At 44.9% G+C, this 143,469-nt stretch overlaps 3 protein-coding genes across 24 annotated transcripts; 2 read left to right on the plus strand and 1 right to left on the minus strand.

Annotated features, from left to right (window-relative positions):
• Nucleotides 1–3,068: 3,068 nt before the first annotated feature.
• TYSND1 (trypsin like peroxisomal matrix peptidase 1) lies at nt 3,069–12,055 on the plus strand. Of its 3 annotated transcripts, none has more exons than XM_002805696.4 (4): nt 3,069–4,337; nt 5,787–5,917; nt 6,899–7,084; nt 9,935–12,055. In XM_002805696.4, exons 1-4 carry the CDS (start codon nt 3,172–3,174, stop codon nt 10,150–10,152), a joined length of 1,701 nt encoding a protein of 566 aa, XP_002805742.2. In that variant the 5' UTR covers nt 3,069–3,171; the 3' UTR covers nt 10,153–12,055. The 3 variants fall into 3 exon arrangements, with proteins under 3 accessions (XP_002805742.2, XP_015002952.2, XP_015002951.2); XM_015147466.3 differs by having other exon boundaries at nt 6,988–7,084; XM_015147465.3 differs by lacking the exon at nt 6,899–7,084.
• Nucleotides 12,056–17,023: 4,968 nt separating this feature from the next.
• AIFM2 (apoptosis inducing factor mitochondria associated 2) lies at nt 17,024–51,434 on the plus strand. Of its 20 annotated transcripts, none has more exons than XM_077946661.1 (10): nt 17,024–17,373; nt 25,528–25,721; nt 26,107–26,222; nt 28,376–28,495; nt 28,999–29,091; nt 31,949–32,057; nt 33,075–33,227; nt 34,712–34,912; nt 35,469–35,656; nt 50,126–51,434. In XM_077946661.1, exons 2-9 carry the CDS (start codon nt 25,544–25,546, stop codon nt 35,618–35,620), a joined length of 1,122 nt encoding a protein of 373 aa, XP_077802787.1. In that variant the 5' UTR covers nt 17,024–17,373; nt 25,528–25,543; the 3' UTR covers nt 35,621–35,656; nt 50,126–51,434. The 20 variants fall into 20 exon arrangements, with proteins under 20 accessions (XP_077802787.1, XP_077802789.1, XP_077802783.1 ...); XM_077946663.1 differs by having other exon boundaries at nt 25,531–25,721; XM_077946657.1 differs by lacking the exon at nt 50,126–51,434 and adding an exon at nt 37,860–39,354.
• Nucleotides 37,531–97,581, minus strand: MACROH2A2 (macroH2A.2 histone). The gene is given in 9 exon segments (NM_001266414.1): nt 37,531–38,265; nt 40,574–40,748; nt 49,444–49,533; nt 54,119–54,218; nt 55,713–55,823; nt 57,573–57,770; nt 59,347–59,453; nt 73,504–73,734; nt 97,420–97,581. Coding segments are annotated over 8 exon segments (1,119 nt in total). The 5' UTR covers nt 73,676–73,734; nt 97,420–97,581; the 3' UTR covers nt 37,531–38,099.
• Nucleotides 97,582–143,469: the final 45,888 nt, after the last annotated feature.

Consider the following 143,469-nt stretch of genomic DNA (forward strand, 5'->3'; position numbering starts at 1 on the left):
AGGAGTTTGAGACCAGCCTGGGGAACAGGGGTGAAACCTCATCTTTACTAAAATACAAAAAATTAGCTGGGCATTGTGGTACACGGAGTAGCTCCCAGCTACTCCGGAGGCTGAGGCGGGAGAATCGCTTGAACCAGAAGGTGGAGGTTGAGTGAGCCGAGATCACGCCACTGTACTCCTGCCTGGGTAACAGAGCAAGACTCTCTAAAAAAAAAAAAAAAAACAATTAAATGCTACATTTGGCACAATGGGAAAGAATTTCCTTTACTAGGCTTGTAGGAAGCCTTGCTTTTAGAAAAACCCAAATGAGATCATAAAACTAAAGTACTGGGACAAACAGTGGGAAACAGGGCAATGGGTTCTTTTCAACCAAGTATTAAAGTATTGGAGATGTTGCCGGGTGCGGTGGCTCGTGTCTGTAATCCTAGTGCTTTGGGAGGCTGAGGCAGGCGGATCATGAGGTCAGGAGTTCAAGACCAGCCTGACCAACATGGCGAAGCTCCATCTCTACTAAAATACAAAAATTAGCCGGGCATGGTCGGATGCACCTTTAATCCCAGCTACTCAGGAGGCTGAGGCAGGAGAATTGCTTGAACTGGGGAGGCGGAGGTTGCAGTGAGCCGAGATCACGCCACTGCACTCCAGCCTGGGTGACAAAGTGAGACTCCGTCTCAAAAAAAAAAAGTATTGGAGGTGTCCTGTTGTCCTTGTTACTATGAAAGGATGCCATGGGTTGTATGGGCAAATGAGTTGGTTTTGTTTGAGGCAAAGTGGAACATAAGATTAAAGGCTCAGTCAGTGAGCCTAGCACTAAAAGATCTTACTTTGGCTGTTCTGGTTGTGACTTGGGACTTCTTTTTACCATGGTCTGCTGTAAACACAGAAAAACCCAGCACCCAACAGTTCATGCTGGAGTCTTGAGCATTGAGGGAGAATCACTGGACTCCAGAGAGAAAGTTTGTTTTTTGAGTTGGTCTCGCTCTGTCACCCAGGCTGGAGTGGATTGGTATGAACATAGGTCACTGCAGCCTCGACCTCCTGGGCTCAAGTGATCCTCCCATCTCAGCCTCCCAAGTAGCTTGAGACCACAGGGGTGCACCACTGTGCTTGGCTAATTTTTAAAATTTTTGTAGAGTTAAGGTCTCACCATGTTGTCCAGGCTGGTCTCAAACTCCTGGGCTCAGGAAATTCTCCTGCCTTAACCTCCCAATGTGCTGGGATTCCAAGTGTGAGCCCCTGTGCTCCACCAAGAGAAAAACTCTTTAATTGCTAGGAAGTTGGGATAAATTTTGCTCTGATCAAGCCACCTTCTGTGTCATAGAACCAAAGGAAGACTGCCTGCTATGGCAAGACGGCCTCATTTTAGTCCTGCCTCATACTATCATAGATAATCGTTTTCCTTTCTCTAGCAGGTTTGTGTTACTGGGAGTACTGGGAGCATTATCCTGTGTTGTGCTGGTGTTATACCAAACAGTGTTAACTTTAAAGAATTCAGGCAGAGGCCGGGTGCGGTGGCTCATGCCTGTAATCCCAGCACTTTGGGAGGCCGAGGCGGAAGGATCACGAGGTCAGGAGTTCGAGACCAGCCTGGCCAGCATGGTGAGACCTCATCTCTACTGAAAATACAAAAAATTAGCCGGACATGGTGGCGTGCGCCTGTAGTCCCAGCTACTCGGGAGGCCGAGGCAGGAGAATCGCTTGACCAGGATGCGGAGGTTGCAGTGAGCCGAGATCATACCACTGCATTCCAGCCTGGGCGACAGAGTGAGACTCCATCTCAAAAAACAAAAGCAAAAACAAAAAAAGAATTCAGGCAGAAAGGTTAGAGAATTTAAATAGCAATTGAATATTTTTTCACAAATGCTGGTAGTATACTATAGTAACCTTAATAAAAATTAATGTGTATTATATCAATTCAGTGATAAAGCAGACCTTTGTAAACTGTCTAGCTTGTGGTGACTGATTGAGGGTATCATGAAGCTCCCAACCCTTGACATATTCCTTCATCCTCCTCTGACCTAAAGGGTACTTCTTTGGAAAAGTAGAGAAGTTTTATGTTAGCGTACACTAGAGATGGTAACTATCCCTTGTGGGTCAATTCAGGCCTGCTGCCTGTGTTTGTATGGCCTGTGAGCTAAGAAAGGTTTTTACACATTTAAATGGTTGGAAAAAATATTTAAAGAATGCTATTTTTGGACACAAAAAAATTATATGAAATTCAAATTTCAACGTCTGTAACTTTTTATTGGGACACAGCCACCGCCATTCCTTTAGCTTTTGTATGCAATAGCTGCAGAATTGACTATTTGAGACAGATTGTATGGTCCCCCAAACTGGAACTGTTTCCATTCTGGCCTTCTACAGAAAGTATTTGGACCCTGGCCTAGATAAATCCTGGCCGGTGGTTATGTTATGTGAAATGTGCACACTGCAAAATATAGGGCTGTATGATTAAAATTTTTGATTTCAGCTACTGTTCATCATAGTCGATTTAAAGGGCAATTTAATTTACAGCAAATTCAGTTTCTCGGAGATTTGTGTTGGGGCTTTGGCAGCAAAAAAAATCCTAGGAGTAATCTTGAGAGTTCCATGCCCCCTAGTGGATTGCTATAGGGTTTACTTTTAAATTTTCAAAATACTGAATTGGCCAAGGATTTCCTTGATGCATATTATCCCAGGGGTCAGAGGCCGAAGGTCGCCTAGACCTGGGCAGATGCTAACAGGTACTGTCTCGGCCTGGGCAAATCTAGCCACGTCAGCGCTCATTTCTATTCCCTTTTCCACAGTCCAGCAAACAAGCGACTAGACTTGAAGGAACCCACCATCCTCTCCTCGGATTCCCTATGACGCCGCACGCCTCTTACTCTCCCCCGGGCTCATCCGGGGTAATGGGGCAGAGGCTCTGTCCCACAGGTTGGACAAACCAACGAGGGCGGGGAAAGGAGAATCAGAATAGGCAGCCAATCAGAGCTCGGCACAAGCCCAGCCAATCGGGTCGGGTCAGTTGGGGCTTAGCCAATCGGGCTCGATGAGGAAGACCTGAGTGAGAGCTTGCGCCTCTCGCTTCCAGCTGTGGGTGGCGCTAGGCCGGTTCAGCCGGACCGGGTAGGGGTTGTCGCTCGCTTGCTTGCGGTTTCTCGGAGAAGCCCCCTAGTGTCTGGCCTACAGGCCATGGGAAGGCAGTGGGGGTCTGCCATGAGGGCGGCCGAGCAGGCGGGCTGCGTGGTGAGCGCCTCCCGGGCCGGACGGCCCGAGGCGGGCCCATGGAGCTGCAGCGGGGTAATCCTGAGCCGTAGCCCGGGCCTGGTGCTTTGCCACGGGGGCATCTTCGTCCCCTTCCTGCGAGCTGGCAGCGAAGTCCTGACCGCGGCCGGCGCCGCCTTCCTGCCTGGCGACAGTTGCAGCGACGACCTGCGCCTGCACGTGCAGTGGGCCCCAACGGCCGCGGGTCCCGGGGGCGGCGCGGAGCGGGGCCGCCCAGTGCTGTGCACGCCCCAGTGCGCGGGCCTCGAGCCCGGCCCATCTGCTCCGTCCCGCGGGCGTCCCCTGCAGCCCCGGCTTCCCGCAGAGCTGCTGTTGCTGCTGAGCTGCCCGGCCTTCTGGGCCCACTTCGCGCGCCTCTTCGGGGACGAGGCGGCGGAACAGTGGCGCTTCTCGAGCGCGGCGCCGGATGACGAAGTGTCGGAGGAGGAGGAGGCCGATCAACTGAGAGCGCTGGGCTGGTTCGCGCTACTGGGCGTGCGGCTAGGCCAGGAGGAGGTGGAGGAGGAGCGCGGGCCGGCCGTGACTGTGTCGCCTCTCGGGGCCGTGCCCAAGGGCACGCCATTGCTGGTCTGCGGCTCCCCTTTCGGCGCCTTCTGCCCTGACATCTTTCTCAACACGCTGAGCTGCGGGGTGCTCAGCAACGTGGCCGGCCCGCTGCTGCTTACCGACGCACGCTGCCTGCCTGGCACCGAGGGCGGCGGCGTGTTCACCGCGCGGCCCGCGGGGGCGCTGGTGGCGCTGGTGGCGGCGCCGCTCTGCTGGAAGGCCGGCGAATGGGTGGGCTTCACGCTGCTCTGCGCCGCCGCCCCACTTTTCCGCGCCGCCCGCGACGCGCTCTGCCGCCTGCGCCCCAGCGCCGCTGCCCTGGCCGCTCTCCTGCCGCCAGAGGTGGGCGTCCCGTGGGGTCTGCCCCTCCGAGACTCCGGGCCCCTGTGGGCAGCCGCGGCCGTGTTGGTGGAGTGCGGCACCGTATGGGGCTCCGGAGTGGCTGTGGCACCCCGCCTTGTAGTGACCTGCCGGCACGTGTCCCCTCGGGAAGCAGCCAGGGTCCTGGTGCGCTCCACCACCCCCAAGTAAGCCCACAGGGCTGACCCCACTCCATCCCTTTCCAGGTCTCAGGTCTGGGTCCAGGCCTAATACTTTTGAGTATTGTGCAGGCTTTTCTTGTGTCATGCGGATGCTTTGGGCGTGTAGTGGGTAGAGACCTGAGACCCTCCCCTCATCCTTTATACCCAGAACCCCCGCGGGGAGAATCAGGAGCAAGGTGTCAAGCTCCAAGCAGCTCTGGATTTGGGTACTGTGGGACACCCTGAATCCGGAACTGGCCATCTTTGAGCTCCCCTCAAAGTCTGAGTTTCTTCTGGGCAGCTTCGCTGTCTGAAAACCCTGCACACCATACCCCACTGTTCTCTGGCCCTTTGAACAGATATTCTCTAACTCTGCTGCTTCTCCTCTGAAACTGATAAGGTCCCAGAGGCCCAGGATGGTGCCCTTCTGGGGTAATGAGATGGGTTTATTAATTTTAGCCATCTTTTAGAGCTTAGCCAGAGCTTCCCTTCTGAATGAAAATGACAGAACGTGGGTTTCTACCTAATCAGAATGTAGGGGGATGGCCCAGGCAGCTGTACGTGGTTCAACCCAGCCTTGTAGCCCAGGCTTTTCCAAATCTCTTTCCTGAGTCCCCAAGCTTAGCCAGGTGTGGGTAACACAGCCCAGTTTTGCCACAGGTGTCCCCACTGGTGGCCTATTGGACAGCCATGACTTTATTGGGAAGACTGATGATGAAGGTTTCCCTATGGTGTATGGGAACCTACCAGATTCCTCCCACTCCCCCCACATGCCCCTTGCTCCTAAGGAGACTGCTAGGTCTGTTGGAAGCTACCCCTACAGAGTGTGTAGTAGGACACCCCTGTCTGATCCTAGGCAAGTCACTTAATTTATCTAAGCTGCCTCCCTGGGAGTTGATGCAAAATGTCATGGAATGGAGCCTTCCACATAGTGTAAATAGGGACCCAGAGGAGTAAAACCATGTCTTATCTGCCCCACCAACTGATGGGATTGTTGGGGGTATCAACGAGGCAGTGAAGGAAAGTGTTGTGTTTGCCTTGGCTCCTCCCACTTTCTGTTTGGTGTTGGGACTGTTACTGAGGGTCTCTGGGCCTCTGTTATACCACCTAAAATGGAGATAATGCCAGTGCCTAGTTTATAGGGTCGTGAGGACTAAATGATGTCCACAAAGCATTAACACCAAACGTGGCCCACAATACTCACTAAGTGTCAGTGTTGATTATTCAGGTACAGGAAGCTTTATAGAAGTAGCACAGGTTGTCAACCACCTTTGGAGATACCACAGAATGCTTACATGACTTGCCCAGAGTTGCCTGGCTGATCGATTTCAGGGCTGATACCCAGATCTTCTGACTCCAAGTCCATGACTTTTACCGTCACTCTCAGCTCCTTGATTTCTCCCAAGAACTGAGGAGTTAGAAAGCTAGCCTGTTGTTTGTTTCGCTTGCTCCTAGGAGTGTGGCCATCTGGGGCCGTGTGGTATTTGCCACTCAGGAGTCATGTCCCTATGACATAGCAGTGGTGAGCCTGGAGGAGGACCTGGATGATGTCCCCATCCCTGTGCCCGCTGAGCACTTCCACGAAGGTAAAGGACCAAGGGTGCAGCCTGAAGGTGGGCCCCTCTGGGCTAGGGTGGGCCTCAGGAAAGAGAATCAGTGTTGGGCATTCTCATGAAGTCAGGGTGGCATTGGTCAAGGTCCTTGGAGGCCTCCCTTCTTGTGCTGGTAGGGAATGTGGAATACCCTGTGAAGGATAAAACACGCCCTTTCCCTGAGTGCCTGCAGCAGTGTAGTGTGAGGATGCGGGGCTTTGGGGTTCCTTAACAGTTACTTCAGGCTGGTCAGAGAGGCACGTGACACTTTCAAGGCTCCAGGGGCATGATTTGGGTAAAAGGCTTTGTGATGCTGCCACATAAGTACCGATGTCGCACTCCATGGAGGCAGTGATACGGTGATGAAGGGTGCAGGGGCTCTGGATGAGCATCTTTCCTCTGCCACTTACTAGTCCCATGTCCTTGGACAGGCTTCTTAACTCTCCTCTGCCTCATTTTCCACGTCTTTGGAATGGGGCTAATGTATCCTACTTCTGGGTGTTGTGAGGGCTGGGTGTGATGTTGCCTGTAAAGCACTATTTCCATGCCTTGCACTTGGAAAAGGAAGGTCATAGCTGCCTTATAGCCATTGTCACCTTTTCTTTTCACCAAGAGACTTCTTAGGAGTCCCAGGAGGAGATGGATGTGAATTCTATAAACATTTATTCAGCGTGTAGCTAGGTGTTAGGAACTCCTAAAAGTCACTGCCCTGCCTGTCCAGGGAACGAGGACTGGGGAACAGCCTGTTGCTCAGAAGTGGTCATGCAGATACAGTGCTAGGAGCTCAATGCGGTTCCCAGCCTCTTCCAGCCAGGGGACCTGGGGAAGGCTCTCTGGAGACAGGAGTATCTGAGCAGAAACTTGAAGGCTGGAGAGGTTTGGGGCGTTTGGAGAGGGTAGGGATGGGGGTTAGGGAGTGTGAGTCCTGCTGTAACACAGGTGTCCCCAGCTTCACCCTCCTTCCCTCCCTGGCAGGCGAGGCTGTGAGTGTGGTGGGCTTTGGCGTCTTTGGCCAGGCTTGTGGGCCCTCGGTGACCTCAGGCATCCTTTCGGCTGTGGTGCAGGTGGATGGCATGCCCGTGATGCTGCAGACCACATGTGCTGTGCACAGCGGCTCCAGTGGGGGACCCCTCTTCTCCAACCACTCAGGAAACCTCCTTGGTAACCAGCTCTTTGTCCCCCTCCTGCCCTTCCTTTTGCTAGAACCTCAGTCCCACCCCATGAGTGCTTGTAGCCAGCCCCAATGCACCCTCTCTCTGGGAAAATGGTGGGCATTATGAGTGAGCTAGCCAAGGTTTGCAGGCTCTTCTCCTGATGGTGGAGAGGGAGGGATGCTGAGCTGGGAGGAAACAGATCTGGGCCCTGGTCCCTTCTCTGCCACTAATCTAATCTGGTTTGATCTGCGAAATTCAGGAGTTGGATTAGTCAAAGCATCACAGACTCAAAAGCCAACAGAGGCTGGAAAGGTAAAGCAAATGAATGAGAGAAGACAACAGGGAGGGGAGGGGAGGGGTCTAAACTGAAGCACACTCGACTCAGCCACAGCCGACTGTGGCCGTGAAGGAGGATGGGCCTAACGTTGGCTGGTATTCTAATATTTTCACAAGACATGCAAAGCTTTTTTAAAAAAATACGTGTGGCCGTTACATCGATCAATTGTTTTTTTTTCTTTTTTTGAGACGGAGTCTCGCTCTGTCGCCCAGGCTGGAGTGCAGTGGCTGGATCTCAGCTCACTGCAAGCTCCGCCTCCCGGGTTTATGCCATTCTCCTGCCTCAGCCTCCCGAGTAGCTGGGACTACAGGCGCCGGCCACCTCGCCCGGCTAGTTTTTTGTATTTTTAGTAGAGACAGGGTTTCACCGTGTTAGCCAGGCTGGTCTCCATCTCCTGAACTCGTGATCCGCCCATCTCAGCCTCCCAAAGTGCTGGGATTACAGGCTTGAGCCACCGCGCCCAGTCCGATCAATTTTTAAAGTTTGGTAACATTCAGGTTTTTGAAAAGCAGTCTGTTTAGCTATCCAAAAGAAAAAAGAAAAAGACATGAGTTCATCTAGAAACCTCCAACTCCAGTCCAGTCTAACTCTCCTTGTTTGTTTATTCTTTCTCCTGTAGTGAAAAACCTTGCTCCTGCTGTCTACAATATGTTTACTTATCTGTTCCACCCTAGTATATTAGTAAAATTGTTATTTGCATAGCTTTAGTATAAATTTCCTCTAAATATGTAGTACTTACAAAGAGGAAATATTAGATCCGTAAGTAATATTTAGAGCCATAAGTCTAGGCCGGGTGTGGTAGCTCTTGCCAGTAATCCCAACACTTCTGTAGGCTGATGCAAGAGGATCACTTGAAGTGGGAGTTCAAGACCAGCCTGGGCAACATAGTGAGGCCCTGCCTCTTATTAAAAAAAATTTTTTTTAGTTAAAACAAAAGAAAGGAAAATACTAAGTCTACCATGGAGAGGCCTGGCAGATACCACCTCAGCCAAGTGATCAAGGTGAACATCACAAGTACTCCATACAGACATCAGACAGCTGAGACACTGAGAAGGACACATGGCTTTATGGTATTCTTCCCAACAATGTGTACCCTTAAACGATTAAAAGTAATGGCAAAACAAAAGTAATGACAAAAACTACATTCACTTTTGCACCAATCCAGTAGTCATGAGAAAACATTAGGTAGACCTCAACTGAGGGTCATTCTCTAAAATCACTGACCTGAGCCAGACATGGTGGTATGTGCCTATAGTCCTGGCTATGCAGGAGTCTGAAGTGGGAAGATCACTTGAACCCAGGAGTTCAAGGCTGCAGTGAACTATGGTCACCATTTCACTCTAGCCCGTGTGACAGAGCAAGACCCCATCTCAAAAAAATAAATTGTATGTTTATTTAAAAAGAAAAAAAAGCCAGGTATGGTGACTTGCACTTGTAATTCTAGCACTTTTGGAGGCCAGGGCGGGAGGATTGCTTGAGTCTGGGAGTTTGAGACCAAGCTGGACAACCACAGTGAGGCCCCATCTCTACAAAATATTTTAGGGAGGCTGAGGCGGGAGGATCACTTGAGCCCAGGAGGTCAAGGTTGCAGTGAGCTATAATCCCACCACTGCACTCTAGCATGGGCGACAGAGTGAGACCTTGCCTCTAAAACAACAAAAACAAGAACAAAAAAACCTGTGAATAAATAAAATAACCTGCTCTCTTAAAAATGTCAAGGCCATGAAAGATAAGGAAAGACTGAGGAACTGACCCAGATTGGAAGAGATTTGGGAGATGTGACAACTAAATGCAATATGGAGTCCTAGATTGGATGCTGGAACTGAAAAAGGACATTAGTGGAAAAACTAGTGCAACTCATGCCAATGAGTTCCATAGTTCACTTAATAACAGGATTGTACCAAGGTATATGTTTTGGTTTTGGTAAATATTTTTTGGTGACATTAGATCTGAACATAAGCTGGTCAAAGGGTATATAGAATTCTGCAGTATTTAGGCAAGGCTTCTTTATGTCTGAAATTAACTTTAAAAAACTACACACACATCGATGCACCGAACAGGCCAAACAAAACATGTCTGTGGGTCTGATTCATTCATTCATTCATTCATTCATTCATTCATTCATCCATCCATCCATCCATCCATCCATCCATCCATCCAACAAGCCTTTGTTGAGAGCCTACTTGGCATAAGGCACTGTTCCAGGTACTGGGGAGACTGCATGAATAAAACATCAAAGTCCTGCCCTCATGGAGCTGACACTAGGTGGAGAGAAAGATAACAAGTGAAATAAGTGAACTATCTAGTGTGTTAGATATTGAGAGTGTGAAGGAGAACGTAAAGCCAGGAACGGGTGTGGGCAGCAGGTATTCATGTCTAGAAGCTCAGCATCTGTCACCATGGGGGGTGGTTTCCAGTCCTACCCGGCCCTGGGCTCCAGGGTGGAGATGGTCCTCCTCCCTTCTCCAGCCTTTCTGCCTCCTGGCTCACATCCCCTTTTGCTCTCTGACTCCTCAACAGGCATAATCACCAGCAACACCCGGGACAATAACACGGGGGCCACCTACCCCCACCTGAACTTCAGCATTCCCATCACGGTGCTCCAGCCGGCCCTGCAGCAGTACAGCCAGACCCAAGACCTGGGTGGCCTCCGGGAGCTGGACCGCGCTGCTGAGCCGGTCCGGGTGGTGTGGCGGCTGCAGCGGCCCCTGGCAGAGGCCCCGCGGAGCAAGCTCTGAGGCTGTGTTACCTCCTCTGGAAAGAAGAGTGACCTTTTTCTGCTGTAGGAAGTGATGTTGAGGTGATGGTGGCCTCAGGATTCAGGGCCCAGCTCCTGAAGGGGCCTGGGCTGCTTCTCATCTTCACCCACTGCAGTCTGGGCTTTGGGCTCTGGGGCCAACTTCTCTTCAGCCCCATGGGAAGAGCCCGTTTTGGGGTGCTTTCTTGAAACCCCAGTTCTCTGTCCCCTAGCACTAGACTCAGCTGTATTGTTTTTCCTTCTGGGGAGCCCACTTCAACTGCACAGAGGTTCTGGGCCTGACAGGTAGATGCCAGCTGGAAGGCAGGCCTGTGCCTGGTTTTGCGTCTGTTCCCCTGAGGGCCACCATCATCCTGGAGCTTCACTGGGGCCTTGGCTCCTGTCTGCCTGTCAGTCAGGTCAGGGCTGACAGAGGACTCGGCTTCCTTAGCATATCTCAGCAGAAACCTTGCTCTCAAGAACAGAGACAGAAGGGACAGAAACAGGAGTGCCTCCTGTTGTGCCAGGCCCGTGGGCAGTGCAGGCAGATCCCTGAAGGTCAGTACTCCTGGGTCTTCATATGCCAACAGGGGCACTCTGACACTGTGCCTTCATTTTCCAGCCCACAGCCTGGGTCTCGGGGACCTTGAGGAGTAGAACATATCTGGTTGGGGCTTGGGAATAAACATGATCTATTGAAAAACCTCTATTTATATATCAAATTATTTCTTTTTTCCAGGAGTTGAATTGGGAATAGGCAAGTACCAGGCAAAGAAACACACCCTTTCCTTTTTTTTTTTTTTAGAGCTGTAGTCTTGCTGTCTCACCCAGGCTGGAGTGCAGTGTTGCAGTCATAGCTCACTGCAGTCTCGAACTCCTGGGCTCCAGGAGACCTCCTGCCTCAGCCTCCTGAATAGCTGGGACTACAGTCATGTACCACCACGTCTGGCTAATTTTTTTATTTTTGTAGAAATGGGGTATTGCTTTGTTGCTCACAGTGGTTTCAGCCTTCTGGTTTCAAGCAATCCTCCTGCCTCAGCTTCCCCAAGTGCTGGGCTTACAGGTGTGAGCCACTGTGCCCTTTCTGTGCTGTTTTCTCAGCAGGATTTGAGCTCACGGGATACTGTTCTGCCAGACTGGCCCTCATAGCTGGTCATGTGCCAGTCAGAGCTGGGTGGGGCTTGCAGGTCCTGGAAGGTGGTGGTCTTGACCTGGCAGCAGGTGCTTAAAAAATGCGTAGGGTGGGTGGCAGTTGGGGAGTTCAAGGGTTAATGAGGCCAGGGCAACCCTCAGGAGCTGAGGCGAACTCAGAGTCAGGACTGTGCCATGTGCACAGGGCCCTTCATGTGTGGGCCCTCGAGTGATCTCCACTGGCAGGCTGAAAGCCCTGTGAGGGGCGGCTGTGGGCAGAGGCCACGCAGGAAGAGTGCCTAGGAGTCATTTGTTTCTAACACCTGTGTGCTAAGTGTCAATGCTGGATGTGGTGTTATGATGTATATTGGTTTTCATCCAGCATTCCTGACTCGTGACTCCCATAGTCCTCGTTCCAGTCTTTGTTGGAATATTGGGTATGTTAGGGCTCTGGGGGCAGGCCTCTGACCTCTGGGTATCTTTTCACTAATGTTTGCCCACCTTTTTGATGGTGGGTCCTAAAGACCTTCCCATGAGAGAGTCTCAATCCTGGGGGAAGGAATGCTGATGTCATGAAGCTTCCATAAAAACCCGAGAGGACAGGGTTCAGAGAGCTTCCGGATAGCTGAACACCTGGCGCTTCCTGGAGTGTGGTGTGCCCAGGGAGGGCATGGAGGCTCCGCACCCCTTCCCCTTCCCTCATTCCTTGCCCTATGTGCATCTCTTCATCTGTATCCTTTGCGATATCCTTTATAATAAACCGGTAAACATAAGTAAGTGTGTGTCTCTAAGTTCTGTGATCCACTCTAGCAAATTAATTGAACCCAAAGAGGAGGTCGTGGGAACCTCAACTTGAAGCCAGTTGGTCAGAAGTTCTGGAGGCCTAGACTTGTGCCTGGTGTGGTTGAGGGGGGCGGTCTTGGAAACTAAACCCTTAGCCTGTGGGGTCTGACAATGTCTCTGGGTAGATAGTGTTGGAACTGAATTAGAGGACACCCAGCTGATGTTCACTGCTTGTTGGTGGGGAAACGCCACACACATTTGGTCACTGAAGTCTTCTGTGTTGATGATTGTGATGGCATGAGAGTAGAGGGAAAACACGATTTGAGGAGAGTTTTTCCTAAAACATGGGGCAATCACAGAACACTCCTGGGATGGTTGTTCTTCCCTTTATAGATTAGGAATGGGTCCAGAGGTCATGGCTAGTTTAAGAGAAGTTCTACAGTAAGTTAATGGTAGCAGAGTCCTAGATCTGAGGGCTGACTTTGCTGTGAGGGGTTGGGGGGGGGGTTTATTCTCACACATGTGGGTACTGATATGGTTTTGGTGTGTCCCCACCCAAATCTTATCTTGAATTGTAACTCACACAATTCTCACATGTCATGGGAGGATCCTGGTGGGAGGTAATTGAATCGTGGGGCTAGGTCTTTGCTGTTCTTGTGACCGTGAATAAGTCTCACAGATCTGATGGTTTTAAAAGCGGGATTTTCCCTGCACAAGCCCTCGCTCTCTTTGCTTGCTGCCAGCCATGTAAGATGTGACTTGCTCCTCCTCACCTTATGCCATGATTGGGAGGCCTCCCTAGCCATGTGGAACTGTGAGTCTATTAAATCACTTTTTCATCTCAGTCTCAGGTATGTCTTTATCAGCAGCATTAAAATGGACTAATACAGGTATCAAGGCACCCACAGGCTACTTGGGGAGACTGATGTGTCAGCCCATTAGTGCAATAAGCAGGGAAGCTCTTTCCAGGGAAGAATATGTCTGGGGACCCAGAAGGGGTGGGTCAGGTAAGGCTTCATCAAGGTGATTCAGTTTCTGAACTGAAACTCAGTTCAGAAACTCAACTCATGAAAAGTTGAAACTCAGTTCATGAAACTTAACTCATGAAACGTTGAAACTCAGTTCATGAAACTCAACTCATGAAAAGAGAGTTCAGAGTTTACCAAGTGGACTGGAAACAGTGTTCCAGGCTGAGAGCGGCAGGAGCTGGGACAAGGAAGTGTGGCACAGCTTCCTTGTGGAGAGAAAATTGGAAAAGTGCAAGACAGGCCCAGGGACCAGTTACAATGGCTTGGAGAGAGAAGACAGCTGAGGCAGGACTGGTGGGTGTGGTGAGGTAAGTGACAACACAGGAGGTAGAACTGACGAGCTCCCTAATTTGAGACCAGGTGCTGTGTCTCACGTATGTAATCCCAGCACTTTGGGATGCTTGAACCCAGGAGTTTGAGACCAGCCTAGGCAGCATAGCGAGACCCTGTTTCTTAAAAAAAAAAAAAAAATTAGCCAAGTATGGTGGTGCACACCTGTGGTCCCTGCTACTTGGGAGGCTGAGGCAGGAGGATGGCTTGAGCATGGGAGTTCGAGGCTGCAGGAGGATGGCTTGAGTATGGGAGTTCGAGGCTGCAGTGAGCTATGATCATGCCACTGCACTCCAGCCTGGGTGACAGAGGGAGACCCTGTCTCTCTAAAAGGAAAACAAAGATCTAATTTGGGACCATGAGTGGCACTCACTTGCCACGTCCTGTTAGCCTGGTCCCTGGATGCCTATGGGGAGGGAGACGGCCTCATTAACCAGTCCACTGGCCTGGAACTGATGCCCTAGCAAGAAATGCACTTCTGTTGTATTTGAGCCATTACATTTGAAGTCTATTGGTCATAGCAGCAGAACTTGCCTTCACTAATATAGCCTCTCCCTAGCTGGGAGCACCATACCAAACCATGTGTTGGGGGAGAGAAGAAATGAGGATATTCCTCTCTTCTTTGAAGCTTACAAATTTAGCTGGAACTACGTATGGAAAAGGAGAACATTTACCTGGCTCTTCAGATCTAAGATTGCCTGTTCTTCAAGTGGGCACACTGCCTCTGTTTCTCTGGGCTCCTGAGGTAACCCAGTACCTTGGAGCTCCTCCAGCCCTGGGAGCCAGCAGAAAAGCCACCTGTTGTCTGTAAGGAAGTGCCCTCAGGCCTGGCTGAGCTCATTACAGCAGTCAGCCAGCAACTCTTCCTCCTCTTAGATTCTGTCATGTTAGACAATCTGCCTGCTGTCCCCACTAACCATCAAAGTTCCGTGGAATGAACTTGTCACTTTTTCAGCATCCTAACCACCACACTTTCCTGCTACCTCTGGCACTTGGAAATTCAGAGACAAAAGCCCTTTTTTAGGCAGCGAGCCCTGATTTTCAGTTCCAAAGCTATGGGCACTGCTGGGTGGGACCAGAGGAGTGGTGTGCAGTGAGCTGCCTGGAGGGGTTGCATGAGACCAAGTCCCCTCTCTTGGATGGAGGTGTCTTCTGGTTGCCAAGAAAGTATTGAGTGATCATCAGAAAAATTCCTTGGTTTTCATGGTTTGTTGCTTTGTAGCAGGTCTTAAGGAAAAAAAGATTTTCATGGTTTGGGACAGGTCCTTAGAGATGGGCCACACCAGCGCTGACATGCCTGAGCCCAGTGGTGGGCCACCTAACACCTCTCTCTCCTTCCTTCCAGCTTTATCTTTGTCCTGCTCTTTCTGGAGTTCTTTCCTTACATCCTGCCAGCTGGCATTCCCTTTATCCTTGCATGCCTAGCTTCCACACAAAGCGTTCCATGACCTTCCCAAGCCTCAGGGCTGATTCCCTGCACTGGGCAGGCTGTAGCCTCTCTGTTCACCTCTCTGTGTCACATGTTACTGGGTACATGCCCAGTAAATTCCCCACAACTGAGATTCTGCTTTGCCTGAGCAGTGCCCTCTGGCTCCTTAGGGATGATGCCCGCTGAGGGGTTTCCTGGCTTTAAGGTCATGGTTCAGGCTGGGCACAGTGGCTTACACCTGTAATCCCAGCACTTTGGGAGGCTGAGGCGGGCAGATCACTTAAGGCCAGGAGTTTGAGACCAGCCTGGCCAACATGGTGAAACCCCATTTCTACTATAGCCGGGCGTGGTGGCAGGTGCCTGTAATTCCAGCTGCTTGGGAGGCTGAGGCATGAGAATCGCTTGAGCCTGGAAGGTGGAGGCTGTAGTGAGCCAAGAGCATGCCACTGCACTCCAGCCTGAGTGACAGAGCCAGATTCTTCTCCCCACCCCCAAAAAAGGGGTCATGGTTCAGACCTCCATTGTAGGCCCACCCCCTTGCTTTACTAGCTGAGGGACCTTGTCTAAATTCTTTAGCCTATGGAAGCCTAAATTTCCTTATCTGCAAAATGGAGATTAATAAAACTTACCTTGCAGGACCTTTGTGGAAAAAAAACAAAAAACAAAAAACAAAAAACAAAAACTTGAGAAGGCATTCAAAGCACTTAGTTCGTGATCAGTAAATATGAGCTTATTGTTTTTCTAAGACAATGAGTAGGATTTTTCATCAGAAATAAATCATTCTGGTTGCCTTGGGCAAACTAATCTGCAATATAAAATATCTATAATAAATGGCTGCTGTGTATTCATTGCTACTATTCATGTGCCAGGCACCATGCTAAAACACTTTATAAAAATGATTTCATCGAGACTTTTCCACAACTTTTTTTTTTTTTTTTTTTTTTTTTGAGCTGGAGTTTCGCTCTTGTTGCCCAGGCTGGAGTGCAATGGCATGACCTCCTCTCACTGCAACCTCTGCCTCCCGAGTTCAAGTGATTCTCCTGCCTCAGCTTCCTGAGTAGCTGGGACTACAGGCATGTGCCACCATGCCAGGCTAATTTTTTGTAGAGACAGTGTTTTACCATGTTGGCCAGACTGGTCTTGAACTCCTGACCTCAGGTGATCCACCCAACTCGGCCTCCCAAAGTGCTGGGATTACAGACAGGAGCCACCGTGCCTGGCCCTTATCCACAACTCTTAAGGTAGGTGCTAATATTTGCATTAAGTAGATGCAGATGGCTTATCTTTTGCTGAGTTAGCTTGATCTGATTTGAACTGGCAATACACTGCCTTCCAGGTCATTGTCCTGCCTGGGGGTCTTTGCACATCCAGACCACACTTCCTTCCTTTTTACCTAAATCTAACTCTTTCTCATCCCTGAAGAGAGGTATTTGCACCCTTCCTTTGCCCCATCTTTCTTTTTCTATTTTTTCATTTCATTTCATTTATTTTATTATTATTGTTATTATTATTTGAGACAGAATCTCACTGTCACCCAGGCTGGAGTGCAGTGGCATGATCATGGTTCACTGTAGCCTCAAACTCCTGGGCTCAAGTAATCCTCCCACCTCAGCTTCCCGAGAAGCTGGGACTACTGGTGTGCACCATGAAGCCCGGCTAATTTTGGTAGGTCTCGCTATGTTGCCCAGGCTGGTCTCCAACTCCTGGGCTCAAGTGATCCTCCTGCCTTGGCCTCCCAAAGTGCTGGGACCACAGGCATGAGCCACCGTGCCTGGCCACACCCAGTCTTTCTTACTGCAGTTGGTGATACATGGTTTTTGTTTTCTCTATACATCTATTTTTTGGTGGTGTGTTTAACATCTGTCTTTTCCCAGACTGTCGCCTCCATGAAAGCAGGAACCTTGTCTGTTTTCTCCTCCATGTTATCCCCCTAACGCCTACCACAGTGCCTGGCATATGTAGGAGCTCAACAGGGTTTGCGGAACTATTATGTGTATGTCTGAAGGAAGGAGGTTGGCAGTGTGCGCAACGTGTGAGGGGAACCCCACTCTCCAAGGTTCCAGTGGCTTTAAAGGTGTCCTCGAGAAAGTAAGAGGGACAGGGGGACACTTGTTTTCCTTCCTTCCTTCCCTCCCTCTCTTTCTTTTTGCTTTAAAGTATGCTGAAAGGACACTTTGAGCCAAATCTGAATGGCTCGGGCAGGGCTGGGGCGTGGGTGCTGGCAGGCGCCGGAGAGGCGACATCTGGCCATGGGAGCATTTGTTTCAAAGTTCGAGGCCGTTCGCTCGGGGTCAAGGTCAGTCGGGCGGGCCGTTCGGAGACCAGCCCCGGCGTTCCAGGACCGTTTCCGGGGCCCAGCCAAGGCGTTGCCGCAAGGTCGGGGGCCAGCGCGAGTGCTGAGTCACGCCCCGTCCGGGAGCGCCTCGGGTCGGTAACTTGGGAAGACTACGAAGCCGGAGCGGAAGCCGGAGCGGAAGCCGGAGCGGGAGCCGGAGCGAGAGCGCGCGGGCGCGGCCGGCAGGTGAGATCGCGCCACCGGGCGGGCTCTCGAGACCCCGGGCGCCCCGGGCGGGACAGGGACCCGGAAGAGGAGTGAGCGGATCAGAGGCCTGGCGCACGCCGTTTCAGGCGTGGGGAGGTCCGCGCAGTTGTGGCGCTGTGAGGAGAGGGATACTCGGCTCAGGCCCGCCCCTCTCCGTCTTCCCCAAAAAATGCAACAGGGAGATTTGCTCCTGGCCGAGGGCAAAGAAAACTCCACCCTCTTCGTTTGGCCCCTAAATTCCTGCTAAGGTTTCCTAAGGAAGATGGGCTTAGGCCGGGAAGGGCAAACTGGGGAAGAGGGAACACGGGGCGAGTGTAACCCGGATCCTGCGAGGACAGTCCGAGGGTCCGCTGGGTAGAAGCTGCCGGTCCGGACAGAAGCAGGTGTGAAAAGAAAGGGAGAAACCTCGGTCTCTAAGAGGAAAGGGATTGGAGTTACCCCAGTGTCCATAGGCTCGGGGGTTTCACTAGGAGGTCTGCCTCTCCCTTCCCGAAGCCCTGGGTGCTGCAGGGACAAAGACCAGAGGTGAGTAAACTAACTGATGGGACGCGTGCAGTCGACTGGAACTGAATTAGTGGGCGATATTGGGGCTCTCCTTCCAACACCACCTGATCAACACACCCTGCCTTTCCCTACAGCGGGAGTCTTTTTGACCCTGGAATTTAAGGTGAGGGTGGGGAAGGGTAAGGTCTCTTGGGAGTTGATGATCCTGTAGGAGGACAGGTGTAGGGCAGAGAGTCAGACATAGTTTAGGATGCGACTTCCAGGTTTCCGGACTCTGCGCCTGTGTTCAAAAGCCTGTATCAGGGTCCAGTGTGCATACATGCACCTGCCAGAGAGCCCCGGGATCTCAGATCCCACATGCCCTCACCCCAGCACCTACAGAGGAGTTCTCCAAGGAGCACAGTGTGTCACCAAGAAGGGCACTGAGCCCCAGCCAGGGTAGGGTCTTACTCAGGACTACCCACCCCAGAAATGATGGGCTGGGCAGGCCAGTGGACTCCAGGGCCAGCCTGGCTTTGGCTGGTGGTGAAATGAAGCCAGCATCCAGGTACAGGTGATGGGCAGACCACGGGGACCATGAAGTAACTGGCTCTGAGGAGGATGGACAAGTTGCTTGGCCTAGGTTTTCTGTGGGGGAGTGAATATGACATCCAGATGAATCTGTCTGCCCCAGAGCTGCCCTCTCCTGGGGGTAAAAGGAGGCTGCCTCCCTTCAGACTTTGAGTCCCTTTTCAGAAATTGGTCTTTTGGGGGTTCTGTTCTTCAAGTAGTCCCTGAGGGGCTGGCCATAGAGTGTCCCAGGGAGGGAGGCCACCCAACCCTCTCCATCCTGCTCTGTCCCCCAGGTGGAGGAAACCTCCATGGCGCTGTGAGTTGTACTGTAGTGGCCTTCTCATCCGGGACGGCCACTCTGGGAACGTGGCTCTCCAGAGGTTGATGTTGAAACCTACCCTCTGCATAAGCCATGACGGCTCAAAAAGCATCGTGTTTTATTTGTAATCTTTGTGAAGCAATAGCGGAGCAATTCTGGGATGACATTCTTGCTTTGATCAGAGCCCACACGGTTCCCGCTGTGTGTCTTCTGAGGCACGACCTCTCAACAGCTTTGGCATAAATGTAACTTCCTGGTTTTTCAGTAGTCCTATGGGCTGCTTATTGTGGAAGAATACCCTTGAGATCAGGGTGGATGCTCTTGGCAGAGAAAACAGGATTGACTGAGCAAATGCTTGTGTAAATCAGATTGTGTATGTGTGTGTCTGTGTGTGTGTGTGTTGTGGGAGGGAGCAAAGGTAAAGTTACTGAGGAGTTCCTGGACAATCAGGGTTTGTTCTGTTCTCTTAGGCCTTCTTTTAAGCTAACTTCCTGAACGTAGACGGACGTAGTTAAGATTGTCTGTGATTCCCACCGGGGCTTTTGTGTTCAGTTCAAAATCAGACGGTGGATTTAGCAGTTCCTCAAAAAGTTAAACTTTGAGTTACCGCATGACCCAGCAATTCCACACCTAAATATTTATACTAAAGAGGATTGAAGACCGGTTCACACAAAAACCTGTACACAAATGTTCATAGTGGTGTTATTCACATAGTCAAAAGGTGGAAACAAGCCAAGTGCCCGTCAGCTGATGAGTGAATAAACAAAATGTGGTCTATCATACCCCAACGATGGACTGTTATTCAGCCAGAAAAAGGAATGAAGCACTGATACATGCTACAACTCGGATGAAACTTGGAAACATTATGATCAGTGGAAGATGTCACAAATGAAAAGCCATGTAGTATATAATTCCATCTACATGAATTGTCTAGAATAGACAAATCTGTAGAGACAGAAAGAACAGTAGCTACCCAGGGCTTGGGTAGGTGGGGTACAGGATTTATTTTGGGGGTGATGGAAGTGTTCTGGAATTAGATAGTTGCGATGGTTGCACAACCTGGTGAATACACTAAAACCCATTGAACTTATGTCTCTTTTTTTAAAATTTAAATTAAATTTTTTTTTTTTTTGAGACAGAATCTTGCTCTGGCACCCAGGCTGGAGTGCAGTGGCATGATCATGGCTCATTGCAACCTCAACGTCCTAGGCTCAAGCGATCCTCCCACCTCAGCCTCCTGAGTAGCAGGGACCACAGGCATGTGCCACCATGCCTGGCTAATTTTTTGTATTTTTTGTAGAGATGGGGTTTCACCATGTTGCCCAGGCTGGTCTTGAACTCCGGAGCTCAAGCACTCTGCCTGCCTTGGCTTCCCAAAGTGTTGGGATTACAGGTGTGAGCAAGCCTACATCTCATTTTTTTTTTTTTTTTAAAGATGGGGTCTCGTCTAGGCTGGAGTGCAGTGGTGCAATCATAGCTCACTGTGAGCTTTCATCTTAGGTGGTAAATTGTATATGTGAATTCTATTTTGATTAAAAAAATTAGATGGTGAGAGGTCTGTCTTGTTATTAAAAACTTATTATTTCTGCAAAAATGACATATGCTTGTTTGAAAAAAATTCAAACAATACAAAAGCTTAAGGAAGAAAATAAAAACATCATCTATGACCACTATTAGCATTTTGGTTCAGAGAGCAGGTTTGATGTGTTCAGAATTGAACTTGGGCAAGTTGTTGAACTTTTTTCCAAAACAAAGAGAAAAAACTCACATATTAAATGTGAAGATATGGGTAAAAGTGCAACAAATGCTAACTGCTGTAATCGTTACATGTATATGTGTATACATATTGAGGTGGATGTGTCTTGTTGGACAAAAATGGGATTAGGTTGTACACGCTTCTGTTGCCTTTTTGGGACCGGACAAACTAATCTGCATTATAAAATATATAGAATAAATGGCTGCTGTGTATTCATTGCTACTGTGTGCCAGGCACCGTGCTAAAACACTTTACATAAATGATCTCATTGAATCTTTTCCACAACTCAAAATGACAGTGACTCACACCTGTAATTCCAGTACTCTGGGAGGCTAAGGCAGGAGGATCCCTTGAGGGGCCAGGAGTTCAAGATCAGCCTAGGCAACTAGCGAGACCCTTATCTCTACAAAAATAAATAAATAAATAAAAAATTAGCCAGCTCAGGAGTTCGAGGTTATAATGAGTTATGATCGTGCCACTGCATTCTGGCCTGGATGATAGAGCAAGACCCTGTCCCTAAGAAAATTAAAAACAAGTAAATAAATAAATAAATATTGCCTGACTTTTTCTCTCTCTTTTTTTTGAGACAGGGTCTCACATTGTTTTCTAGGCTGGAGTGCAGTGGCATGAAGCACTGATACATGCTACAACTCGGATGAACCTTGAAAACATTATGTTTTATGTCAATCAGATTGTGTATGTGTGTCTTTGTGTATGTGTGTTGTGGGAGGGAGCAAAGGTAAAGTTACTTACTGCATCCTCAAACTCCTGGGCTCAAGCAGTCCTCCTGCCTTTGCCTCCCAAAGTGCTAGGATTATAGGCAGGAGCCACCACACCCAGCCCTTGCCTGACTTTTTCATGGACAGACTTTTTGTATAAAAACATCATTCACAGGCTGGGCACGGTGGCTCGCACCTGTAATCCCCAGCACTTTGGAAGGCCGAAGCAGGCCGATCACTTGAGGTCAGGAGTTCGAGACCAGCCTGGCCCACATGGCAAAACCCTGACTCTACTAAAAATACAAAAAACAATTGGCTGGGTATGGTAGCACATGCCTGTAATTCCAGCTACTTGGGAGGCTGAGGCAGGAGAGCTGCTTGAACTCAGGAGGCAGACGTTGCAGTCAGTGAGCCGAAATCCACTGCACTCCAGCCTGGGCGATAGAGTGAGACTCCATCTCAAAAACAAAACAAAACAAAACAAAACATCACTTACCCTTTAAAAATGACTGGCTACACAGTACTGCATTGTATGGGTTTATATTATCCTGTAGTCTCTCATTGGTGGCAGTTTCCATTGATTGATGGAGTGTCACACAGGTGGAGGTTTGCACAGCACTACTGCTATGTTAGAACATGTAACTGGACATCCACTAATTCCATACATGCATTTTCATCACCTACAGGGTGTGTGGCTGGAAATACAGCTCTGTGGCATAAGCCCTTGCTTTAGGTGTCTGGCCAAGTAGATCATCGTCAGGCAGAGGGGAGTTCACTGTCCTCTGGGGCCAGGCAAGAACCGACACTGGCAGAGCCAAGGAGAGTCAGTGTGTCCAAGAGTATTGGGCAAGGGACTGCCAAAGAGGCAGGGTCAAATCTGCTGGAGAGTCACTGGCCTCCCTATTCCACAAGTAAGGGTGGCAGGGGTCAGTAGAGGAGAGAGAAGAGAGCAGATTGCAGGAGAGACCTCAGGCAGCATGAAGAGGAAAAGTGCCTCCCCTCCCTGGCCGTGCTCTGGCCTGTGTGTCCCCTCAGGCCCCAGACCCTTCACAGGGAACCCCGGAAAAGCAATTTGCCTTCCTTGGGTGAGGCAAGAGTTTCCCCTTTTGGGGAAGCAGGTTGATGATCCTAGGGGGTCAAGGGCTCGGCTCCTTTGATCAATTCATTGCCCCTGAGGTCCACTCTGGGGTCTAGACTTTCCTCCCGGGGAAAAGACCCCATGAAGGGCCTGGGGCGGGCTTGTCTGTCCACCTGGTTGTGAAAGCTGCCCTGGCATGGCAGGCTGTCTGTCTGTGCCAGCCCCTGTCACCTGTCCTCGGAGCCTCCCCACCTTCTGCCGCAGGTACTGTGAACTCTACAGCCCTCCTCCCTTCCTGCCACTGGGCCTCTGGCCCAAGTTGTTTCCTCTGCTAGGAAGGCCTCCTGATCTCGATCTTTTTCAGGGCTCTAGGCTGTCCTTTTTGAGTGTCCCTGGGTGGTCCAGTGTGACCTGACACACAGTAGACTCCCCTATCCCTATACCTGGCAAGCTGCATAGCCCCTCTTAGGGGCCATGCCCAGCTAACTTGGAAGTGGGACTTTCTGGGTGTTTTCTTGACCTCATCCCTGGCTGACAGCCCCGAGGGTAGGACCCGGCACAGAGGGTTCCACGCTGCCAGGGGCTGGTGAAACACACGCCACCCACGGCCTGCCTCATCACTGCCTACATTCTCAGGCCCTGCGCAGCTCCTGGTGTTCACTGTTACCTCTGGCTGAGCCTGTGGGCCCTCCTGGTCCTGGTCCCTGGGAGACATTCCCTTCTGGCCCAGTTGGCAGATTCGGCCTGAGGTATGCTTGGGATTAGCTCTAGACAACCCTTCTGAGGGCTTAGAGAAGCCAGGGTGGCCCTGCCTGCTGGGGGGCTTGTCTTGGGTCCTAATCACTGCCAGGGCTCAGCTTATTCATCTGTAAAATGGGTATGTTCAAGCCTCCATGCTTTGGGGACCATTTGACCCTTGAGAAACAACTTTAAATCCCCTCCAATCCGTTGTGTCAGTGCCCTCCCTCCGCTATACCGTCCTTCCCCAGGGGAGAAGTTAGGCAGTGGACATTTGAACACCAGTGGGAACAGTGCCCGGAGTTCTAACCAAAAGCTGCCCCGTAAGTGTGGGATGATTTGGGGACCGTCTTGGGGAACCACCACCATGTCTTGGAAACCAGTGTGTACGAGGACATCTCGGAATATTATAACTGGTTGGGACTTATAGTCCCTTCCCATTATAGGGGGTAAATTGAGGCCCAGAGAGGGAAGGGGTTGTGCCCCAGGCCCGCACAGACGGTCAGGGCAGTGCAGTAGCCTTCCAGCAGCCTGAGGGTCCCAGATGAGCTGGAACACACTTCCTTATGAGGCCGTTCAGTGGCTTGATGTCTATCCTTCAAGGATGACCTCAGAGTCTATATCCTCCTTCGCTGACACCCCCTCCAGTCCCCCTTCCTGAAGCCCACAGCAGCTGTTGAGCCTCTCTGGCTGCTTTCTGTATAGTGTGAGCTTGGTTTCTTTTTCTCAGCATCTCCCCCCAGCAGCCTGGCTTATTTCTGCCTCTCTTTAGGGCTCAGCACAGCCAGGAGGACGGTTGATTGCCTGTGACCTCTCAGGGTCTCAGCTGCAGTCAAGAGTGCCCCTCAGTGGGCTGCGCGGCTCCTCCCACACCAGCAGCCCTCTGCCTGCCTGAGGCCCACACTGCAAGCATCCTTCTTTGGGGTTCTGCTGGGCTGGAGACAAGGCCTCTGGTGCAGCCCCAGGCCAGTCCCTGAGTCCTCCTCTGTCTGGGGCAGACTCTGGGATGCACCAGGTGACCCTGTTTACCAGCCTTCCAGGCTGGCTTGGGGAGCCCAGGCAACTTTGCTGCTGTAGGGGCCAAGGCTGTTGAGTTGGATAGAAGGCATACAAATTTATTCAATGTGTATACACAGGAGCCTTCAGAAGGAAGACCCAACCCCCAAAAGAAGTACAGAAGCTTATATACCATCTTGAGGTCATAAAAAGAAATGGGGATTAGGTGTGGTGGCTCATGCCTGTAATCCCAGCACTTTGGGAGGTTGAGGTGGGAGGATCACTTGAGCCCAGGAGTTTGAGACCAGCCTGGGCAACAAAGGGAGACCCCATCTCTACCAATATTTATTATTTTTATTGTTTTATTTTTTTAAGATAGGGTCTCACTCTGTGACCCGGGCTGGAGTACAGTGGCACAGTTATGGCTCACTGTAGCCTTGACCTCCCCAGCTCAAGTGACCCTCCCACTTCAGCCTCCCAGTTAGCTGGGACTACAGGTGCACATCACCACGCCTGGCTTTTTTTTTTTTTTTTGTAGAGACAGAGTCTGTCTATGTTACCCAGGCTGGTCTGGAACTCCTGGGCTCAAAAGACCCTCCTGCCTCAACCTCCCAAAGTGCTGGGATTACAGGCATGAGCTGCTATACCCAGCCCCATCTCTACAAGTAATTAAAAAATTAGCCAGGCATCGTAGCACACAGCTGTGGCCCCTCCTTCCTACTCCATGATCACAGTCCTTAAACCTGGACCTTAAGTTGGTGACCTGTGAGCTGGGCCAAATCTGGTTGCAGTGTTTGTTTGATGCAGTGCTTAAAGAATGTTTTTTGTTGTTCCTTTAGATGTGGCCTATGCTTGCCAGTTCCCCACAGGTGTGCCCACTGTTTCTTGTTATTGCACCTCTTCCCAGCTTCCCACATCATTGACACTGCCCACCTGGTTATTTGACTTTGTAAGGTCTGCCCTCATAAGGGCAGGGACCATATCTGCCTGTTTGACCACAGGATACACAACACAGAGCGTGTCAAAAAGCAGGAGTTCAATTCATATATGTTGTTGAGTGAACATTATTCCCCTCTTCAAAAGTCTTTTTTTTCCTCCTGCCCCACTGCAATCTCTCCCAAAAGTCTTCGATGAACTATATCAAGTGAAAAACAAACGTGCAGAACACTTTATTTAATGGGTGCAAAAAATAATTGTGATTATAGGTGCATAAGCTATCTCTGGAAGGAGTCATCCAAACTTGCTACATAACAGTGGATGCCTCTGGAGAAGGGAACTCGGTATTTGGGGGAAGTGGGATACTCCCTTGTTCCTTCTGAATTTAATTCAAATTTTATAAAGTTGGAGTTTCATTAATCAAAGATTTACCTCATCTAAAAAGGTCAATTCATGATTGAGGCCTCTCTCACTGTGGGCCCTGCCAGCCCTCCCAGCCACCCTGACACTGATGGGCTCTCCTTTTCCTTCCCAGCAGTGCCTGGTTCGAGATGGGGTCCCAGGTGTCGGTGGAATCGGGAGCCCTGCACGTGGTGATTGTGGGTGGGGGCTTTGGCGGGATCGCGGCGGCCAGCCAGCTGCAGGCCCTGAACATCCCCTTCATGCTGGTGGACATGAAGGACTCCTTCCACCACAATGTGGCCGCCCTCCGAGCCTCCGTGGAGACAGGTAACGTGCTCCCATCTGGGGTTGTCTCTGTGAGGGTGGTCTTGTCTCCACTCTGGGGCTTGATTTTAGGGCTGGGGGTGGTTTTCTCCATTTAGGGCAAAGTGCCTGCATTCCACTATCAGACAAGTTCTGGAGAAACTCAAGGTCTTTGGTCTTAAGTAGCCACCATAATGAGACCCTAGAAGTAAAAGCTTGAGCTTTTCTGAGGGTCTGAGGCCCAGACTGGCGTTTTAGGAGATAGGGGTACCCCAGGCATACGTATGGCCTGACCCTTTGGTCAAGGGCCCCCCTGTTGGTGTGCAGCTTGTGAAAGGTTCTGAGTCACTCTGGCTTCCCGTGGGCAGCCTAGCTCTGCCCTATGACCTCTTCTGTGTCCCTTCCCCAGGGTTCGCCAAAAAGACATTCATTTCTTACTCGGTGACTTTCAAGGACAACTTCCGGCAGGGGCTGGTGGTGGGGATAGACCTGAAGAACCAGACGGTGCTGCTGCAGGGCGGTGAGGTGAGTAAGGGCCAGCCCGGCTGCCAGCAGGCTCAAGGGCCCACTGCAGGGCCTGGGCGGGATCCTCCAGGGTTAAGAGAGAGCTAGGCTGGGGGCAGTGGCTCATACCTGTCATCTCAGCCCTTTGGGAGACCAAGGCGGGTGGATCACCTGAGGTCAGGAGTTTGAGACCAGCCTGACCAACATGGCAAAACCCTGTCTCTACTGAAAATACAAAAATTAGCTGGGCATGGTGGTGGGCGCATGTAATCTCAGCTACTCAGGAGGCTGAGGCAGGAGAATTGCTTGAATTCGAGAGGCGGAAGTTGCAGTAAGCTGAGATTGCACCACTGCACTCCAGCCTGGGTGACAGTGAGACTCCATCTCAAAAAGAAAAAAAGAAAAGAGAATGCTGTGTGTGAGCCCCAAGCCCTGCCTGGTGCTGGGCAGATAGTGGATTCCTCATAAACAGAGGCTTGACCACAGCAACCACAAGAATATGGTGGCAGATATTTCTTTTGTAATTCCTGCATGTCAGGCCCTGTTTGTAGACTTTACGTAAATCTCATGAATGTTTTCTGTGCCTCTATGGGGAAGGTGGTATAACCTCATTTTACAGAGAAGCTAAAGGGTTAAATGGCTTGCTTAAGATCCCACAGCTGGTAAGAGACTGACCCAGGATTTGAACCCATGCAATTTTAGCCCAGAGCCTGTGCTCTAAAAGCCAGTGTCCCAGACAACTTCCAGGCTTGGCCAGCCCTCGGCTCTGTCTAGAACAAAAAGTTAGGCACACACATGGTCCCACATCTCCTGGATCGGGATGTCACTGGGGCAGAGATTTCCCTTCACTCATCTGTGTGTTCCCCCACCTCACATGTGCATCATGGAGCGTGGCACACACCTGCCATGACTTGAGCTCCATCGACAAGCTGCCACCAGCTCAGGATAAGTGTCACGTCCAGCCCACCCCCACTTGGTGTTTGAAGCTAAGGGGGCATCGACAAAAGGAAACACAATTCCTTTCCTTGATGAGTATGTGATTTAGTGTGTCCCAGCTCTTCTTGAATTAATGGGGCCAGATAGTTTCCTGGTTGGAGAGATTACTGAGTGTCTCCTAGTCCTGCAGTCTCTGGCCATGCGTTTTAGAACCCTGAAAGATTCCATGAGGGCATCCCGGAGGTTCAGGGGAAAGTGGGGGCTGAGTGGAGTCCAGGCCCTCCAGCCCCTCCCATTGGAGCAGCTCTGTTTTTGTCAATTTTATATATTTAGGCTCCAAACAAGATTTCCTTTTCTTTGTTTAAAATTTTTTTTAATTAAAAAAATTTTTTTTATTGTTTTTGAGACAGAGTTTCGCTCTTGTTGCCCAGGCTGGAGTGCAATGGCATGGTCTTGGCTCACTGCAGTCTCTGCCTCCTGGGCTCAAGCGATCCTCCCGCCCCAGCCGCCTGAGGAGTTGGGATTATAGGCGCGTGGCACCATGCCCAGCTAATTTTTGTATTTTTAGTAGAGACAGGATTTTGCTATGTTGATCAGGTTGGTCTCAAACTCCTGACCTCAGGTGATCTGCCTGCCTTGACCTTCCAAATGCTAGGATTACAGACGTGAGCCACCGCACCCAGCCTAAAATTTTTTTTTTATTTTTAATTAAAAAAAATTAAATTATTTATTATTTATTTTATTATTTATTTTTAATTTAAAAATTAAATTAAGCTGGGGTCTTGCTATGTTGTTCAGTGCAGTGGCTGTTCACAGGTGTGATCCTGCCACTGATCAGTCTTTCTTTCCTTTCCTTTTCTTCCTGGCGGAGGCAGGAGGAGGGTTCTTCTAAAACATCCGGGAGGTTCTGCGCTAACTCCCTCGGGCAGTGTCCGATCCTGCAACCCTGCCTCCTGCCACTGGGCTGCCCCTTCCACTGCCATGCTGGGTGGCTCCCGTTGCCCCTGAGTTCTCCATGCAGGAGGTAAACTCTGCTTCCTTAGGTCTTTCCCCAGGTTCTAGTGCCATCCCTTCGGCTAACCAGTGTGGTGGTTTCACTCGGTCCCATGGGGGCTGCCTCGGGTGCCTAGAGAGGCCTCTGCCTGGTTTGTCCCAGCTGGCAGGCCAGGAGTAGGATGCAGAGGCCTAGGCCTGCCCTGCCCTGCCCTACCCTCATCTTTTGTTTTGGTCTGTCTCAGGCCCTGCCCTTCTCTCATCTTATCCTGGCCACGGGCAGCACTGGGCCCTTCCCGGGCAAGTTTAATGAGGTTTCCAGCCAGCAGGCTGCTATCCAGGCCTATGAGGACATGGTGAGGCAGGTGAGCTGTGCACTGAAGGCATGGGGCAGGGCAGGCAGATGGGAGGACAGCTGTGGGGATGCCTAAGCCTGCAGCTGGGAGGCCATGGGGGTGTTCAGAGCTGCTGGCTGTAGCCATAGAGTTGGAGAGTCACTAGGAAGAGACTTTCCTGGGAAGATACCTTGAACTTGCTGCTAGAGCCAGGATGTGGGCACCCCAGACCTGCTCATGTTGCCCTTGGTATGTCTCTTACTTGCCTCTCCTGGGGCTTTTCATGGGTGCCCTCCGCTCCTGTTTTCACAAGGCTCTGTGTTGTGTAGAGCAGGCTTAGATCCACGATCTCAGGCAGTTTCCACAGCAATTCTGCGAGGTGGGTGGGAGGAAGCACATTTGGACCCAAAATGTGGAAAGGGTTCTCTGCCCTCCTTTGGCCCAGGGAGCCACACCACAGGCTGAACCAGCAGACAGGGGTGGATGAGTAGGTGTGTTTCATATGTCCCTGTTTCACGTGTCCTCTTCTCCAGGTCCAGCGCTCACGGTTCATCGTGGTGGTGGGAGGAGGCTCGGCTGGAGTGGAGATGGCAGCAGAGATTAAAACAGAATATCCTGAGAAAGAGGTGGGCCGGGCTGCCTTGCCTTGGAACTCTAAGTGGTTGGCTTTTCTCTGCATTATCTTAGGAACATCAGGAATTCGCTCAGGGCAGAGAAGTCTGGAGCTCTATTCACATAAACTGAGAGTGTGTATTTCTGCCAAGGTGCGATTCTCTAGGGGATTTTTCCTGCAGAGCTGGGATCCTGCAGCACCTGACCTTACAGAGCTGCTCAGGGTGTGTCTTCTCTCAAGGAAAGATCCTGCCCTCTGCTCCAACCTGGAGGATCAAGCCCAGGGGCGATACCTTGCAAAAGCCGAACTTCTGTGTCACCTTCAGAATTCAGGCCTTTGTGATATAAATGTATATTTGATTGCCTCTTGCTGACAACCAGCTTAGACAAAGACACCTTCAGTTGTTGCTTTGGTCTCTGCCTGATACGGTAGCCCCTGCTCTGAGCAGCCCCATGGTGGTGGGGAGCCTGCAGCACAGCCCCGCTCTGCCCACACTGGGAAATGACTGTACAGCACTGCCTTCTACCCATGGGTGGGAACAGGGAGGGGACATCAGCCTGCCCTGTTGCTTTCTCATGCTCAACGGACAGAGATCCTACCTGGCAACCTAGTGAGAAAGAGGAAATCCTGGCACCCTGTCCAGGCTTGGCAAGGGCTGAGTGATAATCGTCATTACAGGTCCTCTAGGCGAGAGCTGGCTGGCAGTTGAAGCCAGATGGGCTTCTGAGAGCCACGTGGGGCCTGTGAATGGATCTTTTTTCCTCAGGGAAAGGCAGATTGGTTTTGAAAAGAAAAATCCATAGAGGATACTTTAATTATATGGCTGTTCTCTGACAAATTGTTGGAAATTATGATGAGTGATTGATATAGTTACAATTCATTCATTTTGATTTATGAGGGTTCTATAGGGAAAAACCAAACTGTTTTTCTCTCTACTCACTGCACACTTCTGGGATGAGATCTGTGGGTTTTTTTCCCCCACTGACCAATTCTCTGACAACAGCTGGGTGTCCTACAGTTCAATTCAATTCTGACACTACCTGGCGTTAGCGCAGACCCCACAGGTCAAGGGCTCAGTCCCACGATCCTGCCCCAACTTCAGACATCAGTTGCAAGTCCCCAACTTACCCACGCTCTGTCCCACTTGGCTACAAGACAGAGATTCTCATGACTCTCTCCTTGGGTTAAATAATTTGCTAGAGCAGCTGAAGGAAGCCAGGGAGACAGTTTACTTGCTGTTGCTGATTGATGATGAAGGATGTTTTAAAGGATAAAAATGAACATTTAGATGAAGAGGCACATAAAGCATAGTCTAGAAGGGTCCTGAGCACAGGGGCTTCTGTCCCCATGGAGTTGGGGTACACCACTCTCCTGGCATGTGGACATGTTCACCAACCTAGAAGCTCTCTGGACCCTGTACTTTAGGGATTTTTATGGAGGGTTCATCAGGTAGGCAAGGGTGATTATGACCTCAATCTCCAGCCCCTCTCTCGTCCCTGGAGCTGAAAGTTCCAGACTTCTAAGCTGGCTTGGTCTCTGGTGACCAGCGATCATCCAGGAGCCCATCAGGAGTAGCTGCATTAGAACAAAAGATGCTCCCATCACCCAGGAACATCCAAGGAGTTGGGAGCTCTGTGTCAGACCCTCCCATCACTCAGGACATTACAAAGATCTCAGGAGCTCTGTATCAAGAACTGGCATCGAGGACCAAATATTAGAACAAATGATTCTCTCTTAGTACCCCAGTTTACAAGGGTTTTAAGAGCTCTGCATCAGGAACTGGGGGCAGAGACCAATACATACCTTTCTTCTTTGTTTCTTTTTATTTTGAGACGGAGTCTAGCTCTGTCAACCAGACTGGAGTGCACTGGCGCGATCTTGGCTCACTGCAAGCTCTGCCTCCTGGGTTCATGCCATTCTCCTGCCTCAGCCTCCCCAGTAGCTAGGACTACAGGTGCCCACCACCACGCCTGGCTAATTTTTCTTTTCTTTTTTTTAAGTAGAGATGGGGTTTCACCATGTTAGCCAGGATGATCTCTATCTCCTGACCTCATGATCTGCCCACCTCAGCCTCCCAAAGTGCTGGGATTACAGGCGTGAGCCACGGCGCCCGGCCGTCATTTCTTCTTATTTCACAGGGGTCAGACCAGTCTGAAGTAGTAAAAAAGTTCAAGTAACTCAGTAAAATATCCACATGTTTAGGGTTAGTAGACAATAAGGGTAGTAGCAGTCACCCTTTATTAAGGACTTAATATGTTCTGAGTTACATGCTTTATATATGTATTTTTGCTCATCATTACACAATTCCTATGAGTGGGGCTGTTTGTGCCCATGTTAGGGAGCCTTTGGGAGGTGTCCAAGCGAGTATCAGAGATGGGATTTCAACCCAGGCAATTTGATGTCAAAGCCCAGGCTTTGAACATGATTACAACATGAGGTGCCCGGGACACCTCCCTGTGTTGTCCCAGACAGCAAGTAGACGTGCCTGGAAGCGCTAATTTTAAACCAGCTTTAATGTTGACATCAGCCTGATTGACTATTGGAATGTCCATGGCTTGTATAATTATAAGTGCCCAAGGATGCTTGAAGATAATTTTCCAGGTGGCCCTAGGTGAGGTGTAAGTTGTGATGTGTTGCCATATTGGTAGTCCTCTGGCCTGGGTGGGTACTGAAAGAGTCCTAGTCTAGAACATGTGGGCTTAAGCCCAGCTCACCACTAACTGGTTCTGGCACTGGACAGATTACTTCTCTGGGGCTTCAGTTTCCTCATCTGTAACCTGGAGGTACGAGTGGAGGTGGACATTCGTGCAATGTTTGTGTTTGAAGACTCGGGGGCTCCTTCTCAGGCCCTGTGGTCGTTTTGTCCGCAGGTCACTCTCATTCACTCCCAAGTGGCCCTGGCTGACAAGGAGCTCCTGCCCTCCGTCCGGCAGGAAGTGAAGGAGATCCTCCTCCGGAAGGGCGTGCAGCTGCTGCTGAGTACGTGCACCCTCACCTCCCTCCCTGCCCCGCCCCGCCCCGGCCTGGTGAGATGTGGCTTGGAGGCTTGGTCACTGCCTCCAACAGGAGGGCGGCTATAGTCCACCCCAGGCTCTCTCTTTTCCACTGTGTCCTGGGGTGGAGCATGAAGCGCTCAGAAGCTGTCGTGAGCATCAAAGCCCATCTGAGCCTTGTCCAGCTGGAAGTTGTGCCCGTCCCTGGGCAGGGAAGAGGGCCTGGTACTTACGGGATTTCCATGTCCTGGTTATTGCTTTGGATGCAGTGCAGATGGTGGGATGCCTGTCTGCTGAATTTTTCTTAAGTGCATCTGAAGGATTTGCCCTGAATATGATGTCTCTGTGGTCGAGGGAATAGGTTTATCGGTTTATGTTTTGAGAGTTGTGAGGAGTGTGGCCTTATTGTAGAGCAGGGCACAAGACCCACCCAGCATATGCTGGACAGAGGGGTTCTCTTCCAGTGCTGTGGCCCCTACACTTCACTGCACGAGGCTCCAGCCTCTTCTTTTTTTGGGAGGGTGAGGCATCTGCCCTGTGAAGGGCCCGCGTGGCTGCCTCAGCCTCCTTTTGGTCACTGTCACTTTAGGCAGTGAGTGTAGTGAGCTGGCTTCTCTTTCTCTGGCTTTCCCCTTTGTCGTGGTGCACTTGGAGCGCTTGTCCTGCCTAGTTAGGATGGCGTGGCTGGCATTTAGAGAGGCGTGTCTGTGGTCTTCCGCTTTTCTGAGAACTTCTTGGGAAACAGCCTCGCTTCCCTTCAGGAAGTCCTCCAGGGGCTTCTTGGAACTTTTCTCCAGCTGGACCCCTTGGGGCCAGATGTCCAGATCAGCTTTGTGGGCCATAGAGTGGACTGAGGGAGGGGCATGGTGGGAAGACGGGGTACAGCCATTGCCCAGTTGGGCCCCAGAGGTCCAGGCCCTCCCCAGGATCAGCCTTGGCTTGGGGCCCAGGCTTGATGGGGTCCTCCCTTTCACCAGCCTCCTGGTCATGAACCCCCTTCTAGGTGAGCGGGTGAGCAATCTGGAGGAGCTGCCTCTCAATGAGTATCGAGAGTACATCAAAGTGCAGACGGACAAAGGCACAGAGGTGGCCACCAACCTGGTGATTCTCTGCACCGGCATCAAGATCAACAACTCCGCCTACCGCAACGCGTTTGGTGAGCAGGTGCCCGGCCAGGCTTCCCCCGTGCCTCCTTGCTCTTCAGCACTCTCTGAATGCCCTGCAGTGCTTGCCCCCAGGAGTCCACACCTTGCTGCCTTCCCCCTTTCTTCCCAACAGCTCGGACTTTAAATTCAGTGAGGGTCCACCCTTGCTGAGCTCTCCTCAGCTGTGACGATGGTTGGGTTCCAGGTGGCCAAGGTGACCAGAATCTTCTGAAATTAGGGCCGCCCCCTAGTGGTAAGAGATGGGAACAGGCGTCAAAGAGATGAGAAAGGTTGTTTTCTTTCTTTCTTCCTTACCTGGTGACAGAAGAAATTCAGGAAATTCAGGGTCAGGCATTCCTCTCTCCTGAGGTGTGCTGCTGCCCCCAAACCCAGATCCAAACATTTGGACTCTTGAGCTTGGATTGACTGGGGAGTGGGGTTGGTAACATGGCCTGGTTTCTTAAAGCTCGGTATTTGGGTATTTAGCTGGCTGGAGGTGGCAGAGGTGGACTGATGTGTGTTCAAGCCTTCATTTTTGAGCAGGAAACTCAGTGGCCAGGCCTGCTGGTTGCTTTGTGTCCTCAAGTCCCTGTCATTTACTCCCGAATGCCCTTTCCTGACAAGGAGCTCCTGCCTTTTGTCCAGCAGGAAGTAATGATCCAATCCTAGGAAAAGGAAGCCAGTCCAGGCTGTGTGTAGCGGTGGGATTGAGGGCTTATAATGGACAGAGATCCCAGAATTTAATACCTAATTGTCCTAATGTTGTATTTTCAAATACAAGTTTTTAAAAGTCCCTTTAAAAAAGCAGTTTGTCATATATTAAAGCTCTGCATTTATTTTTAATGTTCCAGTTTTGTTTTTTATTTTTATTTTTTTGAGACAGACTCTTGCTCTGTCATCCAGGCTGGAGTGCAGTGGCGTGATCTTGGCTCACTGCAACCCCCACCTCCTGGGTTCTAGCGACTCTCGTGCCTCAGCCTCCCCAGTATCTGGGATTACAGCTGTATGCCACTAAGCCCGGCTAATTTTTCTATTTTTGGTAGAGATGGGTTTCACCATGTTGGCCAGACTGGTCTTGAGCTCCTGGCCTCAAGTGATCTGCTCGCCCCAGCCTCCCAAAGAGTTGGGATTACAGGCGTGAGCTACCACGCCTGGCCTGCATTTATTTTTAAAATCTCACGTTCAAAAGTAAATTCAAGACTCAGCTAATCACTGTAACTTGTAGAGAGTTATGTACATTTCTAAAAGGAGGCCTGTTGGTATTTTGACCCATTTCCACCCTGGCATCAGCAACCTTGCCTCTGCAGGAAGAGTTGTGAGGTGGAGACTTCAGGGGGGAGTAAGTTAGGTGGGAGGGTGGCCTCTAGAGCAGGCACCTCCAGGGGCTGGTCAGAGGGTGGTCTGACCAGCGTCTAGAGCTCGCCCTCACCTCCTCATGGTGGCCACTTAACACAGCAGCTCAGTGTCTTGGTTTCGGTGTCATTTCTTCTGGCAGAGAGCAGACTGGCCAGCAGTGGTGCTCTGAGAGTGAATGAGCACCTCCAGGTGGAGGGCCACAGCAACGTCTACGCCATTGGTGACTGTGCCGACGTGAGGACGCCCAAGATGGCCTATCTTGCTGGCCTTCACGCCAACATCGCCGTGGCCAACATCGTCAACTCCGTGAAGCAGCGGCCTCTCCAGGCCTACAAGCCAGGTAAGAGAGGCCCCGTGCGCTTTGCAGTTTTAAGAGAGTTTGGGGTTAAACGTGGGGAAGCTTTTTTCGGCTATCAGATACCTGGCCACTAGAACAAACTCTCCAAGCTGGTGATGGAAACATCCCCCTAGAGCTCTTTAAAAATAGGCTGGGCGCAGCGGGTTTACACCTGTAAACCCAGCACTTTGGGAGGCCGAGGCGGACAGATCACCTGAGGTCAGTCACCTATCTCTACTAAAAATACAAAATTAGCCAGGCGTGGTGGTGCACGCCTGTAATCCCAGCTACTCGGGAGGCTGAGGCAGGAGAATCGCTAGAACAAGGGAGGGGGAGGTTGCGGTGAGCAAAGATTGCACCATTGCACTCTGGCCTGGGCAACAAAAGCGAAACCCTGTCAAAAAAAAAAAAAAAAAATCAGGGCCTCACTCACCTTCCTAAAGGGATTTCACATTTTCTGGCCCTGAGTCCAAAGGCCTTGGGAAGGATCAGCACTCTGGGAGTTGCAGCCCCAGGAGGTTCAGTGAGGTTCTGGTTGTTTCTGTGTCTCTGCTTGCAGGTGCACTGACGTTCCTCCTGTCCATGGGGAGAAATGACGGCGTGGGCCAAATCAGTGGCTTTTATGTGGGCCGGCTCATGGTTCGGCTGACCAAGAGCCGGGACCTGTTTGTCTCTACAAGCTGGAAAACCATGAGGCAGTCTCCACCCTGATGGAAAGGCCGGGCGGGAGATGAGCTACCGCAGCAGGTGGGCGTACGGACTGCTTGGCGCATGGCACCCACCTGGCAAGTGCTAGAACGAATGCTGTTCTTCTGGAATAAGATGCCAATGATGTGGTGGCCAGAAATGCAACTTGTATAAAACAAAAATGGGAGAGAGAGAGGCATTAAACAAATACCCCCTTAGAGGATTCTTTTTGGGTTTCGAAGGTGTGCTTGCCGCGGTGCTGGCTGAGCGGCTCATGCGTGCTGGCTGTATGGTGCTGGGGAGGCCACGGCCAGCCCTCCCTCTGCACCTGGCTCCTCTGGGATGTGCATGCCTGTGCATGTGTTTGTGGTCATGACCTGTGTCATTTAGAGCTCTCAGAGGAGGGCAGAGAGCTGGGCTCTGGTGGCTAGTGTCTGTCTGTGAGCGCAGGAAGGAGAGCTGCACATTGAGAACAAAGAAGGGACCTGAGGTGGAGAGACGCCCTGCACCCCAAATTTCTGCCATCTCATGGTTGGGGAGCCCATACATTCTGCAACAACCAGGGACTTCACAGGAGCCCTGTTTTCAATCCCCTAACTGGTGCATAATCCCTGTACTCCTTAAGCCTCATGGCCTTCCTACATTTCCACTTTATTTATTTTTGAGACAGAGTCTCGCCCTGTCATCCAGGCTGGAGTGCAGTGGCACGATCTCAGCTCGCTGCAACCTACATCTCCCGGGTTCACGTGATTCTCTTGCCTTAGCCTCCCGAGTAGCTGGGACTACAGGCGCGTGCCAACATGCCCGGCTAATTTTTTTTTTTTTTTTTTAAGTAGAGACGGGGTTTCACCTTGTTGGCCAGGCTGGTCTCGAACACCTGACCTCAGATGATCCATTCATCTTGACCTCCCGAAGTGCTGGGATTCCAGGCATGAGCCACTGCGGCCAGCACATTTCCAGTTTTAGATCGTAACTCCATACCGTAGGCTACATTTAAGAAGAGCTAGATAAAATTTCCCTTCTGGTTACCCCACCCTGACAGAGTGCATTTTTACATGGCTAGCAGGGGTTGAGACTGTAGCCTGGCCTGCCAGCCACTGGAGGTATTTAAGGAAGGGCAGATAATGTGACTCTCTGCGGGGTGCCATCTGCTTACCCATTAGCGAGCAGAGGGGGTTTCTGCGGGTGACCCCCAGCATATTTCTAGGTCACTCACGGGCAGATTTGTAAGTGACAAAACTCCAGCTGATGCTGGGGATGGGGAGACGGCCCCCCGAGGGACTTTGTGGTTTTGTGCTTCTGGTTTCCTGGCCAACCCCAGGGTCACTTGTCCCGAGGCCCAGCTGGGCACTAATGTCTGCCACCGACTATGTTATGGTGTATAAATGACTCCTCTATTTGAGAGAGATCTTCCAATCCGGAGGATCCCCTCTTGTACCGCCTGGGTTCAAGCTGCATAGCAGAAGTGGTTGATGAGTTCATCTGAAGAAATTCAGGCCCCACCTCCCCACCCTGCCCCTCCCTGCACCCTTTTGATGGTGGCCCCTGGGTACTTGGGCAGAGTCCTTGGGACACCAGCCTCTCTGGGGTTCTCAGGCCATCCCGTTGGGGCTGTTGCCCAGGCCTCAGTGAGTCGTGTGCCTCTCTTGGAGGATGGCTGTTCCCCTGGCGGCTTCATCCAAGGATCTGTCTTCATGGACCACGAAGGGAAGCCCACCTTTCTGGAGGCAGGACCTTCGGCCCGAGAAACACAGGCCCTGGTGCTATCTGACCTGAGGCCCAGTGAGGTGGGAATCCCAGTGTGTGAGTGACAGGCCTTGTTCTGTTGACTTACAATATTCTAGAAGGACCTACGTGTGGGGACACCGTTTTCCAAACTGAGGAAAATGTTGCAATAAAAGAATATGTTGTAAGAAAGACACTGGATCTTTTATTTTTTTCCTTTCATTTTCTTTTTCTTTAAAAAACAAAATGAAACCAAAAAAAAAAAGCCTGAAGCAAAACCTTTTTAGGAGTAGTTACAGGTATTACAGGGGTGGGGGCGGGGGGCACTAAAATAAAAGAGAAAAGCACCAGTGAGATGTCTCCCATTTTCTCCTCTCCGCCACGGAACACGCATACCAACAGAGCCCAGGTCGCTTTTTGCCCTCTTCCCTTAGAAAAAGGAGGAACAGAAGATTTAAGAATTTTGAAAGGATTTTTTCTTGTATGAGTGTGTGTAAAAGTCGATGCTATAAATCTAAAACGAGGTCTGTTTTTTTAGAAAAGTTCTAAAACAACAGGAGGAAAACACATGGAAAGAAACCCTGCGCGGAGACCTGCTTCCTTACAGATGGAGGCTCTTTTGGAGGACAGTGTGAAGGGCAGAGGGCTCCCTGCGCCGGCAGGACCTGCCCGGCCGCCCTCTACTCCCCCGCCGTCACCCCTCCTCTCTCCTTTTAAAAAGCAAAACCCACTCTTGGGACTCGGGTGGTCCTCTGATCCCTGCTGGAAAGTGCAGCGGCTACTTGGTGTCGAGCTTGGCCATCTCCTGCACGTAGATGCCGATGCTCTCGCTGTCGAAGAGCAGGAAATACACGTTCTTCAGCGAGGATGCGCTCGAGTCATCAAAGTGGGCTGAGATGGCTTTGAGGGTCACCTGGGCCGCGGTCTGTTTGGGAAAGCAGTTTCTGTGCCAAAGCAAAAGAAGAGCTGGTGTCATTTTGGTCCCTGAGAGCCATGGGAGCATGAAGTACCTTTGTTTTTACTGGGTGGGGCCTCGCTGTGCACAGGGCTAGTCCGTGCATGATCTCCTTTGACCCTAGCCAAAGGGACAGCCTGGGGGTGGCAGGTGGGGCATGTTGCCCCCACTTTATAGGTGTCACACTGACTCGGAGAGGCACAATGATTTAATTTAATTTAATTAATTAATTTTGAGATGGAGTCTCTCTGTCGCCCAGGCTGGAGTGCAACCTCCACCTCCTGGGTTCAAGTGATTCTCCTGCCTCAGCCTCCCGAGCAGCTGAGTAGTGCGCACCACCATGCCTGGCTAATTTTTGTATTTTCAGCAGAGATGGGGTTTCACCATGTTGGCCAGGCTGGCCTTGAATTCCTGACCTTGAATTCCTGAGTTTGGGAATTCAGGAATGTAGGAGGCCTGCCTTGGCCTCCCAAAGTGCTGGGATTACAGGTGTGAGCCACAGTGCCCGGCCAAGCATAGTGATTTTAGTCAAGGTCATAGGGTTGGCCAAGTGAAGAGTACCCTGTGTTTTATTTTTTATTATAATTTTTTAAAATTAGTTTTTGTTCCAGAGTCAAAGTCTTGCTCCATTGCTCAGGCTAGAGTGCAGTGGTGTGATCATAGCTCACTGCAGCTTCGAACCTCTGAGCGCAAGCAATCTGCCTCCTGCCTCAGCCTCCTAAGTAGCTGGGACTATAGGCATGTGCCTATAAAAAATTGTTTTTGTTTGTTTTTAATTTTTTGTAGAGACGGGTCTTGTTATGTTACCCAGGCTGGTCTCGAACTCCTGGCCTCAAGTGATGCTCCTGCCTCAGCCTCCCAAAGCTTTTGGATTTACAGGCGTGAGCCACCATGCCGGCTCCCTGTATCTGAGTCTATGTCATCTGACCAAGTCAAGCTTGGCTTTAAAAATGCTAGCCATTCAGCATTAAAAATACCTGGTCTTCAAAAAAGCAAACAGAAGTTTTATTAGCTCCCTCCAAACTGGTTTGTATGCTAACCCGATTGCTTAGTAAAGGGCAAAAATATATGCTCCAAACCTGTCTTCATAAGTCCTTTTTTATGCACGTATTATTTCATAGGCACAGGTCCATGTAATTTCAGCATTGTGACTCTGGGCATGGCAGGGTTGATGAAAGTTTGTTAAAGGCCCCAGGTTCCAGGGAGCTACTGATAGTGCCATCCACCAGACTGGGCCACAGCACCAGGTTCCAGGGGCACAGCCAGAGTGGTCATTAGGGGTCAGCGACAGAGACCCCTGGAGCAGGTCCAGGAGGGGCCTGTTAATAGTGATTCTTCCCATTCGCATGTATTCCAGCACAGAACAGCACTGCATGGTCTCACCGATGAGAGAATGCATCTCACAGCATCTCTGGGCCTGGACTGCTGAGACTCGATGCTGCTTGCCTAGGTTGAGACATGATTACAGCAGGAACCTAGGTCTCATGATTTTCCTCTTGGGCTTCCCAGGACACAGCTATAAACCATAGCTATATTATAAAGGGCAGCTCTCAAGATGAGAGGGTGTTCAAAATTAAAGCAATAGATTGGCTAGGGGCATGAAGGGAGAGGATATGTTGTGTGTGAGAGCAGATATCCTCATTACGTATCTGAAACAATGCCCAGCTGGGATCTGTGACAATCTAGTCATTGCCCAACCTCCTTTTCAGCAATCACTCGGGGACGGATTTTCACTTCTCTGGGTGTATTCGTCAAAGCCTCGAACTCCTGGCTCTGCAGTCTCCCAGAGCAGCAACGGAATTCCCTGGGGATTCTGGAGACAGAGGTTGGAGATGGGCGGCCTGAGATTCTGCATTCTGACATCGGTCACTGCTGCCTGTCTATGGACCACACTTTGAGTAGCAAGGCCTTTGAGCCTCGTGTTTTCTCATCATGTGTCCTGGACATGGACAGCTGGTGGGAATATGGACTTTGAACCTGGAAGGCTCTCAAAAAATAACACACCAGCCGGCCTGTGCCTGCCGATCCCGCCCTGGGCTGCCTTCCTCCTGGGGCTTTAACATCAAGGAGGCAGTGGGGCTGGCCCCAGCCGGGAAAGACCTACTGCCTACGAGCCAGTGGGCCCGCTTCCCTGTGGGTTCTGAAGGATGAAAACTGGGTTTCTTGCCCCATCACCTGGTCAGCATACTTGGCTGTGCTGGCAGCCCTCGGTAACACCCAGATCAGATGTAAGTGGAGGAGCAGTTGATTTCCAGGGAAAAGGCCGGAAGAATCAACTCAGGGGAACTGCATCTTACCTGCCGCTGGGGAAAGGCGGGAACGCGACGGACTTTAGCTTCTTGTCCTCCGCCGCTGACAGGCAGTTTTTGATGGTCTCTTCAAGCTGTTCTTCACATTTGTCGGAGCCCCACTGAGGGATGTGACAGTGGATGACAAATTTGGCTGCGAGTCCACTGGATTGGCTGACGGCAGCTGGGACATAGGAGAGAAAATGCCGCGGGTTATTTCCTGAGGTTTCCTAGGTTATAGCCTAACCTCATCAGGTATCTGTTAGATCTGGAGATAAGGCAGTGATAGAGACGCTGGCCGGCCAGCATCCTGTGCTCCTGACGCAGACTGTGTTTAACAGAGAGCTGGGTTGGATGGCTTTGCACAGTTAGCACAAGCTTTGGGTAGAAGCATTTAATGCTTCTCTGACGCGTCATTTTCATATGGTCTGCCAAGTAGTCCCTGGGTTGAGCTACATCCTCACAATGTTCCTAGTTAAAGGGACACGTCAGATCCTCTCTGATGGCTGTGGTAGGTAAAGTAATGGCATCCCAAAACATCCACATCCTACTCCCTGGAACCTGTACATGACAAAAGGGACTTTGCCGATGTGATTAAGTTAAGGCTCTTGAGATGGGGAGATGATCCTGGACTGTCTGGTGAGCCTGGGCCTGACAAGAGGGAGGTAAGAAGGTCAAAGGCAGGAGGAGGCCGTGTGATGAAGGAGCCAGAGAATGGAGCGAAGCAGCCAGGAGCCAGAGAATGGAGCGATGCCCCAGGAGCCAAGGAATGTTGCAGCTTAGAAGCTGGAAAAGGCAAGGAAGGGATCCTTCCCTGAGCCTCCAGAAGGAACCAGCCCTGCCAACACCTGGATCTTAGCCTCTTAAAACTCATTGTGGACTTCTAGCCTCTAGTACTGTAAGAAGATAAATTTGTGTTGTTTGAAGCCACAAACTTAGTGGTAATTTGTTACAGTAGCCACAGGAAATGAATACAGTGGCTTTTTTTTTTTTTTTTAATTTTTAGTTTTTTGAGACAGTCTTTTACTGTTGCCCAGGCTGGAGTGCAGTGGTGCAATCTCAGCTCACTGCAAGCTCCACCTCCTGGGTTCAAGTGATTCTAGTGCCTCAGCCTCTCAAGTAGCTGGGATTACAGGCATGTGCTAATTTTTTAAATTTTTTTGTAGAGATGAGGTTCTGCTATGTTGCCCAGACTAGTCTTGAACTCCAGTGCTCAAGTGATCCTCCTGCCTCAGGCACCCAAAGTGCTGGGATTACAGGTGTGAGCCACCACACCTGGCCTACTGTGGCTTTTAAAAAATAGCCATGCCTGGGCCCCACCCCCAGAGGTCCTAACTCAGTAGGTCTGGTGCAGGGCCTATGCTTACATGATTTTAGGACCTTCTATGAGTTGAGAACCACTGAACTTGATTGTACAGTTCCTTGGACAGGTATTGCCATTTGATGATCTCCACATGCCCTGCAGAGAGTGGGGTTTCAAAAGCGGGCTGTGAAATTGAATTAGGCCAGCCTTGTCTCATAATTTCAGTCATACTCCTTTGTTTTACTGTTTACTCCCCTAAACATGGCTCCCATTGGTGACAGAGTTGATACAGCCCCGTGGCTGCTAAGCTCGAGAGAAGTCACTGTGGGACTCCCCAGGGGAGCAGTTCCCTCGGATCTGCCAGAGGCAGCTGCAGCTTCAGCCATGAGCCACGCAGGCCCCCAAGCCGCCCACCGGCGCCCTGTGCCCCTCCAGGAACCCAGGAATCGGCATAGCAAACGTCCGTGGCCACTAGGGGCAGCACTTGTAACAGAAACGTGTGTCCGCCGTATTCCAGAGCTGTGTGTGGGGTTGAGGTGAAAGACTGACTGGAAATCTATGATGCTCACCTAGTTTATGATAAGTATTTCCTGGCAATGTCCACAGTGTCAGGGAAGTGTTGACTGCACTTCCTCGCGTGGGTGGAAGCCAAATCCAAGGGACCCCCTCGCCCATCAGGGGAGGCTGTAGGCTCCTTGCCTTCCAGTGCCCAGAGGGGGCTCAGTGTCATCATATGTGAAAGCCTGAGTGCAGAACCCAGGCCACACAATACACCGAGGCTCTGGGTAGGGGCCCGCCACATGTGCTGACTCTATGACCATGTATATTTGTGCACCAGAAGCAGAGTGTCCCTTTTCGGCCTGAACAATGATGCCCCCAAAACTGGAGGCTGCTGTGCTGAGAACCAAGGACCCTGGGGATGGGCCTTGTCTGCATGGTGCGATTTTCCCGAGCACCTGGATGCTATTGTATGCCAGATGGAGTTTCGCTTGTTATAGTCATGGCTGATTTATTTCATATATTTAAAAAGTATAATCACGTTACTAGCAGAATGGTATTATTTCTCTAATGTAAAGTCTTTTTTTTGAGACAGGGTCTCCCCCTGTCGCCCAGGCTGGAGTGCAGTGGCTCAATCACGGCTCACTGCAACCTCTGCCTCTTGGGTTCAAGCGATTGGATTCTCCTGCCTCAGCTTCCCGAGTAGCTGGGATTACAGGCACCCGCCACCACGCTTGGCCAATTTTTTTGTATTTTTAGTAGAGATGGGGAGTTTCACCATGTTGGCCAGGTTGGTCTTGAACTCGTGACCTCAAGTGATCCACCCGCCTCGGCCTCCCAAAGTGCTAGGATTATATTGCACCCAGCCAAAAGTCGTATTTAAATAAAAGGAATATGTTCCTATTGGAATGTGAAACATCCAGTCAAGTAAAAAATGACTTTCAGGGTAGTGCACGATGACACTTCAGTCCAGAACAAAGTATGTTCATGGCAACTGGCGATGAATAACACGGCTTATAGCCGTAATGCTTTGTAATGTTCTCCAGAGGTGTCAAGGATGAGGGTCAAGTTATTGCAAGGGTTGTGACCCTGGTATTTGGTATAAGCACCTATCCACATAATGACTAGCGGCATTCTCTTACCTAATGTGATGTCGCCTGGTGAAGACCTGCATTCTGAGGGTGGCAGTGCTACTGCTGGGAGCTTCTAGAACCTTCTCCCAGGTGAGCCATCACAGTTCTTGGAGTCACCACAGCAAAAGGGGACTCTAGGGTGGCCCCTTGTTCTGCTGAGAGGCTGCTACTGCTGATGCCTGGTTTCCATGACACTATGGGTTTTCTTTTAACAGTGCCTCAGTTTCCCACAATGGCCTCTCCTCTTCCTGCCTGTCTGGACCCAGTGCTCTTCTTTCTGCTGCAGCCCCAGCTCCTACGCAGCCATCTGCCAGCCATTTTCCTCCTTAGCTTTCAACAGGGACCTGCACCTCATGACCTTTCTGGGGCCCCAGGGCTAACACGTGCCCAGTAAAATGGCCATTCACTCCTGAAACCCGATTCCCCATTTTCCCTCTCTGTCACTGCAGACACCATCAGTTTCCTCTGCCTTGTCTCATTCCAGGCCCATGTGCTTCATTTTCACCCCCACTCCACCTCCACCCTCATCCAATACAGCTTTCTCGATGATCTTTGGGCCCCAGCCCTCCTTCTGCCAAACCATTCTCCATACGGTTGCTGGAGTCAAGGTCCTTAAACTCCACATTTAAACTCAGAATCTGCAACTGCTCCTGATTGCCAGGCTGACCTTACTGCAGTCCTCCCAGGCTCCCTTCATGGTCTGCCCCTCTCCCCTTGGAGTCTATCCATTTCTTGCTCTTTCTGGATGCCCAGTGGGCTCAGTCCCCTGCACACATGGGTCTGGCTACACCTGTGTCTCCACACTTGGCTATCCTCCTTTGTCGCTGACTCCCTCGCCCATTCTCTCTGGGCCTCTGCCATGCAATTCAGCAGTCAGCTGTGCTGTGATATACTGTGCTACCCTAGGGTCCCCGCCTGGTTGTAAAGTTCAGGAGCGTTCAGGGCCTACATTCACATCCACATCCCGATGCCTGTGCCCGACAGCACACACTGTAGATGCTTAACGTGAACTGGTTCTGCCCCAGATGACGTCTTCACTGAAGCACTTTTGTATTCCTTGCTGCTGCCTGGCTCCTACCACAGTCACTGGCAGGCAGGTGCTCAAATATTCAACAAAAGAATGAAAGGCCCGACTTTTCATCAGCTTGTCAGCCTGGAAACCCTGGACCCACCCTTAGCTCCAGCTTCTGACTCCCTGAACATGCAGCATCACTGCCTCTCACTGGCTCTGCTCCTGAAATATTTTCTTGATCCACCCTTCCCCACCCCCTGCCACAGGGTGGGCCTGCACTGCAGTTGGTCTGTTTTAACCATGTTAGGATGCACTTTTTTTTTGTTTAAACATTTTAATATTGTTGAAATCAGAAAGCATCTTAGAATTGCTGTCAGCCTGGAGCTGAGTTCTTCCAGAAAGAAATTACATTTCCTTCTATGTCACCTGGGGACACTACCCAACTAAGGCTATGTCTCACTCTCTTCTCTGCCTGAGGTTTTGAGCTGCACTGGATCTGGCTGCAAATCTTCAGGAGCACTGGCTTGTGGTTCAAATTCTTTTCCTTTTTTTTAAAGACAGAGTTTCACTTTTGTTGCCCAGGCTGGAGTGCAATAGCACGATCATGGCTCACTGCAACCTCCTGCGGGTTCAAGCGATTCTCCTGCCTCAGCCTCCCAAGTGGCTGAGATTACAGGCACCCATCACCACGCCTGGCTAATTTTTGTATTGTTACTAGAGACAGGGTTTCTCCATGTTGGTCAGGCTGGTCTCAAACTCCCGACCTCAGGTGATCCACCCACCTCTGCCTCTCAAAGTGCTTCGATTACAGATGTGAGCCACCATGCCTGGCTAAATTCTTTAGTGAGGCTTTTTTCTCCCCCACTATATATTTGCTGCTCCTTTCTGCATGGTGAGTTCATGTCTTGCTTGCTTGCTGTTATAGTCAATGTGCCCCAGCTTTATGTGGGGCCTCCTATTAGACACCTTATTTTGGAAATTTAATTTTTTTTAGTGGTACATACAATAAAAATATATCATACAACTGATGGTGTTTTTAAATGAAATGCAATGTGCTGTTAGACAGTGGTGAACCGTCTCCCCTTCTCCATTTTTACCAAGGTGCTACCACTCACTGGCCCCAGGCCATGGCTTCTTACACCTAACATATTTGCACCAATGTCTTAGCTGAAAATTGTGTCCTGCAGCGCTCTCCTTCCTTCCAGGTTCATGTCTATTTCCTCGGTGCAGACTTTTGTATTCTTTCCAGCTAGTGTCTGGATTGCTGCCTCTCAACTTCTACACGTCTGAAATTGTACATCTTTTGTCCTCATACTTGAACGATAACGTAGCAAAATGTGGAATTCTTGGTTGACAGTTTTTTTCCCCCCTTCAGTGCTTTGAAGCTATTTCTTTCCTGTTTCCAAACATCTTTTCTTGCTGATGAGAAGTCTGCTGTCACTAGAACAACCATTATTTCTTCACAAATGATCTGCCTCTCGTCTTGGGTGACTTTGAAGGTTTCTTTTGATTTTTCAGTTTCTGAGGCTTTACCACAACACTCCACGTTTTGGATTTATTTTCATGTATTGTGCTTGATATTTTCAGCTTAAGGGCTCATGCTTCATCCTAGAAAATTCTCAGCTATGATCTCCTTAAATACTGCTTCTCTACTTTCTATTTCTGCCTTTGGAACTCTGTTTAGAAGTGTGTTGGTGCTGGGCACGGTGGCTCCCGCCTGTAATACTAGCATTTTGGGAGGCTGAGGCAGGAGGATCACTTGAGCCCAGCAGTTCGAGATCAGCCTGGGCAACATAGCAAGACCCCATCTCTATTTAAAAAATAATTTAAAAAAGAAGTGTGTTGGAGCCTCTCATTCTGTGTAGAGCAGCTATTTTTCCTCTCCTTTGCACCCTATCAGGTAGTTTCTGGTGAACCTTCCCCACACCCAGGCCCCCAGTCCAGACACCATCTTAGATAACTGAGTTGGAGCTTGGTCTCATGGTTATATTGGGGATGTGATGGAGCCAAACATTGAGTCAGAGGGCAGTGTGGCCCTGGGCTTGGGTGAGGGCTCTCTTCTCCCTTCTGCTACCCTAGAAAGACAGATTTTTATACAAGTTGTAGCCCTGCATGGTGGCTAGAGCTTTGGCTTCCTGTAAAGGCCGCGAGAGTCTCATGCAGCCCCTTGCTTTGAGCAGTGAGCCTGGCTCTGGCCCTCTTTATACATGAAGCGACACTGCATCTTACAGACTTGGAGCCCAGGCCTGGGGCGGCGGCCTCCTGGAGGTGCTGCTGCAGCCCTCCTGCCTCTGTCTACATGGACGCTTATCTTATATTTGAGTGTGGCTCTGTCTTACAGTTTTTAAAGAGACACTGCATCTATTACTGCTATGCCTGTGGGGAGTGGTGGGTGGATATTTAAAGTGTGGGCTCTTGTTCTTTCTGGACTAGAAGACCCCGTTACTTTTTTTCTTTTCTTTTCTTTTCTTTTTTTTTTTTTTTGAGATAGAGTCTTGCTCTGTCGCCTAGGCTGGAGTGCAATGGCATGATCTTGGCTTACTGCAACCTCCATTTCCCAGGTTCAAGTGATTCTCCTGCCTCAGCCTCTGACTAGCTGGGATTACAGGCATGTGCCACCACGCCTGACACATTTTTGTATTTTTAGTAGAGACAGGGTTTCACCATGTTGGTCAGGCTGGTCTCGAACTCCTGACCTCGTGATCCGCCTGCCTCAGCCTCCCAAAGTGCTGGGATTACAGGCATGAACCACCGTGTCCAGGCCCTACTTTTATAACAATCAAGTCTAATCTGGACAGCCCCCTGCTTAAACTTCCAAGTGCCCTCGTGTCCATGTAGGGTCAGGTCCAGACCCCTTCGCACAGCCCACAGACCCAGCCTCATCTTGACTGCTGTTTCTCTCCTCCCACGTGCTGACCCAAGACTCCCTGCTCATGCAAGACCGCGTCTCCTCACATGCAGTGCTCCTATTGCCCTCCATGTCCCACCCCCAAGGGCTCTCACAGCCTCACTGCCGTCCTCCCACACTCCCCTACGCTGAGGTTGTGGCTCCTGCTCTGGGGCCCAGTGATGCATCTGAGGGCAGCGGTGGGTTTTATTTTCCGCTGAAGCCCTGCAGCACTTGGCACTGACTGAGGGTACAAGGAGTGAACTGATTGGGAGTCGTGTGGGTGGGAACACCGATCTGAGGTTGGATCCACCTGTCAAAAACTTGCCCAATCGCCTGGACAAGAGATGTTCAAACAAAAACGTGTGCACAGATGTTCACTGCAGCTCTATCCACAATCATCAAAGGTGGAAACAGCCCAAATGTCCAACAGCAAATGAGTGGTTAAACAAAATGGAATATTATTCAGCCATGAAAAAGAATATAAGTACTGACTTTGTACTACTATAATATAATATAAGTACTACTACAGTATGGATGAACTTTGAAAAAAATGTTAAATGAGAGAAGCCAGACAGAAAAGTCATATATTACATGATCCCCTTTATATGAAATGTCCAGAATAGGCAAATCCATAGATACAGAAAGTAGATCAGTGCTTGCCAGGGCCTGAGGCGGCACTGGGCAAGACTGCTTAATGGTTAGGGGGTTTGTTGGGAGAAAAGCTGAGTGTTGGGAGAAGCTGAGGCAGGGCTTGCATGTCTGACATAATGTGAAAGAGTCTTGGAACACGTCCAGGGTCCAGATTCTAAAACCCTCTGTGGCTGGAACACTGAGCTCTGTGCCAAAGGGCGGAAGGCTACCCTGACGCACCATAATCTGAGCCCAGGCATAAAACCCCTCGTGGCTTCGACAGAATCCAGGGCTCATGGCTCTAGAATGTGTCTAGACTTGCTGACTCCTTGGCTCCTTGCTCTCCCAGGATCGATTGTATCTTGAGTTAAAAGAACCTGCTCTCCATTATCTCAAGTAGCAGAATATGTTCCAGATGCTTCAAAGGAAATGCTAAATTGTCACAGCTGTAGATCATGCGCTTGCCTTTCGACCCCCGCATCTTCACCACCTGTTTCTTTGTTTGATCACCAATAAATAGCCTGGGCTTCCAGAGCTCAGGGCCTTCGCAGCCTCCATACACTAGCGACAGCCCTCGGACCCACTTTCTGCCTCAAACTGTCTTTTCTCATTCCTTTGACTCCGCTGGACTTCGTCACCCCCACGACCTGGTGTTGGGTCCGATCACCCCAACAGGGTTTCTGTGTGAGGTGACATCAAAGCTCTGGACTAGGTAGTGGTGATGGCTGCACACACTGTAAAAATACTTAATGCTACTGAATTATACGCTTTAAAATAGTTCCAGTGGCTGGGTGCGGTGGCTCATGTCTGTAATCCCAGCACTTTGGGAGGCCAAGGTGGGTGGATCACTTGAGGTTAGGACTTTGAGACCAGCCTGTCCAACATGGCAAAACCTCATCTCTACTAAAAATGCAAACGCTAGCCAGGCATGGTCGCATGTGCCTGTAATTCCAGCAACTTGGGAGGCTGAGGGACAAGAATCGTTTGAACTTGGGAGGCGGAGGTTGCAGTAAGCTGAGATGATGCCACTGCACTCCAGCCTGGGTGACGGAGTGAGACTCTTTCTCAAAAAAAAAAAAAAAAAAAGAAAAAGAAAAAAACAGTTCCAATTTTTGTTAAGTCCTATGGTATGTGTATTTTATCACACACACAGGAAGTTCACCCAATGGCTCTAGACCATTTTGGGGGATCTGATGCAAATTGACTTGAATTATTCAGACATACTGGAGTCCCCAGGACATCTGAAAGGATCCCCATAGGCCTGCTCAAATTACCTGAGATGCTAAAATAGCTTTCTGATTAGTTATGGCATACTTTGTCTCATAAGCTGAACAGGCATCAGGCACGTGAGGCTGGAGACTCAGAGAGGAGGGTGAGGCCATGCTGGTGACAGGAGCCTAGTTCCACACTTACCTTCGGCGACTTCCAAAGGGCCTTGGGATTTGCGAAGCTCCTTTACCGTTTCCAAGAACTCTTTTCCCCCAGCCTTTTCCAAGGCTTTACCTGCAAAGGAGAGCAATGGGAAGCCACTGTGGTTGTTCTTTCAATCTAATTACACTGTTTGACATATTTGTAGTAGGCCAGGAAAAAAAAAATAGTACAGTTAGAAACTAGGAATTGAACTTCCCAATTGTCATCCTGGTTTGCCAGTGGTCGGGGGAGGCAGGGGTCTCGGGGCATCAGTGTAGCAGACTTAGATTGGCAAGCTTTTATCAAGGATCTTTTAAGGGATGATTTGGCCATAAAGCGGTCTCATGGCCTGAGTCCTGTAGATGATTTAAAAACAAAACAACAACAAAAAACTGAGATTCTAGTGTTGTGTCCTACAGGTTTAGTACTCATGTGGAGAGCTCTGAAGTCCCGGTCCCATCACAGTGCCATCAACATACTGTAAGTGCTTGAGTCAAAGGACAGACACAGGCCCAGGGCAGCCAGGCATGTTGTTCCCCCAACCCGGTGCTCAGTTTTCAATGGAGACACGTGGAGAGGCTAATCTCTAAGGACTTTCCTGCCGGGAGATGCCCTGAGCCTTTGATGTTAGGGGAATGCCCTACTCTTTGTTTTTTTTCCTACCTCAGCTCTTACTTCTACACAGGCCAAGTGGAACCCCATGGGAGATGACAGGCTGCCACCTCTGACCCCGCAGGAACCCCGTCTGTGTGCGTACCAGCCGCAGGAACCCCGTCTGTGTGTGTACCAGCCGCAGGAACCCCGTCTGTGTGCGTACCAGCCGCAGGAACCCCGTCTGTGTGTGTACCAGCCGCAGGAACCCCGTCTGTGTGTGTACCAGCACATCCAGCTCTCATGTCTCTGAGACGGCATGGGTGTTTTTCCAGGCTGGGAGGACAACGGCTTTGGGGCAGCAGAGTATTTTTCAGGTGTTTTCATCTTCGAATGAACTTGGTGATCTGGATGTCTGGGGCAAGTCTCAGCTCTCTCTCTTTTTTTTTTTTTTTTTTTTGAGACGGAGTCTCGCTCTGTCTCCCGGGCTGGAGTTGCAGTGGCCGGATCTCAGCTCACTGCAATCTCAGCTCTCTCTTTATGAATCATCACTATTACTATGATTCAGTTCAGAGTCTTCCCCAGGGCCTGGGTGGTGATGCTTCCCCACTCCACACTAGAGCCTCAAGTATACGTGGAGAGCCACAGTACATTGTGCAGATCGTTTAGGACAAGTGTCTATTCCAGTGGTCACTGTCCACTGGGGAGGGCGTGCAGAGGGGATTTCTTCATTAATGTGCTTGGGTTTCCATGATGCAACTGAGAAATGGTGATTGTGCATTATACCCAGCGCCTCTGAGGCTCCTTTCTGGCCCCCCGATTCCTGGGCACTGTTGATCTATTGGGTCCAGAAGCCTGGAGAAGGCCGGGTAACAGAGGCTGGTAGCCAGTTCATGTTGAGAAGCAGAGGACTAGGTCTATACTGATGCCCTCTGCATTCAGGTCAAGGGCCAAATGGGAATGTGCAGAAGGCAAGGGGAATCCACCCTCCTCACTGAAGACTTTTAAGAGAGAGGTATTTTTCTCTCTACAGAAGCATTCCCAAAAAGGAAAGGAGCAATGCTAGAATGAGAATACCACAGCTTTGCAACTCCTAACAAATGGCGGAATCTAGAGAAGAGGCATCAGTGGCCCCAGCATCACACCAAGACAGACAACCAGGCACGACACGCCTCCAGGCACGCGCGCTCGCCACTCACCAAGGAGTCTTGGCAAAGTTTTCGAACCTATACCTCATGAAACCTCTAGATCCAACCACCAAGTTATAAAAAAGCAAAGAAACATGTTTCATGATGCCAGGAGGATGTAATCCACAAAATCCGGACTGCATGAAACCCCATAGGACAAATGGCCCAGCTTCCTCAACAAACGAATTGCAAAGAAATAAGAAAGAAAGAGATGAAGGAGGAACCTAAGATATAAGAGACTTATCAACCAACTGCAGTGCGTGGACTGATTTGGATCCAAAATCAAATAAACAAATTTTCTTTCTTTCCTTTCTTCCTTTCTCTCCCTGTCCTTCTCTCCCTGCTTCCTTCTCTCCCTTCCCTTCCTTCCTTTCTCTCTCTCTCTCTGTCTCTCTCCCTCTCTCTCTTTCTCTTTTTCTTTCTCTCTCTTTCGAGACTGGGTCTCACTCTGTGTACTCTGTGGCCCAGACTGGAGTGTAGTGGCGTGATCACCGTTCACTGCAGCCTAGAACTCCTGGGCTTAAGTGATCCTCCCGCCTCAGCCTCCCACCTTAGCTGGCAGCACAGGCATGTGCCACCATGCCTGGCTAATTTTTGTATTTTTTTGTAGAGATGGGGTTTTGCCATGTGCCCAGGTTGGTCTAGAACTTCTGAGCTCAAGTGGTCCGCCCACCTCAGCCTCCCAAAGTGCTGGGATTACAGGTATGAGCCACCATACTCGGGCCCCCCTTTTTTATAAGAGATGGGGATCCCACTATATTGTCCAGGCTGGTCTCAAATTCCTGGGCTCAAGCAATCCTCCTGCCTCAGCTTCCCAAGTAGCTGGGACTACAGGAGTGTGCCGCTATGCCTGGCTTAAACAAATGTTTAAGAAACTTGACATTTATGATGTAACTGGAATTGGAACACTGGTAATTTGTTGATACTGCTATCTTTTTAAAGGTACAATAATGGTATTGTGGCTGTGTTGTTAGTAAACAGCCCTTATCTGTTAAAAGTCATTGTGAAATATTCACAGATAAAATGACTTTGGCAAGTATGTGGAGGGGGTACAAGTTGAAACAAAGGTGGCCATGGGTGGTGATTACTGCATCTGATTGAGTAGGGTTTCATTATAATTTTCTGTTATTTTTGTTTATGCTTGACTTTTCCCATAATAACATAATGTTTTGAAAAGATTAAGGCAGGGCCTTGTCTGTTGGGATGATTAGTTTGGGTAACGGTGGTGGAGAATGGAATCATAATGGGAGGGACTCCTCCTAACATAGCAGCAACAAAACAACTGTCAATTACTAAGTGCCTAGGAGCCCAGCACTGTGCCAGGCCCCATCAGCCCTATGGGACAGGTACTATTGCTATCCTCCCTTACAGAGGAGGAAACAGAGGTTCAGGGAGGTTTAGAAGCCTGCCAAAGGTCACACAGCTAGGAAGCAATTCAGAAAAGCCGGGACAGTCCAGGCAGGCTGACCTGGAACCTGCCCTCTTAACCACTTGGCTGCCTTTAGCCCATTTCTCCTCACAAGACCCTGAAGAGGTTGGCCTTAGAATCCACTGCTGGAATCTGAGCGTGGATTTTTGCTCTCAGACCAGTGCTCTTTATACTCTGCCACCATGCCAATTAAAAAAAAGAAGCATATTGTTTTTCTTACATAAAAATTTCATTACTATAGAAATGTGTAAAGTATGAACACTGCAATGTGTTAGTGAGAGGCAGGACACCTATTAAAAAAGCTCCAGATGAAGGCCACTAGAGGGCGTCCTTCCATGGAGCGTGGAAGGAGACTTGTTTCTCTGTAATGCTGACTTTTCCCAGAGCTGTCCTGTCTCCTTTTCAGCACAGCAAGTGGCCTCTGATGCCAGGAGGAAGCCCTGAGTAAGTCCAGCTGCCAGGGGCCCCCGGTGCTACCACCCAGGGCTGAACTACTAGCATCTACCTCAAATTGCCTCCCTCACAGGCAAGCCCTGTACCCTAGGGACAAAGCCCCTTCTTTGCTTACTTTACCCTTTCCATGGAGAGTTTAAGGCAGTTCTGCTTGGTAAAAATGGATGGGACGGGGACTGTTAGCATGCTGTTATTTCCAGCGCCCGTAACAGCTTACCCTCCCAAGCTCCTCCACCCTGGCTAGTAATAGCTCCCTCTGCCACTCGTGGGACAGGTGGCAAACCACAAGCAAAATAACTCAGTGCTCATAGCTTAATGGACAACCTAATTTTTTCTAGATGTCCATTTCCCTTTTATCAATAGCACTCTCAATATTTAAGCTTACGATATATGTAAACATGTACAACAATATTTACAGTAGCACTATTCACTATAGCCCAAACTGGAAACGACCCCAAATGTCATCAGTGGTGGGATAGATCAATAAACTGTCTTATATTTATAGAGTATAATACTATGAGCAAGGAAAATGAATGAGTACAGTCATAACAACATGGATAGATTTCACAATACTAAGTTGAGCAAAAGAGGACAAGATTTCATTTTTACAAAATTCAAGACAGATGAAACCCATCTCTGCTTTGAGAAGAAAGGACAGTGGTTACCCTCGGAGGACATACTGACTGGGAGTGGGACCGAGGGAGACTTCCTGGGTGCTGGTAAGGGTCTGCTTCAGGATCTTGGTGCTAGTTGCACAGTGGGGTTCACTTTGAGAAAAATTCATCAAGCTCTACGCTGATGATTTGCTTTTACACAATACCCCAATAAAAATTTCAAAAATATATGCAGAATTAAAAGTTAGCTTCTCTCTAGTGAAGCTGTTCAATTACACATAAAGACAGAGTTTGACATGGGACCCCAGCAATGGGATAGCCAGTTGGCAATGACCAGCTTCACAAGAACTTGCCTGAACAGTGGCCTATTCTACGGCACTTCTACTGAAGTCTCAGGACCTTACCTATATCTTCTTTGAGGTCAATTTCGGCTGTGGTTGGGTGGACAATGCCCTCCACTCTCATGGAGCCAATATGGCTGATGTCACTCTGGGTTAAGGACAGCTGCATTAGGAAGAAAAGGTGGAGAATGTGGAAAAGATAAAATCCTGTTGACAAGTCCTCATATTTTACTTGCATTCATTAATTCTCTTTAATTATTCATACCCAATGTCAACATAGGGGCTGCATAGAGAGTGACAACCTCCAGTTTCCCAGGTGTCTGGCTTGCAATAAGCTCTTTGAGCTCAGCGGATTTGCTCTCCACTCTGGGGCTGGCAGCATGCAACAAACCCATTTCCTCTTCCCTGGAACAGGAACAGGACCTCCCCTCTCCTTTCTTTCTTTCTCTTACAGCTCATGCCTTTGGTTCCCAACCCTGGCGGCCCTGGTTTTCACTGATGCATCCTCTGAGCAGCTCCTGCAAGGAAGCCCAGGGCTTGCTCTCTCTTTTCCCCTCAGCATCCTGCATTCTCCCTAGAGGAGCACAAACTTAGTGGGGCAGGGCTCTGAAGTCAATAACTTTGCTGGAGAGAAGTAATGGGCTCTGGGATCCTGACCTGGGGGTGTCTGGCTTCCTTGCCCTTTGGAGACCACAGTCTTGGGGCTACCGTTGGGAAATGCTACCCTATGTGTTCACAGTAGAGTGGAATGGAGGGCATTCTCTATTGGCCCACGTGAGCGAGACCTTTATATTCCCTTAGCTACATGAGAGAAAGCTAATCGTCATGTAACAGTGAACAGGCCAGAGAGGGGACGTAAATTCCACCTCTTTGTTTCCCTGCTTTAATCAGTGATGAATTAGCAACCAGCCACACCGATGCTCTTCTTAGAACATGCTCTTCCCAATTCTTTGAATGGAGGCTTACTGTGTTGTCAGGATGGAAACATCCAGCTACCTGAGATATGATTAACTGACTCTTACCTTGGGTGTCTTATTTCAGCCCCAGTTGACTTGGTAGATAAATTGTCTGCTCAGTAAACTTTACACTTGTAGGAATGAATTATTTGCATGTCTGGCTGGGCTGCTGTTGTGTTGCTGAAGACTGTTCAAATGTATAGCCCTGTTTGTTTTCTTTCTAAAGCCTAGGAAGGCAGGCAGACTGAATTATTGGCAAATAATTCATTTCTAATACCAAGGATATTCGGGAAACATCTATTTCTATTTTCTTTCTTTGATAAATTACATTGAACCATGTAAGATGGGCCTCTCAGAAGCTGTTTTAGAAAGTTAGCTATGGATTTTTTTTTGGCAGATGTAGAAATAACTGGGGTGTGCGGAATTCCCAGCAAAACCAGTAATGCCATCCTATCTGCTGACCAGAAAGAGCCTCCATGCTTACCCGTCTGACCAATGTTAGCATTAACAATTCTCAGCAAAAAAGAACAATTCTCACTCTCACAATGCCGACACTGCCACAGCTCTTTAGTTTAAAAATGAATAATTCAAGACTGCAGTGAAAATCATTATTGGGGAGCAAGGGAGGCATCGTTTGTAAACAGTAGGTTATAAAAATACAGTAGTGTTTTAATATAGCACAATGCAATTCTCTTTGTTACCTTCTGTCCCAGAACAAGGCTCTTAGAAGACAGAATGGTGAATCCATCCCCTGGCCCGTCTTCAGAGGTGGAATTTGAAGTTCCTTCTTTGTCGCTGTCCTTTGGTTTGGACTGTTGGTAAAAATCAGAAGGCCAGATGAGAACCAATCCAGAAAAAGCCTGAGGTGCCTTTATTAAGCTCTTCTCATGGCTGCCACCAAGTTGAATATGAAAGGAAGCAGTTAGGTGATGTGTTCTGCTGTTTCTTGAAGGAGGGAAGCAAAAGTCAGCAATATAAGAAAAGGGTACCCCAAAATAGGAAAACAGGAAGTGTGTTGAAGGGCTCACTCGTACCTACAGTCCTCACCTACCCCTGTGCACCACCAGTGCGTTGTCCTTGCTCATTTCAATGCCTGCAGCTCAGGACAACAAGCACTGGAGCCGGGTGGGGCCGTTGATAGCCCATTGCTTAGCCTTCTTTCTCCCCAGGATTTCTCGGGGCACAGAGGCAGTGTGGAATGAAACGCCCACAACTTCTATAGCAGGGCTGTCCAATAGAACTTTCTGTGATCATGGAAATATTCTGTTTTGATCCTCAATGATGTTGCTGAGTGCTTGAAATGTGACTGGTACAATCAAGGAGCTGAATTTTAAATTTGATTTAGTTTTCATTCAAATCTAAATAGCCTTGGCTGGGTGCTTTAGCTCACACTTACAATTCCAATGCTTTCGGAGGCTGAGGCAGGAGGGTCACTTGAGCCCAGGAGTTTGAGGCTACAATGAGCTATGATCTCGCCACTGCATTCCTGCGCTCCAGCCTGGGTGACAGAGTGAGACCCTTGTCTCTTAAAAAAAAAAAAAAAGCTACGTGTGACCAGTGGTCACTGTACTGGGCAACATAGGAAAACATTATTCTATCAGTGGCATCTCTGAGCTAAGCTACCTAGCATTATCAAGCTATCCCAAACACCTGAAATTCCACTGGTGGAACTCAAGGAACGCCTGCAGGAGACTAGAGGCTGTCTGGAAGGTAATACGGAGCTCTGCAGAGACCTACAACGCAGGTTCCCGGCTACCGTCTCTCACTTCAGATTTTGCTGGGGGTAGTAAAAGGGATCTGAAAACCATCCCTGCTTAGGGTTTGGAAACCTAGAGAAGACCCTGTTTGATGATTTCAGCTCTAACCTCAAAGGCCCTTTCTTCTTTTACCTGTACGTTCTTGTCATTTTCTTCCAGCACCAAGCTGCAAGAGTCCTTGGTCCTTCAGAGGTGCCTGCTACGCCGTCATTGTTCCATCTTTAAACTTGTGGTGTCTTAGTGTCTGTTTGGGTTGCTCTAACAAAATGCCATAGACTGGCTGGCTCACGAACATCAGAAACCTCTCTTTTTTTTTTTTGTTTCCCAGACAGGGTCTTGCACTGTCACAAAGGCTCGTGTGCAGTGGCACCATCATGGCTCACTGCAGCCTCTAACTCCTGGGCTCAAGCCATCCTCCTGCCTTGGCCTCCCAAAGTGTTGGGATTACAGGCATGAGCCACTGTGACTGGCCCAGAAACTTGTTTCTCATAGTTCTGGAGGCAGGAAGTCCTTGGAGCAGGCAGATTCCGTGTCTGGCAAGGGCTCGCTTCCTGGTAGATGACGCTTTCTAGCTGCGTCCTCACATGGCAGAAGGGTCCCTCTGCCTCCCTCAGGCCTCTTTTATAAGAGGACTGTTCCCATTCATGAGGACTCCGCCCTCATGATCTAGTTACCTCTCAAAGGCCTCACCGCGTAATCCTATGCCCCTGGGGTTAGGTTTCAACATATGAATTGTGGGGGAACACAGACATTCAGACCATTGCAGTGGGAGTGCCTGGCTCAGGACATGCAGCCTAGGCTCACCTTTTTGGACGTCCGTGGTTTGGCAGCCTTGGATTTCTTCCCCGCCTTCTTGCCTGACGTGGCCTTTCTGCCTCTTTTCTCTGGGGGCGGGGAGAGGATCGTTTCCGACTTGCCTTTGGTCCCTCGCTTTTTGGCCAGCAGTTCGGGGTGAATTCTGGGCAGGACGCCTCCACTGGCGATGGTCACTCCTTTTAGCAGCTGAAGAGAGAAACGCATGCACTCATGTAGCAAACAGCCAGCTAGTTCTCAATTTCATACAGTTCTTTTTTTTTTTTGAGATAGAATCTTACTCTATAACCCAGGCTAGAGTTCAGTGGCGAGATCTTGGCTCACTGCAGACTCCGCCTCCAGGTTCAAGCAATTCTCCTGCCTCAGCCTCCTGAGCAGCCGGGATTGGAGGCACCTGCCACCACCCCCAGCTAATTTTTGTATTTTTAGTAGAGACAGGGGTTCACCATGTTGGCCAGGCTGGTCTTGAACTCCTAACCTCAGGTGATCCACCTGCCTCAGCCTCCCAAGGTGTTGGGATTACAGGCGTGGGCCACTGCGCCTGGCCTGGATTTAATACAGTTCTAACTGTTAAATGTGGCCTCCGCTCTCCTAAAGTGCATAATACACCATTTAATTGGCTTTTCCCACTTTCAGTTGTAGAGCATTTCTCTGTAGGTTAAACAAGGCATCCTGTGATGTACAGAAAGCAAAACAAAGCAAAGCAAAATAGAAGGGATAGAGAAGTTGAAACCAGGGATGTTGCCCAGGGCTCTGGAATTCCAGGCACAACAGAGGATAAAGAGCTTCCCATGTGGGGAGCGCAGCTTGAGAAAATGAGGTTCAAAGGTCATTGCAAAGACTAGACTCAGTTAATGACGAACCAGTCGTCTCCACAAGCTTGCACATAGATTCCATCAGTAAAGTACGTCTGGCCATGCTCCTCCCAATCAATATAAGTTAATTTATCAGTAAAGAACAGACATGTACTACTCCACTAATATATTCAGCAGATTCGAAACCAACACTACCCCAAACGTGGTCTGCGACCATGGCTCACCCATGAACTGGCAGTTACCCATCAGTGACAAGAGAAGTATAGTAAGCATCTAGAAACTTTCATAGCAAACTGACAGTTATTGTGTATCTGTTGAATCTGATAACAAAAAATTATGGCTTGTAGTTTGCTTTTTCATTTTTCTAATAATTTTTATTACATTTTTGGAAATTATCAGTCCATGACGGATTGGCCATAAAAAAGGCTTCTTCACTATATTTTGAGAAGAATGAGATTAGAAAATAAAGATAAATGAAAAGAAACAAATAAAAATTCTTATACTATTTACTACCACCTTACATATACTGTGGGTGAAGAGGGGCTATTCACTTGACTTTGGGGTCAGTTTCAGAATATAAAAGGTCAGCTCTAAAATATAAAGTCTTCTGCCTTCATCAGAAAAAATTGTCAGCTAAGTTTGGGTGAAGAAAGTGAAGAGAATAACATTTGTGCCACACCTTCCTCAGCAACACACAGAACTTGTCTTTAAAGAGGAAAGAAAGGTCTGATAAGACCTAGAATATACAATGAGATCTATGCCAGAAGCAATTTTATTTTGAATCTTAATGATAGAGCTAGCAGAATTTGTTCTTTTATATAGCCTGAGTTTTTTTTGTATAAAGGTAATTGGGAACTGCAGTGGGAGTGACTCATGGCCACCACCCAGGCCCACACATTAACATGTTTGGCAAACCCATTCTGTGGCTTCCCTCAATGCTTCAGACATACCTGGTTGAGCTCCTCGTCATTGGCAACTGCCAGCAAGATGTGTCTCGGGGCTATCCGGGCCTTCTTGTTGTCCCTCGCGGCATTCCCAGCCAATTCTAGAATTTCCGCTGAAATTACAAGGAGGCATTAACAGGCAATCACAGAATGGGGTCCAAGCTAAAGCTTTTCTTTAGAAATGGCCTTCAAGTTTGATCACATTTATTCATTTGTGATTTCTATGTCTCGGCCTGGAAAGAAATCCAGGAAGCATAAGAGAACTCAAGTTAGTCCCAGCTACTCAGGAGGCCAAGGCAGGAGGATCGCTTGAGCCCAGCCAGGAGTTCAAGGCTGCAGAGGGCTATGATTGTGCCACTGCACCTCCGCCTGGGCACACAGTGAGACCCTGTCTCTAAAAAAAAAAATTTTAATTAAAACATTTTAAAAAAGAAAAAATAAGGTCACAGAGAAGTAAGCTATTTTAGCAAGATGTCATCCGATCCTGTGGCAAAGCCTCCTGGTTATCCCTCAGCATCAGTTCTCCCTTTTCGTCGTCTTCCTTGGTACAGGACTTCTGATTTTTTTTGCCAAGCCCATAACTGCAGGAAGACTATATTCCCCTTGATAAGTGTGGTTCTGTGGCCAATATTTGGCCAAAGAAGGCAAGCTGTTGTGTTGTCTGGTCCTTCCGGGAAGTGTCCATCAAGGAAGGGGCTGTGCCCTTCTCTCCTTTCTAATGGTGGGCTGAGGACACAATGGCTGGAATGTGAGCAGCCATCTTTGACCAAGAAGAGGAAGTTGTGCATGCTAGAGCAAGAGCATAGAAGGAAATTGAGTCTCTACCAATCTAGACTGTCTGTTCTAGACTTCCTTTGTATGAGAGTGAAATAAACTCTCTTGTTGAAGCCACTGTCTACAGAAGTGAATCCTGACCAATACAGAATCCTACTATACAACATAAATTCCTCTCAGTCTGTGGGGAGCAGGGCCATCTCTGATAGAGAGAATAGTGATGTAGGTAAAGTCTGTTCTGGGTACCCACTTGGACTTCTCTTAGACTCTCCTTTTTTTTTTTTTTTTTTCTTTTTTGTTGAGTTGTTCTATCACCCAGGCTGGAGTGCAGTGGCGTGATCTCGGCTCATTGCAACCTCCACCTCCTGGGTTCAAGCGATTCTCCTGCCTCAGCCTCCTGAGTAGCTGGGATTATAGGTGCACACCACCACGCCTGGCTAATTTTTGTATTTTTAGTAGAGACGGGGTTTCACCACGTTGGTCAGGCTGAGCTTGAACTCCTGACCTCAGGTGATCCACCCGCCTTGGCCTCCCAAAGTGCTGGGATTACAGGCGTGAGCCACTGTGCCTGGTTGACTCTCCTTTTCCTCTTTGCTCAATGCCCTACGTCTTTCCTGTCCTAAAAGAAAAGTGGACTGAAGGACTGACTTATACTGTGGGTTGAGGAAATGGTTAACCCGAAAAGTGAATTCCTAAAGGGAATGCCACGAGACCTGTGTAGGAAAGCATGTTGAGCCCAGGGGGTCTTCCACGTACTCCCCAAAACTTTAGCATGGCTGACTTTAACAAACATGCCACTTGGCAAATGTGAAAAAATTGATAAGAAGAAATTTTCCTAAAGCTATTTCACATACTATTAAAACTTTGGGGTAAAAAAAGAAATCTGTAGAATTGGTTTCTACTATCTATATGCTTTCCCCCTTCCTCTTCTGTTTTGTTTTGTTACTTTTCTTTCTTCTTCAATTTTAGAAGGATGTTCCGCTAAATCAAATTTGCCTTCAAAAGTATGAATGAGGCTTTAAAGAAAAATTCCTTCCCTTGGAAACCTAGAGGCAATGTGTCAATGTGTTGTCTTACTGATAATGAGGGGGGAAAGTGTACGTGTGTGCGTGTGCGTGAATGTATTGTGTGTGTGAGTGTGCAGGCAGGCATGCGTGTGTGTGTGCGTGTGGGTATGTGCTGGGAGGATATACTGATACAATGGCACAAATACTAAGCCCTAAAATTAACAGACGACTTTGTATGAGTCTTTGCAATCAATCTAATTTCAAATAAAAGAGCACATGAAATTGCTATCATTCATAAAATATACGACAATAACAAAAACTTGGCATAAGTATGCCGTATTAACTAATCACATGTGATTAACAAATGAATTAGAATAAAATAAACATTACAGTTAAATATTCATAGGCATTTCCATAAAGAAAAGTGCTAAATCACCATAAATTCATTCTCACGTCTTTTCCAGATTATTAAGCAATGAATATTGTGTTTGCCAACTATTCATTTATGCAGTGACCATGTTTTCTGAATCAAAGATTGGGGCACTAAAATTTGAGAAGTGTGAGCATGCTTGTTGGGACAGTGGGATAGGGTATTTGAAATTAATGCTGTCTGTGAACCGACGGATTATATTGGAAAAATGAAATTAGTGCTGTATTAGATAATCAGGCTTGCTGCTTTCAGGCTGTTTCCCAATCCTTGCTTTCTCTTCAAAAGAATGCCCATTAAAAGGAAATGGAGTTGCCAGGCATGGTGGCTGATGCCTGCAATCCCCGCAATTTCGGAGGCAGAGGCGGGTGGATCCCTTGAAGTCAGGAGTTCGAGACCAGACTGGCCAACATGGTGAAACCCTGTCTCTACTAAAAATACAAAAATTAGCCAGGCGTGGTGGTATGTGCCTATGATCCCAGCTACTTGGGAGGCTGAGGCAGGAGAATCACTTGAACCTGGGAGGTGGAGCCTGCAGTGAGCCGAGATTGGGCCACCACACGGCAGCCTGGGTGACATAGTGAGATTCTGTTTAAAAAAAAAAAAGAAAGAAAGAAAGAAAGAAAAGAAAATGGAATTATAAAGCTTTCAAATACACTTTATTTTTTGAGACAGGATCTCCCCTCTGTCACCCAGGCTGGAGTGCAGCAATGTGATCATGGCTCACTGCAGCCTTAACCTCCCAGACTCAAGTGATCCTCCCCCATCAGCCTCCTTAGTGCTGGGACCACAGACTTGTGCCACCGTGCCAGGCGAATTTTTAATTTTTTTTTGTAGACGCAGGGTTTTACTTTGTTGTCCAGGCTGGTCTCAAACTCTTGGGCTCAAGTGGTCCTCCCACTTCAGCTTCCCAAAGTGCTGGGATTTCCAGGCGTGCGCCACTGTTCCCGGCAGGCTGGCCTTCTGGCTCTAGGTGAAAATGTGCAGCTCCCCACTGTGTACAGTGAAGGGAAGTGTGCTGCCCCTGCTCATCTCAAGGGACTCTCATTTCTGGGGTACACATGGGAGGAAGAAGCACCCCACTCATCCGTTTTTCTAGGTGGGTTTGGGGGTTAATGAGCCTCCCAATTTTAAGCTTCTGAGCAACTGAATTGAATTTAGCATCCTGGATCATTACTTTCCTGCCTCCTGTTACCTGCATTTAGAGGGAGAAATTAAGCACCCTCCCCAAGTTCATCAAATTAACTGTCAGCATAAGAGGCAGGGCTCATGGGAAGCACTACGTTATTTGGAGTCTTCAGGAAGCCCTGAAGGTCAGGTTATTTTCAGCTTGACAGACAGATGCACAGACATTCACAGACAAAAAAATCTGCAGGAATAAAATGCAGCATAGGATGAGACTGAAGGCAGAGACTCAGCATGCAGCACAATTCAGGGAATGCAGACGATGCTTGGGGACCATGCAACGGAGCTCTTAAACCCTTTTGAAATAATTTATAAGAAAGAAAACCTTGATTATGCGTTCTAGTGCAAAAGCAGTGGTAGGACTTTTTTTTTTTTTTTTTTTTTTTTTTTTTTTTTAAACTTAGAGAGAAAAAGATAACACATCACAGAAAATCTACATCAAATAGTTCTTATCTCTTTCAGATGTTTAGTCCGGACATCCTTGACACATGGACTTCACCGTTTAAAAACATCCGGACATCCTTGACACATGGACTTCACCATTTAAATGTTTGTAATAACATTAATCATTAGCCAGGCACAGGGCTCATGTCTATAACCCCAGCACTTTGGGAGGCTGGGGTGGGAGGATCGCTTGAGCTCAGGAATTCAAGGCTGCAGTGAGCTGTGATAGTGCCACTGCACTCCAGCCTGAGTGACAGAGGAGACCCTGCCTAAAAAAAAAAAAAAAAATTCAAAGCAAGTGAAACAAGAAAAACATTAATCATCATTCATAGTTTCAAATATTATGGCAAATATAGTCCCATGAACTATAAAAGTTTGCTACATTCTTAAGTGACTTTATTGATCTTAGGGATTTTATTAATCCTGCCAAATCCTTATATTGGCAATCAATAGGAAAACTGGATTTATACAGCACTAATTTACTCTACTACAAATGTTGTGGGAAGATCATAATTCTGTTAAGTGGTGGGGACTTCTGTGGCAAACCCCTCACTTCTCAGAAGTCACACTTCTAGCAATAGTAACCATCTGGAATACAGCTGAGTATCTAGTAGTAAAAATAATTTTTTTAGCCAAAATGGATACTGTAAAGCTCATACACATTATTTTGGAAGAGTCTGTGTCCTTTCATTTTGTATACAATTTAAACCAACAGTGGATCTTCCAGCCCACAGAAGATGGGAAATAGCACATTAATTATAGGGTTGGGACAGGTGAGGTAGAGTGACCAAGACTCTGTCTCCTTACCAGGCCCTTTGTTCCTTGTCCACTTGCCCACTGATTGGCGGCGTCCCTGGGGTTCTGTCTGTGCCTTCTGCTGTGCTAGGGCCATGCAATCTTCTGGGAAAAATCCCTTCGGACTCAGGGCTCCAGCTTCTACCCACCTGCCTGTACTACTGAATCTGCACCTCCAGCCCTGCCATGATAATCACCCAGATGGCCTCACCCGGGGGCTTCACAGGTAAAGCAAACATCACATTCCCCAAATCAAAATCATTTCCCCAAACCTGCATTTCTCATCACCCTTAGAACTGGCAGCTCCATCCACACATGGCTCCTACCAGAGACCTGGGAGCCATTCCCTATTCTTCCCTCTCCCACTCCCGATCTCCTTCCAGTCACCACATGGGGTCATCCAGCCTCATCAATCTCACACACTTTTGGCCTTCTTGTTGCCATTGCCTGAGTTAAAGCTCCCTTCTCTTCTAACCCAGATAATTGTATTGGGTGTCTAGATGGTTTCCCCATCCATAGTTTTGTTGTTCTCCAGATCCATGCCAGCATGGCCACTGGTGACCCGATAGGTACCCTTGTGCAAATTACAAAAAGATGCTCCTAGCTGGGTGTGGTCCCAGCACTTTGGGAGGCAGAGGCGGGCAGATCGCTTGAGCTCAGGAGTTCAAGACCAGCCTGGGCAACAAGGCGAAACCCCGTCTTTACAAAAAATACAAAACTTAGGCGGGCTTGGTGGTATGCACCTGTAGTCCCAGCTACTTAAGGGGCTGAGGCGGGAGGATTGCTTGAACTCAGGAGGTCTAGGCTGTAGTGAGCTGTGATCATGCCACTGCACTCCAGCCTGGGCAACAAAGACCTACCCTGCCTCTAAAAAAAGAAAAGACATTCCTGCCTCAAGACACTTTTTATATTTAGAGACAGGGTCTTGCTCTGTTGCCCCGGCTGGGGTGCAGTGGTGCTATCAAGGCTCACTGCAGCTTTAACCTTCTGGGCTTAAGTGATTCTCTTGCCGGAGCCTCTCAAGTAGCTGGGATTACAGAGGTGAGCCACCATGCCCAGCAAGATGCTTTACTTTCTGGATTTTGTTAGAACAAAACTCTTTACTACCATCTGCTGGAAATTCTCATAATAAATACAAAAATCTTTGTAGTCTAGGATTTGAATGATATTGCCTTAAATGTGTGCTCTTGTGCCATGTACAACTTGCATGACCACATGTGCTGGTGGTCAAAGTAATCTTTTACAAACACAAATGTAATAAATGAGAATCATTAGGCAAGAAAATTTTTGATGTTAAGTGGTGAGACCCAATTATCTGGAAATGACATGTAAATGACAAGTGTCTATGTTACACAATGATTTCATGGGGTATCCTGAGATTCAACCCAATTTTAAGACCTACTCGTTCTGGTCAGTTGAAAATGTATTATATTACAGAACATTTTCTCATCATCAAAATGATTATAAACAATTCCTCCTCAACATCTTGTATTTATATTATATCTACTGTCAGCACAGACAAAATGCTATTGCAGAATTTGGGGCTTGTTTTTTCAGTCCGTTTTTCCTCACTTACATTGGAGGTGTGAACTGGGCCAACATTATCACAATTCCACAGATGAAGAAACTGAAGTAGGAACGTGATAACCATTCTGGGAGGCAAGCATGTTCAGGTCAATGGGGCGTTCTAGATGAGCAGTTGAGCATGCATTCTTTGCGGGACTGTGCACCCTCCTTCAGCAGGTGGGGGCTAGAGACACTGTGGCTCTAGCATCATGATCACCTGTGAACCTGGGGCTAGCCAGACAGTCAGTCCATAGAATCAGGCGAGGCATGCTGCTGTCTCTCGCCCAGTGTTGCTGAGAATTTGTGCCCTCCTTTTTTGACTGTGTTGTCCCCAGCCTTCTCTTCCTGGCCATGCCTGTGGCCCCAGATTGCCTTCCAGAGGCAGTGTGTGGGACAGAAGGCCTTCAGAAACCACAGACATAAATCTGACAGGAGTGGTAGACTGGCCAGGGGAAGCCCACTGATGGTGGCTCGCTGGCCCCCAGGACATCAGCAGGAGAATCCAGTTGATGTGGGGGTGAAGAGCACTGCTTGCCACAGAGATCTGGCAGGGAGAAAAGAGTGGAATACCGCCACTTAAGAGTTGTGTAATGAGGGTCACTTAGAGAGGCTGTGCCTGGGTATGGGAAGAAGGTGTCTAGGGGGCACTGTCTCTAGGGGCACACTGCAGTGTCTGCATCAGTTCCCAGCAGCCCTTCTCCTGGGAGCTGGAGGAGGTGCCTCCCCACCTGAGACCAAGGCCTCCAGCCAGCTCTGGAGACCCCGGGGGCCCAGCTTCCCCTCTGGGCTCCTTGTCTCTGTGTTTCCAGCTCACCCCCTCCTGCAGGGGGGCTACACCTTGTTGGTGCTGGGAATCCCTTTGGTAGTCTGGTGAGGCCCAACAACTCTTCTCAGAACAAGGTGTTTGATTAAAAAAAAAAAAAGGAAAACATACATAACATACATCTACCATGTAACCATTTTAAAGGATACAATTCAATGGCATTAAGCATATTCACAATGTTGCACAGTCATAGCTATCCATTTCCAGAATGTTTTCATCATCCCAGATGGAAACTCGGCACCCATTAAACAATAACTCATCATTTCTCCCTCCCTCTCCCCAGCCCCTGGTAACCTCTATTCTACTTTCTGTCTCTATGAATTCACCTCTTCTAGGTAACACCTCCTCTGGGTATCTCATATAAATGGAACCTACAATAGTGCCCTATTGTGTCTGCCATCCTTCATATGCATAATGTTTTCAAGGTTCATCCAGGTTGTACCATGTATCGGAATTTTATTCCTTTTTGAAATATTGTGACTGAATAACAGCCCATTATATGAATATACCACATTCTGCTTATCCATTCATCTGCTGGTCGACACTTGGTTGCTTCCACCTTTCGGCTGTTGTGAAAAATGCTGCTAAGAACATGGTTGCACAAATATTTGTATGTGTCCTGCTTTCTTTCTTTTCTTTTTTTTTTTTTTGAGAAGGAGTTTCACTCTTGTTGCCCAGGCTGGAGTGCAGTGGTGCAATCTTGGCTCACCGCAACCTCCGCCTCCCGGGTTCAAGCGATTCTCCTGCCTCAGCCTCCCCAGCAGCTGGATTACAGGCATGCGTCACCACGCCCGGCTAATTTTGTATTTTCATTAGAGACGGGGTTTCTCCATGTTGGTCAGGCTGGTCTCAAACTCCCGACCTCAGGTGATCCGGCTGCCTCAGCCTCCCAAAGTGCTGGGATTACAGGCGTGAGCCACTGTGTCTGGCCAAGTCCCTGCTTTCAGTTCTCTTGGGTATACAGCTAGGAGTGGCATTGTTTGGTTGTATTGGTAATTCTATGTTTAACTTTTTTAGGAACCATCAAACTGTTATCCACAGTGGCTGCACCCTTTTTTAAAAATAAATTTTTATTTTGATTTTTAAAATTTATTTATTTTATTTTATTTTATTTTTTGAGACAGAGTCTTGCTCTGTTGCCCAGGCTGGAGTGCAATGGTGCAATCTTGGCTGACCACAACCTCTGCCTCCCGGGTCCACGCCATTCTCCTGCCTCAGCTTCCCGAGTAGCTGGGACCACAGGTGCCCGCCACCTCACCCAGATTTTTATTTTTAATCTTTGTGAGTACATAGTAGGTGTATATATGTATGGGGTACAAAGATATTTTGATACAGGCATTAAATGTGTAATAATTACATCATGGAAAATGGTGTTTCCTTCTCAAGCATTTATCCTTGGTATCACAAACCATCCAATTATACTCTTTTAGCTATTTAAAAATGTACAATTAAATTATTTTTACTATAGGCTGTGCCATTTTACATTTCATTCATTCATAAGATCTGGTGGCAGCTCTAATAACTACTTTGAGTGTGAAGAGCTCCCCATCCCCTTTGTCTCCCAGTCCACACCTCCCGCTTCTCAACTCACTGTGGTTTGGTTCTGACCTCCCACGCTGTCCTTGCCAAGGTCATCATGACCCTGAGGTGGCTAGATCTGTTGTCCTTGTCTGGTTTTTATCAGCGTGACCCTTAGGGGCTCCTGGCCCTCCCTCCCTTCCCTTGGCCTCTGATGCATCACATGCTCACATCTTTCCTCCTTACCCTCTGGCTTTCCTCAGCCTCCTTTGCCATCCTTTCCCCCTCTCCCTGGCCCACCGTGCACACTGGTGTCGCTCATGCTGGGTCCTGCGCTCTCTCTGGGTGACCTCGCTCACTTCCACTGCCTTAACACACCGATGTGAACCTCCTGCCCACAGCTCCCTCCTGAGCTGCCGACACACCAGGGGGTCTTCACTCAGTAACAGTAACAGCCACATGGATGGAGTTGCTCACGTGTGCTGAGCGGTGCTAACCACTTTTCATGCATTATTTTATGTAATCCTCACAATAACATCATGAGTGGTAAAGCAATGAGCCTGAGGGTTCATAGCTGATACGTGGCAGAACCAGAATCTAGGTTCAGGCCTGGCTGGATCCAGCATTTCTATCCACTCTGCTCTTCTGGACATCTTTTTTATTTTTATTTTTATTTTTTGAGAGACAAGGCCTTGCGTGGTCGCCCAGGCTGAGGAGTGCAGTGGTGCAGTCATAGCTCACTGCTGCCTCGAATTCCTGAGCTCAAAGAATCCTCCCACCTCAGCTTCCCTAGCAACTGGGACTATTCAGAACATACCACCACACCCTGCAACCTCCACCTTCTGGGTTAAAGTGATTCTTCTGCCTCAGCTTCCCAAGTAGCTGGGATTACAGGCATGCACCACCATGCCCGGCTTATTTTTGTATTTTTAGTAGAGATGGGGTGTCATCATGTTGGTCAGGCTAGTCTCGAACTTCTGATGTCAGGTAATCCACTCGCCTTGACCTCCCAAAGTGCTGGGATTATAGGTGTGAGGCACCGCGCCCGGCACACACCTGGTTAATTTTTAAATTTCTTGTAGAGAAATCTTGCCCACCATCTTGCTCAAGCTGGTCTGGAACTCCTGGACTCAAGTGGTCCTGCCACTTTGGCCTCCCAAAGTGTTGGGATTACAGGCATAAGCCACTCTGCCCAGCCCTCTTGGACATCTTATAGACACCAAAGCTCAACAGGTCCCAAACTGAGCCCCTCCTGCTGCCGCCTGGTTCTCACCCATTGCTCCCTACTTCAGCTACAGGCACCATTCTCCATCCACTAGCTGCTTTGCTCTCTCTCCTCCTTCCTCTTGGCCAGACTTTTTTTTTTTTTTTTTGAGATGGAGTTTTGCTCTTGTTGCCCAGGCTGGAGTGTAATGGCACGATCTTGGCTCACCACAACCTCTGCCTTCTGGGTTCAAGTGATTCTCCTGCCTCAGTCTCACGAGTAGCTGGGGTTACAGGCATGCGCCACCATGCCTGGCTAATTTTGTATTTTTAGTAGAGACGAGGCTTCTCTATATTGGTCAGGCTAGTCTCGAACTCCCGACCTTAGGTGATCTGCCCACCTTGGTCTCCCAAAGTGCTGGGATTACAGTTGTGAGCCACCACACCCGGCTGGCCAGACTTCTTTTACCCATTCCCTGCTCCTCTTGTCTCCAAGTTCACACCTCATTCTACTTCTCACCCAATGGGAGTGTGGCCTGAGAGAAAGTAGCTAGTCCACGCCTGCAAGATTCATGTCATCCTTGATGCCCCTCCCTGTGGATCCAATCCATTATGGAGCGGAGCTGACTCCACCCTCCAGAGAGCGCCCAGATTTTCCATTTCTTCTCACCATCCCCACTGTACCCTTGGTCCTGGCCACTGTCAGTTCTTTACAAAGTGACACTAAAACAACTCCACTGGTCTCCTGGAATCTGATCTTGCTCCTTGACAACTGTTCTCCTAAAGCCAGAGTGATGCCCCACAGATGCTGCCACCTCCCTTCGATGCCTCCTCTGCTGTGTGTGTGTGCGTGTGTGTGTGCGCGCGCGCGTGTGAACCCTCAACGTGGCCTTCAAGGGCCATCACAGTCTAGCGCCTGCTGCCCTGCCCCCATTTCATCTCTCACTCCTCCCATTCCCAAGCTCTGCTGCAGGCACATTAGGAAGGGCCACACACTCTTTTAAACTTGGAATCTTCTCCATTATTCTCAACCTCCTTTACTATCTTCCCCTAGTTCACCACCCCCCATCTGAATCTGGCTGACTCCCTTCCCCACCTGGCTGCTCATCAGAATCATTTGGGGGAACTTTTAAGAATCCTGATGCACAGAAAATACTCCAGCATCTCTTGGGGGTGGGACCCAGGCATCAGGATTTGAAATCAATCGATGCAAGAAATGCAGGGTTGACAACCTGGTTTTGGTCTTAACAATGCTTACATTAGATTAGGTGGCCCTTCCCCCAACCCGCACTTCCCAAAGTTCCTCTCATTCCCTGCCCGACAGCACCTGATCTTATTGTGAGGCATTTCCTTCTTGTCCTCACTGGGCTCTAAGTCCAGCAATGGGCAGGACCAAGTTAGCTGGTTTTCTGCTGTATCTTCAAGACCTGATTCAAACGAGGCACTCAGTCTAGATTTGTTTCACGAATGTGGAAGTCATTTCAAGGGTGACAGGAGGCTTCCACATTTTGACTCCCCTTCCCTAAACAGAATCAATGGATACCTCTTTAAAAACCAAACAAATAAACCAAAAAACAGACAAAAATTCCCCATGTCACTTACTCAACAGTAGCTTGCAATTCCACTAATATGATTCATTCCTTTGGATTACAACGCCTTGTCTCATTAAAATGTAAATTCAGCCTGAAAATATACCACCTTAATGGAATTAGTCATTTATACTTTGTCCTGAATGATTTTATCAGCTCTTAATAGAGGGGGGAGGAGAAGAATTACCATTTATTGAGTGCATCCTATACGCCAGGTGTTTTACACGTATTAGCTCATTGAATGAGGTTAAATGAGCTAGTTCTGGAAACACCTGGAGCTCAGAGAGGTTAGGGTAACAGAGCTGGTGGATGAGTCATCCCGATTGGAACCGACATCTGAGCCTGTACTCTCTCCGTGCCTGCCTGCCTTTGGAGGAGAGAAAAGGCACAAAGAAGGGAGGGAAAGGACACAGAGGACAGGCCTGGGCCTCAGGAGATCAATGTCACCTTCTCCTCCTCTATGTGGCCCAGGATGGTCTGGACACTGGGACTGGCTGGGGCAGGAGGACTTTGGCAATGGCACCCTTGCAGGTGTTCATCCTCTCCACATTCAACTCGCCGTATAAATGGCCCAATTCTATTGCAGGAACTCTGCCTAAGGACTCACTGTATGCGCTGGCGTGGAGAGGCTCAACAAATGCTCTTTGAATGGATGAACGAACAGGGAGAGGTAAGCTTCGTTTATCTCACACATCTGAACCAAAGACTAACAGAGATGCCAGGGATTCCAAAGGCCAAATTTTGTATATGCACTGGATTAGACTTTTGCCTGTTTTCATCACACAAACATTGGGGCAGTGTAGCACAGCAAAACTGCGTGGCTCGAGGTCGAGGGCCCTGGGGGAGTCCTAGTTCCCCATTTGAAAGCTGTGGGATCTTTGAGTTACTCAGTGTCTTCCAGTTTCAGTAGGTGACACACACCTACCAGGTTTTAAAGCTTCATAAACCCTTCTCAGAGTCTGCTCTCTCCCTCCCTCAGCTCGGAGGTTTTCCTATCAGATTCCTTGGCCTCACTCCAGATCCAGTGAATCAGACCCTTTGAGAGTGTATCCAGGAGCTTGCATTTTATTCTATTTTATTTTATTTTATTTTTTGAGATGGAGTCTCTCTCTGTCGCCCAGGCTGGAGTGCAATGGTGTGATCCCAGCTCACTGCAACCTCTAACTCCTGGGTTCAAGCGATTCTCCTGCCTCAGCCTCCCAAGTAGCTGGGATTACAGGCCTATAACCCCAGTAGCTGCCACCATGCCTGGCTAAGTTTTGTATTTTTAGTAGAGATGGGGTATCACCATATTGGCCAGGCTGGTCTCGAACTCCTGACCTCAGGTGATCCACCCGCCTCAGCTTCCCAAAGTGCTGGGATTATAGGTGTGAGCTACCATGCCTGGTGGGAACTTGCATTTTAAACAAGCATTCCCTACATCTTTTGGCTTGAAATTAAAAGATTGGCTACAATCTTGCTATTCAACGTGGGGTCCCTGGACCAGCAGCATCAGTATCACCTGGGAGCTTGAGGAATGGCGTCTCAGGGCCCACCCTGCCCTTGTCAACAAGATCCCTGGGTGATCCCACTTTGAAAAGCACTGCTTTTCAGAGTCCTCCAGCTTTCCCCAACCTCCTAAAGGAGGGAAGGACTTTTAGCTCAGGAGCAAGGCTTTCATTTCATAAGAGGAAGACTCATGATGCAAAGGTCTGCCTGGTGGAAGCTCTGTGGGGAGGACATTTCCATGCATGGATCAAGGAAAACCTTTCACCAATCAATGTTGGTTGGTGAGCGATGGGGACTAAGAGGGCAGGGCAGGACTGAGCATCTAGAAAGGAAAAACCAGCAGAAAAGAGGAACCTGGGGACAGAAGAGAGGACCAGCCCTGCCACAGCCCAGAGGATTTCATGCAGTGAGGCTTGCCTCCCCAGTGTTAGACTGTTTGGGGAGGTTTGCTTTTTAACCTGGCAGAATTCCCAAGGAACTTAACCTTGGTGTCTAGGGAATTTGTTAACCTTGGGCAAAGTCAGAGACATTGTTGCTCATGGCTATTACCCAACAAGGGACTAAATCACACTTATTGTATATATATATTTATATATTTTATTTGTAAATATTTCTGAAAAGCACCCCGATATTGTAAAGTTTGGTTTCTGTTTAACTATGACATAAGAGAACAACAACAAAAAAGCTAAAGAGAAAGTTACTAAGATAAAGAACACACACAGCAAAATCTCATCTTTCAGTAAAAAAATTAACTTTAACAACAAATCTGGGAAACTATTTTCTGTGCACCCCTATTAGATGAGAATCACCTCAGTGAAGGAGAACGAAATTAGAACATTACATCGGCTTCATGGCAGCACCCGAAAGATGCTTTTGATGATCAGATAAATGTTATTTATGGACACTGAGTCCTAGTTTAAATATACCAGGAAAACTGATGTTTAATGAGCAATTTGATGTAAAAAGACTCCCTTTTACAAAATGAATATCAACTCCCCCATTCTCCCTGCAGTTTATTTTCTTCAGGAGCTTAGATATTTATATATTGCGTTTGCTTAAAGTAAGACGCACCTTTTGCAGGACTGGTCTAGGAGGGCCACTTACTTGATTGTGGGTTCTCTGCCTTCCATGCTGATCACCTGTCCTTCCTATGCACTTTTCTCTCCCCTAAAGTCTGCAGAAGTTGATTTTAGCCAAGCAGGCCAGTTGCAACCCTGTCACCACCCACAGTAGCCTTGAGCCAGCCACAAGGCAATTTGGAGCATCCCTCCCCAGCCTGAGAGGGGGACCCAGGGGAGGGTGGGGACCTGGGAGCAGGCAGTCTCCTTTGCGTGTCCTCATTACCTGCCAGGTACTCAATGACTGCCGCCATGTAGACAGGGGCGCCCACGCTGATTCGGTACTTGAACGTCCCTTTCTTCAGATAACGCATCAGCCTCCCCACTGGAAAGATGACACCTGCCCTGGCTGAACGGGACAGCTTGGACATTTTCTTCTTCCCGCTCCGGCCCGACATCTTGCCTCAGTTTCCCTCTCAGCTTGCTGACACAGTGGCCTCCCGGCACTAACACAATGCTGAAAAGGAAAAAGGGAAAGAAGACAGAGTTGAGGAAGGGTAGTTGGCAAACATCTTGGGCACAGTGGCATGGCCCTTGGGTACCACTGTGACACCTCTGACTGCCCCAGGGAGGCAGCTGAAACCTGGCTGCCACTGCAGGTGCAGGAGGCATGGGGTCTCTGAAGGGCATGGGCAAGCTCACCCACAAACATCCGTCCCCCACCAAGGCAGCCCGACCTCAAGAGGAAAGGCCACAGAAAACTGTCACTGAATAGGGAGGTCTCAATCCTGTGGTCAGCTGAACAATGATCCCCAAAGATGTCCATTTCCTCATCCCCAGAATCTGTGACTGTTATCTTATATGACAGAGACTTTGCAGATGGGATTAAGCTAAGGGTCTTGAGATGGGGAGGTTGTCTTGGATTATCTGGGTGGGGCTAATGTAACTGCCAGCCTCCTTAGAAAATGGAGGCAGGGGGTCAGAGTGGGCAGTAAGAGATGTGAGAACAGAAGGAAAAGGATTTTCCCCTCAAAGCCACCAGAAGGAATTAGTCCTGCTGACACCTTGACTTTAGCCCAGTAAGACTAATTTTGGACCTCTGACCCCTGAACTATAAGAGAATAAATTTGTATTGTTTTAAATCACTAAGTTTGGGGTAATTTGTTCCAGCAACAATAAGAAAACTAATACAATACCTCTTGGCTTATATGACTTTGCCCATTATAATGGTTAGTGTGTTAGTCTGTTCTCACACTGCTAATAAAGACATACCCGAGACTGGGTAATTTATAAACAAAAAGAGGTTTAATGGACTCACACTTCCACGTGGCTGGGGAAGCCTCACAATCATAGTGGAAGGTGAAAGGCATGTCTTATATGGCAGCAGACGAGACAGAATGAGAGCCAAGTGAGAGGGGAAACCCCTTATAAAACCATCAGATCTCGTGAGACTTATTCACTACCACGAGAATGTACAGGGGAAACCATGCCATGATTCAATCATCTCCCACTGGGTCCCTCCCACAACATGTGGGAATTATGGGAGCTACAATTCAAGATGAGATTTGGGTGGGGACACAGCCAAACCATATCAGCCAGGTTTGACAGACATAACTGAGAGCTGATGCATATTTCTCAGACACTTTTCTAAATCATGCAATAATGTAGCACTCTTAGAAATGGAAACAGGCCAGAAGAGGCAGTTTTACTGAATATGTGTGGTATGCAAACATAGCAAATGAAAAGCCATAATGCAGCCTGAGCTTCTGTTCCTTGGAATGGGGAATCCAGGTTGATTTTGGGGAGGAACTTCACAGTCAGCACGAAGAGGTGAATTCAGCACAAGGAATTAAGAGACAAATATTCACTGTTGCTTAAGGAAGCTATCTTTTGTGTGAAGATAAAATAATTACATATTCCTGGACGGAGTATTTGTAAGCCCACCTGCAATCTAGAAAATTGTAGTAGATCTTGGGTGGGCTCGATCTGCTGGTTGACAGAGTATTGTAACCGACAAATGGAATATAATCTTCAGTAAGTAAAAGCAAATTACAAGGGACAAACGGTCAGCAGCAAAGAAAAGGAAAATGACATTTTCTAGGAAATGTGTTAATATATCAAAGCTCTCTTCCCCAAGGTCAATGGCGTTCTCAGGGGCTGTTTCCTCTGGAGATGAAAAATGAGAAAGTCAGGAACAAATTTAAGTTGGTTCTATCCATTGATCCTAGTTAGGTCATCATACCAACAGGCAAGATGGCAAAGGAAAGGAGGGTCCAAGGAAGTTGCTAAATGTATGACAGAAGAAGGTACTAAATGAATCCTTGGCTAATATGAAATAGATACAAAACCGGGATTTACTTAATCTAGGTGAAAGAGTGAACAGATTTCAATTTTCTAAAGCATCTGATAACTCCATTACGACCAAGGAGACTATACTAAAGCTCTGAAATTAGCAACAAACCCCTTTCTCAACACTCACCTGTCCCTGAGGTGAATGATTCAAGTTCGGGGCATTTTAGTATATACTTCATATACATTATTTAAAATGCTCATATGTATTTACTACTACCCTATTTTATATTTTATATGTCGTTTTGCCACCAAAGGATGTAGCTATTCATCAGTTAGGTACAAGCAAGGATGAGAGAAGTGCCTTAGACTATTATCTCTCTGACCACAAGGCCCAGGGATCAGACAATGTTGTCATGTTGTTTTATCACGTTGTTGTTTCTTCATCTGGAAGAAACAAGATCTCCCACATTTGCTGTGCTGCTGCTGTCTGTGGCTGTTCACTGTCATAAATCCACTTGTAGGGGTTTTCTCTTTGAGGAAGCAAGCAACTATGTGTTAGGTAAACGTGTGGAGGGCCTGCTGTTAGCACTGTAGCACGAAAGAGGGGAAACAGACAGCATTGCTAGCTGGGTTGTGGGGCTCTAAATGGAGGTCCTCTTGCTATAGTGGAAAGAGCCCAGGACTGGGGAACAGGAAGTCCTGGGCATAGTGCCACTTCTACATAACTATAGTCATGCACCCCACAATGACTGCACATATGACGGTGGTCCCATAAGATCATAACGGAGCTGAAAAATTCCTATGACCTAGTGACATCTTTTTTGTTGTTGTTTGAGAAGGAATCTTGCTCTGTCACCAGGCTGGAGTGCAGTGGTATGATCTCGGCTCATTGCAACTTCTGTCTCTCGGGTTCAAGCGATTCTCCTGCCTCAGCCTCCCAAGTAGCTGGGACTATCGGCGTGCACCACCACGCCTGTAAATTTTTGTATTTTTAGTAGAGACGAGGTTTCACCATGTTGGCCAGGCTGGTCTCGAACTCCTGACCTCAAGTGATCCATCCTCCTCAGCCTCCCAAAGTGGTGGGATTACAAGTGTGAGCCACAGCACCCGGCCAACCTAGTGACATCCTAACGGCATAGCACAATGCCTTACTCGTGTGTTTGTGGTGACACTGATGTAAACAAACCTACTGTGCTGCCAGTCATGTAAAAGTCTAGCACCTATAATTATGTATAGTATATAATACTTGACAACAAATGACTATGTTGCTGTACTCCTTCTACTTATTAAAAACAAGGTTAACTGTAAACCAGCCTCAAACAGGTCTTTCAGGAGGTATTCCAGAAGGAGGCATTATTATTACAGGAGATGACAGCTCCATGCGTGTTATGGTCCCTAAAGATTTTCCAGTGGACAAGACATGAAGCTGGAAGACAGTGTTATTGATGACCCTGACTCTATGTAGGCCTAGGCTAATGTGTATGTGTCTTATTTTTTTTTTTTAACAAAAGTTTAAAAAGTTAAAAAAATTTTTTTAATAGAAAAATGCTTATAAAGACTATAAAGAAGGAAAATATGTGTAGCTGTACAATGTATTTGTGTTTTAAGCTAAGTGTTATTACAAGAGTCAAAAGTTTAAAAAGGTTAAAAAGTTTATCAAGTAAAAAAATTACAGTAAGCTAAGGTTAATTTATTATTGGATAATTTATTATTGGATAAGGCTAATTTATTATTAAGGAAAATATTGTCTTTTAAATGTAGTATAGCTTACATGTACGGTATAAAGTCTACACTAGTGGACGATAATGTCCCGGGCCTTCACATTCACTCATCTCTCACTCACTCACTGACTCACCCAGAGTACTTCTGCAAGTATAGAGCTAGTCCTGCAAGCTCTATTCATGGCAAGTGCCCTATACATGTGTACTACTGTTTACGTTTTATACTGTATTTTACTGTCCCTTTTCTAAGTTTAGACACAAAAACTTACCATTGTGTTACCATTGCCTGCAGTATTCAGTATGGTAACATGTTGAGCAGGTTTGTAGCCCAGAAGAAACAGATCATATGATTATAGGCCAGGTGTGCAGGAGGCTGTACCATCTAGGTTTGTGAAGTCCACTCTATGCTGTTTGCACAATGACAAAATCACCTAACGATGCCTTTCTCAGAATGTACCCCTTTCGTTAAGTAATGCATGACTGTAGTTATTTGAGCTTCATAAGTTATTTGTTTGGACCGCAGTGGCCTCATCTGTAAAACAGGGGAGGTGGCTAACATCCTTACAGTTGTTCTGCTCTTAAACATCCTGATTTTTCTGAAAGGTAGTTTTCAACGATTTTGGTAGAGAAGCTTAGGCTCTGTAAGCGGTAGGTTCTAAAGACTTAAGAGCCTACACAGGCTCATGAAGGTGCATTAGTGACTCTCCTAAGCCAATTATGTGCTTTTCTCAGTTAATGGTAAGTGGGATTGGAGGATGATTAGTAAGTCTGGTTGTCAAGAAAACCACCTGAAAAGCCCATCACAGGGTGGATGTGCTCTGTGAATATGGTGTGTGCTGGCTGGTCTTAATCTCTCCCTACCATGCTTCCACCAGAGAATGCTGCATGACGTACAAACATCACAAGGGCAGGGACACCCCCGTGCACGTGCACACACACAGACACGCACATGCGCACACAGACACACACACGCACACACACACACACTTTCCTCAAACAAAACAATCAGAGAATGACTAGGTGTGCAGGATAAAGCTATCTAGGGACTTTCCCACTATTAGCTGTCAAGAGAAGTCACAAATTGCCCTAAAAATTGGAACTTAGGACTAGGAGTAGAAAAAAAGCAAGTGACTTCAGGGCATAGATGCCTAAAACACTCATGAAGAGGCCAGGTGTGGTGGCTCACGCCTGGAATCCCTAAACTTTGGGAGGCCAAGGTGGGTGGATCACCTGAGGTCAGGAGTTTGAGCCTGGCCAACATGATGAAACCCTGACTCCACTAAAAATACAAAATATTAGCCGGGCGTGGTGGTGGGCGCCTGTAATCCCAGCTACTCTGGAGGCTGAGGCAAAAGAATCACTTGAACCCGGGAGGTGGAGTTTGCAGTGAGCCGAGACTGCACCACTGCACTCCTGTCTGGGCAACAACAGTGAAACTCCGTCTCAAAAACAAACAAAACCCAACACTCAGGAAGATAAAAGAGCCACGTAAGGAAAATCAAAGTAGGAACAAGTAGAGAAACATACCACCTGCACATTGTAAAAAAGTCCCTAAATGTAAGAATCATCCCAAATATGGTACTTTATAACAAGGTTTTCTCTCTGTGGCTTCCAGACTTCCCTCTAGGTGAGGGCCTTAGAGGAAATCCCCCTGGGTAGGGGATGCAGCTCCATCTGAATTCTAAGTGTGAGACGGATTGACTTACATATGTATTTTAAGCAGGACTGGAGAGTTCTCCATGCCTGCCAAACCCGTCTTTTTAGGTCTTGTGCAGAATTTAAGCAGCCAGGCACCTATCTCCCAGACCCTCTTGGGGACTCAGGGCTGTGAGGCCCCTGCACACGGACAGTAAGAATTAGAGCACATCCAGGAATCCCTAGGGGAAGCAAGGAGGGGCTGATGGAGCTGACATGTTACATCTATCAGAGCCCACCGACAGCAGGAAGTGCTGAGCCTCTGGGGCCACTCCAGAGAAGACCTTGCTTTCTAAAGACCACCTCTCCCCAAAGCCTGTGCTGGATTATGCCTGTAGTTATGATAAATTATAACCCTGAACTTCCTTCTTTCACCAGGCCACCCTTTCCTCTAACTCTGTTCCGTCTTGGGAAGTCAGGAGTCAAAAACTTGAATGGGTTTTTATCCACATCCTGGGAATTGGAGTCTCGGTGTAGGCCTACTGTCTAAAAAGAACCACTGCAAGGTGAAAATTTGTTTCCTTCAGGAGAATACTTAATGTTTACATTTAAGTATTAGCCTGAAGGAAACAAATTTTCTGCTATAAGACAATTTCGCTCTCATTAGGCAAAACTTAAGGACTATGATATACTAAGTTTACACATTTGGAGAGCGAATATGGCTGGATGCAGCTCTTGGTGTGCTCAGAGACACCGTGTGGGCAATCCCTGGAGGCCACGCGGCTCTGTTCAGATGGCCCCATCTTCCCAGACACATGTGGGATATAGAGGAAACCAGACAAACCCTGGATCTGCAATGTACCTGTCCTTTCAAAGCAGAAAGACCAAGGTAAACAGTCTTATAATTACTCGTAGAGAGGATCAGAGCATTTCAAGCATGTTAACGGTGAGAAACAGGGAGGTAAAACTCCAGACTCAGAGAAGAAGAGCGAGAATGTGGGGCTCCTGGCTTGTTCCCCCCAACCCCCAGGAGCACAGCAACTGCAGGCACATCGTTGGTCTTGTGTGTGCTGGGGAAGAGGGCATATTCAGACGCTGTTGTTTCAGGATTTATTTTTAGGTTTGGCTTTTAAGCCCATAACAACACCGACAGTTTAGATTTTATATATAACACCGGGTAAATATGAAATTGCAGCATTGACTCAGACACGGGCAATAAACTCACACCAGACTATTCAAATAACTACCGTATTTCACTGATTTTATGATGCACTTTTATTTTTTAACATTTTACTGTCTCTAGAAGTCAGTATGCATCTTGCAATCGATACCATCATAGATTCAATGTAAGACAGTATTTATGGAGCATTTATTATTGAACAAGAAACTATATTAGATGTTGTTAAATTTACATGACCCTTGTCCTCCAATATTTTCCAGTGAAGTTGCCTGACAGACCCAAATGAAGTTTCAAATAGATGTTGGAGCCACGGTTCCCAAACTGTGCAGAAGCACCGCAGGAAGGTTTCAGCTTTCCCTTGAATACAGCCATAGTTGGCCTCTGTGGGACCCCACCACTACCAGCTCCCGATGGTTCAGTTTCAACAGTAGGGTGCACTATGTTCCTTTCGGTGATGCCCATTTTTTTTCTTTCAAAGCTGGGTTTTTGGCTGTTGTTGTGATTAAAAGTAAGTGTTGGGTGAAAGTCAATACAGAACAGAAAATGAGGGTGGTAGTGTCCAATCTGACTCCAAGGTCTGGGTATCTGTGCAGTGCCCAACAGCTGTATGCATCGTATTTGTAGTTCATTGTGGTTATTTAAGAACAGAATAAAAATACTTTTACCTTTTAATTCATGTGTATTATTTTCCCAAATGGCTAGTACAATGTTAGAACATGAATACTTATTAAGTTGTCTGGGCCTAAACACTTCATAAATGGAACAGGCAGGCGTTTCCTCTGCCCTAGTGGTATCAAGAACACGCTGGAGACACTAAGAACTCTGAGAAAGTGAGGGAATTTCTATGTGAGGGCCCACCTCCAACAAGCTTAAACCTATTCTTGTGACTTGCTCAAGGTTACCCTGAAGCAAGGAAAATAAGAAAGTTAAAGAAATTATTTAAATATTTTGAGTTTATCTTTAAATCTAAGGAATATTTGCACATAGTAAAAAAAAAAAAAAAAAAAGAAAAAAGAAAAAGCAAAAAGGAACCAAAACGTATAAAATGAAGAGCAACAGTTTCTCACGCATTGATCTCATTTAGAGAGACAAGTACAGGCAACGAGGGTTAATTTCAGTTCTGGTGGCTACCTCCAAAACTCTCATGCTTATACCTCCACTTCTTGATCTATTTTCATTTTTAGACAGTCTCTATCTGTGCCGAAGAAGGATGAGACCTTAACCCACCTTCCTCCTCCCTTTTCAATTGTTGACAGTTATTTTTTCAGTTTTATTTCCTCCACTGATTGCCTTGGAAACTTGAAGTAATACTGTATACTCCAATCTCTATTTCTGACTTCATCAACTTTGGGGATTATCTCTCATGTCATCATCATATGAGACGAGGAAGTAAGTGCCCTAATCTTTCCCTGGTCCTCTCCTCTCTACATCACCTCCCTAAGCTCTACTTCTGTCTTCTATACTTGCTATCATCCTAGTTCATAACATATATATTTTATTCTATAATCACAATAAAATCATTCACATTTTGACTCTAGATTTATTTTGAAAGTTAAACTCCATTTGCATGGTTAAGACTTTCTAAATATTGTTCCCCGCAGAACTGAGTATAGTGCTTGTCACATTTGTAAATATTTTCTGCAGAATCAAGTGTGATGCTACCAACATAGTTTCTTCTTTGTGGTCCAGCATTGGAATCCTTGAGTCCTCATGTCAAGATGATTTTTTTTTTTTTTTTTTTTTCCCTGAAAACCTGATGTTCAAAAGCATTCCACGTTTTCTGGGGCTTCACATTTGGACCTCGTCTTTCTTGTATAGCTTCCTCTCTAACTCTGAAGTTATTAACTATAGCTGATTCTCAATATGTGGGGTAGTTATGTTCTATAAAGTAGTCAGAAACACAGAATTAGCGAAAACTGAAAAATTGCTCTTAGGGGAAATACAGGGTTAGGCTCCTACAAGCCTCTGGTCACAACATTTCATCAACTAATCAATACTTAACCTTGTTTTATGTGTATTTGTGTTCTAAGACACCTTGTTTAATAGATACTGTTGACTCATTAACATCGAGCTCCCGGCCAACAGCACTGTAACACGTGCCAGAAGGAAGCTTGCACATGATGGCCTTCTTGCACTTAGGAATGCTAGACATCATTTCAGCACGACACCTGGGGGCCATTCTAAACAGCAAAATCACCAACAAAAAGCACAAACACGCGAAAAACATGGCACTAAATAGGGCATGGAAAGGGCACTTGGTTGCAGTGTGAGCTGAAACAAGAAGGCAGTCACGTGGTGCAACCTCTGCTGGGAAGGTATGCTTGTGGCAACTAAGATGTTTTGCTGCTCTGTGCACGTGCATGTCCTAGAATGACCATGAAAGTGCCGCAAGTATTGATTTGGGGGTTCCAAATACATTTTAGCATGTAGGCAAATTCACAAATACAGAATCCACAAATAGGAACGTGGACCATATTTTTCTGTGTTGACAAAAGACGTTCCTTTACCATGTCCTCAAAATCACTCAGCTTCTCAATCATATTGTTCTTTGTAGAGACCCTGTTCTTCCCAGAGAACCGTTTGCAGAGGGGTTATTCTCAAAGCCCTCTGACCTCCAGCTCTAGTTTGGAATGGGAGTTGTTTTAGCCAGCGGTCCTCCTGGGACTGGTCTTTCTGGGATCTATCTTCTCTGTTCATCCTTGGCCCTATGACTTCCTCTTTCTTGGTTTTCTCCCTTGTTTTGTTGGTATCCACCTGATGTAACTCTTCAGAAACAGGACAGGAAAGTAAACTTTGTTTTCTTTCTTTTTTTCTTTTTTTGAGACAGAGTCTTGCTCTGTCACCCAAGCTGGAGTACAGTGGTATAATCACCGCTCACGGCAGCTTTGACCTCCTGGGCTCAAGCAATCCTCTACCTCAGCCTCCTGAATAGCTAGGACTATAGGTGTGCACCACACCCAGCTAATTTTTCTGTAGAGATGGGGTCTCACTATGTTGCCCAGGCTAGTCTTGAACTCCTGGCCTCAAGTGATCCTCCCGCCTGTGAACTCTTGGCCTCAAGTGATCCTCCCGCCTCAGCCTCCCAAAGTGCTGGCATTAAAGGCATAAGCCACCACATCTGGCCTAAACTTTGCTTTCTTTCAGAAACAGAACTATCTTACTTGAATTATCTTTAGGTTATCATTTAGTAGAGTATTATCATTTTTAGTGTCAAAATCATTTTGCTTCAATATTTTGAAGTCATTGCCAAGCCGCCTTTATCCTGCTCAGCGTTTGTCAATAACTTGGTTCAACCTGAAAACTTAAGACTTTTATAACATGTAATTTTTTTTCCATTATGTCTCTGATTATCCCTCCCCACTCAACCCACTGCCAATTTCTTTATTTCTCTCTATACCCCCTTTCTTTGTCTCTTACTGAGATTCCTATAAACCAGGTATTGGATCTCCTGGATTAATAGTCCAAGTCTCTTATCTTTTTTCTTCTATTTTTTCTTCAGTCTTTATCTAATTTTGGTAATCATATTTTTAATTTCCAAGAGCTCTTTTTGTTCTCAGATTATTCCTTTTTTACAGCATCCTGTACTTTTATGTTTGTACCATGTCTTCAAATCTCTCTGAAACTAATTAGAATGTGTTAAATTTATCTTCTGTCCTCTAAATTATTTTATCAGGCAGTTGTTATATTGATTGATTGATTGATTTTCATCTTTTACTTTCATGTAGGCTTTTCTTAAATGTCTGGTGATCTTTGGTTATGCATTTGCATTTAAGAATGAAGGACAAGGCCGGGCGTAGTGGCTTATGCCTGTAATCCCAGCACTTTGGGAGGCCGAGGTGGGCAGATAACTTGAGGTCAGGAGTTCGAGACCAGCTGGCCAACATGGCAAAGCCCTGCCTCTATTAAAAATATAAAAATTGGCTGGGCGTGGTGGTGCATGCCTGTAATCCCAGCTACTCAGGAGGCTGAGGCAGGAGAATCAAGAATCACTTGAACCTGGGAGGTGGAGGTTGCAGGGAGCCAAGGTCCTGCCACTGCAACGATCCTTTTTTAAGTGCTCCAGCCTGGGCGAGAAAGTGAGACTCTGTCTCAAAAAAAAAAAAAAAAAAAAGAATGAAGGACAAGGTTGATGATTACAGGCAGATAGAAGAGCTTTCTTCAATTCTTCAACCATTGTTTGGTGAGCATGCTTCCTGTTTGGGACCTCTGGGTGTGTGTGCAGGGCATGCCAATTAGTAGGCATGGCTTTAGGGTGTCCAGTTAGGAACTAGTTAGTTGTATTAGTTCATTTTCACACTGCTGATAAATACACACACAAAACTGGGGACAAAAAGAGGTTTCATTAGACTCACAGTTCCATATGGCTGCGGAGGCCTCAGAATCATGGCGGGAGGCAAAAGGCACTTCTTACATGGCAGCGGCAAGAGAAAAATGAGGAGAAAGCAAAAGCAGAAACCCCTGATAAACCCATCAGATCTCGTGAGACTTATTCACTATCAGGAGAATAGCATAGGAAAGTCCGGCCCCCATGATTCAATTACTTCCCCCTGGGTCCCTCCCACAGCATGTGGGAATTCTGGGAGATACAATTCAAGTTGAGATGTGGATGAGGACACAGACAAACCGCATTAGCAGGCATGGCTTTAGGGTGTCCAGTTAGGAACTGAGGACCCCCAAATGCCAGAATGAGTGGGGAGCTTTATTTTGTGGTGTGATATTTATCCTAGAAATTCTACGTGTGCCTTGTAGTTTTGTAATTTTTTTTTTTTTTTTTTTTTGAGATGGAGTCTTGTTCTGTCACCCAGGCTGGGGTACAGTGGCACAATCTTGGCTCATTGCAACCTCTGTCCCCCGGATTCAAGCAATTCTCCCTGCCTTAGCCTCCTGAATAGCTGGGATTACAGGAGCCTGCCACCACGCCTGGCTAATTTTTGTATTTTTAGAAGAGACAGGGTTTCACCATGTGCGACAGTCTGGTCTTGAACTCCTGACCTCAGGTGATCTGCCTGCCTCGGCCTCCCAAAATACTGGGATTACAGGCGTGAGCCACCATGCCCAGCCTCTTGTAGTTGTTTGATTGCTTTAGAGAAGAACTCTCAGATTGTTAGCTTAAGGGCTAAATACCAAACTGCTGGAAACTCTTCTAGTAGTAAAGGAGCGAGAAAGGACAATTCACGGAGCTGTCCTGGAAACAGACCTTCAATGAGTCCCCACTTCTCACCCTCCCCACCTTCGCTGCAGTTCCCTCTTGCTTTTACTCTCAGTTGTGGCTTCCCCTGTGACGTGCATATGTTCTTATGCACTTTCAGTCTTCTGGCAATTTCTTGAAATCCCCCACCTGCTGTTAACTAACACCACCAGCCCCTACCCCTTTGTTATTGTTTATTTTATTTGTACTTCTTTACCATTATTTCTGTGGCTCTGGAGAGGAGGGGTTTGAAGGAAAGTACATGTGCTCAGTCCATCATTTTGAACTGGAAACTGAGAATGTTATTTTACTTTAACATTTTAACAAAACTCATTTGTGGATCAGCCTGAAATGAGTATGCTGCTGAGGAGAAGCAGCTCAACTGTTTTATAATTGAGTAATAATGTCATGTTAAAAAATTAAGATCACCTTCATCACCAGGTGAGTCACTGAAAACTAACCGGTCTTGAGATAATTGAAGAATATAAAATTTTGCATCAAGAGACGATAAAGACTCCTTAATAGAATAGAATCCAACTCAGTGTGTCTGTATTTGCACAACTGCAGCATATGAGGTTCCTATAAACAATATTTAAAATTGTACTGTGATCCCAGACGGGAGGAGAGGAAAGAAAGGAAACCCCTCAGCACGTGCCCTGATTGAATGAGTTGCTTTTGGTGAGAAACAGGGAACTTTATTTAACACCCTGATGGCCTTCATCAAAAGACAAAATAGTCTGGTGTGTTTAGACCAATATTTTCTTTTTATTCAAATACTTTCTTCTTCAAGTATAAGGAGCTGATAAACAGTGAGCCATATTTTATACCTCAGCTTCTCCACATTTTTATTTTTATTTTGTAAACTGTGGAGGGCTGCAACAAACCCTCTACCAACCAGCAAGGTGGGCCATTAGACACCTCCAGAGTCCTGATTTATTTATTATTTATTTATTTGTTTGTTTGTTTATTTTGCTTTTGTTAATTTTTTTATTGGTATTTGGTGACATGAGTAAGTTCTTCAGTGGTAATTTGTGAGATTTTGGTGCACTGAACCCAATTCGTAGTCTTTTATCCTTCACCCCCTTCCCACCTTTCCCCTGAGTCCCCAAGTCTATTATGTCATTCTGATGCCTTTGTACCCTTATAGTTTAGCTCCCACTATGGGTGAGAACATACAACACCATCCTGACTTAAATGACCATTTTTTCTATAGTCAAGCTTCTGCAAGGAGGTTTTGAAAAAAAGAGAGCAGTCAGTAATGTGAGGATTGGGAGCTATAATTACAGGCCAGGGTGTCAAAGGTGGGGTTCGGTTGCACCGATGAATCACCTCGACAAAGGATCTAGAATCACAAGTCAGCTTATTTTAAAGCACTCTTTCGAGATCATTCTCTTCAGAAGTATGCAAATCAAAGTGCTTTCATCATACATTATTTTAAATCTAGAAATAAGAGATCTTAGAGCTTTTTAATGATGGAATTGAAATTTTAAAAAACCTTTAAACATTGTTTTCATGAACACGAAATTCACAGTGTCATCCCTAATGGACTCGTGTACTGTTTTAAAATTGCTGAAATTTATTCAATTTATTCATTTTTATCCCCTATGATATTTCCCTAATCTGTGGTATTGTGCTTCAGAATATTTTATATTGTAAATATTTATGAAAAGTGATGGAGACACTGTAATGAAGCATCTTTGTCAGTTCAGAATAATCCTTTGGGAGAATAAATTGAGATGAAATAAAACAAAACTAGGTAGGAAAGGAGGGGATTCAATATAAATATATTAACTATACACTAAAATATATTTTAAAGGGTATGAAAAAAATCTAATAGATTTTGACTGTATTTTGGTATGTTACCCTAAGTACTGTATTAAAATAATAATAGTTTGTTAGCATTATTTTGTAGCTGTAAAAACCATTTTCAGTAACACAAGCTAAATCACTGGCTCTATTACACTTCCATTTATGAACTCCAAGGGCAAATCATTATAGTATAATACTTTCCAAACCATTTTCTTTCAAGGCCACCTTTAAGTGAATGAGAATAGTCAATAATTTTATCGTCATATATGTTAAAGCACATTAACAATTTATAACATAAAGGGTTATATCAAATGCAATTTCATCAAAATGACACGCAGATCAAATTAACCAAATTAACCAACCATGAATGTTAGAACCAAGCATTAATCCAATTTATTTAAATTATACTATTGGATAACAAATCATTCCCTTTTCAAAAAGTATTTCAAGTCACGTCATGGAGCGGGAAGTTCAACTGCCGGCACATTCTTTGTCATTCAGAGGCAGAACATGTGTGGTCACTGTAGAGGAGCTGGGGACAAGAGGTTGGAGGGTTTAAGGGGTTGATTTAGGATTTCTGTTGCTACTGCAGGCTACTAAGACATTTTAACATGTTTTGTTGTCTCTGTTGAACCTGAGCTATGGTTGTTTTAAAAAAGAGAAAAGCAGCAGTTGTTGATCTATAACGTAGTTTGTTTCTTTATTATTAGCCTTATGCTATTTTCTAATAAAAATATGTTTGGCCACCTGTAGTACTTGGATGAGAAATGAGTAAAAATAATTTTAGTTTTCTTTGAATCTGAGTTAGCAATGCATTCCTAAAGAAAGTCAACCAGAAAATGAAGCAGTTTGCCTTCCTGAATCTATTCATTCACAGAAAACAAAACAAAAACACCCTCACTGGGCCCAGCCTGGTCTCTTCTTGTCTTTTTGTTCTTTGAGGCTTGACAAATAGAAAGAGTGGGATTCCCATAAACAATATTTAAAATTATACTGGGATCTCGGAAGGGAGGAGGGGAAAGAAAGAAAAATCCTTAGCACGTGCTCTTATTGAATAAATTGCTTTCGGGGAGAAAGAATAAACTTTATTTAACATGCTGATGGCCTTCATAAAAAGACAAAGTAGTCTGGTTTCTTTAAACCAATATTTTCTTTTTCCTTTCTTTCTTTCTTTTTTTTTTTTGACAGAGTCTTTGTCATCCAGGCTGGAGTGCACTGGCCCAATCATAGCTCACTGCAGCCTTGACATCCTAAGTTCAAATAGTATTCCCACCTTAGTCTCCCAAAGTGCTGAGATTACAGGCATGAGCCACTGAGACCAGCTTGACCAATATTTTCTTTTAATTTAAATAAGTTCTTTATCAAGCATAACAGTGGGCAAACTACCTTGTTTTCTGCAAATCTAACAGATCCAAATTAGTAATGCAGTTTATTGTTATAAGCAGCGCCTTCTTTACTTCTCTGAGCAGGGCACTGGCTTTGTCTGGGCCAAGATGAGCATCCCTGATGGGAGCGGGCGTGTGCAGGAGTGCTCTTAGGGGCTAGGGTGAATGTTCCAGTAACAGACAGCAGGTGTGCCTAATCCACCAGGGGTTCCCAGAGACATCCATGTTTGCTGAGCAACTGAGTACATCAGTGGGGCCAGTTGTCTGCTCTCAAAACTAGAACAACAGACTGCTCTGGAACCCCTCTTCCTCCATCCCTTCCTCTGCCTGCACCTCCCTACCCAGTTTTTCTTGCTGTCTGTCCTTTTTTCTTTCTTTCTTTCTTTCTTTTTTTTTTTTTAGAGAGAGTCTGGCTCTGTCACCCAGGCTGGAGTGTAGTGGTGTGATCTTGGTTCACTGCAACCTCTGCCTCCCTGGTTCAAGCGAGTCTCCTGCCTCAGCCTCCCAAGTAGCTGGGTTTACAGGCGCCCACCACTGTGCCCCACTAATTTTTGTATTTTTAGTAGAGATGGGGTTTCACCAGGTTGGCCAGGCTGGTCTCCAACTCCTGACCTCAAGTGCTCTGCCCGCCTCAGCCTCCCAAACTGCTGGGATTACCGTCGTGAACCACCACACCTGGCCTTGCTGTCAGTCCTCAGGCAGTGGCTGCACTGTGGGGAAAAGTGGCTTGGGTCTTTTGCTGCAGTTCTACGTTCTGTGCTGTTGACAGGCAGTGTTGCTCCCTGGTTATGTATGTATGGGTACCCTGTAGCTCCTGGGCCCCAGCATGGTGTATCAGCTGCTTCAGCTAAGGGCTACCACTGGCCACACCACACCATCCCCTCTGTGGGGGTAACCTGCCACTGGCCACACCACATGATCCTTTCTGTGGGGGTAACCTGCCACTGGTCACACCACACTATCCTCTCTGTGGGTGAAACTGGCCACACCACACCATCCCCTCTGTGGGGGTAACCTGCCACTGGCCACACCACATGATCCTCTCTGTGGGGGTAACCTGCCACTGGCCACACCACACCATCCTCTCTGCAGGTGAGACCTGCCACTGGCCACACCACACCATCCCCTCTGTGGGGGTAACCTGCCACTGGCCACACCACATGATCCTTTCTGTGGGGGTAACCTGCCACTGGTCACACCACACTATCCTCTCTGTGGGTGAAACTGGCCACACCACACCATCCCCTCTGTGGGGGTAACCTGCCACTGGCCACACCACATGATCCTCTCTGTGGGGGTAACCTGCCACTGGCCACACCACACCATCCTCTCTGCAGGTGAGACCTGCCACTGGCCACACCACACCATCCCCTCTGTGGGGGTAACCTGCCACTGGCCACACCACATGATCCTTTCTGTGGGGGTAACCTGCCACTGGTCACACCACACTATCCTCTCTGTGGGTGAAACTGGCCACACCACACCATCCCCTCTGTGGGGGTAACCTGCCACTGGCCACACCACATGATCCTCTCTGTGGGGGTAACCTGCCACTGGCCACACCACACCATCCTCTCTGCAGGTGAGACCTGCCACTGGCCACACCACACCATCCCCTCTGTGGGGGTAACCTGCCACTGGCCACACCACATGATCCTCTCTGTGGGGGTAACCTGCCACTGGCCACACCACACCATCCTCTCTGCAGGTGAGACCTGCCACTGGCCACACCACACCATCCCCTCTGTGGGGGTAACCTGCCACTGGCCACACCACATGATCCTTTCTGTGGGGGTAACCTGCCACTGGTCACACCACACTATCCTCTCTGTGGGTGAAACTGGCCACACCACACCATCCCCTCTGTGGGGGTAACCTGCCACTGGCCACACCACATGATCCTCTCTGTGGGGGTAACCTGCCACTGGCCACACCACACCATCCTCTCTGCAGGTGAGACCTGCCACTGGCCACACCACACCATCCCCTCTGTGGGGGTAACCTGCCACTGGCCACACCACATGATCCTCTCTGTGGGGGTAACCTGCCACTGGCCACACCACACCATCCTCTCTGCAGGTGAGACCTGCCAAAGCTCAAGGGGGCATCAAGGTGGTAGAATGGAAGGCACAGTGGACCACGGGGAGGGAGCCTCTAGTTCAGCTGTGCCTAGCTGTGGCCTATAGGCAAATCGGTAGGCCTTTCAGGGCTCCCCTTTTGCTTTAACAAAAATTTGTAGGAGGCCAGGCGCGGTGACTCACGCCTACAATCCCAGCACTTTGGGAGGCCAAGGCGGGAGGATCACTTGAGGTCAGGAGTTCGAGACCAGCCTGGCCAACATGGTGAAACCCTGTCTCTACTAAATATACAAGAGTTAGCCAGGTGGCGTGGTGGCACAAGTCTGTAATCCCAGCTACTTAGGATGCTGAGGCAGGAAAATCATGAACCCAGGAGGCAGAGGTTGCAGTGAGCCAAGACCACGCCACTGCACTCCAGTCTGGGTGACAACAGTGAGACTCTGTCTCAAAAAAAAAAAAAAAAAAAAAAAAGCAAAACTAGAAATTAGGCTTTACTATATAAAAAAGATACAAGGGGAGCTGTCCTGGGTGGAGTGGGCAAGTGCCTGGGAACTTCAACGCTTGGTCCCCACCTTTCCTGCCTTGGGCCTCCAAGGGGCACTGGGCTCTGTGGAGCCCCACCTAAGAGCCCTTGCACCAGCTCACTTCTGAGGTCCTCTCCAACCTGTAAGATGCTCAAAATAGACTCGCTCTAAGCCCCACCTGTCACTTACATTCACAGCGATGGAGCAGCCAGGATAAGTAAGTCACATTCACAGCGTCTTTCCTTTGAAGTCGCTATTTCTTCACCCAGGATAACCACAGAAAAGAAAAACTGGACCTGAAAAAATCTGCTTGATTTTATATCTAGGACTGCTTTTTCTTCACCCCAAAACAATAATCTACATTGTTTACTGCGGAACAGCTGAGGTGAAAATTCAGTTTAGTGGTGATAGGGTTGTTGGCAGGGGACTTAAGTCAATGACCACTTCATTGAAATTCTGCAAGAAAGCTCAATTTGGAAGTTTACCACTCGGATGAGCAACCCAGTGAATCACCACCTGACCTAAACATTTATGTTGCATATTGTATAAGCTATTGGGGTTTGTTTCTTTGTGCTCCACCGCCACTGTTTAATTTTAATGGTCTTATTGAGCAGCGAAGGCAGGAGCACAAAATACAAGTTACAAAATCCTGTGTGTATATATATATCATTGGCAGTGCCAGCCCAGACAGCACGGGGCCTGGGTTCCAGGGTAAGTTTGATTTTATCTTGTTCTGCTTTTATCCTGTTGTCATAGAAATATCCCAAATTTAGGCATCTAAACTCTTATCATCAGGACCGCCTTTCATATCCAGAAACAACCCCTAAATCTTTGGCCAGATCATGTGTTGTAACTTTGAGTGAAAAAACGTGGTCAGTGTATCTAACCCTTCTGACATCTCAGAGTCAGTTGGAGTAAATGTCTGTACACTGGTGGTCTATGCATATTACCACACACATTTCTATCAAAGCATAAGATTTTTGACTTGAATTACTTACTCCATTCCAAGTCCAAATTGGCAATGCCAGTCAAATAAATCGGGCAAAGTATGATGGATGGTGAGATGGATAAATGAACAGTAAGGGCTTCAGAGAAACCACCAAATTTATCTTATTTAATACTTTGTGACAAGACAGTTTAAAGCACAGAGTTCTGTGGCTCAGTCTCATATCTTTCTTTCATTTGTCATAGTCGGATAAAGTAGTGAGACAAATAAGTTTTGAAAATAAAAATTTGCCTACACAAATGTTAAGCTGAGCATCATCTGAGAATCATTGGAAAGCTAGCAGCTCCTTGCTCTTACCACATGGGCATAAGGATTTAGGGCTTTGGGGTCAGGCTGCCTGGCTTGGAGTCCCTTGTGTGGTGACTTTGGGCATGTTCTTCATCACCACCCCCCCTATTTCTTTTTCCTGAGATGGGTGTAGTAACAGTACCTACTTACAGGGCTGCTGTCAGAATTAAATGAGTTAATACATGTAGGGTGCTTGAAGAGTACCTGGCAGGTAGCAGACATTTAATAAACATTAACTACTGTGATTTATTTCCACAGAAGAAATCATTATAGAGAACTATTTTCATGAAATGCAGTCTGACATTTTCTTGGGCATATTTCTGCCTCTTTGTCCTTCTATTTCAAAACCAACTGCTACAATTATTACTGTGATTGAGGTTGTGTGTGTGTAAAGGGGTAATAATGAAAGTTTAACTCTAGGAAAACCCTGAGAGCCACATCATCTGCTGAGAACCCTCACGACAGCAAATAGTTTTGCTTTTCCCAAGGCTGGGCACTGTCAGATCCCCTCGGTCTAATCCTGTAGTCTCCAAATTCCATCTGCCTGGTAATTCATAGTCATTGCAATGTTGGAAGTCAAAGGATTTCACAAAATCATAACCTAAGACTGAAAGGGACTTGAGTAATCAATCATCTAGCATTCTCCCACCCCCCCACCCCCCAAATGTAGCTACAATGAAAGGAATGGCTTGGAAGGGAACGTGCTCATTGAATGACTTGTCCATGGCCTGTGAGACCAGACTAGAACCAGCTCCCTTACCCCAACTGCTGCAACTGGGCTATTATTCCGACACGCTGTTGCATGTTTTACCCCCAGATGCCACCTAGCATAGTGTTAGGTCACAGTTGATATTCAATAAATATTCCTTTAACACGTATATGAATAAATGAAACTAGCCTTAAATATTTTGTTTCAAAAGGTCTCTTTCGTGATTTTTTGGGGGAAATGAATTATCCTCCCAAACACTTATCTTTCGCTCCAACCTAATTCCCAATATACATCCCAGTGTATATTGGGGAAAAAAATTCTATCTTCAAGATTTCACTATATTCCTTTTAAAAACATGATCTTCCAATACCATATTGGAACTCATATACTTCTCTACTGGTTCGTTTTTCTCTTTCTTCTATATATAGAATTTAAGACAGTCACAGACTTAAATTGCAATGAAAAAAATTGTGAGGGTTCTTTTAGTTCACCCTTCAACCTGAACCTTGGCAGGGTAGACCAGGCCAGGACTCTCAGCCTTGCAAGGGAATCTCATAATCATGTTGAAGAACGAGGACTAGCTGGAACACAGCATCTGCATCCAGCTTCCTTCCACCTGCCTTGCTCCCTTACCCTTCTGCATCCAAATCCTGCCACGTTCTCTACAAAGCCTAGCCCAACACCCTCCCTTCAAGTCCAAAACCCTCTTTTCCCTTTACAAATTGTTGTAGTTTTCTTGTGTATATCGTTACGTATTATCAATTACGTATTATCAATCACTTTAAAATTATTACTTGTATTTAGTTATCCAAGCAAGGCATACATTAATTCAAATTACACAACTTGGCCGGGCACAGTGGCACACACCTGTAATCCCAGCACTTTGGGAGGCTGAGGTGGGCGGATTGCCTGAGCTCAGCAGTTTGAGACCACCCTGGCAACATGGTGAAACTCCATTTCTACTAAAATACAAAAAATAAGCCAGACGTGGTGGCACAAGCTTGTAGTATCAGCTACTAGGGAGGCTGAGGCAGGAGGATTGCTTGAGCCTGGGAGATGGAGGTTGCAGTGAGCTGAGATTGTGCCAATGCACTCCAGCCTGGGCAACAGAGCGAGACTTCATCTCAACAAAACAAAACAAAACAAACAAAAAAACAAATTACAGAACTTCAAATATTATAACAAGGCTATGGATGGGTATTAATAATGATACGGCTAAAGCCCTTCTTGACAATTCCTCTAGTTCTTGTCTCTCCTAGTGGGCATCTTCTACACTTTTTCTGTCCATTTTATATGCATTTTTACTTACAGAAATTTATAATTTTATTTTGTTTTTATATCAATAGTACCATATAATATGTACTGTTCTGCAATTTGCTTTTTTCATTAATAGTATATCTTGGTGATCTTTCCTGTCTCAGTATATATAGATCTGCTTCATTCTTTTGAACTGCTGCATAATATTCCAGAAGACAGATGCACCAGAGTTTATTTAGCCATTCCCTGTTGATGGCTGTTAGGCTGTTTTCTACTTCAGAATGACCAAAATTGCAATGAACAGCCTTATACATGCTGAGCTCGTGGCTGCCTGCTTCTTTGGGTGACATACTGAGAAATGGAATGGTGGGTCACAGAATGTGCACGTTATTAATTTTATAGTGCCAAACTGCTCTCCCAATTGGTTATATCAATTTACACACGTCAGCAGTATATGAAAGTACCTGTTTTCCCATTAGCTTGCCAAAATCACTTTTTACCTTGTTTTACCGGCATGTATATTTTATCTCCTGGGCTGGGGGTTGTAAGCTTTATGAGAGAAGGGCCCAATGACTTCCTTATATTTTATTTCATTTCTTTCCCTATCTAGAGGTGTTTAAGAATTGGTGTATACTCAGGAGGCTGAGACAGGAGGACCCCTTGAACCCAGGATTTCGAGACCAGTCTGAGCAACGTAGCGAGACCCCCTATCTCAAAACAACAAAACAAACAGCAAAAGAACTGGTGCTCAATAAGTGTTTGTTGAATGATCTCTAACCACAAGTTCTTTGTTAATCTCTGTGCAATATACTTTCCATTTGCCAAGACTGCATCTAACTTGGAGGTTATTTCTTAAGGTTGAAAAACATTCTTAGGAAAGTTGGCTGAATGTTTGCACATCCCTCGCTGGTAACAAGTTACAGATACCTTTCATTTAAAGTTGCCTGAGACGGGACTCACCTCCTGTTCTGCTGGCAGGAGGCAGTGAAAACAGATGTGGTTGTCTCAGACAATAGCTAGCAGGGTGTCCTACCCACTGAGAAACGGCAGACCAGAGGCGCCTTAAAAATCCTGGGAACCAGACAGAAGATGGAACGGTGAGGGAGTAGGGTCAGAATCCTCAGGACATTCTGGATTCAAGGAGGTAAATTCTTTTGTGGAGTTTTGATATAGAGGAAACCACTAATCATGTGTAAAGTCTGACAATTAATGGATCCAGGTGAGGTGTAACTGTGGTAGGGTAGGAAAAATCAGAGGAGAGGAGAACTGGGCATGTTTTAAAAGGAAATTTGGCTACAGGAAAGAGGGGTTATGAAGATGTGAATTATGCGATGGGAGATAAACTTATCCACCGGGCAGTGCCTCTGTTTATTTATATGTCATGTTAGGCTAAAACAATTCTAAAAATCACCAGCATGCTTCCAAATCTTGGAGCTCTGAACATTTAGTCTGAAAATAAGAAGTGTTTTAAAACGGATTGAGAATTATGTGTAGCTTAGTGTGTGGTTCAGAACAACACACACGAAGACATGTTCTCCCTCTTAATGTTTTCTTTTTCTCTCACCTATTGAACCGTTTCAGTAGCAACTGTGAAGCCCAGTGAGGGGACAATTGGATTTCAAAACAAACACAAATGAGCAAAGTGAGGAAACCATTTGCCGTGGTGCATGGATCGTCCCTAGGGGATCCTGGGATCTGTGGGGCTTAGAACTGGGCCCTTGTTTTGAATTCCTCTGAGGTGGACAGAAGCTGGACGGACACCTCAGTCCCAGCGCTGCTGTGATAGGGGAACTGCCCTTAAAATCAGGGCAACGGAGCCGCGGTTCGCATCGCGTCCCCTCAAACACTCAGGGCCCCGCACTTGGGTTTCTCAGCCCATTTCTTCTCGCCCCTTTCATCCCTTCACTTATCCAGGGCCGTTGTCAAAAAACCCTGGCAAGGACCAGGCCTCAGTCAGGCCCACGGTGGTCCATTGCACGCGACCGTAAACTCCTGGAGGACGCTCGTTTGGCCCTTGAGGAACCAATGCTCCTTTGGCCATTGTTGTAAGGAACAAAGAGGGCAAGAACTGAGGGCGCCCCCCCGAGGAAAGGCGGGGGAGGACACCCACAGGCGATCGGGGGGCTGGCCGGTTTGGGGCTGAGGTGCGCCGGGGCGGCAGGCTGGGAGCCGGGGGAGGCAGGGCTGGTCCCCAACCGCCGCGCCCCGCGAGTGATACGCACGGCGTCCGGTGCCCGGCAGAGCCCTTTCCTGCGCCGCAGCCAGTTTACTTTTATTCCCTTTTTCGTTATTTTTATTATTATTATTTTTTCCCGCGCAAAGCGGGAGCCAGACTGCCCAGGCGAGCCACGGCGGGGCCGCCATTTCCCGGTGAAAGCGCAGCGCGCATAGGCACCGGGCGCCCCGGAAAGGGAACCGAAGGGGAGTGCCCGGCCCCGCGCCCTCTTCCGCGCCGGCCCCGGGGCGCACGCCCGCCCGCGGCGCCCGGGCGTCCGCACAGCAACCCCCAGCCCTCGCCCCGCCGCCCGGCGTCCCCGGCCTGACCTTCCCCGGCGCGGCCCGCCCCCGGACTCGGGTCCCTTCCCTCCGCCCGGCTGCTCCGCGCCCCCTCCATTGTCAGCCTGGAGCCGCCGGCGCCCTGCCCGGGCACCCTCAGAGGACCCCGAGCGGCCCTCCCCGGGCTCCCTCGGGCCCTGCGCAGTCCCCCACCCATCGCCCCGTGCCCCTCGGCGGCCAGGCGCCACCCTCCTCCCGCTTCTGCGCCTGAAACTCCGCATTCCCAGGAGCCCTCCGCTTCCTCCGGGTCCAGCCTCGCCTGGGGCCCGCTGCTGAACCCCGCATCCCTCCTCCTTCTCTCACTACCCTCGACGCCCCCGGCCCCTCGCTGGCCGCAGGAATTTGACCACTTCTTTAGTAGCCCCCTCTTTATCACCCAAGGAAGCAAGTTGGGCGGCTGGATTTAAGAATTTGTTTTTGCAGGGGGTGGGTTGGCTATCGGGGGTGCGCCCGCAGGGGCTCGGGGGAGAGGCAGAGGTGGTTCTCTCCGGCCCCTGCACTGCCCCGGCGGCGCGTTTTGTTTCCAGACCCCGGAGCACCCTAAACAATAATGCCATCGCCATGGCGGGCTCACCTGGTGCTGCGCCGCCTGCTCAGGGCGCCCGGTGCCCTCTGCGCGCCCCTCCCCGGGCGCAGGTTCGGCCCGCGCGGCGCCGGTGCCGGGCAGGACTCTTTGCCTTTCTTTGGGTTCTATCTGTGCGTGTCAATGGCGGCAAGCGGCAGTTCTCTGGGCCGCGGATAGTAGCGGGGGGAGGAGGAGGAGGGAGAAGGGATTGCTCCTTCTCCACATAACCACCTCTAGGAGGAGTCGCTCAGCCTCATCCCCCGCCAGCCCAGGCTCCGCGACGGGTCCGGGGCTTTCGGTGGGGCTTGATGAGCTATTGTCCTTCAGCAACATTAATGGTGAAACCGCGCGGCCTCCGCGTACTTGGCCGATCTGCGGGACTAGCCGAGGGCCACTCGCTAAGATGAGGCTTTCCCCAGAGCTGGGCACAGACGCGCTATGGTCACGATCCAGTCTCCTGTTAGCCGGATCCACCTTTGGTGGGAGAAGGTGGCGTGGGCGTTCATCTGGCAGCTCTGGGGAGAACCTTAGAAGGGGAAAGAGAAAAATGCCACCTTCTTTATTTTTGTGTCCTTAAGTAATAATAAGTACATTAACGTTTGTGTCCACCACTGGGAAGAGTGCATAGGGCGGCCACAGCCATAAGAACTGAGAATTTATATCCGTGCCTGTAGGCTTTTTAGAAATTAAGACCGATTTAGAATCCAGCGTTGCATAATATTTGGAAAGGCAGATGTATGTTTTGGTGGATGAGACTGTGTGTATGGGCATACTTTTTAATTGGGTTGCTTTACAAGGTGTTAATTTGTAATATCCCAACGGGTATTTGGATGAGCGCGAGGCTATTGTCTTCAGGACCAGTTTTATTAGTTACTAGAAAATGCATCTTTATGGGGGTGTGGTGGACACTGTCGGGTGTGATAATGGGGATTAGCAGTTGCTGTGTTCCTGGCTGGAAGTCAGTCTCGGCTTTGTATTGTGAGATGTTGGCCAGGGCTCCATGGCTGGAGGGGAGTCAAAGGAATGTGTTTATTTCAGTGGGAAACGCTAACTTGCTGTGGACCATCCAGGTTTCCTCTGATTTCTCCTTCAGTCAAAGGACTGTGAGAGGCAACATTTTGATCTCTTCCAAAAAGAGAAACCGGTGCAAACAGAATTCTCCAGCCTTGGCCAAACGGATGATTTTTAAAGCTGTTACATTTGGTAATATTGTGTATATTTGCTGCTACAAACTTGTAACTATTTAGGCAGTGGGGATTTTGGAGTGACTGAAAGCCTCCCAGTGTCTGAGTGGGAAGAACCCATGCCTACCACCCTCTGCGTCTCTACTAGTTAATCATGGCTATGGCTGGCATTTATAGATAGCAAGTTAGGTTTAGAACATGTGCATTTTAAAGTGTGTTTGCTGAGAAATCAGTCATCTTTCTCTCTGACTTCCTCCAAATCATGCATATATCATCAACATATGAATAAATCTCTATTTCAGTCTCCTATGGCTTCTCAAACTCCCCTGGACTCAACAGTTTCCATTTCTTGGGGCTTCCTTTACTCTTTTCCTAAGCGTTTCATGCCCTCTGTGTATGACCTCACTGTTCTCTGTCTTGGAAGGTATTTTCCAGGTTAGGCTATCCAGTCAGGATAAAGTCTTCTTTCCCCAAGATGTATATTTAAAGGGTTTCACATGAACCCCTGGGGCATCCCATAATGATGTCCTTTCCGATTCCTAGAGAAAGGGTGTCTCTTCTTATACATTCAGGTGTCCATTCTTTACCAGAAATAACCTTCAGGCCAACATTCAAGAGAGTTCAGGAGTTTTCTATGAGTGCTTGAAAAATACTCATACTGTGTCATCCAGTCAGCCAGGCTGACTGAAATATAGTTGAATAATTCATCAGTAGATATTAGATTCACATTCAACCTGTAATTTCCCAATAAAAGTGGTATATGTGGTCATTTTAATGTGAATTTTATATAATAGTTCATCCTAGCATTTTGTTATGTGCTATCCTGAGAGAGGCTGGATCTAGGAAATTTACTGGTTAGGATTCTCCCATTTCATACTGGTTGGTTTCTTCAGACAGATGATGCTGTTGCAACTCAGAAAATCAAGGAGGATGTCAGCTTCATAATACTCTGGTTCTTAGGATAAAAGCATTCTTAGAGTTCACCTAGTCCAAACCTTTGTTATAGGAAGAAATCTGGTATTTGGATGGGTGAAATGACTCAGCCATGTCCTCACAGGACATTAGTGGGAGATCCTCCAGTGCATGTCCAGATACCCAGTCAATGCAATTTCCACCAATTCCAAACTTTTCAGGATGTATAGGCAACAAATGTGCCACTTAATCTGCAGGTCTAGTTGAATTATGTATGTTGAATACCGAGCATTTAACACATAAAAAGTTAACACTGAGATAGTATCATATAATATTATATAAAATTAAAATACATTTTAAAAAGTCAACATGATCATAAATTGATGAGTGATCTAGAGTTCTGCAGTGGCCTCTAGCTCGGGGAACCTCTGACAAGTTGAATAATAAAGAATGATAAGAGCTTACACTTATTGAATGTTTACTGTGTGCACCGTACTAAGCACTTTATCCTTACTAACTTATTTCATCCTTTCAACACTTGTATGAGGCAAGCACTGTTTTCTCCTTTTTACAGACAAACTGAGGCAGGGAGTGGATGAGAAACTTTCCTACAGTTATAGAGTTAGGAAGTGGCAGATCCACACTGTTAATCACCACGTGGAGTGTGATTAAAGGTGGAGAAGTGCGTGTTTTAAGCAAAGGAATTTTGCACTCGGTCACATGATTTGAGTCTGAGAGGGGTCCTTGGACCCCTCCCAATAAATGTCCCCAAGGAGTCAGCAAACAGCCTAATTACAGGAGGGTCAGTTGATTACAGTTGCACTGAAAACATTTTCTTAACCCTTGACCTGTCTGTGTGCATAATATTATGAATACAGGTATTGATTGTGAGTTGACTCCATTACAGCAGAGATGTCTTTAATACTTTTATTGAGATGCAGGATGAAGAGCTTCTCCATTTACAGACAGGCATGTAACATAATTTAGAGATAAAAAAGAGAATCAAATGAATCAGTCATCCAACCAGATTTGTGTCCTATTGGGTTGCTAGTAATTCATCCACAAAATCATCTACTTCAAAAATAACTTCGTTGATTTACCCCCCAAACCCTTTTTCTTTTTCATGATCCAAATTTGTGATTTTGTGTAAATTGAGTGGACTTTTATTTTCCATGATTAGTTCTAATCTGGTTTACGATACATATTATAATTTGTGATCATTTTACCCTTCTAGGATCTTAGTATGCAATTACCTTAGTAATTTCCTGACATTGCCTCTTCCAGAAGTACTATGTGCATGTAGGTATATATTTATATCTGGCATATGTAACTATATATGTAAGATTTGTGGATCTAAATTAATTTTATTTGGGAATTTCTGATCTCCTTTGAAGTAACCTGAGATTCCCTGGGAGTGTCATAGAAACAGATGGAAATCACTGGTTTATGCACTTCTTTGGATGTAAGTTAGGAACTCTAGATACTGTATTAATTTTATCAAGGCACCAACTGGTATAACTCTAAATAGCAACGTGGGAGCTTGAGGTTATGAATGCAGACAAAGCACCAGGCTAACAGTATCCCACCATGTGAAAGAATAAACACAGCTTCCAAAAGTACCTTATAGCTAGGAAAATACTAGGCAATTTGACACACAAATTTTTTTTTTAAGCTGGAAACTTACAAAGTCTTTCCTGTTGTTATATTTTGAATAGTGAACATGATTGATGTTAAACTTTTATTTCCTTGATCACGACTGATGACTTTAGGATCTTAATCATGGGTGGAGGGGGAATAATGTCCTTAAAAAAAGGACACACAGGCAATCATTAGGCCAACAAAGACTGTACTTAGAATTTCTGGCTAAAATGAATGTCTTGGTCTCCTAACAAAAGAAACATTTTACTAGTCCTGGTTCTTAAAAACAGTAACAAACTGTGTCTTTTTTGATACTAAATTCTGACCCTTTGGTTCTGGGAAAGGGGATTTGCATGAGTAGGTATGTGTGTGTATAGATGCGTATTTAGATATATACATTTATATATGAATCAAGAAATATTTGATGCATATGTTACATGTGTATACCTTGTAAGATGAGTAATGACTGAGATTTCAGTGTGCTCAGAGTCAGGGCTGGTTTGGATTTTAAAGGAATCTACTGAATGTTTAGCATTTAACTGACGAACTGTATTATAAAAGAAAATGAAGTGTTTCAGGTTTTTAAGACAAATACACTGTCAGCCCCAATTATGCAAAGTTGTGGTTAGGAAAATAAGGCACGTGGTGTCATTACGTTTAATAGAAACAGAGCCCAGAGCTAAGGGGAGTGTGCCAGTTGGTAACTTGCTCTGATCCATTACGGAGCTCTCTGGGAGATCATCCTGTTACCTCCAGGCAGAGTTCTTTGTGACAATTGTGATGAGAAGTGGCAGCAAGCATCCAGAGAGTTTGGACTTTAGCATCTGTGTTGGCAGATCTGTGCAATGTGACCTCGCACCTAAACAAAATTGCTCTTTACAGTTTAGGCCCAGTCTGGAGAATGGGGGCATTGATTTTCCAAATCCACAAATGCAGAATACCATCGTGAAACTATAATTTATTTATACAAATGGTGTGTTTTTACAAAGGCCATCTGTCAGTTGACTCTCTGATCTAAAACAAATCTGTTTGTTCCCCCAGAAGAAATAACATGTCTGTTGAAAAAAGATTTATGGACGACAGGCTGCCCAATCCACCAGCCATTGGTATAATAGTAACTATTTATGATATATTTACTTCTAAAGGGGTGCTGTGAGTGGAAACTATTACTTGTAAAGTATGGTAATTAATTTTTCATTACCTCAAAGCCAAGAAATGGAGCCCACTTGCATTTATTAAGATTGCTGCATGAGAAACATGTTCCTTCTGGAAAAAAAAAATCCAGGTAAAGCATTCATAGAGCTGTGGTTCTGTGATAACTCACTGTTCTGATTGGGTAGATATAGGCCTATGGGGTTGATCTCAAGCCTTTGATTGTTTTCTGGAGGACAAGGAGACAAATCACTCTTGAATGACCATGGCTACTTTATCTCTAGGCACCACGGATGGCCCTCATTAAAAATTAGAACTTTCTATTAATACTAAAAGAAAAGAAGATTCCAGGCTAGGAGAAATTGAAATGGAAAAGAAGGGAAAGCTCTCTGCCCTATCTCCACCTCTCCCCAGCCCCTGACCCCTGCCACAAAGAAGATACTCAAACTATTTATCTGTTTATCTATTTATTCCTGGACTCCCACCCCCAGCTTTACTGACGTATAATTGACAGATAAAATCGTACAGTTGACCCTCTATTTCTTTCTTTTCTTTTTTTTAATACTTTAAATTCTAGGGTACATGTACACAACATGCAGGTTTTTTACATATGTATACATGTGCCATGTTGGTGTGCTGCACCTGTTCACTGGTCATTTACATGAGGTATATCTCCTAATGCTATCCCTCCCCCAACCCCACGACAGGCCCCGGTGTGTGATGTTCCCCACCCTTGGTCCAAGTGTTCTCATCGTTCAATTCCCACCTATGAGTGAGAACATGTGGTGTTTGGTTTTCTGTCCTTGCAATAGTTTGCTCAGAATGATGGTTTCTAGCTTCATCCATGTCCCCACGAAGGATGTGAACTCATCGTTTTTATGGCTGCATAGTATTTCATGGTGTATATGCGCCACAATTTCTTAATCTAATCTGTCATTGATGGATATTTGGGTTGGTTCCAAGTCTTTGCTGTTGTGAATAGTGCCACAATAAACATACGTGTGCATGTGTCTTTATAGCAGCATGATTTATAATCCTTTGGGTATATGCCCAGTAATGGGATGGCTGCAGTTGAATCTCTATTTCTATGGGTTTTGCATCCATAGATTCAGCCAACCACAGTTTGAAAATGTAGTTAGGCCTGTAATAGTTGCATCTGTGCTGAACTTGTAGGGACTTTTTTCCTTATCATTATTCCCTAAACAATACAGTATTACAACTATTTACATAGGATTTGCATTGTATTAGGTATTATAAGTAATCTAGAGATAATGGGCATAGGTTACATGCAGATACGAACCATTTTATATAAGGGACTTGAGCATCCTTGGATGTGGTGTCTGCAGGAGTTTCTAGAACCAATCCCCTGTGGTTACTGAGCGACAACCGTATGTATTTAAGGGATACAATGTGATGCTTTCATATGCATATATATTATGAAATTATTGTCACAATCATTAACACATCAATTACCTGACATAGTTAGCTTTGTGTGTGTGTGTTGAGGACATTTAAGACCTACTTTCTTAGCAAACTTCAGGTATACAATACGGTATTATTAACTCTAGTCACCATGTTGTACGTTAGATCCCCAGAATGTGTTCCTTATAACTGAAAGTTTGCACTCTTTGGCCAACATCTTTTCATTTCCCTCAATTCCCAGCCCCTGGCAACCACCATTCAACTCTGTTTCTTTGAGTTTGACTTTTTTTTTTTTTTTTTTTTTTTTGAGACAGAGTCTTGCTGTTGCCCAGGCTGGAGTGCAGTGGTGCGATCTCGGCTCACTTCAATCTCTGCCTCCCAGGTTCAAACCGTTCTCCTGCCTCAGCCTCCCAGGTAGCTGAGACTACAGGCATGCACCATCATGCCCAGCTAATTTTTTTTTTGTATTTTTGGTAGAGACGGGGTTTCATCATGCTGGCCAGGCTGGTTTTGAACTCCTGACCTCAAGTGATCCTCCCGCCTCAGCCTCCCAAAGTGCTGGGATTACAGATGTGAGTCACCGCACCCGGCCGAGTTTGACTATTTTAGATTCCACATATAAGTGAGCTTATACATTTCTCTTTCCTTGTCTGACTTGTTTCACTTATTAGCATAATGCTTTCAAGGTCCATCCGTGTTGTCACCAATGGCAGGATTTCCTTCTTTCCTTCTTTTTAATGACTGTATATAATGGCAAAAACTGCAATTACTTTTGCACCAATCTAATATATACATATATACACATGCGCACACACACACACACACAATTTCTTTATCCATTAATTCATCAATGGACATTTAAGTTGTTTCCATGTCCTGGCTATAGTGAATAATGGTGCAATGACCATAGGAGTGCAGATATATCTGAAGCTACTGTTTAGGATATATACCCAGGATATATACCCAGAAGGATATATACCCAGAAGATGGGTTGCTGGATCATAAGATGGTTCTATTTTCAATATTTTGAGGAACCTCCATACTGTTTTCTATACTGGCCCTATCAAATTTCATTTTCACCAGTAGCGTACAATGATCTTGTTTCTCCACATCCTTGTCAATGCTTTTAATCTTGTCTTTTTGACAACAGCTAACCTAACAGATGTGAGGTGATATCTCTTTGTGGTTTTGATCTGCATTTCCCTGATGACTAGTGATGCTAAGCACCTTTCATGTGCATGTGTACCTGTTGGCCATTTATCTTTCTTTGGAACTATGTCTGTTCAGGTCATTTGCCCATTTTTAAATGAGGTTTTTTTTTTGTTTTTGTTTTTGTGTTTGCTATTGAGTTGTATGAGGAGTTCCTGATATATTTTGGATATTAAATCCTAATAGGACATATGGTTTGCAAATATTTTCACCATTTTATAAGTTACCTTTTCATTTTGTTGATTGTTCCTTTGCTGTGAAGAAGATTTTTAGTTTGATGCCATCCCATTTGCTTATTTATTTATTTATTTTGTTGCCTCTGCTTTTGAGGTCATATCCAAAAAAATCATTTCCTAGACCAATGTCGAGGAGCTTTCTCCTAGGTTTTATTCTACATTTTTACAGTTTCAGGTCTTACATAGAAGTCTTTAATCTATTTCAAATTATTTTTTGTGAGTAGTGTAAGACAGAAGCTCAATTTCATTCTTTTGCATGTGGATATCCAGTTTTTCCTTCGCCATTTATTGAAGAGGCTGTCCTTTCCCCATTGTGTATTCTTGGCACCTTTGTCAAAGATCAGTTTACTGTATTAAATATTTACTTATTTTGGAATATTTATTTTTGAATGGGACCTAATATTTCTCAAGTACATATTCTCTTCCAGGGCTTGGCTAGATCACAGGAGAGGTACAAAAACCCATGCCTTCTTCTCTCTGGAAGCTTGCCGTCTACCTGATAACTCAGGGCTTGGTGATAGGTAGATAAATCCCCTTGAAATTGTCCATGAAAAGTGGTTAACAAGAGTCAGTAGTTATCTCCAAACATCTTTCTTAACATCTTTCTTAAGTGAATTTATCTCCAAACATCTTTCTTAACATCTTAAGTTTTCTGAAGCATTCTTAAGATCAGCTAAACCAGGTTTCTTCCTCAGATGTTTTACTTTGTTTGCTTTTTATTTATTTTTGCTTTTCAAATATTTAAAAACATAAGTAATATTTGAACATGGTACAAAGGTGAACAGTGCAAGGGGCCCTTTCTCTTATGTCTCTGTTGCATTCTTGCATTGCTATTAAGAAATACTTGAGGCTGGGTAATTTATAAAGAAAAGAGATTGCACTATTTACAATAGCAAAGACTTGGAACCAACGCAAATACCCATCAATGATAGACTGGATAAAGAAAATGTGGCACATATACACCATGGAATACTATGCAGTCATCAAAAAGAATGAGTTCATGTCCTTTGCAGTAACATGGATGATGCTGGAAGCTATCATTCTTGGCAAACTAACACAGGAACAGAAAACCAAACACCACATGTTCTCACTTATAAGTGGGAGTTGAACAATGATAACACAGGGAGGGGAACATCCCACACTAGGGCCCGTTTGGGGATGGGGGGCGAGGGGAGGGAGAGCATTCGGACAAATACCTAATGCATGTGGAGCTTAAAACCTAGATGATGGGTTGACAGGTGCAGCAAACTGCCATGGCACATGTATACCTATGTAACAAACCTGCACATTCTGCACATGTATCCCAGAACTTAAAGTAAAATTTAAAAACTAAAACAAACAAACAAACAAACAAACAAACAAGATTTAACTGGCTCATGGTTCTGCAGGCTGTGCAAGCATGGAGCCCACATCACTTTGCTTCTTTTTTCCTGTTCCACGGCTCGTCTCCAAAGGTAAGCACTGTAAATTCTTAGCTGTTTCTTCTGATATTTATCTACATACATCTAGAAAGAAATAAAGGAAGGAAGGAAGGGAAGAAAGAAGGGAGAGAAAAAGAAAAAGGAATGTAACACTGTTTCTTGACTTACCAGTTTGAGTCACTATTCCTAGTGATTTATTACTGTGAAATGAGGATCTAGTTCTCTTACACTCTTTCTTTTCTTCCCACTTCCTTTTTCCCTATCCCCTTGATACAGTTATATCACAGTTTTTGGTTAAATTAATATGATTATGATCATATAGTTATTACAGCAGAGCCATATAGTATACTATACTCCCTATCTTGTCCAATATTTGTTTTTCCTGAAAATGATAATTGCCTTTTACCCACTTTGGCTTAACTATCTTTGTGCTTTTTGGCAGATCCTGTTCACAACCTCCCAGGCCATGTAATGCTGGAGATAACTGTGCCTAGTAACGTTGCTACAATGCTGCCATACAGCTGTGCATGGGTGATGCCTGTCATTTTCAATATAACTGTGAACAGTGAAGCAAGATGGAGGTGTGGTATGGTATGAAGTTGTACCTTGACCTAGATGTTAGATTCTGCAACTTATGCAAGGTGATTTTGCAATCATGTATAGTAATGATGTTGAAGTTTCAGGATGACCAGACTGGAAGCAGCAGAGACTTTGAAAATGCCTCTTTAGGCTTCCTGAAGGATATCACTGTAGGCAAGTAGAAGGTCTTCACCACCTTGAGCATGTGTCCTACGAGGACCTGGAGATCTGAGGAGCCACCCTCATCCCCTACCCCAAACAGCTGACATCTTTCTTTCCTTAATTCCTGGCAGCATATCCTTTCAGCTTGCTACAGTGAAATATTGTTTGTATTAGGTTTTTTTTTTTTTTTTTTGACAGAGTCTCATTCTGTCACCAAGGCTGGAATACAGTGGTGAGATCTCAGCTCACTGCAACCTCGATCTCCCGGGTTCAAGCAATCTGCCTGCCTTGGCCTTCCAAAGTGATGGGATTACAGGCCTGAGCCACTGCACCTGGCCCTAAATCATGCTCTTAAAGGCAAGAGGCATGTCTTTTCTTGTTGCCTGGAAGGAACATGGCTATCGCAGTGAACTAGCCTCAACCATGCAGAAGAGAGTGGCATCCTGGAAAGGCTGAGCACCAGAAGGGAAGGAATATGAGTTTCCAACATTGAAGGGTACCCTATTAGCCTTGGCCTTTTTTTTTTTTTTTTTTAAAGAGAGGGTCTTGCTATGTTGTCCAGGCTGGCCTAGACCTCCTGGCCTCAAGCAATTCTCCCATCTTGGCCTCCCAAAGTGCTGGGCTTACAAGTGTGGACCACTGTGCCTGGCCATCTAGGCCTTCTAATACTTCTTGTAATATGGAAGAGAAGTACAACTCCATTTTATTTCATTCATTATCAGTAGAATCTGCATCCTGACTAATCCATTACATGTGTTTAATCTGCCATGTTTTATGGGAGGAGATCCCTCATTACATGTAGAATAAAGATTTCTTGTCTTTTTCACATAAAGGAGATAAAAGCCTCAGAAATGTTAAACAGAGAAGGAAGAAACACATCTCTCAGCTGGATGAATAGATTAACTCTTGGCATGCTACCATACTTCCAATTTATTTTATTTTTATTTGCATGGTTCATGGAAGGAAGAAGGAACTTAGAAACTAAAGACTCAGTTCTAGTTTTAGTTTCTCCACTGTGTGACCTTGGGCAATTAATAGAATCTTTGAGTTTTATCATCTATAAAATGATAATAACTAACCACTATTATCCCTTAACCAGAGGGGGACTGTATACCAAATTCTACTTTTGTAATGATGTCTTTAAATATTTGCTTTACAATGAATCTAAGATTAATCTTTAAAATGAATGATTATGTATTTATCTTACTTAAAATGAATGGCATTTAATATGTAAACTTACATGTATTATAATAATATTGATGGGCTGGGGGCAGTGGCTCATGCCTGTAATCCCAGGACTTTGGGAAGCTGAGGTGAACAGATCACTTGAGCTCAGGAGTTCAAGATAAGCCTGGGCAACATAGGGAAACCCCATCTCTATAAAAAAAAATAAATTTAAAAATCTTGGTAGTTGTTATTTATTATATATTTTCCATGTGTCAGGACCTGCAAAGCACTTTAATAATGGTAGTGATATTGATAGTAATGAACTGTTATTGCATGCTTGCTATATGCTATATACTACACTAACTGCTTTATGTGTATTAACTCATATACTCCTTACATCAACCCCTTATGATGTTCTGTTCTTAAGCCCACTTTACAGGTGAGGAAAGTGAGACCGGCAGTGGTTATATAACTTGTCTAAAACAAGGATTCATATCCATGTGCAGGCTGACTTTAAAGCCTTCACTCTTATGCTGCTATGTTGCTTTCTCACCACCTTTTATAAAATGGCTTATATTACTTAAACACTTTTTTTTTTTTTTTAAGAGACAGTCTTGTTCTGTTGCCCCATGATGGAGTATAGTGGTGCAATCATGGCTCACTGCAGCCTTGAACTTCTGGGCTCAAGCGATCCTCCTACCTCAGCCTCCAAAGTAGCTAGGCTGAAGGCTGTATTTCTTTTTAAATAAATTTATCAGGAAAGTGGGCAGGTAAGATTAGAGAATCATAAACTGGACCTTCAACAAAATTTGCCTGTAACTTGAAACTTACTGTTTTGAACCCATGGCCATGACACAACTTAGAAGCATGGAAGGGATGTAGGGTCATCCCTTGTAACCCCCACCCAGCGTGAAAATTCTGTCTGTGATAGCCTGGACAGATGGTCACCCTGCCTGTATTTTAACACCTCACTGGCTGAGCTTTCACTGCCTTTTTAGTGCCTGTGCCACTGTTGGGAAATCTCACCATGTTGGTTTTCAGACTCAGGCCACTGTGTTTCTTGCTGCCTTTGCAAAGCTAAGGTCATCAAGTGGCAGCAAATCTCTCCCTGGCTCTCATCCCTCTCCCTCTTCTGTCTCTCAGCCCCTTTGATAGAAAATTTCATGAAGAAGATGGCATTTGAGCTGAATGTGGAAGGCTGCATGGGATTTCAGTAGGTGGAGATGGGAGAAGGCATGATTAGAGGCACAGGCTGGAAGTTGGCCAGGTGGGGGTGCGGCTGGTGTGCCAGCCTAGCAGTTCATTCAGTGCTTGAGAGCAGGTTCACAGGAAGGTATCTTTGGAATGGCAGGCTGAGGCCTTAATATGAGAAATTGTCTTGAATAGACTCCAAAGTGATTCAACTAAGAATTTTTGCAATTGTGCTTTATGTTGAGAAGTTAACACAGTCCAAATGCCTTATTTACACATGCTTATTTTCATAAAAAGATACTTCCTGTGGTCTGAATATTTGTATCCCCAAGAATTCATATGTTGAAACCTAACCTCCAATGCAATAGTACTACAAGAGGTGGGGTCTTTAGGAGGTGATTAGATCATGAGGACGGAGACCTCATGAATGGGATTAGTGCCCTTATGAGAGGCTGGAGGAAGCTTGTCTTCTCTTTTGCCTTGTGAGAATGCAGCAAGAAGGTGTCATCTCTGATGAGCAAGCCCTCACCAGACACTGAAGCTGCTGGCACCTTGATCTTAGGTGTCCCAGCCTCCAGAACTGTGGACAATACATTTCTATTGTTTATAAATTACCTAGTCTAAGGTGCAGTCATCCCCCCATACCTGTGGATTCTGCATTTGTGGATTCAAGTAACCATGGATCAAAAATATTTGGAAAAATTATTGCATTTGTACTAAAAATGTACAGAATATTCTCATCATTATTCCTTAAACAACACAGCATGATGATCATTTACCTAACATTTACATTGTATTACATTTTATAAGTAATCTACCTATGATTTAAATTATATGAAAGGACGTACATAGGTTATATGCAAATACTACACCATTTTTTTAACAGGGATTTGAGCATCATCGAGTTTTGGTATCCACAGGAGGTTCTGGAACCAGTCCCCCACAGGTATCAAGGGATGAGTGCATTTTGTTATAGCCACTCAAAAGGACTAAGACAATACTCTCCAAAGAGGCATGTTAAGTAGATTTACTGATGAGTTATCTGTACAAGGTCGCAGCAGCCTGTCCCTTGCGTCAGGTTTTGCCAGGAGGACCACTTCTCTTTCTAGTACATCATGCCGCCTGTCTCTCTGATTGTCCCTTTCTTCCAGCTTATTTAATAAGAGTATTCTCCACTTCATTTTGTGTTGCTGATCATGAAATTGAGTGCTCCCAATTATATGACAGGTGAGCAAGAAGAACCTTACTTAGAGCCAGAGGGGAAGGTCACAATTAAGATCTTTAAGAACTTTGAAAAAGACATCCCTGCAGAATGGCTATGACAGCTGCTGCTCATTGAGATTAGGAACCATTGGCTTGAAACCAGCTAGTGCTGAACAGCGGGACTTCCTGCTCTGCTCCAAAGTGTTTATTTCATTCCACAGTGGCTGCCGAAATGCAGCCTCTAGGAATCCTGCCTTAAATGTGCCCCTGGAGACCCTGGGCTATTAAAGGTTATTGCTAGTGGTCCTCTGTCTAGGAAATGATTCCAGTTCTACATTATACATCTTTGAGTTGGCTTAAAGCACTGCATATGTTACGACAAAGTGTTGCAGTGATGTATATGTTTGTTTTGGTAACCCATATAGTCATTTTTCAGGAAAATTATGTTGGGGACATTATAGCACATAACCCAAGGAAGCAAATGTTCACCCATCAGATTTTTTCTTTTTAGAATAAACCCTTAGAGTAACTGTCACATGTATATGTTTCTGTTTTCCAAACAGTGTCCAGATAACCTTTAGCTCATACCAATATACCCTTAAAATGGTAATATCTATGAATGATTCAATTACATTAATAGCCCCCAATGCCTCTTGTGGAACTAGTTTCAATTTTATTTTTTTAATTTATCATTTCTTTCTTTATCTTTAGAGATAGGGTTTTGCTTTGTTGCCCAGGATAGTCTCAAACTCCTGGCTTCAAGAGATCCTCCTGCCTCAGCCTCCCAAAGTGCTGGCATTACAGGTGTGAGCCACTGCGCCAGGCCTGAAATTTTCTTATATTGCTCAAAGGTTAGATAAAATCCTAATTTTTGAATTCTGTTACCATGAAACAGACCCTGCATTATATATACTTAGAATACATGACATCCCATGTACCACACTACACTCCTTTTCACATTTGTAAATTAAATCAATAATCAAACGAGGCATTCTCATCCCCCCTCCCTTTTTAGTGTGCTGTAGTCCCTTTGCTAATCTTTAGAATGTGTGCGGTGTTTTCTTGGGAACTATAATAGGGCTGATATTCTATATGGCTAGCCTTACTTGACCCAACCCTAGCCATTCACAAACAATGGACATTCATGGTATATTTTTCACTTCCCTGCTTGCTCTCTGAGCAATGAACTGTGCAGTAGGATATGTCTTTATGAGGTCCTTCTAGTTAAACCTGGTATTTTCTTTGTGCTGATATTCTCTCCCTTGAGATACAGCCTTTTGCTGATGCTAAAGGTTTGTGGCAGTCTTCATTTAGGCTTGTTCTTATTTTTGGATACAGCTAATATAAGCATAAGGTTTCTGTCAGATGAAATTTAGAGGCACTCTGTATTTCTGTTTAGAATATTAAAAACACAGGGCTGTTTCTACAGCATTTGTAAATGCAGCACCTCCTTGCTTACAAAACAATCACAAGATCCTCTGAACCATGCAAAGTCTCCCAGAGAAATCTCCAGGGTAGCAGATTGCAAACTCTGGCTTCGAGATAACTGTTCCTCACCTCTCGTCTCACAGCCAAACATTATTATCAGCTAGAACAAGAAGTTCTTTAAAAATGTAATTGTAGCTGTTTTTATTTTGATTCTGTACATAAAAATTTAATTATTTAATTATTATTATTTTTTTTAGAGATAAGGTCTTGCTCTGTTTCCCGGGCTGGAGTGCAGTGGTGAAATCATAGCTCATTGCAACCTTGAGCTTCTGGGATCAGGCTATGTTTCTGCCTCAGCCTCCTGAGTAGCTGAGACTACAGGTGTGCATTACTGCATCTGGCTAATATTTTTATATTTATATTTTTATTTTTTGAGATGGAATCTTGCTCTGTCACCCAGGCTGGAGTGCAGTGGCGCAATTTTGGCTCACTGCAATCTTCATCTCCTGGGTTCAAGCAATTCTCCTGCCTCAGCCTCCCAAGTAGCTGGGATTACAGATGTGTGCCACCACGCCCAGCTAATTTTTTTTGTTATTTTTTAGTAGAGATGGAGTTTTACCATGTTAGCCAGGCTGGTCTCGAACTCCTGCTTTCAAGTGATCTGCCTCCCAGAGTGCTAGGATTACGGACATGAGCCACTGCATGCAGCCGATAATTTTATTTTTTGTAGAGATGGGGTCTCACTTTGTTGTCCAGGCTGGTCTCAAAGTTCTGGCTTCAAGTGATTCTCCCACCTTGGCTTCCTAAAGTGCTGGAATTAGAGGCATGAGCTACTGTGCCTAGACTGTACACAAAATTTTAAAAATGCCTACCAGTTCCTTAATTCTGGTTGCTAGCACATACCACAGAGCAATGCAGATAGGGATGGGCAGGACTGATGTAAAAATGAAAGCAAAGAAGCCAAGGTAGTGAAGTGATTGCAAAGTTATGAATTTTGTTCCCAAGGAAACCTATACAATGAAAGTATTTCCATTGGGAATATTTGTTTTTACTTATTTTTCCTCATTACAAAAGTAAATAATATTTATATAGCCATTTTGGAAAAAATAGAAAAGTAGTTCTCACCCTCAATCTCAATACCCGTGTAATAACTACTGTTAATCTTATTTCATATCCTTTCTGTATTTTCTTCTACACATCTATGTAGTTCACAAAAATGAAATGATTCACTTTCAATTGCTCTTAAAGCTTTTGTGTTATAAAACAACACTAATTTATAACTTAACGTGAGTTATCACAAGGTGAACACATTTGTAACCAATACCCACATAAAGAAATAGAACCTTGTCAGTCATTCCAGGAATTCCCGAATCTGCCCTATCAACAGCTCAAACCACCTGGATTCCCACATGAGTAGTCACTGCTTTGGCTTTTATCATAGGTTAACGTTTTATCATTTATAACTTCTACACATATGTTATAGGCCCCATCATACATTGTTATTTTTTTTTCTTTAAACTGTCAATTATCTCTTATAGAGATTTTTAAAAAACCACTTTTATATTTACCCACATATTAACTGTTTCTGGTGCTCTTCATTTCTTTGTATTGATCAGATTTCTGTCTGTTATATTTGTCTTTGTTCCAGAAGGACTTTAACATTTCCTGAGGTGCAGGTCTACAGCTAGTAAATTCTTTCAGTTTTCTATGCCTGAAAAAGTCTTTATTTCACTTTTGTTTTTTGAGATATTTTTGCTGGGTATAAAATTATAGGATGACAGCTTTTTTTCCTCCTCTAGTACTTAAAAATTGTTGTTTCATTGTATTCTGGGATGTATTATTTTCAAGATATATTTATTATCAAGAAGTCAGTTGTATTCTTGTCTTTGTTCCTCTTCTGTTTATAAGACTATCTTTTTCACCAGTGTTAAGCAATTTGACTATGATATGCCTTGGTAAAGGTTCTTGTGCTTTGGGTTCATTGAGCTTCTTGGATCTGTGGGTTCAGTAATTTTAACCAAACTTGAAAAATTTTCAGCCATTATTTCTTAAAAAATTTTTTTTGGCCCTACTTCCTTCTGTTTTCTGTCCTTTGGAGACTCCATTTTTAGGCTGCTGGAAGTTATCTCACTGCTCAGTGATGCTTCACTTATTTTTTTCAGTCTTTTTTTCCTGTGTGTTTCATTTTGTATAATTTCAGTTGCTATATCCTCAAGTTCATTACTCTTTTACAGTAATATGCTGTTCATTTGGTCCAATGTGTTTTTAAAATCTCTTATGTTGTAGTTTTTATCTCTAGAAATTCATTTGGATCTTTATAAAAAAATCTACCTTTCATATCTCTGTATGCTCAATCTTCCTTCTGCTTCATTGAATATATGGACTATAATTATAACTGTTTTACATCCTTATCTACTAATTCTATCTTTTTTGTGTAATTTCTCTGCTCATTATGGAAACAGTTTAATTATTTTGATGCTTGGTTTTAAGTTTTGTTAGCTGGGATCAGAGCAACTTTTGTTCTAGGACTGATTTTGCCTCACTACACAATGCCTCATGAATTTTGAGGTTGTCCACTCTGGTAGATGAGACTATGGACTTTTTCTGGTTCTATGCAAGCTCCAGAAATGTTTATCTTACTTGTTTTAAGTGGTTCTTTTCCAAGCTTTGGGTAGTTGCCTTACACACATGTGCTGATGAATACTCAAGGGGTGCCGCATACACATGTCTGGAGCTCTCTCTGGGCACCTCTCTCCTCACCAGTACTTTGCTCGGTGGACCCTAGCCACATGACTTCCATGAACTCCCAGCATTGCCTTCTCAACTCAGGGAGACTGGAGGGTCCCCCATCTCTGTATTCTGGCCTGAATATTCTCTCCAGGGAGTAAGCTGGGGCAATTTTACCCCTCTCTCAGGGATCACTATTATTTGAAGCCAGATATCCAATGTCTGAAAACAGAATTTGTTTCCTTCCACGTATTTGGTCTAGTATTTTAGTTCTTTTGGGCAGGAAGGTAATCTGGTTCCTGTATTGAGTCCTAATCAGAAGCAGAAGTCCTTATCCTGACTTTTTACAGTGATCACTTCCTTATGTTACTTTGTAGTTTTATCACCTCAGTGTACATTTCTAGATGCTATAGTTTAGTCTTGCCTCCTAAAAGTTATTATATATCTTTTAAATCTCTTAATACACAGAATCCTTCTCCATCCCTTTCTTTTTCTTTCATTTTATCTATTGAAGACCTGTACCATTTGATCTATAGTTTCCCACTGTCTGGAATTTGCTGATGCACATTTGTGGTGCAGTTCAACACATTGTTGTAGTCTTTTGTATTTCTTGCAAATGAGTAGCTGAATCCAGAGGTTTGATCAGACTTGGGTTCAATACCTTTGGCAGGACTATAGGGCTGCTGTACTCTTTCATTAGGAGGCACATAATTTCTGATTGTCTCTCTTTTTGTAATACTAGCAGCCATTAATTCTACATGCCTACACTTATTAATTCATCGGGGATGGAAAAATGGTGGTATTTGAATTCTTTAATTTTTTCATTTATTAGAGTACCTTTATAAAGAGACACATATCCTCATTAGTATTTGATTACCCATGGTATGTTTTATACAGGAAGGCAGAATAAATGCTTCATTTAAGATAATGAATTGGTTTCATATCATTCTCTCAAGGTTACCCATTAGTTTTTTAAAAATCATTTTAAATATCATTATTAACTCACTGATTGATGGGTTTTAATCAATTGCAATTATTATCCTTTAGAAGCTCAAATTTTCCCATCTCTGGCTGATGGAAGCCTCTTCAAATTGGCACTGAGTCCTTTTTACACCTTAGTAGCTTGGTAACTCCCTCTTTTCCAGTATAAGACAATGCTCCAGGCCCATCTCCCACACATTTTTTGCCCCAAATCAGGAATCAACATTTTCCCCAAGAAGTTTTAGTTTTATTTAGTGGAAAATAGTATTTCAACCAATCTGGGTGCTAGGGATAATCAATGCTATTAGGCTGGTCATCATCTTCAGGCTCCTTTAGTGAACAGAGCTAAGATATTATATATATGTGTACATTTTTTTCTTTTAAAAGATAAAATACATTTGGGAGGCCAAGGTGGGTGGATTGCCTGAGCTCAGGAGTTCAAGATCAGCCTGGGCAACACAGTGAAACCCCGTCTCTACTAAAAATATGAAAACTTAGCCAGACATGGTGGTGCACACTTGTAATCCCAGCTACTCAGGAGGCTGAGGTGGGAGAATCGCTGGGACCTGGGAGGTGGAGCTTGCAGTGAGCCGAGATCACGCCACTGTATTCCAGCCTGGGCTACAAAGCAAGACTCCATCTCAAAAAACAAACAAACAAACAAATAAAGAAACAAAATCCAAACCAAAAAAGAGATAAAATACAGTTACTCATCACTTAAACAATGGGGATACATTCTGAGAAGTAAGTTGTTAGGCTATTTCGTCACTGTGAACATCACAGAGTGTACTTACACAAACCTTGATGGTACAGCCTAGGTTTGGACATATCACATACCCAGGCTATGTGAAATGGACACATGTCTAGGTTGTGTGATATGTCCTAATACTCCTGAGCTACAAACTATACAGCATGATACTGTACTGAGTACTGTAGGCAGTTGTACCAGAGTGGTAAGTTTCTGTGTATCCAAACATAGGAAAAGTTACAGTAGAAATATGATATGAAAACTCCATTATAATCTCCTGGGACAATCGTCATACATGTGGTCTGTTGTTGATCAAAACATTGTTATGTAGTGCATGACTGTATCTTCTGAGTTCAGATTCATACATCTAATTCATAACTACAGAGTTATAAAATTCAACCTCTTCTATATCACATTTTTACCTCCTTTCTTTTATACCAAGAATCTTGTTTCTCAACGACACAAGATATGAAAGAGTTAGAATATGCCATAATAATTTACTTAATCCCATGTTTACACAAAATAACCTCAGAATAATAGTAATACCACTTCCACCAATGTTATTACTGAGAGCAGTTAAAACACGTCTTTGCAGCTGGGCACGGTGGCTCATGCCTGTAATCCCAGCACTTTGGGAGGCCAAGGTGGGCAGATCACAAGGTCAGGAGTTAGAGACGAGCCTGTCCAACATAGTGAAACCCTGTATCTACTAAAAATACAAAAAAATTAGCTGGGCATGATGGCGCACACCTGTAGTCCCAGCTACTCGGGAGGCTGAGGCAGGAGAATCGTTTGTACCTGGGAGGAGGAGGTTGCAGTGAGCTGAGACCACTCCATTGCACTTTACCTGGGCAACAGAGTGAGACTCTGTCTCAAAACAAAAAACAAAAAACAAAACAAACAAACAAACAAAAAATTGTTGCATATTGTATCCTCATTCTACCCCTCTTTAAGAATAATTATCTACATTGTTTGAACATCAGCCGTTGCATACTATAATCTTCCCCTTTTAGCTCTCATTTAGTATTAGTTATATAACTAATACTGTAACTGAATGTTTATATAACTAATACTGTAACTGCATGTTTATTACTCATCACCAGTCATTATGTTAAATGTTTCTTTAGTCATTTTGCATGGCTGAAGCTCATTCTGTAGTATGTTTCTCAAAAAGAGTTCATGGGACCAATATTGCCTACTTTTTGTTTGCATATGTTGATAACAGTTTATGCCCTTTGCACTTGAATGTCAGTTTTGCTGCATATAAAATCCTTGGCTTGCATTTTCTTTCTTTGAGTATCTTAAATATGTGCTCCATTTGCTTCTGGAGAAACACTGGTATAGAAATGCTTCAGGATAATCTAATTTTCTTTTTCTTATAACTCATTCACTGTTTGATTAGATGTCAAAGGATTTTTCTTTTTTTTCTTTAAAGTCTAGTAGTTGTATTTGAATATTTTGTGATATTGGTCATTCTGGGTCAATATTCTCAGGTACATGGTGGTTTTTTTGTTTTGTTTTGTTTTTTGGGCATTTTTGTTTTTGTCTTTGAGACAGGGTCTTGCTGTGTTGCCCAGGCTGAAGTATGGTGGCAGTGTCTTGGCTCTCTGCAACCTCTGCATCCAGGCTCAAGCAATCCTCCTGCCTCAGCCTCCTGAGTAGCTGGAACCACAGGCAAGCACCACTATGTGTGGCTAATTTTTGTATTTTCTTGTAGAGATGGGGTTTCACCATGTTGCCCGGGCTGGTCTTCAACTCCTGGACTCAAGTGATCCTCCCACCTCAGCCTCCCAAAGTGCTGGGATTGCAGGTGTCAGCCACCGTGCCTGGCCTGCATGGTGTGTTAATTTTTTTTTTTTTTTTTAAATTTTAAGGCCAGGCACGGTGGCTCATGCCTGTAATCCCAGCACTTTGGGAGGCTGAGGCAGGAAGATCACCTGAGGTTGGGAGTTTGAGACCAGCCTGACCAACATGGAGAAACCCTGTCTCTACTAAAAATACAAAATTAGCCGGGCATGGTGGCGCATGCCTGTAATCCTAGCTACTCGGGACGCTGAAGCAGGAGAATTGCTTGAACCTGGGAGGTGGAGATTGCGGTGAGTCGAGATTGTGCCATTGCACTCCAGCCTGGGCAACAAGAGTGAAACTCCATCTCAAAGAAAAAAAAATTTTTTTTAATAAAATGGGTGCATAATAGGTGTATATGTTCATGGGGCACACACGATGTTCTGATACAGGCATACATTGTGTAGTAATCACATCAGAGTAGTTGGGGTATCCATTACCTTAGCATTTATTGTTTCTTTGTGTTAGGAACATTTCAATTCCATTCTTGTAGTTATTTTTAAATATACAATAAATTATTATTGACTATAATCACCCTGTTGTACTATCAACAGCTAGATCTTGTTCATTTTATCTAACTATATTTTTGCACCCAACATGATGTGTTCTTTTAAAATATAGTTTCAGAGGTTTTATTTTTAATTTGAAGAAAGTTTTCTTAAATTACAGTATTTTGGCATTTGTTTTGTTCTCTTGTTTTAGTTTTCTTCTTTGGAGACTCCTGTTACCCATATTTTGAATCTTCTTTGGCTCTCTTCAATATTTGTTAGTTTCTCTCTCATCATTTAAATCGTTTGAAAATTTCTTTTTAAAATAGACTTTATTTAACAATTTTATTATTATTTTTAAATTTCAATAGATTTTTCGGGGACAAGTGGTGTTTGGTTACATGAATAAGTTCTTTAGTGGTGATTTCTGAGATTTTGATCTGAGATTTTGGTGCACTCATCACCCGAGCAGTGTATGCTGTACCCAGTGCGTAGTCATTTGTGTTTACCCTTCACCCTCCTCCCACCCTTCCCCACAAGAACCCAAAGTCCTTTGTATCATTCTTATGCCTTTGAGTCCTCATAGCTTAGCTCCCACTTACAAGTGAGAACATACGACGCTTGGTTTTCCATTCCTGAGTTACTTCACTTAGAATAATGGTCTCCATTTCCATCCAGATTGCTGCAAATGCCATTAATTCATTCCTTCTCATGGCTGAGTAATATTCCATGTTGTGTGTGTACACACACACACACACACACACACACACACACACACAAACATTTTCTTTGTCCATTCATTGATTGATGGACATTTGGGCTAGTTCCATATTTTTGCAATTGCAAATTGTGCTGCTACAAACGTGTGTGCAAGTACCTTTTTCGTCTAATGACTTCTTTTCCTCTGGGTGGGATTGCTGGATTAAATGGTATATCTACTTTTAGTGCTTTAAGAAATCTCCACACTGTTTTCCACAGTGGTTGTACTAGTTTACATTCCCACCCTTGTGTTCCCTTTTTACCACATCCATGCCAACATCTATTATTTTTTGATTATGGCCATTATTGCAGGAGTAAGGTGGTATTTCATTGTGGTTTTGATTTGCACTTCCCTGATCGTTAGTGATATTGAGCATTTTTTTTCATGTTTTTTGGCCATTTGTATATCTTCTTTTGAGGATTGTCTGTTCATATCCTTAGCCCACTTTTTGATGAGCTTCTTTTTTTTCTTGCTGATTTGTTTGAGTTCCTTGTAGATTCTGAATCTACATCTGTCCTTTGTCAGATGTAAAAATTTAGCCCTTTGTCAGATGTATAGATTGTGAAGATTTTCTCCCACACTGTGGGTTGTCTGTTTACCCTGCTGATTATTTCTTTTGCTGTGTGAAGTTTTTTGCTTAATTAAGTTCCATTTATTTACCTTTCTTTTTGTTGTGTTTGCTTTTGGGTTCTTGGTCATGAAATCTTTGCCTAAGCCAATATCTGGAAGGGTTTTTTTCAATGTTATCTTCTAGAATTTTTATGGTTTCATGTCTTAGATTTAAGTCTTTGCACCATCGTGATGATTTTGTGTAAGGTGAGAGATGAGATCCAGTTTTATTCTTCTAAATGTGTCTTGCCAATTATCCCAGCACCATTTGTTGAATAGGGTGTCCTTTACCCATTTTATGTTTTTGTTTGCTTTGTCAAATATCAGTTGGTTGTAAGTATTTGGCTTTATTCCTGGGTTCTCTGTGATGTTCTGTTGGTCTATGTGCCTATTTTTATACCAGTACTATGCTGTTTTGGTGACTATGGCCTTATAATATAGTTTGAAGTTGGGTATTGTGATGCCTCCTGATTTGTTCTTTTTGCCAAGTCTTGCTTTGACTATGTGGGCTCTTTTTTGGTTCCATATGAATTTTAGGATCATTTCTTCTAATTCTGTGAAGAATGATGGTGGTATTTTAATAATAATTGCATTGAATTTGTAGATTCAGTAGGTAGTATGGTCATTTTCACAATATTGATTCTACCCATGCACGAGCGTGGGATGTGTTTCCATTTGTTTGTGTCATCTACAATTTCTTTCAGTAGTGTTTTGTAGTTTTCTTTGTAGATGTCTTTCACCTCCTTGACTAGGTATATTCCTAAGTATTTTATTTTTTGAGTGCTTGATTTGATTCTCAGCTTGATTGCTGTTGGTGTATAGCAGTGCTGTTGATTTGCGTACAGTAATTTTGTATCTTGACACTTTACTGAATTCATTTATCAGTTCTAGGAGCTTTTTGAATGAGTCTTTAGGGTTTTCTAGATGTGTAATGATATCATCAATGAACAGCAACAGTTTGACTTCCTCTTTACTGATTTGGATGCCCTTTATTTCTTTCTCTTTCTGATTGCTCTGGCTAGGATTTCCAGATTGCTCTGGCTAGGATTTCCCCATTCAGTATAATGTTGGCTGTGGGTTTGTCATAGATGGGTTTTACTACCTTCAAGTATGTCCCTTCTATGTCAATTTTGCTGAGAATTTTAGTCATAAAGGATATGTTGGATTTTGTCAAAAGCTTTTTCTGTGTCTATGGAGATGATTCATGTGACTTTTGCTTTTAATTCTGTTTATATGGTGTATTACATTTATCGGCTTGCATATGTAAAACCATCCCTGCATCCCTGGTATTAAACCCACTTGATCATGGTGGATAATCTTTTTGATATGCTGTTGTATTTAGTTAGCTAGTATTTTGTTGCGGATTTTTGCATCTGTGTTCATCAGGGATATTGGTCTGTAGTTTTTTGTTGTTGTTATGTCCTTTCCTGGTTTTCATATTAGGGTGATACTGGCTTCATAGAATGATTTAGGGAGGATGCCCTCTTTCTTTGTCTTTTGGAATAGTGTCAATAAGATTAGTACCAATTCTTCCTTGAATATCTGATAGAATTCATCTGTAAATCTATCTGATCCTGGACTTTTTTGTTGGCAATTTTTGAAATTACCACTTCAATCTTGCTGCTTGTTATTGGTCTGTTCAGAGTTTCTATTCTTTCCTGGTTTAATCTAGGATGATTATATATCTCCAGGAATTTATTAATCTCCTCTAGATTTTCTAGTTTGTGTGTGTAAAGGTTTTCATAGTAACCTTGAATGATCTTTTGTATTTCTGTGGTGTGGGTTGTAATATCTCCTGTTTCATTTCTCTTTTTTTTTTTTTTTTTTTGAGACAGAGTCTCGCTCTGTTACCCAGGCTGGAGTGCAGTGGCACAATCTTGGCTCACTGGAAGCTCCGCCTCCTGGGTTCACGCCATTCTCCTGCCTCAGCCTCCCAAGTAGCTGAGACTACAGGTGCCTGCCACCACACCTGGCTAATTTTTGTATTTTTAGTAGAGATGGGGTTTCATCATGTGAGCCAGGATGGTCTCGATCTCCTGACCTCGTGATCTGCCCGCCTTGGCCTCCCAAAGTGCTGGGATTACAGGTGTAAGCCACCATGCCTGGCCTCTTGTTTAATTTCTAACTGAGTTTACTTGATTATTCTTTTTTCTTTTCTTGGCTAATCTTGCTAATGGTCTATCAATTTTATATACCTTTTCAAAGAACCAACTTTTTGTTTTATTTATCTTTTGTATTGTTTATTTTGTTTCAATTTCATTTGGTTCTGCTCTGATCTTTGCTATTTATTTTATTCTGCTGGGTTTGGGTTTGGTTTATTCTTGTTTCTCTAGTTCTTTGAGGTGTGACCTTAGATTGTCTATTTGTGCTCTTTCAGACTTTTTGATGTAGGCATGCAATGCTATGAACTTTCCTTTTAGCACTGCTTTTGCTGTATTTCAGAGGTTTTGATAGGTTGTGTCACTATTATTGTTCAGTCCAAATAATTTTTAAATTTCCATCCTGATTTCATTGTTGACCCAATGATCATTCAGGAGCAGGTTATTTAATTTTCATGTGTTTGCATGGTTTTGAGGGTTCCTTTTGGAGTTGATTTCCAATTTTATTCCTCTGTGGTCTGAGAGAGTACTTGATATAATTTTGATTTTCTTAAATTTATTGAGACTTGTTTTGTGGCCCATCACATGGTCTATCTTAGAGAATGTTTTGTGTGCTGGTGACTAGTATGTATCTTCTGCAGTAGTTGGGTAGAATGTTCTGTAAATAACTGTGAAGTACATTTGTTTTAGGGTATAATTTAAGTCCATTGTTTCTTTGTTGATTTTTTTTTTTGAGATGGAGTTTCACTCTTGTTGCCCAGGCTGGAGTGCTGCTGGGCTCCAGGCTGGTACTGGGGAGTGTCTGCAAAGAGTCCTGTGATATGTCTTCAGGTCTCTCAGCTGTGGATACCGGCACCTCCTCTAGTGGAGGTAGCAGGGGAGTGAAGCGGACTGTGTGAGGGTCCTTGGTTGCGTTTTTGTTTGGTGTGCTGGTTTTGTGTTGGTTGATCTCTAGCCAGGAGGTGGTGCTTTCAAGACAGCATCAGCTGTGGTACTATAGAAAGGATACAAATTTGCCCTAGGGTTGCCTGGATAAGCATTTGGGGTTCTCAGGTGATGGGCAGGGCCATAGAGTTCCCAAGAGATTATGTCCTTTGGCTTCTGCTACCAGGGCAGGTAGAGAAAGACCATCAGGTGGGGGCAGGGTTAATTGTATCTGAGCTCAGACTCTTGTTGGGTAGGGCTTGCTGTGACTGCTGTGGGGGATGAGGGTGTGGGTCTCAGGCCAATGGAGTTATGGTCCCAGGGGGATTATGGCTGCCTCTGCTGTGTCATACAGGTCACCAGGGAAGTGGGGGAAAGCCAACAGTGACAAGTGTTACCCAGCTCCTACGCAACTGAAAATGCTGGTCTCACTGTCAGCATGCTCCCCCAACAACATCGAGTTTATTTCCAGGCAGCAGGCGAGCAGGGCTGAGAACTTGTCCAGGCTACAAGCCTCCCTGCTGAGAACACAAGCAGGGCTTTTGGGTTTTATGCCTCCCTGCCTGCCACAGCTTCTGTGCTTGTATCTGCACTCCCCATTTGACCCCTTACCCGGATTCTGTCCAGGAAACTTCACGTTCAGTAGAAATTGTTATAAAATTCAACTGGAAGTTTCCTTCTCCCTGTGGTCTTTCCTCAGTTCCACTGGCAGCCCTCCCCAAGGACTCCTGCAAGATAAAGACAGAAATGGCTTCCCTGAGGACTGACAGTGCCCACAGGGCTCTTGCTGCTGCGTTCTCTACCCCTATATTTTGTGTGGCTCTCTGCATTTGTCTCAGCTCCAGGTAAGGTCAAATCCTTCTCTTATGATCTGGACCTTCAGGTTTCCTAGTGAGGGTATGTGTTTGGGGGCAGACAGTCACCCTCTCACACTTTGGCACTCACAGTTTATTGGCTGTCTCATGGAGCCTGCAGTCTCAAGCTGCTTCCTTCAAAGGGTCTGTGGATTCTCTCAGCTTTCCTGGTACATTCTTGCAGTAGTTCTTGGAGCAAAAGTTCATGATGTGAGTCTCCACATGCTGCTTTGTCTGTCTGAGAGGGTGCTGCAAGTTAGTCCTGCTTCTTATCTGCCATTTTCAAACTTAATTTTTTTTAGAGCAGTGTTAGGGTCACAGAAAAATGGAGAGGAAAGTAGAGAGAGTTCCCACATATGCCCCTTCTTACCCCATGTATCCTCCCTCACTAGGAGCATCAGCACCAGAGTGGTACATTGGTTAGACTTGATGAAGCTACACCCACACTTTGTTATCACCTATAGTCCATAGTTTAGGGTTCACTCTTGATGTTGTCCATTTATGGGTCCTAACAAATGTATAATTACATATGTCCACTATTATAGCCTCATGCAGAACATTTCACTGTCCCCAAAATCTGTGCTATGCCTATTCATCCTTCCCTTCCTTCCTCCCCTCTAACTCCTGGTGACCACTGATCATTTTACTGTCTTCATAGTGCTGTCTTTTCCAGAATGTCATATAGTTGGAATCATACACTATGTAGCCATTTCAGATTGGCTTCATTCAGTTAATAAGATACATTTAAGATTCTTTCATGTCTTTTCATGGCTTGATAGTTATTGCTGAATAATATTCCTTTGTAAGGATGTGCCACAGTTTATTTATCCATTCATCTACTGAAAGACATCTTGGTTGCTTCCCAGTTTTGACAATTATGCACAAAGCTGCTATAAACATTGGTGTGTCGGTTTTTGTGTAGACATATGTTTTAAACTCATTTGAGTAAGTAACCAAGGAGTGTGATTGCTGGATTGTATGGTAAGAGTATGTTTAGTTTTGTAAGAAACTGCCACACTGTCTTCCAAAACAGCTGTACCATTTTGTGTTCCAAACAGCAATGAATATCCCTGTTGCTCCATGTCCTCTCCAGCATTTGGTGTTGTGTTGTGTTGTGGGTTTTTTTTTTTTTTTTTTTTTTTGCCATTCCAATAGATGTGTAGTGGTATCTCATTGTTATTTAAATTTGCAATTCCCTAGTGACATATGATATGGAGCATCTTTTCATATGCTTATTTGCCATCTGTGTATCTTCTTTGGTGAGAGGCATCTTCAGGTCTTTTGCTAATTTTTAATTGAGTTTCTCTCTCTCTCTCTCTCTCTCTCTCTCTCCTTGCTTCCTTCTCTCCCCCTCCCTTGCCCTCCCCTCCCCTCCCTTGCCCTCCCCTCCCCTCCCCAGTCCTTTCCTTCCCTCCCCTCCTCTCCCCAGTCCTTTCCTCCCCTCCCCTCCCCTCCCCTCCCCTCCCCTCTCCTCTCCTCTCCTTTCCTTTCCTTTCCGAGATGAGGTCTTGCTCTGTTGCCTAGGCTGGTTTTGAACTCCTGGGCTCAAGCAAGCCTTTCACCTCAGCTTCCCAAAGAGCTGGAATTACAGGCATGAACCATCATGCCTTGCCCAGTTGTTCATTTTCTTATTGTTGAGTTTTTCTCAATTTTAAAATTGTGTTAAAATACACAGAAGATAAAATTTGCCATCTGAAAAATTTTAAGTGCATAGTTCAGTGGTATTAAATATATTCATATTGTTGTGCAACCACTAGCACCGTCCATTCTAGAGTTTTTCCATCTTGCAAAACTAAAACTCTGTATCTATTAAACAATAACTCCCTATTCCCTGCACTCCTCGGCTTCTGGCAACCACTGTTCTACTTTCTGTCTCTATGAATTTGGCCACTCTAGATATCTCATATAAGTGGAATCATAGGATATTAGTCTTTTTGTGACTTTAGTTCTTTTAGGTATATACCCAGGAGTGGAATTGCTAGATCATATGGTAATTCTATTTTTAATTTTTTGAGGAACTGCCATACCATTTTCTACAGTGGCTGTACCATACACATTTACATTTACATTTCCATCAATAGTCCACAAGGGTTCCAGTTTCACTAACACTTATTATTTTCAGGTTTTCTAAATAGTAGCCCTCCTAATGGGTATGAGGTAGTATATTGTTGTAGTTTGGATTTGCCTTTTCTTAATGATTCATGATGTTGAACATCTTTCCATGTGGTTATTAGCCATTCTATACTTTCTTTGGAGAAATGTCTATTCAACTCATTTGTCCATTTGTGAATTGGGGTGTTTGTTTTTTGTTGTTAAGTTTTAGGAGTTCTCTAGATATTCTGGATGTTAATCCTTTATCAGATATATGGTTTGCAAATATTATCTCCCACTTTGTGGGTTGCCTTCTTACTTTTTTGATAGTGTGTTTAGATGCATAACATTAAAATATTTTTATAAAATCTAATTTGTCTATGTTTTCCTTTTGTTGCTAATGCCTTTGGTGTCATATCCAAGAAATCACTGCCAAACCTGATGTCATGAGGTTTTGCCCTGTGTTTTTTCCCTAAGAGTTTTATAGTTTTATGTGTTATGTTGAGATCTTAGATTCATCTTGAGTTAATTTTTTATATGCTGTTAAGTAAATGTTAAACTTCATTCTTTTGCAAGTGGATACCCAGTTTTCTCAGAACTATTTGTTTAAAAGATTGTTGTCTTCCCAATTGAAAGGTCTTGACATTCTTGTCAAAAATCATTTGACCATATACATGAGGGTTTATTTCTGGGTTCTCTATTCTATTTTCTCTCTCTCTTTCTGTCTCTCTCTCTCTCTCTCTCTCTCTCTCTGTATATATATATGTGTGTGTGTGTGTGTGTATATATATATCTGTTTTTATGTTAATACCACATTATTTTGATTACTGTAGCTTGTTAGTAAGTTTTGAAAGCAGAAAGTGTGAGTTTTCTAACTTTGTTCTTCTTGTTTTGGCTATTTGGGGGCCCTTAATATTCTATACACATTTTAGGGTGAGTTTTTCTATTTCCACAAAAACCAAATCACTTATTTATTTATTTATTTATTTATTTATTTATTTATTTAAGATGGAGTCTTGTTCTGTCACCCAGGCTGAAGTGCAGTGGCACAATCTCAGCTCACTGCAACCTCTGCCTCCTGGGTTCAAGTGATTCTTCTGCCTCAGTCTTCTGAGTAGCTGGGATTACAGGCTTGTGCCACCATGGCTGGCTAATTTTTGTATTTTTAGTAGAGACAGGGTTTTGCCATGTTGGCCAGGCTGGTCTTGAACTCCAGACCTCAAGTGATCTGCTCATCTGGCCTCCCAAAGTGCTGGGATTACAGGCATGAGCCACTGCATCCAGCCTGGAATTTTGATTACATTGAATCTATAGATCACTTTGGGCAGCATTGACATCTTGACAATATTGAGTCTTCCAACCCAAGAATATAGAATGCATTTCCACTTATTTATGTTTTAAAAATATTTTTCAGGCCGGGCACGGTAGCTCACACCTGTAATCCCAGCACTTTGGGAGGTTGAGGCAGGTGGATCACGAGGTCAGGAGATTGAGACCTTCGTGGCTAACATGGTGAAACCCCATCTCTACTACAGATACAAAAAATTAGCCGGGTGTGGTGGCAGGCACCTGTAGGCCCAGTTACATGGGAGGCTGAGGCAGGAGAATGGCGTGAACCCGGGAGACAGAGCTTGCAGTGAGCCGAGATAGCGCCACTGCACTCCAGCCTGGGTGAAAGAGTGAGACTCTGTCTCAAAAAAAAAAAAAAAAAAAAAAAAAAAAAAATATATATATATATATATATATATACACACACACACATACACACACACACATATATGTATATATTTTTTCAGCAATGTTTTATAGTTTTTATTGTATAAGACTTTCACTTTCTTGTTTAAGTTAATTCCTAAGTATTTTATTCTTTTTGATGTTATTATAAATTATTGTCATGTTTTAAAAGTTTTTTGTAAATTTTGGATAACAATTCTTTATCAGACATGTCTTTTGCAAATGTTTTCTCCCCAGTCTGTGGCTTGTCTTCTCATTCTCTCAACAGTGTCTTGCAAAGCAGAAGATTTTAATTTTAATAAAATACAGATTATTAGTTATTTCCTTCACAGATTGGGGCTTTGGTATTGTATCTAAAAATTATGATGAAACTCAAGGTCATCTAGATTTTTCCAATTTATCTTGTAAGCATTTTATAGTTTTGCATTTTACATTTAGGTGTGTGACCCATTTTGAGTTAACTTTTTTTGAAGAATGTGAAGTCTGTGTCTAGATTCCTTTTTTTTTTTGCTTTTTGCACTTGGATGTCCAGTTGTTCCAGCACCATTTGTTAAGAAGACAATCTTTTCTCCATTATATTGCCTTTGTTTCTTTGTCAAAGATCAGTTGACTATATTTGTGTGGGTCAATTTCTGGGCTCTATATTCCATTCCTTTCCATTGATCTATGTATCTATTCTTTTTTTTTTTTTTTTTTTTTTTTTGAGACTGAGTTTCACTCTTGTTGCCCAGGCTGGAGTGCAATGGCATGATCTCAGGTCACTGAAACCTCCGCCTCCTGGGTTCAAGCAATTCTCCTGCTTCAGCCTCCCATGTAGCTGGGATTACAGGCATGCACCACCACACTCAGCTAATTTTCTATTTTTAGTAGAGATGGGGTTTCACCATGTTGGTCAGGCTGGTCTTGAACTCCCGACCTCAGATGATCCACCTGTCTTGGCCTCCCAAAGTGTTGGGATTACAGGTGTGAGCCACCACACCCAGCCTGATCTATGTGTCTATTCTTTTGCCAATATCACACTGTCCTGATTACTGTGGATTTATAATAAGTCTTGAACTTTGGTAGTGTCAGTTCTTCAACTCTGTTCTTTGCTTTCAACATTGTGTTGGCTATTCTGGGTCTTTTGCTTCTCCATGTAAACTTTAGAATCAGTTTGTCAAAATCCACAAAATAACTTGCTGGAATTTTGATTAGGATTCGTTGAACCTAAAGATCAAATTTGGAAAAACTGACATCTTGACAATATTGAGTCTTTCTATCCATTAACATGGAATATATCTTAGTATATTTAGTTTTTCTTTGATTTCTCTTATCACAATTTTGTAGTTTTTCTCATATAGATCTTATACTTACTTTATGAGAGTTATACCTAAGTATTTATTTTGGGATGTCGCTAGTGTAAATGGTATTGTGTTTTTAATGTCAAATTCTACTTATTCATTGATGATATGTAAGAAAACAATTGACTTTTAAAATTTAGCCTTGTATCCTGCAATCTCTCTCTAACCACTTATTAGTTCCAATAATTTTTTTGGGTCAATTCTTTTGGATTTTCTGCATAGACAACCATGCCATTTGTTAACCACAAAGCTTTTATTTAGCCATTCCCAATCTTTATATCTTTCATTTCCTTTTCTTGTCTTATTGCCTGGAGTGCAGTGGCATGAGCGTTGCTCACTACAGCATCACCTTTCAGGCTCAACTGACCTTCTTGCCTCAGCCTCCTGAGTAGCTGGGACCACAGATGCATACCAATATATCCAGTTAATTAAAATAATTTTTTTTGTAAAGATAAGATTTTGCCATGTTGCCCAAGATGGTCTCAAACTCATAGGCTCAAACAGTCCTCCCACCTAAGCCTCCCAATGTGCTGGGATTACAGACATGAGCCACCCTGCTTAGCTTTCAATTTCTTTAATAGATATAGCCCTATTCAAATTGTCTATTTCTTTTTGTGTGAGTTTTGGCAGATTATGTCTTTCAGGGAATTATTGGTCTATTTCATCTAGGTTAGCATTTGTAGGCATAGATTATTTTCATAGCATTCCTTTATTATCTTTTAATGTCCCTGGGCTCTGTAGTGATGTCACAGACTTCATTTCTGATATTAGTAATTCATGTCTTATCTCTATTTTTCTTAGAGGTTTATTAATTTTATTGACCATTTCAGAGAACCAGCCTTTATTAGTAATTTATGTCTTATCTCTATTTTTCTTAGTTAGAGGTTTATCAATTTTATTGACCATTTCAGAGAACCAGGTTTTATTGATTTTTCTCTATTGATTTCCTGTTTTCAATTTCATTTATTTTTGCTCTAATTTTTATTATTTCTTTTCTTCTGCCTACAATGGATTTAATTTGCTCTTCTTTGTTTAGTTTCCTAAGATGTAAGCTTAGATTATTGATTTTAGATATTTTTTTCTAATATATGCATCAAATGCTATACATTTCTCTTTATACACTACTTTTGCTGCGTCACACAAATTTTGATACATTGTATTTTCATTTAGTTCAAAATATTTTTAAATTTCTCTTGAGATTTCTTCTTTGACCCATGTGTTATTTAGAAATGTGTTGTTTGTTGGGCACAATGGCTCACACCTATAATCCCAGCACTTTGGAAGGCCAAGATGGGAGGATAACTTGAGCCCAGAAGTTCAAGACCAGCTTGGGCAACATATGGAGACTACATTTCTAAAAAAAAAAAAAAATATTAGTTGGATGTGGTGGCACACATCTGTGGTCTCACTACTCAGGAGGGTGAGGTGGGAGGATTGCTTGAGCCCTGCAGGTTAAGGTTGCAGTGAACTGTGATTGCACCACCACACTCCAGCCTGGGTAACAGAATGAGACCCTGGCAAAGAAAAAACAAAAAACAAAACAAAAAACAGTGTTGTTTAACGTACAAATATTTCTGTTATTGATTTCTAGTTCAATTTAATTACATGTGGTCTGGGAGGATACACTGTATGATTTTTATTCCTTTAAATTTGTTAAGGTGTATTTTATGGTTCAGAATGTGGGTCTAAGTGAATGTTCATGTGAGCTTGAGAATTATGCATATTCTGGCATTGTTGAATAAAGTATTCTATAGATGTCAATTATATCCATTTTATCAATGGTGTTGTTGAGTTCAACTATGTCTTTATGATTTTCTGCCTGCTGGATCTGTTCATTACTGGTAGAGGGGTGTTAAACTCTCTAACTGTAGTAGTGGATTCATCTATTTCTTCTTGCAGTTCTATCAGTTTTTGTCTTATATACTTTGATATTGTGTCATTAGGCTCTTATGCATTAAGAATTGTTATGTATTCTTGGAGAATTGACCCCTTTATCATGATGTAATGTCCCTCTTTATCTTTGATCATTTTTCTTGCTCTGAAGTCTGCTCTGTCTGAAAATATAATTATTTCAGCTTTCTTTTGTTAATGTTAGCATTGTATATCTCTCTCCATTCCTTTACTTTAAAAAAATGTTTTTAACTTTGATAAAGAATACACATTTCCCAGCATGGTGGTGCATACCTATAATCTCAGCTACTTGGAGACTTGAGCTCAGAAGTTTGAGACCGGCCTGGGCGACATAGTGAGACCCTGTCTTAAAATAAATAAATAAATAAATGTATTAAAATATCCACACAACATAAAATTTACCACCTTAGCCACTTTTAAGTGTACAGTGTATTTATTTATCCATTCACCCATTGATGGACATTTTAATTGCTTCCACCTCTTGGCTGCTATAAATAATGCTGCTATGAACATGGATGCATAAATATCTCTTCAAAATCTTGCTTTTAATTCTTTTGGATTTGGATAATCCCGTAAGTGGATCATATGGCAATTCTATTTCTAATTTTTTGAGGACCCATTACACTGTTTTCAGTAGTGGCTGTACCATTTACATTCCCACCAACAGTGCACAAGGGTTCCAGTTTTTCCACATCCTCATGAACACTGATTATTTCCTGTTTCTTTTTCAAAAGTAGCCATCCTAATGAATATGAGGTGGCATCTCATTGTGGCTGTGGTTTTCATTACTGTAATAATTTACAAAGATGATATTCAAATGTCCAAGAAGCATATAAGAAGATGAACATTTGAATAGCATGTAAAAAGATGATCTTTTTTATATGCTTCTTGGACATTTGAATATCGGTTTTGGAGAAATGCCTATTCACATCATTTGACTGTTTTAAGATCAGTTCTTTTTGTTGTTGTTGTTGTTGTTGAGTAGTGGCTCTTTATACATTGTAAGTATCAACTTCTCATCCATGTATAATTTACAGATATTTTCTCCCATTCTCTAGGTTGTATCCTTTGAAATGTGGTATTTTCAAGCTGGATGTAGCACCATTTATCTATTTTTGCCTTTGTTGCATGTGCTCTGGGTGCCATATCAAAGAAATCATTGCCAAACCCATATAAGCCTTTACTTTTAATCAATATGTATCTTTATATTTAAAGTGGGTTTCTTGTAGACAACATATAGTTGTGTCTTGTTTTTTGATCCACTCAATTTTTGTCTTTTAATTGGTATATTTAGACCATTAAAATTTAATGTGATTATTGATATAGTTGGGCTCATATCTACCATATTTGTTACTGTGTGCTATTTGTTGCCTTTGTTCTTTGTCCTTATTTTTGTTTTCTATTCTGTTCTTGCCTTTTGTGGTTTTAATAGAGCATTTTATAGGATTCCATATTTTTCTTTCTCAGCATATCAATTATACTTTTTAAAAAAACTTTTTCAGTGGTTGTCCTAGAGTTTGTCATAAATGGTTACAACCAAGCCAAGTTCACTTTTAAATAACTCTATACCATTTCATGGATACTGCAAGTATTTTATAATAACTGAGTATTCTTATTTTCTCCTCCTGTATTATTGCTGTTATCCATTTCACTTATACATAAGCTATAATCATCAAACACATTGTTACTATTACTATATTGAACAAACTGTTACATGTTAAATAAATTAATAAAAAAGTTTTTAGTTTTACCTTCACACTTATCTATTCTCTAATGCTCTTCCTTTCTGTGAGAAACATCTGAGTTTCTCACCTACATCATTTTTATTTTCTTTGAAGAACTTTTTTTTAACATTTCTCACAAGGCAGTTCTACTGCTAACAAATTCATTCAATTTTGTTCATCTAAGAAAGTATTTCTCCTTCACTTTTTAAAGATAATTTTTGTAGAATACAGAATTCTAGGCTGTTGGCTTTCATTTCCTCAACTCTTTAAATATTTCACTCTACTATTCTACTCTCTTTTTGGCTGCATGGTTTTGCAAAGTTGAATACAATTCTTATATTTGCTTCTTTATAGCTAAAGTGTTCCCCCTGCAACCCTCCCAACTTCTTCCTGCAGTTTGAATATAATATACCTACATGTCATTTTTGGAGGCATTTTTTCTGCTTGGTGTTTTCTGAACTTCCTGGATTTGTGGTTTGGTGTCTGAAATTAATTTGAGGGAAATTCTCAATAATTATTGTTTTAAATATTTTTTTCTGTTCCTTTCTCATTTTCTTCTCCTTCTGGAATTCCTGTTCTGCATGTTATACCTTTTGTAGTTGTCCCACAGTTCTTGTAAACTCTGTTCCATTTTTCTCCCAGTCTTTTATCTCTTTGCTTTTCAGTTGTGAAAGCTTCTATTGATATATTCTCAGGTGCAGAGAATTTCTTTTCCAGTCTACTAATGAACCCATCAAAGGCACTCTTCATTTCTGTTTTTGATTGCTAGCATTTCTTTTTTCCTGTTTCTTAGAAGTTCTATATCTCTGCTTACATTACGCATCTCTTCTTGCATGTTGTCTACTTTTGCCATTAGCTTCTTTAACATATTAATCATAGATATTTTAATTAATGGTCTGATAATTCCAACATTCTTGACACTCCTGGGTTTGATTCTGGTGTTTAGTTTCTTCGAACTGTGTAGGTATTCTTTTAGTATGCCTTGTTATTTTTTGTTGAAAGTCAGACATAATGTGTTGGGTAAAAGGAACTGAGGTAAATAGGCCTTCAGTGGTGTGGTGGTAAGGTGTTGGGGAGGGGAAGTGTTGTATAGTCCTGTGATTAAGTCTCAGGGTTTTTTTTGAGATGGAGTCTTGCTCTGTTGCCCAGGCTGGAGTGCAGTGGTGTGATCTCGGCTCACTGCAAGCTCTGCCTCCTGGGTTCACGCCATTCTCCCACCTCAGCCTCCCAAGTAGCTGGGACTACAGGTGCCTGCCACCAGGCCTGGCTAATTTTGCTTTTGTATTTTTAGTAGAGATGGGGTTTCACCATGTTAGCCAGGATGGTCTCAATCTCCTGACCTTGTGATCCGCCCGCCTTGGCCTCCCAAAGTGCTGGAATTACAAGCGTGAACCACCATGCTCAGCCAAGTCTCAGGTTTTTTTTTTACCCCTTTAGGTGGGACAAGATGGCTACAGGGGCCTGGATTTGGGTATTTGCTTTCCCTCAGGCTTGTTAGGCTCTAATAAAATCCTAGTAGGGTTAGGCTTTGGTAAAATAGTTTCTCTTGAGGGCAGGCCTTGTTAAGAAGAACAGAATGTTCTGGAGTATTTCAAAATTCCACCATTACTTTACTTTTCCTCTCCCTCTTACCGTTACTTTTCCCTCTCCCTGCTGGAAGCCCAAGGAGATTTTTCTCTGATGTTCACTGTGGGAACTTGGAGGAACTCCTGGAGGTAAAGTGTAGGCATCCCCCTTGCAAGTCGATCCTCCCGGAGCTTTAACTCCCAGACTTGTCCACACAGAGCCTCCAGGAATTCATCAACTACAGTTCAGGTTTTTCTAGCCTGGTATTTGTTCCTGCACAGATTTCTTTTGATGAGTTTCTGCTCCTGTAAGCTGATTCTCTGTATCCTCCTGTCTATGACTACTGATTTGCTTTGCGAATTTAATTTTCTAACAAATCTGAGAAGAGTTGCTGATTGTTGTTTTATTAAGTTTTAACTTGTTAGGACAGAGTGATGACTCCTAAAGTCCTTATGTGCTAGATGGTGCAAACTTCTTTTTATTTCAAAGGCTTTTCTAATTTTCTCTCAAGGCATTATACATTGTGATTACTTGCTTTTGTGTTCCTTATAATATTTATTCTTGAATAATGTATTTTAAAATTTGAATTCTTCGCTGAATTGTGTCACTTCATTTTAAAAAATCTTTTTGTTTTTGTTTTTTCTTAAACAGGAAGTACTGTCATTCTGACAGCAGGTTCACTCAAAGGGTACATCTTGACTTTATAGTAGTATCCAGGACTGTTCTGTTAAATTTCAAAATGAGAAAACTCTTTTTTTTTTTTCTATTGACAGATAATGTGCACCCAAATTAAGTGTGAGTGGGGGTCTGACTGTATGTCTAAAGTATATAGGCAGAGATGAATGTGTATGGCTTTAGCAGACCCACACTGATCCAGGAATAGCTTGACCATGGAGGCAGGGTGGGAGTAGAGAGAAGTCATCATAGGATAGTGATCAGGTGCTTGCAGGGAGAAAAGAATGAAAAGCAGATGAGTGAACAGGGGCAGATGAGTGCTAGAGAATTCCATCAAGTAGGCCGCCCTTCAAGATGGGACTGGAGGTTAAAATCTTTGGGATAAAGAAGAAGAAAAAAAGACAAGCTGGTAAAAAGTAAGGTCTGGGGGGTGGAGGCAAGAAGGCGAGTTGCTGAAAACTCCAGAATAAGCAGTAAGACATCTTTCAATAAAGCTTCCCCTTCCCAGATGGCACCTGGGCACTGTTTGCTGGGCACAAACATGGAACCATTTCCTAGGAGATGATTCCTCCAGTTCTTTAAGGTAGTAATGAATGACAACAAGAAGTTACTTCTCTATGCTAGACATGGTGCAGAATCCAGAGCCTGACGGGCTGTGACGTGCCCATGGTGACACCAAGGGGACTCTGCATGGGCACATCCCGCTGCACTTCTCACTGCATGTTCTCCAAGCCAGGTCTTTGAAACCACCAGTGATGGCAGGTGTTAACTCCTACCTGTGGGTGGTTGGCTAGTGACCCCAAAGAGCCTCTGAGAAAGTTGGAATTTCCCTTCTCTTTCCAGGGAATGACAGAATCTGGGATGATTTTCTTCTGTTTCTTATCTAAAAAACAACAAAAAGCCCAGCATACACTGACTCACACAAACCTTTTGCTAGAGGCAGCTCTGTAAACTTAAGACGCTGTCATTTTTCAGAAGATCCCAGCCTGCTTTGGAACTACAGTCAGCCCTGCAACCCACCCTCACCTTGGACCCCGCCGCTGCTGTCTATAAAGATGAGTGAGATAATACCTGCTGCTCAGCTCAGGTCCCTCTGTCCAACAACCTGGGTCTGCCATTGGAAACAAATAACAGGAGAACAAAGAAAAACTCCCAGTGGCCTTACGGACCACACGGCTTTGCAGCAGACTCAGCCAAACAGTTGTCCAAACACCTGTCACCAGTATGTGGTTTTGAGTGATGAGCTGTCACTGCATTTCTGAGTTGCTGTAGTGTAGTTCTTACTTATGTTATTGCATGTGTTACATCATTTAAAAATGCCACTTAGCTCATTTTGAAATGGAAGATTACATATTGATCAATTTTGGGACCTATTTTAGTGGCTTATTTTCATGATCTGTAGGAATGTTATTTTGTTCCTGATCTTTTTTCTTATAATAACTTTATATAGACTTTGATGTGCATGCTTTTCTGTTATTCAATTTCATGCAAAATTAATTTCCTAAACTTTTGGAAGGAAGTATGATGGAGAGTGGCTTTGCTAACTTGCTAGAGCTCCCTCTTCTGTTGTTTTGTGAAGTGTTAAAAAATATAGTGATGCCGGGCACGGTGGCTCACGCCTGTAATCCCAGCACTTTGGGAGGCCAAGACGGGCAGATCACGAGGTCAGGAGATCGAGACCATCCTGGCTAACACGGTGAAACCCTGTCTCTACTAAAAAATACAAAAAACTAGCTGGGCGAGGTGGCGGGCACCTATAGTCCCAGCTACTCGGGAGACTGAGGCAGGAGAATGGCGTAAACCCGGGAGGCAGAGCTTGCAGTGAACTGAGATCCAGCCACTGCACTCCAGCTTGGGTGACAGAGCGAGACTCTGTCTCAAAACAAACAAACAAACAAACAAACAAAAACACATATATAGAGAGAGTAATGTCCTTGCTGAGATTTTGTGGCTCTGTTCATCTCTTCTATTTGCAGGTGGATCTTCTCTTTTCTTCACCTCTATTGTCCTCCTAGGTAGGACCCTGTCCTTAGAGGGAGGCCAGGCAGGTCAATTTTGAGAATTCATGAAGAGTTGACTGCCTCTGGTCCTTCATATCTTACTGGGGACCTCTTGCACTCACTAGCCATTGGATTGCCTAAAGCACTGTCTTTCAGGTGCTAAATTAAAATTGACCCATATACTTTCCAACCAATGCCTAGTGGATATTTTGGGAGTCTTCTGTTTTCAGGTTTATTATGTGTCCCATTGTTTTTCTTTGCTCTTCTCTGCACCAATGCTAGTGCAGGTCTTGTGGCTACTAAAGTTTTGTCCCCAAGTGTATGTTGATGTTGTGGGGCTAGCTTAACACCCAACTTTTTTTTTTTCCAATTGAGGTATAATCTACAAACAATAAAATGCACAAATCTTAAGTGTTATGTTGGGTGAGTTTTGGCAATGTGTGCACTCACCCTGTCACCTAATTTTGAGGTAAATATTGCCCACATTTTTTTTAATGGAGATAAAATTCACATAACAAAATTCACCATGTTAACCATTTAAAAGTGTATAATTCTGTGGTTATTAGTATATTCACAAATTTGTGCAATCATTACAACTATTTAAATCCAGACCATTTTTGTCATCCCACAGAGAAACCCCATACTCCCTATTGCCCCCAAGCCCCTGGCAACCACTAATCTGCTTTCTGTCTCTATGGATTTGCCTAATGTGGACATTTCATGTAAATAGAATCACACAATATGTGGCCTTCTGTGTCTGGCTTCTTTCACTTAGCATAATGTTTTAAAAACTCATCCATGTTATGGCATGTATCAGCACTACATTCCTTTACTTGACTGAATAATATTCCATTGTAAACATATACCACATTTTATTTATCCATTCATCAGTTGATGGACATTTTTCCCCCACTCCCTCACTTTTGGGCTGTTATAAATAATGTTGCTATGAACATTTGTGTACACATTTTTGTGGGAATGTATATTTCATCTCTCTTGGGTGTATACTTAGGAGTGGAATTACTAGGTATATGGTAACTTTATCCTTTTGAGAAACTATCTGACTGTTTTCTAAACTGGTGGCACTACTTTACATTCCAATCAGCAGGATATGAAGGTTCCAGTTTCTCCTCATCATGCCAACCCTTGTAATTATTGATCTTTTAAATTAGAGCCATTCTAGTGGTATGAAACAGAGTATCATTGTGGCTTTGATTTGTGTTTCCCTGATGGCTAATGATGTTGGGCATCTTGTCATGCGCTTACTGGCATTTGCATGCCTTTTTTGGAAAAATGTGTATTGAGATCCTTTCACTACCTTCTATTTGGTTTATATGTCTTTTTTTAATCATTGAAGTGTAAGAGTTCTTCATATATACTAGATAAAAGTCTCTGATTAGACATACAATTTGCAAATATTTTCTTTCACTCTCTGGTTTGTCTTCCTTCCTTCAGTCCTTCCTTCCTTCCTTCCTTCCCTTCCTCTCTCTCTGTCTCTCTCTCTCTTTTCTTTCTCTCTCTTTCTCTCTTTCTCCCTTCCTTTCCTTCCTTTCCTCCCTTCCCTTCCCTTCTCCTTCCTTCCTTCCTTCCTTCCTTCCTTCCTTTCTTTCTTTCTTTCTTTCTTTCTTTCTTTCTTTCTTTCTTTCTTTCTTTCTTTCTTTCTTTCTTTCTTTCTTTCTTTCTTTCTTTTCTTTCTTTCTTTTTCCTCCCTTCCTTCCTTCTTCCCTCCTTTCCTTCCTTCCTTCCTTCCTTCCTTCCTTCCTTCCTTCCTTCCTTCCTTCCTTCCTTCCTTCCTTCCTTCCTTCCTCTCTCTCTCCTTCCTTCCTCTCCCCTCCCCTTCCCGCCCCTTCCCTTCCCTTCCTTCCTGTCTTACTCTGTTGCCCAGGCTAGAGTGCAGTGGTACGATCTTGGTTCACTGCAACCTCCACCTCCTGGGTTCAAGGAATTCTCCTGCCTCAGCCTCCCAAGTAACTGGGATTACAGACGTGTAATCCCAGATCACACCCAGCTAATTTTTGTATTTTTAGTAAAGATGGGGTTTCACCATGTTGGCCAGGCTGGTCTCAAACTCCTGACCTCAAGTGATCTGCCTGCCTCGGCTTCCCAAGTGCTGAGATTACAGGTGTGAGTCACCATTTCCAGCTGTCTTTTTCACTTTCTTGATGGTATCTTTTGAAGCACAGAGTTTGGTATCCTTTGAAGCATGAAAGTTTTAACTTGTGATAAAATTCAATTTATTCTTCTTTTGTTGCTTGTGCTTTTAATGTTATATCTAAGAAGGCTTTGCCTAAATGAAGGTCATGAATACTTTCCCCTATATTTTCTTATAAGATTTTATAGCTTTAGTTCTCACATGTAGTTTTATGGTCGATTTTGCATTTTTTGTGTGTGTGTATGGTGTGTGGGAGGAGTCCACATTTATTCTTTTGCATGTGGATATGTGGTTGTTGGAGCACCGGTTTTTGAAGATCGTTCTTTCCCCCTTGAACTGTCTTTGCACCGTTGTCTAAAGTCAATTGGTGTGAAGTTTTATTTTTGGACTCTCAATTCTATTTTACTGATCTATAGTCTGATCCTTGTGCTAGTACCAAAGTATCTTAATTACTGTAGTAAGTTTTGAAATTGGGAAATGTGAGTTTTCCAACTTTGTTTTTCTTTTTAAAGATAATTTTGGCTATTCTAGATTCTTTGAATTTGCATATGAATTTGAATTTGCTGTCTTTTTTGTAAATTTAAATACTTTTATGCTTCAAAGGATACCATCAAGAAAGTGAAAAAGACCAACCAGAGAGTGAAAGAAAATATTTGCAAATTGTATGTCTAATCAGAGACTTTTATCTAGAATATATGAAGAACTCTTACAACTCAATGATTTAAAAAAAGACACATAAACAAATTAAAAGGAGGTCAAAGGATCTCAATACACATTTTTTCAAAACACACACACAAATGCCAGTAAGTGCATGACAAGATGCTCAACATCATTAGCCATCAGGGAAATGCAAATGAAAGCCACAATGAGACTCTGTTTCATACCACTAGAATGGCTATAGTTTAAAAAATGGATAATTATTAATACAAGAGCTCATGAGATAAGGAAAAATTGGAACCTTCACACACTGCTGATTGGAATGTAAAGTGGTACAATCACTTTAGAAAACAATCTGATAATTTCTCAAGAGGATAAACATAAAGTTACCATATACCTAGTAACTCCACTACTAGGTATACCTAAGAGAAATGAAATAGAATCCACACAAAAATTTGTATGCAAGTTTCCACAGCAGCATTATTTTATGATAGTCAATTGTGCTATGAGATGTCTGGGTGTGGATCTGTGCATTTATCCTATTTGGAGTTCTTTGAACTTCTTGGAAATATAGATGAATACTGGCTTTCATCAAATTTGGGAAGTTTTTGCCATTTTTAAAATAATTTTTTAATACCATTTTCTCTCTCTTCTCTTGGTACTCTTATTTATCATATGTTGATGCAATTAAAGAAGTCCCAAATTCTTTGAGGTTTTGTTCATTTTTCTTTGTAAGTTTTCTCTGTTCTTGAGATTGCACAAGCTCTATTCATCTACTTAATGTTCTCTGATTATTCTGCTAGGTGAAATCTACTGTTATGCCTTTTCTGTGAATTTTAAATTTCAGTGATTGTACTTTTCAACTCAAAAATTTCCCTTTGGTTCTTTTTTGTACTTTGTATCTCTTCATTTGTATTCTCTATTTGATGAGACATTGTCATCATACTTTACTTCTTTAGCATGCTTTCTTTAGTTCTCTACACATATTTATAATGGCTACATTTCAGTCTTTGTGCGTTAAGTATAGCCTGGGGGCTCTCCCACAGGCAGTTTCTGTTGCTTGATTTTTCCCCTCAGGTATGGGTCACAACTTCCAGTTTCTTTGCCTGTCTCGTAATTTCTTGTTAAAAGCTGGGCATTTTATATTTTATTTTGTAGTAATTCTGCATACAGATCCTTCTTCTTGAGTTTGTTGTTGTATTTTTCTTGTTATTTGTTACTCATTTGGCTGGACTATTTTAGCAAAGTCTGTTTCCCCACAGCTGAAGCCTTTGATGTCTCTCCTCAGAGGGTGCAGGCTTAGCCATGCACATGGTCACCTTGGAATACGTAGTTTTAGTAGGGCTAGCTCTGTCTCTTTTCCTCATTTCTTTGTTACACTGTCTGTCTCTGTTGGTATCACACCCAGATGTTGAACTCCACTGTTAGCTAATTCCTCTATTTAGTTTTTGACAATGTCCTAGGGCATAAATTGCTTCACAGTTTAATTCAATTAAATTTAAACTCCTTGACCGGGTGTGGTGGCTCATACCTGTAATCCTAACATTTTGGGAGGCCAAGGCGGGCAGATCACTTGAGGTCAGTAGTTTCAGACCAGCCCGACCAACATGGTGAAACCCTGTCTCTATTAAGGATATAGAAATTAGCTGGGCATGGTAGCGTGGGCCTATAATCCCAGCTACTTGGAAGTTGAGACAGGAGAATCACTTGAACCTGTAAGGTGGAGGTTACAGTGAGCTGAGATGGTGCCACTGGGCTCCAGCCTGGGCGACAGAGCGAGACTCTGCCTCCAAAAAAGAAAAAAAAATTAAACTTCTTTGCAGGAGTAGTTTTTGAGGCCAATCTCTGAGGTTTGCTCTGATCTCAGGAGGACTCTTAGCTGTCTCCATTCATGACATTTTCTGATAAATTAGCTGGACTGTAGTTTAGCTTGCTGTTCTCATGGAGCTGCCAACCTTTCCTTAATTGCTAGCTACCAAAACCTCCATTGTTTTTGAGAGAGCCCTTAGGTTGAACTTCCCTACATTCTATTCCAAAAAGTCAGTTCTTTGGAAAGTGCTTTGGAGCTCTCTGTTCTTATAATCTGCCTTGTCTGCTGGGCAGAATCTCTGAGCCACTATTCTGGAGCTGGAAGCAGTGACAGTAGCCCACTTCTCTTGCAGTGACAGTTTGGTTGAAGAGTAGGGCACTGGGCCAAGGCAGTGGTAGCCTCTGGTCTTCTTGGCTTCCCTTTCCTGGCATGGACCCTCTGAATGATGCCTTTCCTGGCATGAACCCTCTGAATGATCTGGAGCCTGGTGTTCTCAGCCTGCTGTTCCTGGTGTCGAACCTCTGCTTTACATTTAAGGACTGGATGAAGGAAGGGAGCCTCCAGCTTGTCGGCTGTACTTGCTCAGAATTTAGCCTTTGCAACATGGAGCCGTGGGGATGGGAAATGTTGTCCACTTGCCTTCCCTAGGTATATACTGTGGCCCTTGAGTGGGAGTTGAGGGAAGGGGAAGCGTGTCTTCTAGGCCACACCCACTCATAGTGGAGCTTCCATTACCCTGAGCTGTGGGGGAAGGGTGGACAGAGGGTGGGTCATGGCTGAAGTGCCACAGACTTGCTATTTCTGCTATGATTTAGTAGAATTTCTTGAATAAAGATCTCTTTACTTGCTGTATTCCATTAAGAACATTTCCAGATAATTTAAATGGTTGGTTTTTTTCTTATAATTTTCACCAGTTATAAAAATTTCTGTGGTGGTTTCACTGTGGGGCAGGTCTGTGAAGCTCCTCACTATGCCATTTCCATCTAGAAGTGGAATCGCTAGTTTGAGTTAAAGTTTGTGTCTAATAACTAAAATATTTGAATTTCCTGTTTGTTTGTTTCTGTTGTTTTTGCTTTTGTCTTGATTTTTAGTCAACATTTATACTTTTATCTGCTTAGTTATCTTTGATGAAATGCCAAACATCACACACAAAAATTTTACAGATAAATTGTGTCTCTAGATGACTTAATTTCCTTCCAAAGAGAATTTACTTTTGCTTCTGGCAAGCAGACTAGTGGCAGATAACCTTAGTTCAGTGAGAGATTGAAGGCCAGGCATCGTGGCTCACTTCTGTAATCCTAGCATTTTGGGAGGCTGAGGTGGGTGGATCATTTCAGGTCAGGTGTTCAAGACCAGCCTGGCCAACATGGTGAAACACTGCCTCTACTGAAAATACAAAAATTAGCCAGGTGTGGTGATAGGCACCTGTAATCCCACCTACTGGGGAGGCTGAGGCAGGA

Source organism: Macaca mulatta, chromosome 9, assembly GCF_049350105.2.
Source record: "Macaca mulatta isolate MMU2019108-1 chromosome 9, T2T-MMU8v2.0, whole genome shotgun sequence".
Classification (NCBI taxonomy): Eukaryota; Metazoa; Chordata; class Mammalia; order Primates; family Cercopithecidae; genus Macaca; species Macaca mulatta.

Bases quoted from the DNA above. Each gene is read 5' to 3' on its own strand.
- TYSND1 (XM_002805696.4), top strand. From the start codon at position 3,172: ATGGGAAGGCAGTGGGGGTCTGCCATGAGGGCGGCCGAGCAGGCGGGC. The intron at 4,338-5,786 runs GTAAGCCCACAG...GCTTGCTCCTAG, and splicing joins GTGCGCTCCACCACCCCCAA to GAGTGTGGCCATCTGGGGCC. The intron at 5,918-6,898 runs GTAAAGGACCAA...CCTCCCTGGCAG, and splicing joins CGCTGAGCACTTCCACGAAG to GCGAGGCTGTGAGTGTGGTG.
- AIFM2 (XM_077946661.1), top strand. From the start codon at position 25,544: ATGGGGTCCCAGGTGTCGGTGGAATCGGGAGCCCTGCACGTGGTGATT. The intron at 26,223-28,375 runs GTGAGTAAGGGC...GGTCTGTCTCAG, and splicing joins TGCTGCTGCAGGGCGGTGAG to GCCCTGCCCTTCTCTCATCT. The intron at 34,913-35,468 runs GTAAGAGAGGCC...CTCTGCTTGCAG, and splicing joins TCTCCAGGCCTACAAGCCAG to GTGCACTGACGTTCCTCCTG.